At 34.8% G+C, this 139005-nt stretch overlaps 1 protein-coding gene across 1 annotated transcript; it reads left to right on the top strand.

Annotated features, from left to right (window-relative positions):
* Positions 1-18107: 18107 nt before the first annotated feature.
* On the top strand, positions 18108-125206 carry LOC145676743 (dynein axonemal intermediate chain 7-like; the record flags this gene model as incomplete). The annotated part of the gene is made up of 6 exons (XM_081747553.1): positions 18108-18318; positions 55658-55931; positions 58857-58952; positions 92698-92916; positions 97787-97888; positions 124324-125206. Coding segments are annotated over 6 exons (1040 nt in total), but the record flags the coding sequence as incomplete, so codon positions are not given.
* Between the last annotated feature and the right edge of the window lie 13799 nt (positions 125207-139005).

Below are 139005 nucleotides of genomic sequence, written 5' to 3'. Positions count from 1 at the left end.
GTATCTTCAAAAAATTTCTGTTTCATCATATCAGACAAAAATTTCGTATATGTGGTTATTAAAGAAATTTCACTGTCACATTAACAAAAGAAGTATTGTAGCCTAGCAAATGTTCCTATATAAAATTATCAATGGATTAATTGATGATAATACGTTTTTGAAAAGAATATGCTTTAACGCTACCCCATGTAAATTAAGAAATAGGAATCTTTTGGTAAATAAAATACCCAAAACAGCGGGATATAAAAAATCAGCATTATTTGCAATGTGTGAAGCATACAACAAATTAGTAAAAATATGCGATTTGGATTTTAGCTGTCAAACGAAAAATTATTGTAATTTGGTGGAAACTTATGTAAATTTGGAGTATATGTAAACCCCTGTCTGTAAATTGCAGCATACAATAGTAGGAGGTAATGGTAATAGGTCGCGAAACATGAATACTTATGTATTTTGGCATTTTTGTGCGTGTTTGTATTTTTTATTTTTGTGTTTTTTTCTATTTTTTGTTTTTTTTTCTGATTCTAGTGATTGTTTTAAATTAATAACATAGATTAATATTTTATGTAAGACTCCTGTAAATAGGGTTCTACTGTTGGAGTCAGCGGATTTAAATAAATAAATAAAAATTATATTACATTGACATTATAATTATTATCAATTACATACTACTACTACAACCTATATTATTATTATTATTATTATTATTATTATTATTATTATTATTATTATTATTATTATTATTATTATTATTATTATTATTATTGTTAATTATAACAACACTGTATATAAAAATGAAAGATAGGCGGTTTGTATTTGAATAATAAAATACTAGTCGATTGCCAACGTCGGTAGTCGTGAAGTCTAGGAGTCAAGGACATTGTTCGCGAGTTTCTGAATTTGGGTTGAGGGTCTAGGTTGAGTATTCGGGCTCGAGCCACTGTTGAAAGTTATATATATCTTCAAAACTGCTCGGCCTGGGTTTAGAATTGCCAACGACTCGAGCAGCTCGGCTCACAGCTCATTCACTATCCACCCGAACTGAGAAGTGAGCCGAGCCAGCAGCTCAACCAACCGACTCGGCTAGAACCCTCGGCTCAGTTGAGCAGAACCGAGCAGATGGCTGATCCCTACCAAGCCAGCTCGAGCCGATGGTTCACCCCAAGTGAGCCGGCTCGAGCCATCTTTTCAGTTGAGCAGAGCCGAGATGAGCTTGTTATTTAAAAAAAAATCTCTTGTGGTCTCGCTATCGAGACGAGACGAAAGCGAGAAGTGTCCCCTCTCGTGAGCAACACTAAAAGTATTCCATATTACTGTTTAGCTTACATTTCTCATGGCTTTCGTTTCCCAATGTAATCAGGCCATGATTTCAAGACGAGTTAAAACGAACGAGCCATTTATCAAACTCGACTGGACTTGAAACTCGACGGGAAAAAAAATAATCGGCTCGGAACTCGACTCGAGAATATTACCTTTGACTTGACTCGAAACTCAATTTGAATTCGAGTCGAGTCGAGTTTTAGCTTGACTCGTGCTCATCCTTATGCGTTAGAAAAAATGGTTGCTTATTATTATTATTCTGCTAAACTAATTATAATAATAACAATGTTGTTACCTAAAATTGAAAATACAGAATATAGAGAAACATTACACTACAACTAATAAAATGAGAACATATGAACTGGGAGTGAATCAAAACTTGCCAGTAACTCTAAAGTCGATACATGTTTTCTAAAGCTAGTTTCAAACTCTATAATCAATGGGACTCTAGGATAAGCAAACTGATCTGAAAGAACTCCAATATTACATACCATCAGAAAACTATTTTCTAGTAATAAAGTAGGCCTGCTCATCAGAACACAGTTTATTCATTTAACCCCTTACTGTAAATCGTTAATTATGGCACCCTAGTTGTTGATACATATTTTCCGCCGGGGCACTTGAGACACTTCACTTTTAAATTCTGTCCACCTTCACCCGAACGGTAAAATATTTTCATTCCCCATCTTTATAAAAACAACACCAATCAAAGTAAAATAGACTACCGGTATCATTGCACTCCTGGTTCACTCACTGAATGTATTGATTTGGAGCTGTCAAAATCTACGACAAAATCTCCCAGGTGCTTGCGATCAGTACACGTGATTTCCTTAAGGCTGTCCTCATCTTCAAAAAACAGCAAGTGGCACTGTGTGTCTGTGACTATCGGTCACTGACATACGTAGTTCATGCTCGATTGTTTCATTCTGAGAAATTCACTTACAGGAAAGAAACATTTGTTTCCCAAAAAAGTATACATATATTGTAGTTACTCATCCGAAATGTGACGCGAAAAAGGTAGCGCAAACTAGGTACGTTACTTAAAAATTTGTAACGCGTTACCGTTACAGTCACTTTGGCAAAAATGTAACGCGTTAGTAGGAAACGTTACTTAAAAAGTAACCCGTTACAAGTAACGCGTTACTTGCGTTACGTTACTTCCCAAGACTGGTCTGAATAGATTAGTTACAAAAATGTTCTTAAAGTCATACTAACGTCTATTGTTAACATTAAGTTTGATTTGAAGAATACTAGTAGGAAAATTTCATTCTTGTTATAATCAAGACATTTAAAAACAAAGTTACATTCAAATAACTATTGTAATTGAGAGTGATTTTAAGTGTGTGAATTACTGTTTTCCCATGCAAAGAAGACTACAATTTCTGCTATTTTCTAATCCTGTCAATGAATAATCTTTGTGCTATATTTACGTGGTATAAAACTATGGTCATAAAAGCTTACTCCATGGGGAAAAATGTACGCCATTTTTAAAGTAAATTGATAATAGTGAAAACAGTGGTGGAGTTTTATTAACATACGATAACTGTTAGTGTTGCAAATTTTAAACAATTTATGTGAAAATCAGGTTTTGTCCCGAAATTTTGGGTTTTGCACTTCTTTCACAGATTGAGCTTGATTAGCGTAGGTGTTACCTAGTTCGAATTTACGTTTCTTAAGATTTTCATTGATATAAAACTCTTGGTCCTTTGTAATAACAGAAGGTGACTAGAGTCGTGAAAGTGAATATCACCTTATGCACTTTTGTACAGAGAGGTCAGAAAGTAATATTGTTTATAAGTTTTTTTCAACTTGTATTACACCGATTTATGTCATTGTTGGCTATGTTTGAGATAAATATCAAGTACATTTTTGTCTGTGTTGTTTCGTAGGTGTGCAATAACTCTCAGCGTTGCAAACTTCCCATGATTTCGGAAAATATTTTTTTTAAATAGAAAAAAATGTTTTCTTCTTACTCTTCTAGAAATTTAGCACGATGTTCATATATATTATTTACTTAGATTTTCTGTCTTTCAAGCTTTCCATTCATATATGATCCATGGCTTTGTGTTAATTAGAACGATGACATTTATAGATGAATAAATGTAAAGGGTGATGATTTCCATAAATTCCTTTTCGTCGTCTAAAGATGGCGGCAGTTTTTCAAAATTGCGGGAAAAGCTACAGTGGAATTTTAGGAGACTTTTAGTATGTTATTCCTGACACATTTCCCTACTTCCCTACCAATCCCTACCATTTCCCTACCAATTTTTAGCTTGTTACTAATTTGTTCCTTTCTTGTCAGAAAAAATGAGCTATCTTTACTGGAATATTTATTTCTTCAGTGTTCATTTGCGGGGCATCCGTGATGTAAAAGAAACAGCACATTTACTTAAAAAAAGAAATTGCTTCCTTTCACAACATTTTTAATAGATTAAATTAATTGCTTCCGAAAGGGTTGGAGATCTCAATAATGTGACTTGCACCGTCAATATTGACTTCAAAAAATGTAAAGTTATATACTGAAAGATAATAGAACATGAAGTTTGAAGAAACGATATAACTCTATATTAATACAGTTTGTTTCGCATACTGCGCTGTCTATTTATCCATCGGTGCTTAAAGCGATCATTCTTTCAGCGAAGCAGTTAAAGTCATTTCTTACTTATTTTCCGTTAATATTGTATTTTTTGTAACATCAACTAGTTCTTAAGAAGTCCTAATACAAATAATAATATTGATGTGAAGAAACAGTTAAAATGAAGAACCTAGTTTTAAAAATAATTATTTGTTTCTTTTAAATCAGCACTCAATTTACTATTTTAAGGAGACAGAGTACCTCAGTGGTAGAATGATCACATCTGCTGTTGATCCGAATTCCAGTAATTATTTCATGGCGTGGCCCGGTTAGAATTTTCTCAATGTTTCTACGAAATATTCGTGAGGGCAAATCTCGATCGTGTTCAATAATTGTTACCAGTGTTTTCGCAGTACTTCTTTGATCCTCTGCATATTGAAATGGCCCACTCTGGGAGAAATAATCTGAAATCATCACTGCCTGGTATGACCTGAAGGGTCTGAACCTTACCTGTTCCCATTCGGGATAACCAATTCTCATAACCCTTCTGAGTTCGAATCTTGTTCGGTACGCCTTACCTATGGTGAATTCTAGTAGTTGGTGGGTAGAGGACATTCGCCGCACAGCTGACAATACTACAATGAAGTATGCGCAAACCTCCAAGTAGGATCTCGAACCAATGTAACTTACAATTGAGGTTGCGACTGCGGGTGCCCACCGTCCTCACCACGCCTGCTGACATCAACATAATAACCAAAAGTAGTCAGATATAATATCCACCATTTCAGTAGTGATTTGCGTAGAGCACACAGTAAAGGTAATTGCAAACAAAATATATACACTATGTTACTTTTATTCAATTAACACAGGATATGTATGATACTTACGTATACAACATAACAACATTTTATTGAGAAATTTACTCATCATGTACTAACACATTATAAGCCCATATTTATGCTCATTTAGAATTTTTACGAAGAAGTAATCATGAATAATTAATTTATTTTCTTTTTTAAAGAAAATAACGCACTGTAGATGCCGGCTAGACTTTATATTACACGATGCACCAACATTCAACACACGCTATTTATTAGCATCACACTTTACTGCACTGTAAATTGATTGATTTGGGGGGGGGTCACGTAGTTATTCCCAGCAATAAAATTTCTCACAGATGCTTGTTGTCCGACCAATGGTCATGAGTTAGGCTCCGTTTTGGTTCTTCCTTCTTAACTGTGAACATATTCAACCATTTACCTGCATGGATTCCTTGCTCACAAATCATTGGTTTCCGTCGTTTTGGATTTCAGGCGGTATTTTGGCATACGTTCATTGGTTTTGTGTGAATTTCACGTTTAAATACTTATTTTGATATTACTTTGATTTCACATGACTAAATTCACAAGACTTTCGAAGATGGTTGAGGAAATCTTAGATTTTTCTATGGACGCAAGATATGTAGGACAGTTTACATGGCCACCATCACCAAGCACACCTTCGCGCGTCTTCTACTAAGCGTCAGTGAGTTTGCGCTAGTCATGACAGAGAAATATTTTTAGAAATATCTATAATAAATGTTCTTTATGAGAAATATACATATCGAAAGGCGTCAAATGAGTTCACCATTAAGATCGAATAATTAAAATATTAAAAACAGTAAAAATATTTCACGATTAAATTTGAGTCGATGGTACTATATTTTATAACATCACGACCACATCACATCCCTTTTGTTCGGTGAACAGAAAGTACAAGTCACCACTCACAGGACTGCCAACTCATAGATAAAAATAAAACCATAACACAGTTTGCGTTAACGTACAGTACATGGAGCCTTATTCCAATTCAGCCAAAAGTAACTGGGAATTTAAAATGGAATGGGAGTGAGGGGGGGGCACACGCTCACACTGGTTCGATCCCAAATTACTCTAAATGGGCTTTATAGTGGGCAAAACTGTGTTGTAGTGTACGCAGATTCGCAAATTCTTTTTTGCTTTATTTTATTTTATTTATTTATGTATTTATTTTATTTTTTTTTTTTTTGCATTTTTAAACTGCAACAGAATTCGTATTTTATTTACTTCTTTTAAAATACAAATTCGTGTTGAGTGTTGTTCTTTTCTCTTAGTTAGAACGAAAGACTTCGTCTTCCCGTTCTGAGTATCCGAGTTCCCCCTGCTTGACCTCCGGGGTCAACCATCTGGTAGATTATAACATCCCCTCTCAACAGGGAGATGTTTGGCTCTGTGTCTGACATATATGTAGTCTTGTATTAGTTATATTATTATTATTATTATTATTATTATTATTATTATTATTATTATTATTATTATTATTATTATTATTATTAGTGGTAGAAAACTTTTAACGAAGTCCATATAATCTATATGTTTAAAATCTTTTCATTTTTGCTTCTAAAAAGATTATTTTTCTGTCCTCAAACTGCAGATGATTATATATGTTATCTTAGAAGGGTCTAAAGATAAATTACAGTAAGAAGATCCTTGGTTCAAACATATATAAAATCTTTGTTCTTTAGTATTTAAAACCATTTATGTTTTATATTTTAAGTGATTCAATGTATGAATATTGTATATCTCGATGTATACCACTCTTCTAGAGGTTAATGATAACACGTCCAAGTACACGGAGTACATATACACGCATGCGCACCAACATAATCTTCTCTTCTCATTTAGCGCCGCCCAGGCACCCTATTGTAAACCAATCTTGGTGTTAGGAGCATGACGTGTTCCAATCGCTTTTCTCTCCGCCCCTCGGAGAAGCACTTTTCTCACCTGACTTTGCCCTTAGTGTCGTGTGCACACCAATCAGCTTTCTTTTCAGGCTGCTGGCTACTCTTGGGTTCCTCCCCAGGGAACTTTCGGACTACCACGCATGTCCAACCTCTGACCTCACTGTCCGAGTGCAATGTCTGCACACATTACAATCGTGCACCCGAAACGTAAATTGGTGTCGTGCGCAAAGACGATCGAGCCCCTTAAAAGCTTGTGTTTTTGGCTCGATCGTCGGACAACGTCCCTTTACTGAGGCTCCTCAAAGTCGTGCTATCTAGACTGAGTCCGCAATGTCTTAGGCACGATTTAGCCCAGGATTTCCGAGTAAGCTCCTAGTTGTCCTAGCCGTCATCTTGCCTCTTACTCTCTCGACTTCTCCGGAGGCCTCCCTACTCTCTTGGTTACCATCCATACCTTATCCTAGTGGCTAACTTGGCACTCTGTTTCTAAAAGCATGACGCCAGCCAGGGGTCTGCCCATAATTGCTGGTCGGCTTAGGAAACTGACGGTCAAAGTTACCTCCTTCGAACTTGGCAATCTACTTCTGAAAGCTAGCTCCAGCCGGGACCTGTGCGCCCAGAAACTGCTGGCGAGCTTAGGAAGTTGACGGTCGAAGTTCTGTTACTCTCCTATTTGATGTGTGTTTTGACACACTCTAGGTTCATTGCCTAGCTGGCCTAAACATACGAATACGATCAAATAGTTACACCTTTGCACCTATCCCTCTACTAGGACTGAATCCTGCCCACCCAGTCTAGTGAAGTTTTATTTTAATTTGTGAGTGTTTCTCTGTGCAGCTGATTATCGATTGGAACCTGTCACGTAAGTCAAACTCTTTACCACACATATAGTCACACTTAGCACCCCAAGCTCGTGGACTTGTAATAACATTAGGAACAATAAACTGCAGGCTTACTGCAAGGAACTTTATTTCTGAGTTTAGCTTTCAAGTGATATTCCAAAGGGTTGGTAACTATCAAGTTTTCGTCGAGATAACGATTTCACCGTTCTCTAGTTAGAAGTTAAGTCTTGGCCGAGGCCATCGCTACCTTGTAAAAGCTAAGATCTTCAGATTGGTTGTTAGCTGAGTCCCTGTTCCAGTATAACTTTGCCGCTCGAGTTATAATTGGTGATTTTGCAGAAACTTTGTTGACCAATTAGGAGTATTTTTGTTAATTACTAAACTCTCTTGTGTGGGTGCCGGTCTACGCAAACGCATACCGCCGGCCCGCCACAGTGTTTCGTGGGTTTCATCTGGGTTCTGCCGTTTCCTCCTATCTTCTTCATTCCATTATCATCACCGACCTCGGAGCATATCCGTGAGACGTTAAACAAAAAGAAAGCTAAATTTCGTAACACCCTCATTTTCTTGCAGGAAGGGCATGTTATTTTCTTAAAATACAAGAATAATACTGATGTTTCATAATATTCAAATAACCCTTACGCATTTCAAATTAATAGTATTCCAGGAATTGAAAGAAAGATTTTAATATCAACTCTTCTAAAAGTGTGTTTTCTTAAAATTTGAGTGAACTATATTCACGTTAATGAAAGATCTTGAGATTGATTGTTGTTTGTAAAAGATATAAAGAAGGAAGTTTTGTATTGTTCATTTTTTCTGTAAAACGTTTAGTCAGGACTCGGAGAGTGAGATAAAATATTTCAATGTCCGTCGTTTATATCATTGTTATTATTAATTATACTGTGTTCGATAATTCTACGTAAAACATGGAAATTTTTGCGTTGCTATAGAATGGTGGGTATATGAGGCGCCTAGTATCAAAAGCCGTCAAATCCATTTTTTTTCGAAATTGAGTTATACGAAATATATCAATATCACATATATCAATTCTTATACCTTTGATGTAAGGGGATTTTATGGAAACAGAATTTTGTTTAAAAGCCTAATATTTCATACTAAAAAACTAGTTCAAATATGGGACTTTGTAGGCGTGTATACGGAGCTTCACTGCACGTTTTACGATTACTCGAAACTAAGGGAAATGGATGTGTCGGATTTGATACTAGGCGCCTCATATATAATATCCCATCCTGTTCAGCACAGAGATAAAGAGAGCGTACCGATTTAACATTTTTACATTTTACTGTATTTTTCTGTCATGAAACTAGAGGGATAATCACTGCAGCATATTAATAGATGAATGCTGAACATTGGTTTACATAAAATTAATGTAAACCATGGAAAGTAGTAACAGAATACATGAATTCTAAACTTCTCTTACCGTCTGTAGATATCTCAAGAAGAGACGGCAACTCAGTGGTTCAGCGCTCGCTACGAGGCGAGAAACATTATCTCCACCTTCGTTTCACTTTCGAATCTTTGTTTACGGCGCTATTTCTTGTGACAAGTTAACATGTGTGAATTATTTCCAGTTTACCAGTTATTCCGTTATAAGCTTTTTCAGCGGGCATCTACTATTGTTTGAATTTTTATGATGTTTTTGGTTGAAACACTATCATGAGTTGCATTCGAGGACAAGACTCGAATTTGAAGGGGGAAAGAGGACAATTTCTACAACACTCAATTTTCCGGTTTTATATTTATTTCATCTTACTCTTTCCGTACGCAGAAAGTACACGTCTGTTAGTATTGATATCATTTAACGATCAATTGTTTTCTTCCACAATGATTTATCTTGCCGAAGTAGCGTCATTTCAGGTTTTGCTCGGGGGAGGAAAGACCCTCCCATGTACATAGAGTTTCAGGTTATTCATTACTATATTATTATACTATTGATTAAAATCATAGGACTCTCTGGCAAATAAAAATTGAAGGGGACGACTAAAGAAATGTAGACCTCAATTAACTTTACGACAAAATCGTTAGATAAATGGGAAGCAATTTGAGCTAGCTGGATTGAACTTATATAATTGATCATAATATTTATCACTGGTAGCTAGGTCAATTGCTAAAGTAGTTTCTGTATACTACGATTTAGGGAACTTTATTTAGGAGTCATACCATTACAATCCATGTATTTTATATTTCCCCACCTTCCCAAAGTGCAATTTCTATTCCAGTAACGTCCTAACATATTTAAAAGTTATTTCAATGCTATTATTTCTAATATGCTTTATTGGCTTATCGTTCCAATCTGTTAAGTTTTTTCCATTCCTAACACAGAAACTTCGGAGAACTCAAACGCAATATATTTTTGATGTTCTCTGATGCTCATGTTTCTGCCGCGTACAATGCAATACTCAGCATTTAAAACCTTCCTGAAACTTTTCATTCAGTTACTCGCATAGTGTGTTTCCATCATTATCATCACAGTCACTATGAAGATATTTCACATTTTAGCAGGTTGCGTTTTATTTATCATTTACATTTCAATCTTTCGTTAATAATGCTAACTATATAAGTATAGAAAACTAGCCACCTATTGTACTTTCCTTGTTCAAAACTCTTCCACAACTAGTTAGTTCATATATATCTGCTTTTCCTTGTCATATATTTTTCTTCCAAATTTCAAATCTGTTTCTACTCTCCCATCAATAAGCTTTTCAGTATCAAACTTGTTGTCTCATACTTTTCTTCGTAAGTATAGTTTTCAGTGAGATTTCACCTCAGTCAGCATATTGTGATCTCATACTTCTGCGTTTTTTCTTACCATTCGCACTCAACAATTTCTTCTTGACATAACTATTATCATATATGCTTTAATACTTATCTTATTTAACTTTTGTCATACCACGGTACTCAGGACCTCCTTCTTGGCTAAGCGGTTAGCGTACGACCCTTTTCGTAGGAAACCCGGATTCGATTTCCGGCGGGAGCTCATGTGGTTCGGATTCCACGTTAATCAGTAGGTCCACGTCTCATATAGCCTCGCTGCTGAAAGAGACGTTAAACTTAAAATCAATTCAACTCAACCACGGTACTCAGAACACAACTCCTTCAAAAAGACAAGTTTCAGACACAACATAACAACAAATAGAATATTCATATGCTCGTCCTATTTCCTTACATCTTTCATACAACACTTTCAGCTTTCATCTTTTTCCTCTCAACGCAAAAATTTTGGGAGGGGACGTGTCCATACTGTCCCCCCGTCAGAGACGCTCGTGATTAAAATGTATGTACATCTCAAACTCAGGGCGAGGAAATTGCCTGCTTGCCCCTCCCAAATGACGGCACTTCTTGTGAGAACTGCTTAACTGTAATCCGAACCTAATGAGTTCGCGCCAGGAATCAAACATGGGTCTCCTGCGCCGGAGTAAACGTTAGAGACAAAAGGAGAAAAGACTATGATTTTTGGATTTATGTTATATATATTGCAACGTACTATATAAAAATTTTTTGCACTGAAACATGAATGCTATTTATCAGTAAAAGAAAAAAAAAACAACTTGCATACACAGGATTCGAACACTGTTAAAATAAACGTTGGTACGCGAATCCATTATGTTATCTACTAGATGAAGAGCATATGTCAATTAACCTCTTCCGTTTGTTTCTGTTACTGTTCTGTTGATGGTGTGCTTTCCATAGGCTTTAATCTCGTATCAGGTATTACACCATTTTTTCACATTTATCTTTTTTTTTTTTTTTTTTTTTTTTTTGCACATTTCATGATTGTTTTCTAAGTGTCACTTGAATATTTACTTAGATGTAATGGCCAGATGGTCTATTTCTATTAGAGAATATGCATGTTACTCTGTAACAGAATGGAGGGAAAATAAATTTCCCTTGTAAGGATCTAGGTTCTACTTTTTGGACTTGACTCTAGAAGGTAGTCTAAGTTTTTGTAGCCAGAAGTGTACGTCGTACATATTTTGTACATAAAACTAATAAGGCGGTATATGCCTCAAGTTATTTTTATAATGTCCTCTCTCAATAGAACAAAAGATACATGTTTGTTAATGTTATCCGGGCTTCCACTTTGAGAAAATTTGTCTTATTAACTAGTAAAGAATGAAGTGGTGCAAGATTGTTTGCTTTTATTTATTTCGTTATTTATTTATTTATTCACATCCTTCTTAAAGAAAACGAGGTCGTACAAGCTAATAAAATCCATATGCCACACACTTTTCACGAAAAAGTGCAACTATGCTCCTTATTGCATATCATGTTTCCTTTTCCATATCCAGTCCACAGACTTACGAGACAATTTTATAAGTAAAGACAAATTGCATTCTATTGGTATTGACACCACAGATAGTGTCTAAAATGATGCTATTTTTCTTCGTATTTGCCGCTGGCCAGGATATTAGTGTGGTTTTTCGTGGAGGGCGCTAGTATTGTGTTTACATTAGTTTCTAGGTAAACGCGGTGGGACAGGGGAACGGAGAGCGTCACTCTGCAGTGTATCCAACGATTTTCAAAAGTTGCAGTTTACATGTTATAAGTAACCTAATCTGTTTCGCTTAATAAAGAACTCCATAAATTGTATAGTAGTTATTGAATGCAGTAATTGTTATTCCTGCAGTAATGCAGATGTATTGTGGATAATGGCATATGCATGGAAATTAACAATTTAAGAACAAGATAGCACACAAGTGAATTTCTACCGTATATTAAGCAGATTATATATATATATATATATATATATATATATATATATATATATATATATATATATATATATATATATATACTGTATATATATATATATAAAATGATTACGTTTTATTTGATTTCATTATAAAACAGTAGAAACCTGTAAAACTCAGTAATAAGATGTTAATGACTAAAAGATTAATTATGTGTTAATAGCTTAGATACTTGCGCAATATCTTGTAACTGTAAATTTAAATCAAGTTAAGGCTCGCGATGCTTGTATTTGTTTTAATGTAGGTCTATCGATTGACAACTAAATTATTTTCTTAAGTTGTAGCCAAGAAAGAATTCTGATACGTTTCCACTCGAGAACTGAGAAAGTTCTCTTCGTTGGTCTATTGGCTAGCGCATGTGTCTTTGTTGTACGTGGTTCTGTGAGAGCACAACAATTAATTTTACAATCTTTCACTTTCATTAATCATCTGTCTCCTCTAGCATAAAGAGCATAATCACGGGACGTTAAACAAAAGAAATTTCATTTCATTTTTTCGATGAATGTGAACCCTTTGGGGGAAAAGGAAGTGAAGAAGAAATTTTCCTTAATTTTTGAAAGAGCTACGGGATTGCATAGCTTGTCTTTCGGGATTGCCTTGTAAAACCTGATTACAATGCATCTTTCTTTTAGGATTATTATCGTAATCCAGCCTTTTGGTAAATGTGAAATAAAAGTATCGATAAAACATCAGCGTATGGGTAATGTAAGCATAAATATCATTGGTTCAATACACAATAAATTCACAACTTTTATTTATGAGTATAGAAATTCCCTTTGAACTTCCTCTGAATTTCTTTCAGACCCTAGGTCTCTTGTGACAAAGAATTAATTCTACTATCTGTTTTCATACACAATATAATTTTGAAACTTGGGAGCCTAGTGTTGTCTTTGTGTCCGTAATACATAATCATTTGTCGATTGACTTCAGAAGACTGAGTTTAAGTTGCATATAGTTCAAACGTATCAGATGTACGGTCTTGTTTAACAAATCCTGTGTGCACATATGAAATTCAAAGACAAAGGCAATCAATCGTCTTTAAACAGATGTGTTTTTATTTCAAGTGTAAGTACTAAAATGTGCTTCGTATAATTCAAAAAAAAAAAAAAAAAAAAACTGAACTTGCGTACCTAACATTGGCACTCAACTTCTTCTTCATGATTTAATGATTTCCGGCCAATTGTTTCATCGCCGGTGTCTTTGAGCAATGAGATGGCAGTGGAAGACAAACTTCGTTCTTCTAACTTTATATTTTGAAAAGCTTACGCAAGTGGTTTTGTTACTTAAATACATATCTATTCACTCTAATCAATTTCAAAAGCACCATTAACTTTATAATAACATAATGAATGTAAGAGTTACCATGAAAATGTATTTTGTATTTCTTTTTTAATATGAAATTCATTTTTTTTTCTGAATTTCACTGGAGCTATAAGAAATCAATTTTCAGGCTCCCCACTTTCAATTTTAATCGCTCCCCTACCGCCCCCAATGTAACATTGGATTTATTTCTTTTAAATCAATTTTTCAAAATATGGTAGAAATACTGGATTTTTAAATTACCAAACCATGCTAAATAATGACAGGTTAGATATCAGAGAAAGTTATCTTTATCTACCATCTTAATTAGGGGCGGATCCAAATCTCCTTCGGAGGCGGTTAGATTATCAGTTTCTCTGTCACCAGTCTTTTGCAGCACATCCGAAAATGATCTCAATGTAAATTTCTTACTGAAGGTACTGTCAATCAATCGATCACATGGTCCAAATTGGTAGCAATTTCGAAAACGCCTTATCTCAAAACTACACAACAAAACTTGCTTTAAACAATGAAAGCGCAGTTGCCAAAGATAACTTTGATTCACAAAGATGAACTTCGAGGTTTTGTTAACAGATGAAGTAGGAATTCCTTACACTCTAATGCTACGAAGTTGTCAGTGTTCCTTTGTACAACGCTGAGGTTAGTTTATTCGCAAGTTATTGCCAAATTAAGATGGAGGGTGTATGTACTTTTTTTTTTTTTTTTTTTTTTTTTTTTTTTGCAGTCCCTTAAAATGTTCTGAAAATAACTTACATAACTTTTGAAATTGTGTTTGTCTTAACTTGAATATATGCGTGAAGTGGTTTATTATGAACAGGGCAAAAACAACTGTGATAGATTAATTACAAGTAATCCGGTTAGAAACACTGCTGTTTGTATTTTAGTTCCAAAACCGGCCGCCCGCACTCGTTCGCTGGTCAGGATATACTTATATCGTTCGGAAACTTATTATTCCAACTGAAAGCAGCTTTAAGTTAATAATGGAACCAGAAACCCACCGCCTTCAACAATATAACGCTTCAACTTTTTTTTTTCAATATCTTGCCCACAGTTTGCGTTATATTACTGATTCATTACTCTTACAAACTAACGAAGACAGTAAATTAGTGCCGTAACAATGGATGGGGGCCCAAGCCAAGGGGGCCCCGTCGAGCCCATTAATTAATCAGTAGGCTACTGATTTTATTGTTAATTTTTTAAATACAGGAGAAAATCATTGTCAATTTTAAAATTGCCAGCAATTTTAATTATATATATATTGTTGTTTTTTGTTTTTGGAGCCTCGCTAAACCCGTTTATTACTGAATACTTACATTATTATTCACTTCCTATGTATGGGAAAAAATCGTTGTCAATGTTAAAATTGCCAGCAATTTTAGTAACATTTTTTTTTTGGGGGGATCCCCAAGCCAATAGGGCTATTTCTTGTGTATGAGAAATAATCATTATGGTGAAATTCTAAATTACTAGTAACTTTCGTAACGTTTTTTTCGTTCTTGGAATTCCTAGACCCAGGGGCCCACACTAAACCCGTTTATTACTCGGTACCGGTACTGAATACTTATATTCTGTTATTTATTTCTTATGTGGAAGAAGTAATCATGAAGTTATGTTTGAAGATGTTCGAAAATCTCATTTTTTTTTTCAATAATCGTGGATACAACTTTGGACATAACAAAAACTGATCAGGTTACTGTCATTCTTCGCTACGTTGTTGTGGACTACGAAGAAGCGACATTAGAAATTAAAGAAAGTTTCGTAGGATTTTATGCATTAGATAAGCATGGTGCCGAGAACTATAAACATGTTACTCAGCAACCAAATCGAGGGCAGGAATATGATGGAGCATCAGTGATGAGCGGAGTTTCTAGCGGTTTTCAAGCAAGAATTAGTAATACTACTCCAAACGCTCCGTATGTTCATGGTTGTGCACATAAGCTGATCACATACGTTTCCAATTTTTGATGTTGTTCAAGCTATTTTCCTTTTTTCCGTTCTCGTAGCTCTTGGTGATGAAATACCTTCAAAATTAAAGAAGAAAACTTTAAAAAAATGTATAACTAGGTGGGAAACAAAACATATTGCTGTTAGCAGAATGAAAGAGAGAACTGCTGATGTTCAAAAGTTCTTTATTGCGATTTGTCTGACAAGTAAGAAACCAGATGAGTTGAGAGTAACTGAGTCATTAAAGAAGACAGAGACATTTGAATTTCTGTTGATCCTAGTCATTTGGGAAAAGATCCTAATGTCCATGTATGTAACTTCCAAAAGTTTGCAGTCTTCTGATATTGATCTGCAAATAGGAGAGAAAAATCTGAAGAAATCACTTCAGCAAATGAAAGATGTTCGGAGAATATGACGAGCTTGTAAAATCCACAAAAAACCTGTGCTAGAAATTGAGTATTTCAGAAACATTTCAAGAGAAACACAAAAGGTTTGCAAAGAAATATTTTGATGAACTGACTACGGATGGTAGACTAAATGCAGCGGAAGATACATTTCGTGACACTGTGTTTTATCCTATTCTGAATTGTATTGTGTCACAACTTAGTACCAGTTTCCACGGAATGGCTGAAGTGCTCAATAGCTTTTCTTTTCTCACTCCAACAATATTGTTGTCTGCCTCTGAGGAAGACGTTTAGAAATCTAGATATGACTTTTGCTACAAAATACAGTAGTGGTCAGGGTTGTCAAATAAAAATAGTCAAAGTAAGAGAATTTCAATAAGTATAATGGGAAGGGTTTTGATAAAAATGATCTAGTAATAAAAACTGATTCAGGCATCAAATAAAAAGAGTAATAATTTTAGACTGAAAGAAATATAAAAGTATGAACTAATACAAAGAGTTATTGTGAGAAAAATTAGGTAAATCATACTTTTAAAACATTGGATTCAGGTTACTTAAACTTTTTTTCAAAAAATCGTACTTCACGCTTGACTTAACTGCAATTATAATCTTTCTTTGGATTGTCGAAAAACTCATTGCAGCTTAAAGTCGAAGAGTTGATTGCTATTATAAGTTCAGCTTTCATCAACTGCGCAGAACATCTATTTCTTGTGTCAGTCCATTTCAAATTCATACGTAAGAAAACTCTTTCCACAAATCAATTTCAGGGTGGGATGCGTACGAAAAAGGAGACGATCTTAAATAAATTTAGCAACTCAGAGCTTTTCTGAAACAGCATTTGTCATTTACTGCTCACACTCATGACGACTCATTAAAAATTGCGGTCTTTAACGTTATTGTCTGAGGTAAATTTGTCATTTGGACAAATTACGGGACTTTTGCCGTCCCATATCGAAACTCCCCGGGACGCGGAACAAAATCATAAAATAAAGAACTGTTCCTTAAAATCTGGAACATTTGGGAACCCAGGTAGTGATGTATGCTAAGATTTTCCACGGCAAATACTGGTATTCAGAGATTATAATAGGGCTGAAATAGGTAACCGAACAATTCGGGAAATAACTTTATTCTTAGTGGAAAATGGATATTCTACGTCTTTTCCTGATGTGCTTACCACATGTATAATTTTTATAACAATACCAGTAAATGTGGCATCTGCTGAACGCTCGTTCTCAAAATTAAAGCTTATAAAGAACTGTAGTACTTGAGAAGTAGTACCTCACAACAAAGATTAACAAATATTGCTAAACTAAACGTAGAACGAAAACAACATTCAAGACTACACATAAAGAAGATTGTTTTAGAATTTATTGATGCTAAAGCTAGAAGGAAAAGCTTTTTGAAATATTATTATTATTATTATTATTATTATTATTATTATTATTATTATTATTATTATTATTATTATTATTATTATTATTAGTTGTATTTTATGGTATTGAATCCATTACAATAAGTTTATTTTGAAATTGTTTTAGCAGTAGTGCAACATCTCTGATATTCCCCTTTATCTTTCTTAATCATGATGTTCTTTTCTGTAAATAACACATGTATAACTATGGTACACTATGAATAACATAACTTCTTATATTTTTGTTTTCTCTTTAAAAACATATGTCAATAATAGCTCTTTCATTTTGACTAATACTAAAAAGACATTTTACTTACTTTGCACGATAGATATGGTACTATACTTTTTAAAAGCTCTGTAAAATTATCGTAAATTATGAAATGCTGTAGTATGTAATTATATCCTCTCTATCTTGTGTTATTCCATTATTTAAGCTTACTTTTGGAGGAAAATTTCTGTGTATGTGTGTGTGTAACATCGTGTTTGCTGCTTTTACTTGTGGGGCCTCAAAATATCCTCTTGCACCGGTGCTCCAAAGAGTTTTGTTACGGCATTGCTGTAAATTTCATCAGTTTTTTGTCATTTGTCAAGTGATGGAAAAGTACATTAAAAAGGACAGTAACTATACAGAAAAATGACATCATGCAGATATGTATTTGTGGTTTTCCTACCAATTTAAATGTAATTAAATTTCGCTTACTTATTGAGTTCCCGGAATCTTCTGCTTTCTGTTATGAAACATTGCAAAGGATAAATAGGCTTAAAATCTTCCATTCCTTCCACTGTATATTATTTGGAGTCTCTTATCATAGTTCTAGAGCCTCGAGAATTAGAGCATATTGATTTTCATGAGAAGTATACACCTCCTCCGGCACCAGAACCAGGGCAGAAACGTACGCCTGAAGAAATAGAAGCGGAACTCAAGGAACAAGAGGAACTGCTACAAAAACTTGCACTGGTTACGATCAAGTAAGTGTAGAGGATAGGTCGTGTGCAATTTTTTATTTTACCAAGTAAGGGATATGACATCAGTGGGTTTACTATTTTTATAATATGGGTGTTTTTCAATAGATCTAAAAAAAATAGATTTTTATTAAATTAAACTTTGTATGCAACATATTTTCTTCTTTACCAAAACATACTAGTATATTTATAGATCAGGGCTTCTCAACTTGGGGTTGCAACCCCTAGAGGGGTCACGAGAGAGTTTCTTTGAGATCGCGAACATAAGCGGAAGAGATAAATATAATTAGAACTTAATACCGGAAAATATTTTTAAATATTATTTTGATTTTGTTTTGATAAGCATATTTTTATTTTTATACATACTGTTAAGAACAACAAAAAATAGGTTTACTAAACATTTTTAACAGGTGCAGAGTTGTTTAAAAATCAATTTAAATGAAAGAGGTAGGATATAAAACTAATGAGAATGCATTTTGAAATACCACAAAAATACAAATGCAACAAAATATATATGAAATACAATTAAAATTGAAAGGTACTGATATACGTACCTGAGCATAGTATGATTTCTCTTGTGCGGCAATGTCCGGTTCAATCTTCGTGATGCAAAATATCAAGTCATTTTCAACTGATAAACCATTTCTTGGCTTTGTTTTAACGCTTACCATGGAAGAAAAACAACGTACACACACGTACGATGATGATGCAGCAAATGGAACTATTACTTTTAAAGCAGCAGATGCCGGACCAGGATATTCTTCTCTCCTTCTTCAGCCAGAACTTGTCCAAGTCTTCGTTACAGAAAACCAGTTGCTAAGAGCCGCATGATAATTATATTAGTTGGTTAAGAAGTTACAGGCTTAGATCAGTTACTTTGATGGCTTCTTCAATGAAGGAGTTTAATATCCATCTTGAACATGCACTTTCATCGTAGGGAATATATTAGTGTTAGTGTACCCAGTATTTACAAAAAAATTGACTCTACTATTATAAAAACATATGGATATCTTAGATTTCCACAATAGTTATATTAAAAGCCCCACTCAAGCTTATTACAGACCAGAAATTATAAGGGGGTCGCTGGCAAGAGGATGTGATAAAATGGGAGTCATGATAGGAATTAGGTTGAAAACCACTCTTATAGATGAACGTTAATTGCTTTAAATATAACTACAATCTAACGATGCAAAATCAACACTATTATGTTATACTCTAAGTAAAATTGAGAAATTTAAATTTTCTCAATGATTCAATGTTTTCCAAATTGGTTTATCAAGCGTACTGTGATGTTTGGATTTAATTCATTTTGTTATTGATTTTATCTGCTAAAACAATGCATTAGAAGTGTATTTATACGCTAATGAAAGAAAAAGTAATTTGAAATGTTCAAACTTCTGTTTGGTAACTTATTTGTGGTACTGAATCCAGTGGCGCAAATCTCTCTAAAATATTGGGGGGACGAGCCTCATATTTTCGTTCCCATTTTTTTTTAAAGCGCCGTTCAAAATATTTGTTGAAAAACAATGCTGTGGAGCAAAGAAGAACAAACCATCACATTTCTCCCCAAAAAACACATTTCATATCGGATTGTTGTGGGGGACAGTCCTCCAGTTCCAAGAATATGTCACCCTCATCCCTCTGGGATTTGCGCCAGAGATTGAATTCACGTTTACATTTCAATGTAGTATAGAACAGATGGGATAAAATTTACAAAGTTGTGGTTTAGAAAGAAATTCACGAAAAAGAACTATCTCCAAAAGATGAAGACAAATTCGGTAACAAAGTAAATGTGGAGTAAAAATGCAAGTGAAATCAAAAATAATAGAAAGATGATATTGAAAATGAATTTGTACTATTGTCCAAATATCTCCGTTTTTGTTTCCATATTGTTGAATGTTTGAAGTAAAGCTGATATATATATATATATATATATATATATATATATATATATATATATATATATATATATATATATATATATATATATATATATATATATAGCACCAAAAGCTTTTTAATTAAAACAACAAATAAACATATTACTCATTATAGTCGTACTTTTGATAAGTTTCATGGTAACACTACATTAATTCAAGTTACGTAAAACTTTACATAATTAATTCGTCATGTACTCATTTGTCCTCTAATTGTTGTAGTCACAAATTATAAAAAGTACAATCAAGATCATTTAATCTGTTATCATTAGACGTAAAACATATTTTTTAAATATTATTATATCAGTTACTGTGTCATTTAGAATACAGTTATGTAACTTAAGTGCTGTCAGTACTATATAAAAATAATAACAATGAAGAATATTTTTATTTTTAGCATAAATGTGAAGCTTTTTTTCTTTCAGTTTGCAGTTTGTATCGTCTCTTCCGTTTCTCCTTGTGATAAAGCAATTAAAGTAGATGTAACACTCAGTGGTCAGAAAGTATATTTAAAAATATATTAACTAAGTGTGTTTTCTATTACTCCCCTAGAATAAAAGTTGAATTATATACAATGTAGCAAAGCTATGACTAGGGTTTTAATAGGAGTGAGGGAAAAGTTACAAAGGTTATGACAGTGACAACTGCGAGCTTGTACAACTTCATTATCATACGAAATGTCACTACTTGAATGGGATAGTTATGTTTGCTTTAGCACCAACCATGATGACGTTATGATATTTTGTTTGGTCTTTGTTGTTGCAGGTTGCATACTATCACAGCATGAGCGAAGAGCGAATTGAGATCGTGTTGATCTCAGACGAGCCAAGCACAAAAGTAATTACAGATATTTTTCTACTAACGATATCAAGATTACTCCCCATTAGAAGTGCTTGCAAAATCCTTAATGATCTCACATTGTGCTGGCAATTCATCCATTATGTACAGCGGGCCACAGAAATTCTTGAGGTACAAAATCCGTTAGTTAGAGAACCCAACTAACGCCGGCTCCCAGATTAATTACGCCTGGCAGAGTAGCTAGAACAGCAGCATAAAGTTGCCCCCACCTTTTAAAAGAACAAATCGTAAAGTGTGTTTTTGTGCATGTTGAGAGCAGAAAGAGGTATGGTTTTTTGCACATGCACTCACCTGAAAAAGAAAAGAAAGAGTTGAAAAAAGAGATGTAAATGGCGATGGTCTTTAGAAAGAAAGTTTGTTACTAAGGAATGATGTATTATGGATTGTGAAGTAAACAAATAGCTAAAACCGGAAGCCTGTTGACTTAGGTTAGTTACCAAGTAAGTAAGGGAATGTTATAACTAGTAAATAAACATTTAACAGTGCAGAAGTGAGGCAAAACGCTGGCTGACGAAATCACAAAAGGGAGTTTTTGCATACTTGGACTCACAGTGCCAGAAAAACATATACGGACACCAGAGACGCCGATGACAATATAACAGTCGGGGAACTTAAATAATCTTATAATTAACTCAAATAAGGGATTATATAAACAAGTTAAGGCGGATCACCACCCTGAAGTCAGTACATATTTTAGCTCATTCCCTTAACTACTGCTCAATGAAACGTTACATATTATAAATATTGTACTATAAGATATAGTATTGTTTCAGCTACAGCACAAGACACTGATTCATTTTGGTGTGTCTCCTGATATCGAAAATGTAACAAATAAAAGAAAATACTTGATTCGTTTTACAAGCACACAAGATGGCAATTGCTGTTAGATCTTACTAGAACAGCTCAGTTTTATGAAATGTTTATTTGTGTGTGTAAAGTATTTTAAAGTAACAATCTTATCACGAAATATATATATTGTTTGACCGTTTTTCGTGTTATGTTTCATATTTTATTTAAATTTTAATTTACATTTAAGCAAATAGACTTTGAGACGAAACTAGCGCAGAACGCCATAATGCGTTGTTGCCAAATTTGTACATTCACTGTAGTAGTCACAATAAGAAAACTCCTGGATTCTAGCGTTGCAGTTCGAGAAGAGGAATCGCGGTAATGGTCGAAAAATATTTTTTCCAGTAAGTATCTAAGCAGAATTCCATAATTACTCCCTTTATTATCTGGCATCAGTAAACACTCGACACTCTCTGGCAATGCTGCACTATTCAAGCAGCGTTTAGCATTTCACCGAGAACACCAAGTGATCCACCTTAACTTACTTCAAATGATTATACATATATATGTATCAAATAATATACAGATAGATTATACGATATATGTATTAGTTTATTTTTTAAAAATAAACACAAAGCCTTGTGCTGAGCTTTAAAAATATTAACAATAGTCCTACCTGCAAATAAATTAAAGTTTGGATTAATCACTGAGGGGAAGAACCCAACCCTTAATAAAAATTTTAGGAGTCTAACAGGGCTTCAGCTCCTAGGTTTCGGTGCCAATGGTTGATACGTAATGTTACTTCGAAAGAAGAACTTGTCTGATTTCATTAGTCGTTAAATGACTTTTGAAAATGTTAAATATTGTGATGCAGTAACTTATTTGTAAATATTAAAAATGTAAAATTCGATAACACTTAAACGAGTTGGAGAACATACCCGTACTAAGCGTATTTCCGCTTAGGTTGCAAATATAACTGAGGGTTCGTGATTTGTTTAATATTTGTGCAAATTTACACATTGAGACACAAGGAGAAAAGAACTTAAAAATGCACGAAATTAACGGTTAATATCAAATATAGAACCATTAACAGAATTAACTCTGTAACTCGTTTTCTCTTCTTTCCTTTATTTTCAGGATTAAATCATCACTGAATTTCTCCACTGGAGATTATCTTTCACTTAGTAGCATGCAACTGGAGCTCAGCCTTGTAAATGAAACATTTTAAAAAGTGCAAACGGCGAAGGCGAGAATCGAACACGGATCTCCCGATTATGGAACTACATCGCTAACCACTCATCTAAAGCGTTAGTAGATTGGGTACCTAACTTCTGGCCCACTTTTCCCCCCACCCCCTAACTACCAAAAATTACATATCCGCCACTGACCATTACACTTTAACACAGAAGGATAGCATAAAGCGAGATTGGGTAATTGCACTGCGCATATGCTTTTATGACATTTAAAATCATAAAAACTTACATCTAAAAACTTACAATCTAAAACTATTTCTCTTCTATCTTATAGTGTCCCCATGGTAGAGTATCTATCCCATTCTTTAAAACACATCTTTTATCATCCACACAACTTAAAGCTAACTTATTTACTTCTATACTGTACAAATCGTGCTTATAACTTCTAATCAAATTCATCTTCTTATAATATTCTTTTTGGCTAATCAAACAGTCCTTATATTCGTCAAATGTGAGTTCTTTATACACAACACTCTTCCTAACACCTTTAGCTTTCTTACAACACTTTTCTTTATCGAACTTACCTTTAAAGTCTTTATCTGTTAAATCTATTTGGGGTGCTTTTATACTGTACATCTTACTTCTTAAACCCACAAACTCTTCTATGATTGTGCCTTTAATCTCATCCTTCATTTTACCAAGTATTTTCTTATTGATTTGCGGTATCTTATATTTGTTATCTTTAGGGTAGTCACTGGTATCGAAGTAATCAATGTAGTTTTTCATGTCCTCGTACACATCTTCTGTTTGAATATGGTATATATAGCTATCAGTATCTGTATAACATACTTCTATTTTGTCTTGGTATTTTGGTTTCATCACATTGTAATGGAAGTCGTACATTAAATATTTCGATAGATCTAAGATACTCATTCCAACATATATTGGTTTATTGAAAGTTAATTTTGTTTTATTCATTATGATCGCACATAGATTCTCAGTATAAATAATTCTATCTTTAAAATTTGGTTTAGCAATTAGTTTTTCTACTCTTGTTGGATCACATTCTATTTTTATAGGTTTACATCTCTTTCTAATATTTTCCATAGTCTTTCCAAAAACTGAATTGTTCATGAGCTTATAAAAGTCTTTTTCAAAGTCATTTGTTGCTCTAGTTCTCATCTGCGTGTTTAAATCAATATATTTCTTTAACCAATCTGATTGTTCGAACTCTATTACTCGGTGTATCTTGTTAAGTTTTAATCCAAGTGAAAGACATTGTTTTAGGTTTCGATAGTGAATTACATATTTTTCTTTGCCATATAGGGTTGTTAAGAGTTTTGATTGTTTTGAACCAGGTGGACACATGTTTTGAGGTGCTAATGGGTAGTCTTTGTGATAGTCATGCAATTCTTTAGGATATTCAAGATCAACTTCTAATATGTAACCAGTATCAGAATCATCAGGTATATTTGTGAAATCTATTTCTCTTATCTCATCTTCACTTAACCATCTGAATCCCTTATACGGCATATATTGACTCATTGCCCACCCATACAAGTTATTGGCATCTAGATACATTAAGTAAGAATCTTCTTTATTCTTATTGTAATCTTCCATATACTTATTGTTTGCTTTCACATATCTTTTTGAGCATTGACTAATCCCGCCTCTTATACCTTTTTCTATCATCAATACCATATCGTAATCAGTTAATAACTCTAGTTTTATAGTTGTCATCTTTAACATTGCATCCCAAGCTAAACCTGGTGCTGTCATATACCAAGCTGGATCGAGACCATAAGCTTTAAGACATGTTTCTCTAAAGTTCTCAAACACATCTGCTAATAACAACACATCAGTTTTTAGATATAAGTCATGGTATTGTCCGAGATTCTTAATTTTAAATGTTTTCCACACTTTCTTTGCATGCTTATAATCCTCATCGCTTATATGTGTGTTGTTAAGCTTGTTGTAGAATGCTTCCTTTGGTGGTAATTTTCTTTCTCTAAACCTATCCCAATTGTTAACATAATCGTACGGATAAACACCTTTTCTTGTTACAAGGTTAAATTGTTCTTCATCAGGATAGAAGTGTTGTGTGTGCACCATTTGTTCTCTCGTTAGGTTTGATGATAATTTGTCTAAACTACATGCCATAAATCTAAATGAATCTATGAATTTTAATTTGATAGTTCCAACTTTTTTACTGAATGATATGTAGCGTTGCTCGTTATTAGGTATTAATTCTATTTGTTCTTTATTACATCCTAGCTCTTTTATAAACAAGTGAGAGTCATATCCAAATAAGTTATGTATAATCACTGGTACGAACTTAGGTATTCTAAATTTCAAATTACAGTTGTTACATAATGCAGCTACAAACTCTCCTGTTATATGATCGTGATGTTTAACTTTGTGGTTTTCTGGTGTATATTTTACTTTACAGTAAGAACAGGATTCGGATTGGTTGAACTCTTTTATCTGTTTATGGTAATGGTAATTCATTATTTTGACTATATATGTTTGATATTTGTTTAGCTTCTTTCTTTAACATTCTTATGAACTTTTTGCTGCATCTTTACCTCTATACACAACAGGATTAGTTTTACTCCCATCACTTTTTACAATATAGTAACAGAATCCAGATGGTTTGTGCTGTTGATATTTTTTGGTATATGGCTCGTTATCCGGATAACATTCTTTACAACCCATAACTTTATGTTGCAAACATTCAAAATCAGCGTAAATCGTAAATGGCAATTTCATCGTAAATTGATAGTTTTTAAATTCAACGTATGTATCTTTCGGTGGCATTTCTATCTTAACAGCTTCGTGAGTGGAACAATCTTTTTCGTGTTTATCTAATGCACATTGTGAGTAAAAATATAACAAGCATCTATCACATAAGTATTTTCGAGCTCTCCATTTAGTTATTTGGCTGCTTACTAATCTACTTAGATCTTTAATCCAACAATAGTGTGTTTTAACTTGGTCTTCATTTTGTTCTTTTACATATAATAAATTCACATGGATGTCTTTCTTGTTTTTAGTATGATATAAAACGTATATTGTATATTTTCTATCATCACTATATGTATAAACGTTAAATGATATATTGAGCCGTCTTTCAATTTTTGGGATGTCACTTAGTTTTACAGGAAAATGAATATCTTTTAATATTGTTTCTAAGTCTTTAACAACTTGCTTGTACTTTGGTGGTCGTTGTGGATGTTTTTCAACAGGATGCAATGCAGAGGCAATTGAATACAAGAAACATTTTTCATCTTTGTTCTTTACATTGATAACAGCTTTTTTCCTTTTAATTTCATTTGGTAGTTCTATGTATGATGATCCTCTATATGATGCATATTTATTAAGAGCTAACTCCAAGTAGTTTATATTTGTAAGAGTCCATCCAGAACCTCTAGCTTGGAACTCATCCATTCTTGCTCGTAATATTTGTTTAGCATCACTTATGAATTCTTTTAGATTGGTTGATTGGAATACCTCTTTGTTATTAATGTTGAAGTAAATGTCTTGAATCTCTTTACCTTTCTTATATTGACAGCTTATTAGGAGATTAACCTTTAACGATCCATGTTTTTGTAAGCTGATGTTCAATCTATTTATTAAAGCTTTTGATGTCGAATTGATATATTGTTCTAGAGGATCATGTTCTTTATAAGTTGTTATAAATCTCCATGTTTCTAATCTTGATTTGAATGCTGTGCTTTTAAGTTTTACATCGATTGGTTGTGATTCAACTTTGATTCTTGGTTCTTCAAATACTTCGTGTTGGAATGGGTATATATTTCTAATCTGTCTTCTGCTTTGTTCATCATCATGTTGTTTAAGAAGGTCTATCAGTTCTGCTTTTCTTAATCGGGAATATCTTCTGATTCCCCTCTCTTTACATTGTCGCCTTAACTCTACTACGGTAAATTTACTATAATTATTCATCCTATTTATTATATAGAAAATCTTTATTACTCTTCAATTTTTATCTTCGCTGGATTATTTCAGTTCATTTTCATTTGTCCTAATACAACGCTTAACATTGTACACTCCTGCCATTGTCTACATATTACGCGTTGTATTAGAACACGGCTTTTATGGGATTAACCCATCAAAGTCACATATACACATATTAAAATTAAATCATTTTTGTAAACTTACTCATCATCATCATCATCATCATAATCATCACTACCATGTTTATATTCATCATCACTACTCAAATCAGATGTTTTTTGTCGCATTATTAATAATTCTTTTTCCTTCAACAGTATTTGATTCTCTAGTAGTGCTGCTAAGAGTTTAAGATCATGATGAATTAGTTTAAGTCTATCATGTAATATATCAAATTCTTTCTCCATATTTGTCATATAGAAAACCAACAAAAATGAAATAAATTTAAATCTAAGAATAAAAAACAAACATGACTAGTGCTAAGGAAATATTATCTTACAAACCTATATTTGATTGTGTATGTAAACATTTAGATATTGGTGGTTATAACGATGAAGACAAAATAAATTTTAGCGTGTCCATAGGTATGTTAGATCATTTGTTCAAGAAGGCCACTAAAGAAAACAACTCATTTCTTACACAAAACATTCTCTATGCGAACGTTATGAACTTGTCAGATGAGATATTAGATTCACTGACTGATGAACAATGGTTATCTATAGGCTATGATGATTATGAGGGGGAATATAACTATGATCACATTACAGAAGACTTCATACGTAAATATCTGCAGAAATTTAATTTGAGTGAAATATGGTTATGGAAAAAGTTATCGGAAGAGTTTATAAGAGAATTAGCTGATAAAGTTGATTGGGAGATTATTTCAGGAAGCCAAGACTTATCAGAAGACTTTATAAGAGAATTTGCAGATAGAGTTGATTGGAGAGAAGTATCGTATAACCAAAAGCTATCTGAAGAATTTATTAATGAGTTTATAGATAAAGTTGATTTTGATGTTATATCTTATAAAAACAAACTCTCTGAAGCCTTTATACGAGAACATGCAGATAGAGTTAATTGGTGGTACATATCTGGAACTCGTCAATTATCAGAAAACCATATAAGAGATTACGCTGACAAAGTAGATTGGGAAATGATTTCAATGTCTCAAAATTTAACAGAAGAATTTATTGCAGAGTTTGAAAGCAGAGTTCATTGGGTTAACATTTCAACTTATCAAGACCTATCTATAGACTTTATATATGCATATAAATATTTTGTGGATTGGAGAGCTATAATAAGAAAATATCATAATAATCCCAATTTAGGTGATATGTTGAATGTAGCATTCACTGTTGCAGCAGATGGTAATGTATAACACTTAAATTGCACTTTGATGGGTTAACCCATAAAAGCAATGGTATATTTAGTTTCTCGTACTTAAATGACTCTTAACTGAATAAACCTGTCAACAAGATCTATATCACTTAAATCTGTGTTCATATGCGAACCGTGCCAAGTTATCTTAACATCATAGCGTTCTTTAGCTCTGTTGTATAAGTTGATAGAGTTTGGATCGTCAACGTTAAGCAGAATACTCATACTTGGATACTTAAGTTTGAGTTGTTTAATCCTACTTTCGTAATTGCATGTTTGTACTCTTCCAACCCAATACTTATATCGTTCTATTCTTTCTTTTTGATCTCGTTCTTCTTCGTCATAGTAAAAGAGTATATTTTCAAGTTGTTCTTTAGTAAGGTTTTTCTTGATAATGAATAGCCTATGTATCTTTCCTGGATCTTCTGTATATGGTGCTGCAACTGTTTTAAGATAATCAACTTTGCTTTCTAGTTCTTGATTGTACAATCGAAATTGCACCATTTGTTGTTCTATCTCTTCTACTCTTGATTGTAACTCTTCTTGGTCTTCTTGAATCTGTTTAAAATTAGAAACGAAATAGTCTTCGATGATTACAGAACATTTTTCGTAAAAGTCATGTGATGTCCAAAAAGCAATATCTAGGAAAATTCTTTTGTATACATATGTGCCAGAAATTAATAAATCTTTCTCGTTTGTACCTTTTGGTTCTATATAATACGTTAAATTTAGCCTCCTACAATTATAGGAAGCTAATTTTTCATTGTAGTATTCCAATAATTCTTTAGAATCTTTATTTTTAAGCCAGTTGTCAAACCTCTTACCACCACTCTGACACAACTTAGTAACATTGAAGTATCCTGTACTCTTATCTATAATCAACTTGAAATCACCGAAGATACCATACCAATAGTTATCTTTGATCTGTTCATAGCAAATATCATTTAAACTAAGAGGACTATCCATAGTACTCATATTTATTATATAGAAAATCTTTATTTTTAACTTCATTTTCGTTACCTGCTAATTTTACTGTGTAAGACGAGTTTCTGAAGTTCCTAGCTTCATCTTGGATGGTGTTTCGTTTTGTGTTTGTATAGCTGTATAAATATTAGCATTGTCGGAAAGTCGACTGAGGAAAAATTTACCAAATACCTTAATCATTCTCTTACTTCGTTTAATTTCTTGCCAATGTTTTAGCTCCTTTCCACCATCCTTACAAAGCTTAGTTGCGTTGATGAATCCATTGCGGTAGTCGTCGCTCTTAATCATGATAACGACAAAGCCACCGTAAAGAGCCTTGTGGAACTCTATACCATAAAAGTTGTAATAAGAATGAGTAGAGACCGGACTCGTTGATGAAAATTGTATGAGGCTGTATGTTTGAAAGGGGGCCAGTGCTGGTGGACCCCCAGTTGTAACCAAAACTTCTTCTGGTAGGGATGTTCAAAACTCATTACCTTTTACCTTTTCTACGCCTATTCATCTTTTAACTCCAATCCTTTTAATTTTTCGATTACTTCATCATCTTGAATTTCTTCTATAACTTCTTTGATCGTGTTGAGTTCACACTTGAAAAATTCACCTTCATATTTAAATTCATCTAATTGTTTATGCACAAGTGACTAACTTTTTAGCATCATTTGTCTTATACGTTTCTTCATAATAAAATAGCTCGAAGTCAAGTCTAAACTCATTAAACTGACCTAGGCGTTGTTCAAGGTTTTTTGTATAACCCACTTTATATATGCTCTTGTCTTGGTGCTGTTTGGTAGTTGCTATATAAACAAAACCTGACTTATCATTATCTTTTTTCAATTGAGACCATCTTTTTATTTCTTGGAACAAGTCTGGATGAACATATGTACCCGTGATTATCCTTGGTCTTCCTCCTAAAATCATGTAATATATTTTTTTAGACTGATACTTTTCTTCTAATTTTTTTTATTAGTTCTTTTGATCGTTTATTTTCTAACCAATGACCAAACCTCTTTCCTCCATCTTGACACAGCTTAGTAGCATTGAAGTAACCAGTCTTCTTATCTATAATCAGTCTAAAGTCACCAAACAAACCATACCAGTAACCATCTTTAATCTGTTCATAGCAAATATCGTTTAAACTAAGAAAACTATCCATAGTACCCATATTTATTATATAGAAAATTTTTATTTTTAACTTCATTTTCGTGGGGTCCACCAGCACTGGACCCCTTTCAAACATGCATACGCCGCTTCTTTGAAGTGGTCTATATCTAGACCGCTTATCTCGTTAATGAAGATTGTATGTTGTTGTGGATTAACGCGGGTCCCCGTTTCGAGGACCCGTATTTGTTTGTATGTAACTTTGTCTTGGAGCGACCCCCAGAATTTTGGGAGTCTCTTATTTTTTGATAATTTCTAGACCCAGATTACCGGATCTGGAAATATATGTTATGGGGGTATCGTTTCGTTACCCCCCTTATTTCATTTAAGCCAACCTTTTATGGCATAATAACCATAAAAGACATTTATATTTACATTACAACATTACTCTTATCTATCCAACTATTATGTGAATCATCAAACCCTAGCGATTTGACATATACTTTATCACCTTTCTTTCTCAACACCTTCTCTACCAAGTATTCATCTTTGTGTTTCGTCTTTAATAGTTCTGGTTCGTAAAATCTACCTTGCACATCCTCTTCTTCTAAATCTTTAATTCTATATGTAGGCGGATTAGATGGAATAACTTCGCTAATAACAAATACTTCTGTTGACCAATTAGGTGTATATCCTTTCTCAAATAACCCTTTCGATTTACTTATACGAACATGATCACCTAACTTGTATTTGGGCTTAACACGCTTATATTCTTTTTGATACACTTTCTCCAATATTGTTCGCTCATTCTTCTTATTAACTTCTATAGGTTTTAAACCAATTGTTCTATGAATTTGATGATTATACTCTTTAACTAGTGTTGGTAATATCTCTATCCATTTATAATTCCCTTGTGTTGTGAACCTTTTCCACATGTTCTGTTTAAGTGTTCGATTAAATCTCTCAACAACAGAAGCTTTCTTACCACTATAGGTTGACTAGTGATTAATCTTATTTTCATCCATTAACTTCTTAAACTCTTTATTGTAAAACTCTTTACCTTGATCTGTTTGTAAGTTGCTAGGTTTTCTCGTTCTTAATATGGATTAGAATGCTTCTGTAACGTTCTTACCACTCTTATCTTTAACAGGAACAGCAAACGCATATTTCGAAAACACATCTATAATCGTTAGCAGATACTTATAACCTTTATTCAATTTGGAAACACCTTTTAATACTCCACTATCCATTTCTACAAGATCAGCTTGCCAAAGATCATCGATACCTTTTATAACTACACTTAATCTGTCAAAGTTTTTTCTAGATGGTTTGTGAATTTCTTCTATAATGTCTTCTCTAACACCTTTATCTTCTTCTAGTCAATCAGGCTTTTTAACGAATCGGGTTTTAGTAATACCACATACAGAACAAATACCTTTCTGTAGATATCTTCCATTCTTTGTTTGTTCAATTCTAATAGTATCTTTCTTCGTATCTGTCAATTTCTTACACTTAACACAATACATCCTGTTTATTATATAGAAAATCAATAACTATCGCTGTTTAATATTATGCTTTCAACATTCTCACCATCATCATCATCACTATCTTCGTCTTCTCTTTCTACATGCATAAGAAGCAATAGTAATTTACCATGTTTCAGATCAGAATCTTTAGATGGTCTAACTGCTAATTTATCAGTTGTATTAAAGTGCAATGGAAAAGTTTCAACTAGAGAATCATTTAAATATATATCTATATAATACGTATTGTAAGATGACTCTATATGCATTATCCTACCTTTATAAAGAAATTTGTATGCGATAGATTGATTATGTATTAAAAAGAACGGATTTTCAACATTTTCTGATATCAATCGACCTGGAAGCTCTATAACATAACTCCGTTTGATGAAGTTAAGCTCTTCTTTCAACATAGCAATATCTTTTCTCACAACTGTATTATCTAACTCTGATGTCATTTTAACATTACCAAAGATATCCATATTTATTATATAGCAAACGTCTTTAGGAAAGCTCTCTTTCTATGTACATTACAACAAACAATAATTGTTCTTCTTCCATAGCAGAATTTTTATTTGGTTTAATCGTAATTATATCGTTCTTCTTAAAGTCAAAAGGTATCTCTTTAATCAAAGTATCACCCAAATATATATCTAGAAAGTATTTATCCAAACTTAAGTCCATGTGCATTATTTTCCCATTATAGAGAAATTTGTAACCGTTAGAGAGATTAAATGTTCTAAAGATTGGCTCCTTAACGTTTTTAGCTCTTAATCGATATAGTAGAGGCATGGTTTCTTTTTGCATAATCAATCTAGTAGTATCCATCCTAGCCTTTTCAATATCTTCTTTCTTTATGTATGTGTCTTGTAACGTTTCTAATGCATCTTCAAATTGTTTTCTATCGTTCTCTAATTGGGCTTCTATTGATCTAAGTTGACTTACGCTAACAAGATCATTTAAATTCTCCAACAATTTTAATTTTTCTTCACTAATATCAACATTATCTTTTCTATCTTTAACATTACCAAATATATCCATACTCATTTATTATACAGAAAATGCCCATCCTAGTTTTTCAAAACATTTCTTTAACATCTCTATTTGTCTAGGCGAGTGTTTAAAATCGATATCAACATGAACATCGTGCCTTTTCAACAGATAGTACAATACACATTTTAGGTTAATAAACAATGCTCTTTCCGGATACAGCTCCCTAAAGACCTCGTGTAAGTTTTCGAAATCGTTTATAAGTGTTTCTTCCATATGTTGTAATTTTAATGGTTTTTGATCGGTAAGGTGATAGTGTATTAAATAGACATCATCATAATATTTTGTGTATTTGTTTTTCTTTAGTACTTCTAGAACATCTTTTGTTGATATTAAATCTCTTGGTATATCTCTAAGTTTATCATTTAACACCTTGAGCACCTCTTCGGGAATAATTCTATCCTGTAAAGCTTGCAAACGAGATAACTGTAACTTAAATCTTTTTATAGTATCATACCATGGTTTTCTTACGCAAGCAGCTTTCGTTTCTTCACAAGTACTGTAAACCCAACCACTCTCTACAGAACAATCGTCACAAATGTATCTACTCATACCTTTTGTTAATGACTTACTACCACAATTACTGCACTCTAATGGTCTAGAGCTATAATTTGATAACAACTCCTTTACGGTAATTATTGGACGTAACTTTTCCAACTCTTCTTCCGTGTACAAAAATTTTGGTATTAGCATTTTCCATAAATCAATAACATTATATACGTTGTTTTTATCTTTTAAGTCTATCTCGCTAACATGCTGAAAATACTGATAAAAAATATATCTATCTAGTGCATCTAGTTCATCCTCATACTTCTCAAAATAATCTAAAAACCTATTGTGTATAGCTTCCATATTTATCTTAAAGCAAAACTTTTATGGATATCCTTATCTCGTAAAGACGTCGCCACAATTTTAGAGTATTCACGACCAAGAAATGCTATTCAAGATCATGTAGACGAAGATGATAAAACACAACTGTCACATATAAAGAGGGTTGTACAGGAAACGCTACCTGTTAATTCACAGCCTCATACAATCTTCATCAACGAATCTGGTCTGTATTCCTTAGTGTTATCATCAAAGAAGCCCAAAGCCAAAGAGTTTAAGAGATGGATAAAACTTTTATGGATACAAACCATAAAAGCGCTTAATCATTTTTAATCATATACATAACGTCGCTAAAAGAATACCCGTGATTTAGAAGATTTAAAACCTTAACACAAAGATGACCACATATAACTGAGTTAAAGTCTTGTATTCGTTCGTCATTGTAAAGTAAGTTTTCGGTACCAAGATATTGTACTAGTTGTTTAGGAGGAACACCACCATAAGAATCGAACACGTACTTTATGTTGTTATCTTTCCAATAGCATATCCAATGAGTACCAATGTTTTCTGATTTATCAAGGTTAACTACACCACACTCATTTACATAAGGTTTTTGTGGAAGTTCATCACTCATAAATACACCTCTAAATCGTTTTATCTTTAATTCTTTAGCCAACCTCTCTATATCGAAGTTGGTCAATGGTTTTAGTTTTTTGACTTCTTTGGTTTACCCGCTCCCTGCTTTTCTTCCATAGCCATATTGTGTCTTTTTTGTTCTTCAAGTTCTTGTTTATTCTTCTTAGCATCAAGTACAGTTTTAGTAACCGCTGCTGCACCACCTGCTAATGAGCCAACTGCTTCTAAAGCTGCTAGAATGGCTGGAATTGTAAAGATAAAACCACCCATATGCTCTTTCTTAATCTTTTTCATTTGTGCAGTAGTTAAAGTTAAATTCATTCCTTTACCTTCTTTAATTTTCTTAGATTTATCGTTAAGTTGTTTCTTTGTTAATACATGATCAATATTTAGATCCTTTAGTTCGTTATAAGGAACACTAAACATACAACCTTTAATAGAACACATCTTCCTATTTATTTAAGAGAAAATCTTAGTTTGTAAAAGTACAGTTGTTGTTGCTCCACCAAAATCAATTAAGGAATCATTCTCATCTGTTATCCTTATCTCAAAATTGTCAACATTGTCTTTAGATATAGGGAAAAATAATGGATAAGTAGGCTCGTAAATAATACTATGTTTGAACTCAGCATCTGTTTTGAATGATGCAATAATTCCTGTTTCTCTATGTGTGTATTCTGTATCTTTAACAAACATGCCATCTGCTATATTACAGTGAACATTTATAGTATCAAACGGATGAAACTTTGGCAACTTACTTCCATATGTGTTTTGTTCTTTTCTAAAACTTCAAAAACATTAAACCCGAGGACAGTGCCTATACTCCCAATTGTAACATCATTACTATCAGTTTCAATTTTAACTCTATTTCTTAAATGATCTTCTGATAATGTTATGTTGATGGATTGAGATTTTAAATATTCATTAAGACTGTTTAAGCTGTATTACCCTCCTGGTATAAAAACTTGTTTATCACCATATGAGAAACTGTTTTTTTCTGTTGTTATGTTTGGAGTTAGATATGTACTGTAAAACCCAACTAGTCCTATACTTAAATAGTTGCTCTTGTTGTCTAATTCGTAATGGAGTTTCTTCTTTAAAACAGAAGTATCACTCGTTAGCTTAAATACCTTAGCCATTTATTATATAATAAATGAATGAGTTTGATTTACCTAGAGATATTCCAAGAGAGAAAGTAATCAAGTTAATGGAAGATGTCATTCAAAAGTTAGAATACAGTTTAAAGAAGAAAAAGAGAAAACTACGGATTGTTAGATATGCATACTACACTTTGATCACGTTGTCGGTTATACTTTCTGCAACAACTGGGTTTATTAATATTTTTATACCTGTAACAATTTACTCGATATTAACAACGTCTCTTGCAACTGGAAGTGCTATAATAACAGGTTTGTCTTCTAAGTTAAACATAAGCAAAAGAAAAGACGAATATAAAACCATTGTCACTTGTATTAACTCATTTAAAGAACAGTTAGAGATGATAATAACATTAAATGGTGAAATGGATAGCGAATATATAAAGGATACGTTGCTTAAGATCAGAGAACAACTTAAAGATATAAGATCATAAAAGGTGCCCCGCTGTATTCGGAGGTCCAAAATGTTAAGTATTTTCTCGCATCTAAAGGTACAAATCCAGCAGACCTCTTAATCTCAAGCACATACTACAAGAAAACACTTGCTACTATAGACGATGAAGACAAACAAAACTTTACTAATATGGACAAGGGGGAGTTTTACTCCCCCTTACAGAACGCTCATCCTCAAACAGTTTTTATCAACCACTTAAAACAGACGAATACAAAAGCCAAGGGGGCTACAGCGTAGCCTCCCCGGTAGGTTTACATCATAAAGAAGACAAAGTTACACACAAACAAATCAAGGTCCCGTTTTCCAGGACATTGTCAAGTGTACATCCTCTTACAATCTTCATCAATGAGTCTGGTCTGTACTCTTTAGTGTTGGAAGCTATAATTAAACTTCAACACACTAACGAAAATGAACCACTTGAGCCTAAACAACCATACGACAACCAGTTATCATATGAGTGTGTTTAAATTTCAAGACCAAGAGCTTCTAACTGTGATCGATGTTAGCGGAGCAATATGGTTCAAAGGTAAGGACGTTGGGGAAATTCTTGGATATCAAAACCCACAAGAAGCAATCAGAGATCACGTAAAAACAAAATATCAACGGGTATATGGAGATTTTAAGGGTGAGCAAAACGCTCACCCCCTTTCAAACATACAACCTCATACAATTTTCATTAACGAGCCTGGTCTCTACTCATTCTTAACAAGCTCCAAAAAGCCTAAAGCAGAACCGTTTGCAACAATTTTAGAGTACAAAGACACCAAGAAGGCAGCCCAGACTCATTGATAAAGATTGTATCTGGATGTGTTTTTGGTAAGGGCGGTGAATTGCCGCCCTTAACTTCTGAAATTTTTTTCTTATCTTCTACATGATCTTGGATGGCGTTTCTATGTGGATTAACGTGGGGCATTGAATCAATGCCCCTAACTTCTGAAAAATTTTTCTTATCTTCTCCGTCTACATGATCTTGAATGGCGTTTCTAGGTTGTGAATACTCTAAGACAAATAAGATCATAAAAGGTGATGATTTTCTCTATAATAAATGAGTAAGAAAACTATTAATTGGGATGTAAAAGAGATGATAAAAGAAACAACAGCTAAGAAAAGAAATGGAGAACTTATACCTGATGATATTCGTTGTCTTATCGTAGGTTCATCGGGGTGTGGCTAAACGTTTTTGCTATTTAACTTCTTATTACAGCCAGGTTGGTTAAACAATAATTACTTCTACATATATTCTAAAAGCATGAATCAGCCAAAGTATGAGCAGTTAAAAGATCGATTTGAGAAAGCAGAACTAAAGTTTAAGAAGCAAATAGCAACGTTCTTAAGCGGTAATGATTCTATTGTACCTATTGATGAATGTGAAGAATACTCTGTTGTTGTGTTTGACGATTACATTTTGGAGAATCAAGATACTGTTAGAAATTACTTTACAAGAGGTAGGCATAGACATTTAGACTGTTTCTATCTTGCACAAACATATTCAAAAGTACCTAAACAGCTTATAAGAGATAACGTTAATTTCCTATGCATATTCAGACAAGATGATACTAATCTTAAACATGTATATAATGAGTTTGTTGGGGGAGATATGCCTTATGATAAGTTTAAAGAGATGTGTTCAAAATGTTGGCAAGAAGATTATGGTTTTATAGTAATTGATATGACAAGGAAGGTAAACAATGGTAAGTATAGGAACAAGATAAAACACTTTATAGACGTTTGACGTTTTTTGATGTTTTACGTTTTAACGTTTGACGTTTTTTGACGTTTATTGACGTTTTTCACGTTTATTGACGTTCTTTGACGTTTATTGACGTTTGTTCGTTTTCTATACAATAAATGGATGAGAAAGAAATTGATAAGAATATTAAGTTGAAGGAGTTCTTGATAAAGGGCTTCAAATCTTGGAAGAAAGAAAGAGCGGGTATATACGATAAATTTAAAACACAAGAGCAACCTGTAATTGATGCTATTCAAAACTTGGGAAGTGAGATCAAAGAAGTAGCAGAACAAAATAAAAATCTAATAACTGAACTTGTTCCAGTTGCACATAAGACGGCTTCAATAGATCCTAGTCTACTAACACCTAAAAAGATAACTTATGATAGTTCTCCAAGTAGTAGTGATACGCCTATAACGGGAGAAATAAAACAAATGAGAAAACAAATTAAAGACAAAGTGGAAGGAGTAGAACCTTTAACCACAGCACAGTCATTTGGTAAGATTGCAACGAAATATTATAGTAAAAGAAATGATACTGTGTTTGAAATAAGAACTGTAGAAGAAGATGGAAAACTAATAAATAAGATAGGAAATTTGGAAGTTAAAGTGAATGGTGATGATTTGATAATTAATGGTAAAACTTATAAAGGAACAGAAGGTCTATGGGAATTGTTAACGACGAATACTAGTAAAACCATTGAAGATTATGATGATGATGATTTTGAACAGTACAAGGAAATAATAATAGAATCAGATGCTGCCTTCCAAAAATATAATCGAGATAAAAGGGTAGCATCTAGTAGAGGTTCAAAGTACATTAATATTATCAAGCCTATTTGGGATAATTATATTAAACCAACTTTACCCCAACTCCTAAAAAGAATACGACACCTAAAAGGACTGGTGAAGGAATTAAACAATATACAGAGATACCTAAAGAATATATATGGATGGACGATGTGAGAAAGTTAATTGATCGGCTAATAGTTATAGATGGAGAAGAAAAGGCTGGAAATCATAACTTTTACAATGAGAAAGTAGGTATAGTGAGTATGATTAATAATAAGCTTTCACAATTTGTTCCTAATGATCCAAAAGGTATAGGTTATTTGATTAAGATCTTAAATACATTACCACCACGATTCTGGAATGATGAGAAGCTTGGGAAAGGATTAGTAAATGATTTGATTAATAAACTCCCATTTGAATTACATATTCCCGGTTTTAGATTTTGCGGGCCTGGGACTAAGCTTCAAGAAAGGTTAGAGAGAGGTGATGAAGGTATTAACCCATTAGATGAGGCCTGTAAAGAACACGATATATACTACAGAGACAATAAATATACAGAGTCAAGACATATTGCAGATAAGGAACTAGAAACTAAAGCATGGAAAAGAGCATTTAGTAGTGATGCACCAATTGGTGAACGATTAGCTGCTTTTGGAGTTGGTACTGCTATGAATGCTAAGGTTAAGTTGGGATGGGGATTATAAGTTTTTGATTGTTAATATGCCCTTCACATGTGAAGGGCCAATGATTCTTTTATGGGCATATCCCATAAAAGCGTTGTTTCAAGATTTTCTTTATAATAAATGGATAGTGTTGAGAGTTACGAGTTACAGAGTTTTAAAGCTAACACAAGAACATTTAATAATTTGAATGAAGCTAACAAAGATATTGAGTTTGATTTCAATGTGGGTGAGGGGTTCATACATCCACACAAAGCAGATTGTCATATGACTTTTGAAGTTGTTGGTGCATCAGTTGGAGGAACATTTGGCGCAAACGATACTATAAAACTTGTAGATAACTTCTTCCCATTCTTCTTTTCTCAAATTGAGGTTAGAAAGCATGGAGTTGTTATAGATAAGATTGAACTACCAGGAATAACATCTACAGCTGTCGGAACATTAAAGATTTCCAAACCAGAAGTTGAATATCTAAAACAAGCAGGATTTGAAACAGATGATAAACTTGGTCTAAGAAAGGACTTTAGTGTTTTGTATCCATTAAGATTAATTCCAGGCTTCTTAAGTGATTATAAAGAGGTTATGTGGAAAGGTGGATTGAGAATAACATTTACAAAAGCTAACAACAATAACGATGTTTTGTACAAATGGGCTGGATCAGGAGCAGCTCCTCATGATGGAAAAATAACAATAAAAAGTATGGAGATAAGAATGCCTATTGTTGAATACGAATCTAATTATGAAAAGAAGTTAAAGTTGAATATTCTTAAAGAACCAAAAATCATGTTTTCATTCCATACTTATCAATGTGTTCAAAAGACTGTTGCAGGTTCTTTCTTGGAGTTTGATGTTACTAATCAATTTAATTCTAGACAATTTGATATACCTGATTTCGTAGTTGTAATGTTCCAAACTGATAGAAGTGGTAAAAAAAACGGCGGATGCAAGTAAGTTTGATCATTGTAAGCTAAAGAATATCTATCTTAAGAATGGGCGGAATGAGGTATTTCCAAAAGAATCAAGAAACTTAGATATTGCTAACAAGGATTATTTTAAGATGTACGAAGATTATACTGCATTTAAGAGAATAACGTGTGGCAATACCGAAATGTACTATGACCCTAAAGAGTTTATAGATAACAGGCCAATGTATGTGAGTAATTGTAGTAAGAGGAAAAATGTATCGGTAAATGAGAGAACAAACATAAAGATTGTTGTAGACTTTGCAGAAGCTGTGGCTGCTGATACTATATGCTATGCGATTTTAATTGGGCGAAAGAACTTTACATATGATCCCAAGAATGAGAAAGTAGTAGAAGAGTTTTAGATAGTTAACAAAATATCAACGGACATATAGAGATTTTAAAGGTGAGTGTTTTGCTCACCTTACGGTTCAAGGATCTAAGGGTCAGTATCACTGGCCCTTTATCAGTTAGCCATAGGCGACCATGTAAGAGAAAAATATCAAAAACAGTATTCGACTTTAAAGGGTATCGAAAAGATACCCTTGCATCCTCAAACTGTTTTCATTAACGATTGTTTTATGGAAGTTTTTCCATAAAACGAAATTGATAAAAATGATTAAATATTTTTTGGTGAAGATAAAAATTGAAGAGAGTTCAGTGATTTTCTATATAATAAATACGATGGCAAAACACGTTGATTTTTTAAACAAGCTTGGAAGTCTTGAACAGAAACAGGTTATTGGATTAAGAGAATTAGAATTAAATACAGAATATAAGATTGTGAAAATGGAAAAGATTAAAACTAAGTATGGAAAGAGCATATTAATTGAGTGTGAGGAGTTTAAGGTTTTTCTTCCACCTAGATTTAGAAAACACTTAACAGATAAAATGATTGATGAGATCGTTAAAGATGGAATAAAAATCAAATACACTGGTTTAAAAGATAATTATCCAACTGTTGAGTTCTGTATGTAAATCCAAAAATGAACAAAAATGAACAAAAATATGTTGTCAGAAGTAAAAAATAGAGCGATTAAAATGGATCCTCAAAAAATGTTCATTCTTACTAATAACTTCAAGTAATTGTGAAAAATGTGCAAACCGAAGTTCAAGTAGTTTTTGATCTTAACGGTTGTCTATTCAGCTTGAATTATGATCAGTGGACAGAGTTTAAGAAGTCATTGTTTCCTATAGAGAACGATTTTAACAGAAGATTCCATTATCAATATCCGAACTTGTAATTTTAAGCATGTTTTAACTGTATAAGTGTTTTTATAGTATCAACAATATAAAAGCTAAGACCTTTGGATATACAGAACATAATGTCATTTAAATTTTACAAACAAATACGGGTCCTGGAAACGGGGACCTCGGTTCGTTGATGAAGGTTGTATAAGGGTGCACGGTCGATAATAACGTGTCCGCGTTTTGGACACTTGTAGTTTCCAGGTCTTCATATCTACTCTGAAATTTTGGTCTAGATAGGAAATTTATTTGTCTATCGATTACCGTTTGAATTTTGAAAATCGGTTAATATTTGATGGTTACAGCAAGTTGGAAATTTCGGGAATTTTTTACGGGTTTATTTTTGAGTTTTCGGGAAAATGTTATTCTTTTAAAAAGTCTTAAAATTTTGTGATAATTATGTTAGTATTTTTTGATTTTGATTTCATGAAATTTTGTAGAGATATTGAAAAAGGGAAACATATCCTGTGGGTTATGCAACCATTTATGCACTTCAGAAAATTGGCTATGCTATTAGTATTCATTTGTCGTTTGAATTTTGAAAATCGGTGAATAAATAAGGATGGTATAAGCATTTTTCGTGTTTGCCCCTGAAATTTCAGAAGTTATGCATCCAGCAACACGTGCCACTGAAAAGTATGCAACCCGCAATACATATATGGGCTATCCAAAAATGCAATCAGATTGCCAAAATATTCAATAGGAACCAACATATAGATAATCTTATTGTTATATATTTTGAATTTACCGCTTCTATACTCATGCTCTCTCTAAAGGATTGTATTACGTTTTCTCCCCGAAGGAGACTACGTCACGGATTCAATGACGTCATGTATGATGTATTCTCTCGGAAGGAGACTACGTCACGGATTCAATGACGTCATGTATGATGTATTCTCTCCGAAGGAGACTACGTCACAAGAGCGCCCTCTGTCCAGTGCTAGCTAGAAGTGCTGTTGAAGGAAGACCGGCTAATGTGTATATATGTATGTTGGCGTGAGGAGAAGGGAAAGCGAGAGACTGTATGCTCTTTGCTTCTCTGAACTGAAACTGGTTTGTAAGCTGAATATATGTATGTGCGCCTGATGTAACCACCGAATCAACATACTTAACTTTAACTTATCATCATTCAGCCATCTGTGAACCGATTTCGATCAAACAAAAACTATTTTTTCAATCAAAGACAGTGCTATAAGTTATAAGTTTTTAGATGTAAGTTTTTTATGATTTTAAATGTCATAAAAGCATATGCGCAGTGCAATTACCCAATCTCGCTTTATGCTATCCTTCTGTGTTAAAGTGTAATGGTCAGTGGTGGATATGTAATTTTTGGTAGTTAGGGGGTGGGGGGAAAAGTGGGCCAGAAGTTAGGTACCCAATCTACTAGCGTTACTTCTTCCGGCTCGCCTAAATAAAGAGTCTTTTCTGTTCGCTCAAAACAGTAGCTTATTAATAGTCAGATTGATTGGCAAAACACAGCAATATGTAATTGAGGACTCGGAGGGCATTATATTACTGTATTCACTAAATTATCAACATTACAGATTTTTTAAAAACAAAATACAAAACTCCTTTATTTTGAATCAAATACGACGCTTGTATTATGCTCGTAAACAAGCTAAAGATAAATTAATTGCTGCGTAGTAGTTGTGGTTAAGTGGTCAAGGCGCTCGACCAGTCATCTGAAGATAGTTGAAACAAATCGCATCCACGACGACCAGTACTTTTGTTTTGTACTTTCGAATTTTTGGTGGTAATTTTATTTTCTTCTGATATTTGAATACTCGGATGTTTCAATACTTGAACTATCAAATCTTCAGGAATAATAATAATAATAATAATAATAATAATAATAATAATAATAATAATAATAATAATAATAATAATAATAATAATAATAATAATAATAATAATAATAAACTAATAATAATTATCATCTCATAGAAGATTAAAAGTTAGGAGCTTATTATCGCTCAGGGCATAACATTACAACCAGAAATGTAACATTTGGCAAGGATATTTCGGTTTCATTTAATGTTGCTCATGAGAAGAGGAATTTCTCAAATCGTTTCTGAAACAAAACAAACAAAATTCAGAGGAGAGTTAACATTTTACATTCAAGACGGAACAAGGCTAACTCAAATTATCGTCTCGCTTTGGTGATAGAAATCCAGACCAGACGAAAAGTATCGTAAACATTTCTCGTTTTATCTCGATTCTCGAAATAGTGTATGTCCATTCTTTAAGTAACAATTGCTTTGTAGACTGAATCTTATACGCTATTTTGTTACTGTGTATTTCGGAGCTCATTGAATTTATTTTAGTCTGTGTAGATATTTTTGTAGCAAAGCTTTTATAATTACTTCTCAATATCCTAAAAGTTAGTTTATTATATGCCTCACTGTTCAGTGATATTCAGTTATTTTTCTCAAAATGTACAGTAAAATACTTTCTACATGCAACTTCAGTGGAAAGCTTTGGTTTAAAATTTTGGTAGCTGCAGAGGCGTGCCCTGGAGGTCCAGACACCCTCCCGACTTATCTGCAAGTTTTCCCTTATTTTAGGGCAACTTAAAAAAATTAATGCCATTATTGTTATTATTATTATTATTACTGGAAATTTAAGACCTCAATATTACGTCCTATTGTAATGTAAATAAGCATACTGAAGTTGATTGGAAAAGAAAAACAAAGGATAACAGGTAGTTTTGAGTGATTAGTGTCCGAAAGGAAACGAGAGGGGAGAAAGAAATTGTCAGCTCCTGGACAATATTAATATCGAAACTTAGGATGCCTAAACAGAAATTAAGTAGGATTTGTCTTCACCACGATACATAGTAACATGCTTTCTTTGTATAAAAGACTTTGGATTATGTATTCGTTATATTGATACGTATTTTAACAAAATATACATAAAAATGTAAAAGAGAATAGTTTCTATTTACAAATTTTGGTTGAACGGATATATGGAACGTGCTGGAAAGGGCGAACGAAAATGTTATTTCTAGCAGTAGGAGTAATAATGAAAGACGTTCGGAATAATTGCTCGGAAACAATATAGTAGCGAGAACCGAACCCGAGACACCTGAATTAGGAAACGAATGCTCACGACACTACGTTAAGACTGCTCTCTTAAGTAAGAGTCAAAAAACATTTGTTCTGAAGCAAATTGCACACGCTTACGATAACGATGAAATACACTTTTTTTTTCATGATAAAATATTATAGTAGAGAGACTTCAAATTTAAATTGGAAAGCTAAAATAGACAATATAGTGCCTCAGACCACTTTCTTTTCTGATTCACCGAAAGTATCTTCTTAACTTGTCTTCGTTATACTTAGTAATACTCGTTCTACAGTTATTTCCAGTAACTTTGAACGACAGGGACATTAACACTGATACATCGAGGACATACAATTTCAAAGGATCTCCCACCGGGAATTGAACACGGGACCGCGAGCACTGAACTATCTTAGGCAGTGATGGCGTGGATCAATGAAAACTTGACCCTCCACCCCCATGACCGTTCACCAACCATGACCCATTGTCCCACCACACCATGACCCACTCGTACCCACCACCCACAATGATCCACACTGACCCACAACCCACCGACCCGCTCCGATCCAACACCTACCAAAACACATCGTTATCAACTCTGACATAATACACAGCCTCTTCTCTACTGAGTAAAATATTTATACTTGTAATAATAAAACCAGGTTGTGAAATTGTAACTAATCGGTCACTCGCTCAAGCACTGGTTTTTACAATATGGTGGATCTGACCTTTACGATATAAAATGGTAAAGTGTTTGTCATGGGCCAAATTTCGATAATTTTCAATTAAATTCTCTTGATATAATTATATTCTTCTTGAATTATCGATACTTTTCAGTACAAAAACGCATGCAATTTGAAAGTCCCAAATCAAGGTAAGTAGACCACGTATAGTATAAACTTAAAATTTTCTTTGTAATTAAGCGTACATCTCAAATATTATGTATATATTTCTCACAACCTTATTGCTTGATTGCCCTGTGCCTTAACCGCTCCATATAATAAACATAAGCTTCAGCTATTATTATAGTAGAAGGCGCATGGTTTCTGTTTCTCAATTTGTTTGTGAATGTGTTTCTCATCTAATATCGATCATTTTCAATTATTTTTACAAACCAACCCACTACCATTAGTATATATAGAAAGTACTGTCCCTCCCCCTCATAAAGAAGAATTTTAAACAATGCTATGAGACGTCTGTTCATTTTCAATAAAGAGTTAATATACTGAATTTCAGCTTCGTAAGTTTAACGGCTTGTGAGATACTGAGTTTTTTCGCAAAATTTCGGATTCCCACTACACCCTTAACATATTATTACATTGAAAGTGATATGATAACATCCCAGTTTGGATTAAGGCCTAACTATATACCAAAAATCATGTCATTTGACGTTGCAATTTGGCCGTGATGATCAGGCACACATAGTTACATCCATTTTTATATAATAATTTATATATTATAGTGACTCAAAAATGCATTGTTTCCAGTAGTTAGCTTCTCCAAAAACTCACAGGCTGTGTGTCTTGAAAGCCAAGTAATAGTATAAGTCATAATGTTATTATTGCTATTATTGCAAATATCAATCTCCAAAAATGCCTGAAGGTCTTTTTTTTACTTAGAGATACACATCTCAGGTAAGTAAACAGAAACAAATGAAAAAGGAAGGGTAACGGAGGCCTTGAAAGTAAAATGTAGACAAACTCACCAGTGTTCAGAAGCACATTTTTAGGATGCTCGAATCTAGCAATACGAGCTAAATACGCGATTCTAATTAGGTGAAGTTATCCGTTTCTCGCCACCTACCATAAATATAGCAGAAATGACTCACCTACTACTGTCGGTTTTCGTGGCCGAGAGTGCTAGCACAACTCGTTAGTAATTATAAATACTTTTGGCGTGGGTTCAAACCCGGCTGAGAGATTTTTTAAAATTCTTATATTTAGTTTTTTATTACGTTTAACACTTTTTCAATTAAAATATGATAAATATACTCAAAAAAGTGATTTACGTTCGTTACGCGTGTAGTTTTGCTACACGAAATCATAGTATAGATAGCAATAGTATTTGTAGTAGCAACAGGTCAGAAGCCCCGCAGGGTTCGTTTTGTTCCAGCTTGACTGACATGATATTATTTTAATCTCAGCTGCTTCTTCAATTTTCTTCTTTAATTCCGACAAAGTGACAATTTTCTTCTATTACTATAATACACAATACATACACAGAAGATTTGGACAATCGGAAACTGCAACCTATCAGAAACGTGTACTTAGTTCCTATGGCTAGGGTCGAGGGTGAAAAAAATACACTGTTCAGAAGATACTGTCTACAGTGCAGTAAGCAGAATGGGTCGATAGATCAGAGTGGGCCGTTGGGTCGCCGTAGGTCATGGTGGGTTGCAGTGCTTCATGATGGGACTCAGTGGGTCATGGTAGGCGGTGGGTCGGAGGTGGGTCACATGATGTTGACCCTCGATCTACTGATCCACTTAGAAAACTCGACCCACCTGACTCACTGATCCAATTCATCTCTGATCTGAGGGTGGGGTACTTGGTTCGTTCCCAAGGCAAGTAAGCTTGAAGTGGACAACATGATGCTCGTGGGTTTTCTCGGGACACTCCAATTTCCTCCCATTTTCTCCTTCCACTAATTTGCCCATCATAATTCACTTGCTTTAATCATGGTCTCCCTTAACCTAACAGGTATAATCGTGGAACATTAAACTCAAAGATCACGAAATATCAAAAGCACTAATAACAGTATGTCAGAAGTGCCTAAAAGACATGATGAGTTATAAGGAAACTTTGTGTAGGAACAATACCCAAAAAATAAACGATTAGTGTTTTTCTTATTTTCTGTGGAAAAAACGGTTTTAGTGGACAAAAACCCCTACCCAAAATTGTGAAAGTTGACGCAATAAAGGCAAGAAGTAGTGAATGTAATTGTGCACAGATATTGTATACGTAAAATGAGGCAATATGTGTTTCGTATTTTCCTAGAAAAAAATGAGTTGGGTGGAGCACAGACCCTTCCAAACGTTTTATTACGAATTATCTAAAGTGCTAATAAGTATACGCCAGAAGTGCCTAAAGGATATGGAGGATTGCAACTAACCTTTTGTAGGGAGAATATGCAAAAAAATAAGCAAACATGTCTTTTTAGCTTGTGTGGAGAAACAGGCCTCTTTCGCTAAAAGTAAATATTATCATAGAAGTACGGGAAGGAGTGGATCGAAGCGATTGAAATTGTGTGTATATATTGTATAAGTAAAATAAGGCAATTCGTGTTTCCCAGTTGTCCCCATCCGATTTGCTTCAAATTCGGCACACCAGCAGTAAGCTCAAATCGAAAAGTGTTTTTGGTTAAGTGCAAAAATATTGTAAGGGTTAAAGGCGCCCCCTGAAATACTATAAAATACGCCATAGGTAGGAAACGGCTAGTGTTATAATAGTGAAATGTTACCAATAGATAGATAACCTAAAAATTAAAATCAATACAAGGAATTTCGAGTATATCCTCTTTCTATCCCCAAAAGTTCAAGTTCAAAGACTGAACATTGGGCACCTTAGCGTGGTACAAACAGACAAACGAACAATTTCCATATAAACAAAACACGTGTCGATTTATCTTCTGTTTACTTTTGATGTGCCAAATTTGATACAAATCGGATGGGGACGATTGGGAAACACGAATTGCCTTATTTTACATTTACAATATCTACATACAATTTCATTCGCTTCGATCTACTCCTTCCTGCCCTTCTACGATAATATTTACTTTTTTTCGGAGGAGGCCTTTGCCCCAACAATTCTTCTCCTCTCAAACTAAAAACACATGTTTGCTTACTATTTGCATTTGTCCCTACACAAAATTTCGTTGCAAATCTAAATATCCTTTAGGCACTTCTGACGTATACTTATAAGCACTTTTGATAATTCGTAATCAAAGGTTTGGAAGGGTCTGTGCTCCACCCAACTCTTTTTTTTAGGAAGATACGTAACACATATTGCCTCATTTTACGTATACAATATTTGTGCACAATTTCATTCACTTCACCTCCACTTCTTCTTGCCTTTGGGGCGTCAACTTTCAAATTTTTTGCGGAGGGTTTGACCCTTCAAACTGTTTTTTTCCGCAGAAAAAATAAAAGAACACATATTCGTTTATTTTTTGGGTATTATCCCTACACAAAGTTTCGTTGCAACTCTTCATTTCCTTAGGCACTTCTGACATACTGTTATTAGCACTTTTGATATTTCGTGATCTTTGCGTTTAATGTTCAACGATTATACCTGTTACTTTAAGAGAGACCATGATTAAAGCAGGTGAATTATGATGGACGAATTAGTGGAAGGAGAAAGTGGGAGGAAATTGGAGTGTCCCGAGAAAACCCACGAGCATCATGTTGTTTACTTCAAGCTTTCATTAGAAATCTTCTTCTTTCATTTCTTTATGAGGGGGAGGGACAGTACTTTCTATAAATGCAAAATTGGTAGTGGGTTGGTTTGTAAAAATAATTGAAAATGATCGATATTAGATAAGAAACACATTCACAAACAAATTGAGAAACAGAAACCATGCGCCTTCTACTATAATAATAGCTGAAGCTTATGTTTATTATATGGAGCGCTTAGGGCACAGGGCAATCAAGCAATAAGGTTGTGAGAAATATATACATAATATTTGAGATGTACGCTTAATTACAAAGAAAATTTTAAGTTTATACTATACGTGGTCTACTTACCTTGATTTGGGACTTTCAAATTGCATGCGTTTTTGTACTGAAAAGTATCGATAATTCAAGAAGAATATAATTATATCATGAGAATTTAATTGAAAATTATCGAAATTTGGCCCATGACAAACACTTTACCATTTTATATCGTAAAGGTCAGATCCACCATATTGTAAAAACCAGTGCTTGAGCGAGTGACCGATTAGTTACAATTTCACAACCTGGTTTTATTATTACAAGTATAAATATTTTACTCAGTAGAGAAGAGGCTGTGTATTATGTCAGAGTTGATAACGATGTGTTTTGGTAGGTGTTGGATCGGAGCGGGTCGGTGGGTTGTGGGTCAGTGTGGATCATTGTGGGTGGTGGGTACGAGTGGGTCATGGTGTGGTGGGACAATGGGTCATGGTTGGTGAACGGTCATGGGGGTGGAGGGTCAAGTTTTCATTGATCCACGCCATCACTGCCTAAGATAGTTCAGTGCTCGCGGTCCCGTGTTCAATTCCCGGTGGGAGATCCTTTGAAATTGTATGTCCTCGATGTATCAGTGTTAATGTCCCTGTCGTTCAAAGTTACTGGAAATAACTGTAGAACGAGTATTACTAAGTATAACGAAGACAAGTTAAGAAGATACTTTCGGTGAATCAGAAAAGAAAGTGGTCTGAGGCACTATATTGTCTATTTTAGCTTTCCAATTTAAATTTGAAGTCTCTCTACTATAATATTTTATCATGAAAAAAATAAGTGTATTTCATCGTTATCGTAAGCGTGTGCAATTTGCTTCAGAACAAATGTTTTTTGACTCTTACTTAAGAGAGCAGTCTTAACGTAGTGTCGTGAGCATTCGTTTCCTAATTCAGGTGTCTCGGGTTCGGTTCTCGCTACTATATTGTTTCCGAGCAATTATTCCGAACGTCTTTCATTATTACTCCTACTGCTAGAAATAACATTTTCGTTCGCCCTTTCCAGCACGTTCCATATATCCGTTCAACCAAAATTTGTAAATAGAAACTATTCTCTTTTACATTTTTATGTATATTTTGTTAAAATACGTATCAATATAACGAATACATAATCCAAAGTCTTTTATACAAAGAAAGCATGTTACTATGCATCGTGGTGAAGACAAATCCTACTTAATTTCTGTTTAGGCATCCTAAGTTTCGATATTAATATTGTCCAGGAGCTGACAATTTCTTTCTCCCCTCTCGTTTCCTTTCGGACACTAATCACTCAAAACTACCTGTTATCCTTTGTTTTTCTTTTCCAATCAACTTCAGTATGCTTATTTACATTACAATAGGACGTAATATTGAGGTCTTAAATTTCCAGTAATAATAATAATAATAACAATAATGGCATTAATTTTTTTAAGTTGCCCTAAAATAAGGGAAAACCTGCAGATAAGTCGGGAGGGTGTCTGGACCTCCAGGGCACGCCTCTGCAGCTACCAAAATTTTAAACCAAAGCTTTCCACTGAAGTTGCATGTAGAAAGTATTTTACTGTACATTTTGAGAAAAATAACTGAATATCACTGAACAGTGAGGCATATAATAAACTAACTTTTAGGATATTGAGAAGTAATTATAAAAGCTTTGCTACAAAAATATCTACACAGACTAAAATAAATTCAATGAGCTCCGAAATACACAGTAACAAAATAGCGTATAAGATTCAGTCTACAAAGCAATTGTTACTTAAAGAATGGACATACACTATTTCGAGAATCGAGATAAAACGAGAAATGTTTACGATACTTTTCGTCTGGTCTGGATTTCTATCACCAAAGCGAGACGATAATTTGAGTTAGCCTTGTTCCGTCTTGAATGTAAAATGTTAACTCTCCTCTGAATTTTGTTTGTTTTGTTTCAGAAACGATTTGAGAAATTCCTCTTCTCATGAGCAACATTAAATAAAACCGAAATATCCTTGCCAAATGTTACATTTCTGGTTGTAATGTTATGCCCTGAGCGATAATAAGCTCCTAACTTTTAATCTTCTATGAGATTATTATTAGTTTATTATTATTATTATTATTATTATTATTATTATTATTATTATTATTATTATTATTATTATTATTATTATTATTATTATTATTATTATTCCTGAAGATTTGATAGTTCAAGTATTGAAACATCCGAGTATTCAAATATCAGAAGAAAACCATTTGAGAATGCTCCAAGAGCATTGCCAGAACAAACTTAACAAGAATGGAGAGATGGAGCAGGAAGGATAACTGTCGTTGGTCCTAGATGTAAAAGTATTTTTTTTATTCACACCTTCTTCTCTTTCTCGCAGAAATTAGGAAATTATCATCTCTCTGTGACTTACAGTTCTTGAGATATGGCTGCTTCAATATCTAGAAATTGGAAATGTTTTGGTCTGCATCTGTTCAACGGTGGCCAGTTGGCCAGTGTCCAGTTGAGCAGTAGCCACCGATTACTATTTGGTACCAAAATATTTACCACCCTCTTAGGTATTGATCAACATCAATATCATCTCTCTACTACTTATAGTTCCCGAGCTATGGCTCGCTAAATACCTGGAAATTGGCCATTTTTGGCTAATATCACAGGAACGGTAAGTCATAGCGAGATGATATTTGTGTTATTCAATCCCTAATAGAATGTTAAACATTTTCATTCCGATATTAATTGACGACCACTATACAACTGGACACTGACCAAACCAGTGGCCAGTTGGACAGTTGGCACCGGTTACTATTTGCTGGCAAAATATTTACCATCCTCTTAGGTATTGATCAACATCAATATGATCTCTCTACAACGTATGTTTCCGGGGAACGGTAAGTTATACAAAGATGATATTGTGTTAATACCTTAGAGTATGGTAAACATTTGGGTACCGATAATAATTAGTAACCACTGGTCAAATGGCAATTGGCCAAACCAGTGACCAGTTGGAAAGTGGCCACCGGTTACTATTTGATACCAAAATATTTACCATCCTCTTAGGTATTGATCAACATCAATGTCATCTCTCTACAACGTATGTTTCCCGGGAACGGTAAGTCATAGGAAGATATTGTGGTAATAGCTAAAAGTATGGTAAACATTTGGGTATCTATAATAATTGGTGACCACTGGTCAACTGGCCATTGGCCAAGCAGTGGCCACCAGCTACTATTTGGTACGAAAATATTTACCATTCTCTTAGGTATTGATCAACGTCAATGCCACCTCTCTACAACTTAAGGTTCCCGAGCTATGGCTCCTTAAATATCTAGAAATTGGCCATTATCAAGGGAACCGTATGTCACAGAGAGATGATATTGGTGTTAATCAATACCTAAGAGGATGGTAAACATTTTGGTGCCGATATTATTTGGTGGCCACTGGCCAAACCAGTAGCCAGTTGGACAGTGACCACCGGGCACTGTTTGGTACCATAATGTTTACTACCCTTTTAGATATTGATCAACACCAATATGATCTCTCTATGACTTACGATTCCCGAGATATGGCTCCTTAAATCTACTGAAGTCGGCCATTTTTTGGCCAATATCTAGAGAACGCGAAAAATTTAGTCACTTTCTCTGATAGTTTTTGATGCTCTATCGAATGAAGTGTTCAAAATTTAAAAAATCGGAAATAACAGACGGACAGACAGACAGACAGACACAGAGAATTCTTTAACGAACTTTTTAAGTTCGTTGATAAAACGTGTCTCATCGCCGATCAATCGTCACCAAAAGCTCTAAAGTAAAAGAAAAGTACTACTCGTTCGTGGATCCGATTCGATTCGACTACCTTCAGATTACTGGTGGAGGGCCTTGACCATTTAAAAACGATTACTGCGCAGCAATTGATTTGTCTTTAGTTTGTTTACGAGTATAGTACAAGCGCCGTATTTGATTCAAAATAAAGGAGTTTTGTATTTTGTTTTTTAAAAAATCTATAATTTTGATAATTTAGTAAATACAGTGATATAATGCCGTCCGAGTCCTCAATTACATATTCCTGTGTTTTGCCAATCAATCTTTTATTAACAAGCTACTGTGTTGAGCGAACAGAAAAGGCTCTTTATTTAGGCGAGCCAGAGGAAGTAACGCTTTAGATGAGTGGTTAGCGATGTAGTTTCATAATCCGGCGATCCGTGTTCAATTCTCGCCTTCGCCGTTTGCACTTTTTAAAATGTTTCATTTACAAGGCTGAGCTCCAGTTGGATGCTACTAAATGAAAGATAATCTCCAGTGAAGAAATTCAGTAATGATGTAATCCTCAAAATAAAGGAAGGAAAATGAATGTAGAAAACGAGTTACAGAGTTAATTCTATCAATGGTTCTATTATTGATATTATCCGTTAATTTCGTGCATTTTTAAGTTGTTGTTTATTGACACTATATTCTCTCCTTTTTGTGTGTCTCAGTGTGTAAAATGTCACAAATATTAAACAAATCATGAACCCTCAGTCATATTTGCAAGCTAACAGGAAATAGGCCTACTTTAATACGCATAAGTTCTCCAACTCATTTAAGTGTTATCGAATTTTGCATTTTTAATATTTACAAATAAATTACCAATACTTAGTATTTTCAAGAACACTTTAACGAATAATGAAATCAACAATTTCTTCTTTCGAAGTAGTATTACGTATGCATCAGTAGCGCCGGAACCTAGGACCTCCCGCCCCTTTAGATCCCCAAAATTTTCATTGGGGGTTGGGTTCTTACCCCCAAATGATCCATCTATACTTTTAATTGGTTTTCAGGTAGGGCTACTGTTAATAGTTTCAAAACTCAGCGCAAAGCTTTGAGTTAGTTAAAAGAAAATAACCTACGATATATACCGCATAATCTATCCGTATATTATTTGATACGCGGATACGTATAGTTATTTGAAAGAGTAAACTTGTTTATATAATACTCATTTGAGTTAATTATAAAATTAAGTAAGTTCCCCGACTATTATCTTCTCATGACCACCTCTGATATCGGTATATTTTTTCAAGGGGCTGTATATAGTTTTACGTGTGTATCATACAAACAACAAGTAATGTGAGTACAAGTATCCAAAGACTCCCTTTTGTCATTTCGCCACCCAGCGTTTCGCTCCTCTTCTGCACGGAAATACTCTTTACGATTTGTGCTTTTAACAGTTGGGGGAAACTTCACGAAGCTGTACTAGCTACCACCAAGCGTAATTAGTCTTGCAGCAGGCGTTAGTTGGGTTGCCTATCTCACGGATTTTGTACCTCAAGAATTTCTGTAGCCCGCTGTACATTTTGTCCTTGGATAAGTTTCACTATGATAACATCCAACTTCACCAACATCTTTCCGCAAGTGATCGTAATCATCGTGTGGAATGTGCAGAATGGTCCACAGAGCAAATACGCAAAAAAAAAAAAAAAAAAAAAAAAAGCACCTACAAAGTGCTGTTCAATGATGCGTCAAACTTATACATTTCGGACGAAGAGAACAACCAAACCGTTGGACACTAGTCGATTTTAATCCGTATTGCTATAATACATTCGCATGTGTTTTTGAATGCGGAGTGTGGTATGTGAAAGACTCGTGTTCTAGGACCTTTCTTCATCTACAAACTTTAACGACTGTAAAGTATCATTGAAGGTCCTAAGAGGATACTGGGTTAATAGCCGAAATATTGTCGCGGGTCAGTTGTTCTCCTAAATTTATTCCGCTATCTTTCTATTTATTAGGACATGTCAATGACCTTATATGTGATTTAATATTAGGGTTGTTGAACATGTTAAGCAGTGGGTCATCGATGCATATACCAACGTTACAGTAGACATTTTAAGCAATGTTTGCACGGATGGGCTACAAAAATGACGTTAACAATTAACCGGTATAGATAACATATTTAGCAGATCATATTCACGTGAGTGCTTTTGAGTTTATGAGGAGGCTGTTTTATAAGAACAACTACAAACGATTGTGCTTCGCCACTGTTCATGCTAGAGTAAACTGAACGTCCCATTCAATTCGTGAGAATTTTTTTTAGGAGAGCAGGATTCTGTTTAAAACTTGTGGATTCTGTTTAAAATTTTCAAGATGAATTCAAAATGGCGAACTTCAAAATAGTAGGCCTATTAGTCATCGTCATATATCCTATAGCATTTTCTTATAGACTTATTACAAACTGCAGTGTTAGTTTTGCTACATTTGTATATCATTTAATTTTCATTCAAGTGTTTCCACACATTTACACTACTGTGTATTGCAAATTATTCATTGAGAATACTTTTTCGACCTGAATTCCTTGCTGTGTTAAATTTAACAATACAAAAATATTTTGAATAGATTGCCGGATACAGTGTTTTGGTTTGAACCACCAATGATGGTGCGATGGGAAACTGAGAAGAAATATTGGAGCACTAGTGACTTTTATGATGTCAAGTTTAATGAAGATAAACAAACAATTACGTTTCGCACTGGAGAGATGGGTATGATGGGATTAGCTGCCTTCCGCTTCCCTAACTTACCTTATCAAACATGGGAAATGAAGCCTTCTCCGCAGGGGGGAGTAGTTCTCAGCATCACAGCTGCTGTTCTTCTGGTCGATTTCTATATGAAAGTAAGTTTACGTTTGCTAATAATATTACTAATTGATAATAATTTGTATTTTAACATTACTTCATGAATTTCTGTTTGGTGTTTGGACGTTAATGTCATTACTGCTTTTGTGTGTTCTTCGTATGATTAAATGGGGTCGTTCAAATAGTCTTTTGTACTTCATACTGAAAAAAACATGCGTTTAAATTTTTAGTGAAATATTGTTTCTTGATATGCCCTTAACGTCGAATATAATACTTCAGCAATGATTGTAGAAAGCGATGCAGAAACCAGGTGGATAGTTTCCATTTTCTGCTCTTCAAATTTAGTGCTGTTCAAAGACAAAGGATCGTTCTGCTGAAAAACTGGTTTTCACAGAAGCGCAATTATCTGTTTAGCTGAATACCTGCATATTTACGTATATAGTAAGGCTTATACCTATGATAAAGTCGCCAATTACGGAAGACATGTGTCAGTTAATGTCTTATGGTCATATTATTTGAATGCTATTAAGAACACAGTTTCGATCAAGTCTGCAGATACAGTCTTGACTCTTTAATGACTTTGGACAACACTCTTTAATGAACACAAACTTGTTAAAATAGCAGGAAAAATTGCCGGTTTTATCTCATTGTGTACATTACGTCTGTTGATATTGAGTACAACAACCATTTCTTTCATCTTAATTTCAATTTAACGAAGAGAAGAAAGAAGGAGGAAAAGAGATTCGTTCTATATATAGGGTGGGCCGAGATGAAGCAAACCCACACCAAGTGATGAACATTTGAACCGCAAAATGATATTAAACAAGTAGTAATATGAGCTCGTTTGGTACGATTATGCTCCCAATGGCCCCTGCCTTAGAACCCATAGTCCCCGACAAGGGTCTATGACCTGGGGTACATAATACTACCCATCTACATTTTGGCAATAGGTACGTTGGTCCCACCCTTTAATTTTGGAGGGGTACATAGACTATCACCCTTAAACATTGGGAATTGCAAAGTTTTAAAATTTAATATGGTAGTACAGAACCAGAATATGTATCTCTCTAACAAGGATAAGGCACACTTTGGTAAGTGAACTTCGACGCCATTTTTTGCGAGGTGGTAGTGCACATTTAAAGAGTTAATATTACAAACTGGGAGAGCGCAATGGCCAAAACTAAAGGAGAAAACCCGTCTTAAAGTTTTCTACTCGCCGTATATATTGCACGACAGGCAGATTTATTAAGTGACCTCGTGGCAGAGTGAGAAGAATCTGCGACTGAAGTGAAAAGGGTTCCGGGTTCGATTTCTGTTCGAATCAAACGTTTTTTTTTTTAGTTTTTTGCTTCAACCATACTTCACCATATGTTTATAATGAATTAAAACAATAGAAATTTTCAATCACTTGTAACTCTTTTAATGTTCCATGTTAACTAGGAACAAAATTTAATCTATTCCGTAAATATTATTGTTCCCACAGTCGTTGTGTAAAAATGTTCTTGACACTTCGTATCTACATCTATTGACAGTGAGCGAATTACAAGGGGAATGAGGGGGAAATCTCCTTTGGTTATAGCAATATCCAGTATTAAGAAAGGGGATTTCCCCCTCAACTCCTTTGTAATTCGCACACTGTCAACAGATGTAGACACGAAGCATCAACAACATTTATTACACAAGGACTGTCGTAACCATAATATAACTCGTGATATCAGTATATTTACGGAATAGATTAAATTTTCTTGCTAGTTAACATGTAACATTGAAATATTTTATAAGCGATTTCAAAATTTCTGTTGTTTTATTCATTATAAACATATGGTGAATTAATATTTTAATTATGATTACAAATAGCTACTTTATTGGTTGAAACAAAAACAAAAAAGTTTGACTCGAACGGGATTCAAACCAAGGACCCTTTCATATGAGCCACAGTTTTTTCTCACTCTGCCACGCCGTCACTTCATAAACTCGCGTGTCGTACGATATATGCGTCGAGTAAAAAACTTTAAGACGGTTTTTCTCCGTTATTTTTGGCCATTGGCAAGTTTGTAATATTAACTCTTTAAATGTGCACTACCACCTCACAAAATATGGCCCCGAAGTTCACTTACCAAAGTCTGCCTTCTTCTTGTAAGTTTTAGGTGGTTCATCTTGTTCCTTTTAATGGGTAAAAAATTGCCAAACCTGTAAATTTCGGAGGTTTCACGTAATTTATCCTCTTTGATGAGATTATATTACGTTTAAATGTTCAGTTTGAGTTCAATTTTAGTTTAGATAGTCCTGCGAAGTGTCAGGAAATTATATTAAGTTGCGAAGCAATATTGATTACAAACAACCGGAAACAGCATATGTTCAACCAGATAATTCAACAAAAATACAATGTTAACAGTTAGTTCGTATTTTCTTCATCCAGCACATTAGTAACTTTATCCTTCAACTATTGGAAGAATATAATTGTAAGCAAATGATACGACATTTTCTCATAAGATATTTGACGACAAAACAAATAGAATTAGAAAGGAAGTGCATGACAGATATACAACAGTTTACAAATATTTTTTCTTCTAGTTTAAAAATATTTTTCCTTCTAGTCTCCAGCTGACGTTATTTTACAAAAGAATTACTTTTGTGCAACTTGAAAAGAATAAATCATAGTACAGGCAGGGAGAATAAATAATAAAGATACATAATCTTAAAAATCTGAAGTATGATTTATTTTTACTGTTTCCAATGATTTTCCAAGATTCCAATTTCGGAACATTGTGTCTGAATCTAGATCTAGATCTGCATAACAAGTTAATCGAATCCGAGATATCCTTTATTTTAATCTGCAGACTATAGGTCTTCGTGAGGTATTTATTATTTAAAAGTGTCGTAAATGCTTATCCTGGAGTATAATGATGTTAATACATTAAAGTTACAAGGGCCTAAGATTGTATGTATGTTTTTCTTTTCAGGATGGTTTGGTATGCTTACAACAGCTGCAAAATACGCCCAATAAGACATTAGATCATGCAGTTGGTAAATTTTACAAGCCATGTCAGCTTATTCGGGTAAGTCGAAACTGTTCATTTTCACGTGTAGGTACTCATTAGAGCAAAAGTGGTTCCCAATGTTCGTAAAATACAATCACGTTCAGTTTTTTGGTCTCCCAAGTAAAAAAGTTCAATATATTTTTATCTGTGTACATTGTCACAGAAGAGGTTCTAAAATGTGTTTGTGTGCCTGGGTGGATGTTTCATTAATTTTTAAAATTTAGTTATGAACGCAACTATAGGTTACAAACAAGAGGATGAAAAATATGTTTACTCACATTATATTGACAACTAATTGGTTTTTAGACGAGGTTGCTAATATTCTCCTCAGCAATGTTCCGAAATACACAGTGGTGGAACAAGGGGGGCTGAGGCTCAGGTATACACTGGATAAAACGACAAAATATGGTTTAGCCCCTCCTTGATCATATCCTGGATCCGCTACTGTGTATATATATATATATATATATATATATATATATATATATATATATATATATATATATATATATATATATATATATATATATATATATATATATATATATATATATATATATGTGTGTGTGTGTGTGTGTGTGTGTGTGTGTGTGTGTGTGTGTGTAGACAAATGTACTTCTAGTCGGAAACCATTACGGACATTCGCACTTCATCATTTACGTTACAAGTATCTGTGTACCTGTAATTCACACTTTCCATGAGACCACCTATCTGTCAAAATTGCGCAGTGTCCTATGTAGAATCAATATATGTAAGGTTTACGAGCATTTATCTGTTATAGTTCCACATACTAAGGGTGGCCAGTGACTGTTTCACCAAACCTTTTACAAATAACTAAACAATGTAGTTTTACGTATGCATAATCTGATATTACATGCTGCCAGATTGTAAAACCCAATCACGTTACGTATTAAATTCGGTTATACATCAATTCTGTGCAGTGATTTGTAACGGACAAATCGTATCATAAAATAATTACAATTTTGAATACTTAAAAGTTGTTTAAGCTTAGCTAAATTAACTATGTCTCTACGAGTCTGGATACTTACACATGCGCTTATTTTCCATAGTCACGGACGTACTTAACATTTTTGCTACCGCCTCAGTTTCAGCAAATACCGACGTAAGAAAATTTGAGAGAGTCAGTATTCAAGTGGAAGTGAAAAACGTGAAATATGTACAATAAACAAAATTTATTTTATAAAAGCGAATGTGAATTTCTGTCTTGTAGCATCACGCAATAATTACGGAAACAAATGCAATGATACTTCCCATAATTATCAACCTTAGCTCTTCCCTTAGCTAAGTATTAAATTCATTTAAATATATTATTTAAGCGGAAGTGGGGATTATGATTTATGCGAAAAATCTAGTATCTCTAGAGCCCGTCAAGTTAGAACGATAAAACTTGGTATGTGTATTCCTCATTAGAAATAAATGGACGTCCCAGTGTTTCTCGAAATTTCCGTTTTAACGGGGAAAGGTGACATTATTTAGCTCAGGTGAAGCTGCATTATTAGGATGCACGACCCCGGTGTGCATAGTCCCTTGTTTTGTTCTCGCTGAAAGAACTAAAATCTTCTGATATAAACCAGCATTAAGAGCCAATTGGGGAGCTGCCTGAATTAAGAGGTAGAGAGAAATAGTAGGACCTGGAAACCGATGCGCTGCCATTCATCACCCAGTTGAATGTAAGCAATGTGGCTGTTCATAGTTTTTCATGGCTGTAGTGTTTACTAAGTTTAATTTATTAGTTAGCGAATTTCATCAATATTTCAAGACTGTGTAACTAAAGAAAACTGAAAAGAATTTAACTTTTTTCTTATCTGCCTCACCTGCAATTCACCTTACCTCTATGAAGGCACGTAGCCAGGATTTCGTAAAGGAGGGGGGTGCGGTTCGTGACATGAAATACTGTGGTCATTACACCAGGGGCTGGATCATTCTAAACTATTTTACTGAAACATATATTGCTTCATTTAGCCAGGATTTCTTAATGGGGGGGAGGAGTGACATGAAATACTGAAGACCCAGGAGCTCGATCAATCTAAACTACTTTACTGGCAACATATATTGGTTTCTTAGGACAGTAAAATGAAGGTATGTTAGTAAGTATTTTAATAACAAACTACGAAGAAATCTCGAGTAAAAGAATAAAAGAAGTATTGAAAAAGATTTTATAATATTTACGTTCCTTTCTCTGTTCATTCAAATAACAATTTTCCTTTCATTATGACCTCAACTCTTATCAAAAGTACGTATCCACTATTATAAAAAGTATACATTCAATAAGTCTTGCAAAATATTTTACAATATCTGCTTTCCTTTCTCAGTTGAATCAAATGTTAACATAACTTTCTTTCCACATAACTTTTTGTTTTTATTATTCAGTCAACCAAATGACAGGTTAAAAAGGAGCAGTAGAAAACTGTTTCTGAAATAACATGTTTGATACTGCAGAGAAGCAATGAAGAAAAATTATGATAAAAAAAGTGTCCACACTGTTACAGAACGGCACTATGCTTTCGAAGGCTTGAAAATTTCCTGACTAGTAGCAGAACTTTTATAGAGATTTCAAATTCCCTGACCTGATATCCCGCTCATTTGCCATCATGTATTGCAAGTAATACAAATCTCCTCATAAGAAAGAGTAACCAAAAACTTGCTGCAGCTTTTAGTTTTTAACGCTGATTTTTCTTTGTCTCGTTTCTTTTTGCTTTTTATCCTTCCGTATTCTTTTTCCATTTCTGGTTTCGATGGGGAGGTCCGGACCCCCGGGCTCCCCTTGGCTACGTACCTGCCTCTATGCACTGAAATAAAATACTAAAATTCGTGCCACAAGAGTATATGGAATACTCTGGCCGGACATGTAGTCATTTCAGCGAGTGACGTACATAATTCTTGAGGTATGTGCATATATATGTGTGTGTAAGCTTCTTTCTTCGTTACGGTAATTATTATGTGCTGTTATCATTATTATTATTATTATTATTATTATTATTATTATTATTATTATTATTATTTATCGTTCTATGACTGTACTGAGCAGAAACATGTCGCATAAATGTGTTTACAGTGCAGAGCAAATTGTTGTTTTTGGCGAAGTGAAACGAAAATTGAAATTTCACACCTGTCATAAAAAAAATCCTATCACTTGTACTTTGGCTGTAAAATAGGAGAAATGGACAAGAAGTGGGCATCACATATTTCTTCTAATACTTGTTCTACAAACTTGCGGGACTGGCTACATGCAAAAGGGTCATGCATACCATTTGTAATTAAAATGATATGAACAGAACTGACAGATCATACTTCATACTGCTATTTTTGCATAGTTCCTCCAATTAAAGGTCTGTCCAAAAAAGAAAAAAAAATTGGACTACTACTTATCCAAATATTCCTTGAGATGTTCGTCTCTGTGCCACATTCTGAAGAACTAAAGGTTCCACAACGTCCAGCACCTTACTCCAGTTGTCAGCAAAAGGCGGACAAAGTCGACCCAGATTGTCAAATTCTGTTGCATTCATCGTTCTCCACCGATCCTGGCTTCACGAAACCGACATATCATTATCTATTCCCCATATGATACTCAACCTGAATTAAATTACTTGCGATTGTCAAAAAGTAGCGCAGAAGTACTGGCTTCCAGACTCAAGCAGTGGGGAGCTTATTCTGAAGATCTAAAAGTGTCCGTGAACATCAGAATCCCCTGGAACAGTATTTGCAGTGGAAAGTAACATAGTATGTTGTAACAATGTAACTAATCTTATCAGCAAACTTAACATAGAAGATACTCCCGATGAATTGTGGCTATTCATAGACACATCAAAACTATTCTTCAAACATATTCTGCGTAAACTTCCACAAATTGATTAAACTAAAATCAGGAAGGGAATCCTTATTGGCCATCAAATTCCCTAACACCTCAATGATCCTGAATTTGAAGTATTAGAAGATAAGGAGAAGATCGCATGGGATTCATTCGGGACGAATGTTTTGGGAAACGAGTGTTCTCAGAACTATAAGGAAGTAGTGGAGCACCTAATAGCTTATTCCAAGCAATGGGGTGTAATATTCCACTAAAAATGCATATATTACACTCCCACACAGATTTCTTCCCAGAAAATTGTGGAGCAGTCATTGATAAATATGGAAAACATTTCTACCAAGTTATATCTATAATGAAGAAACGATATCAGGGCCACTGGAGCAAGTCTGCGTTTGCCGATTGTTGTTGGACGATCGCTAGAGATGTTCCAGAACCACAATACAAGAGACAGACAAAGAGACGCCATTTGTAAAATCCATGAAAGTTATTTTATCACTTGCATTTTATATAGTTTTAATTTCTTATTGACGCTTTTATATTTTTTTGGAACAAATTCTGTCAAGCACAAACACAATCAATTACCATACTCTATAACCTATATGTTAAGTTATTTTTTGCCTCATATGTAGGGGGTGTAACGTTATAACTAAACGCATTTTCCTCTCTTTACGAGTGAACATCACTTTATATATGTTTATTTTATATCTCGTTTTTCCTTATATAAAATCTGGTATTGTTAAACATGATTGAGAAATACTTTTCCCCATAATTATTGTAGATGTTGCAATGAAACTTGGCACATGCATTGCGTATGAGCCACAATAATTTCAAGGTATATTGTATTTTGGTACCTGTGGCTGGAGCCGCACCAGAGGCACCTTTGAAAAAAAGGAATTTTTGGACGGAAAATTCCCAATTTTACCCCAATATTCCCTTTTCTCGTACATCACATACACACACATTCTCATGGTGTCATTTGAAAGCATGTTTTATTCTGAAGTGAATGACGTATGTCATGATACTCAAATAAATAGTACTGTTTGAATTTTTTTTTTATTTTATACCTCACTTTTCCCTACATGAAACTTGGTATTGCCAAACAGAACTGAGAAATATTTTTTCTCTCACATTAATTGTAGAAATTACAACGAAACGTGACACATGTATTACGTATAAACTACACTAGCATTAAAGATATATTACGAGTATACAGTATTTGGGCACCTTTAGCCGGGGCCACACTAGAGAGTGCTACGTTTAAAAAAAAAAGGATTTTTGGTCGGGAAATTCTCAATTTTACTTTTAATTTTCCTCCTCTTATACATCATGTACGCATGCACATAGTATCATTTGCAAGCTTCGTTTATTTTGAAGCGAATACCATATGAACCATGATACTCGGAGGAACAAAATTGAAGCAATAGCTGTTTAATAAAAGGCCAGTAGAAAATTCAAGAATCTAAAAGTGTTAACACTACATAACACATATTTCTGTCGATCACACTTAAACTCGAACTAATTCAGCATTTTTATTTTCATTTTCGTATTCAGCATCCTCATTTGCATAAGAAAATGTAAATACCACTCATTCTAGCTTTGGAACTTCTTGTATAAATTAACAGACAAATTCTGACCAAAGCATATATTAACTAATAAATAATAGCGTTACAGTTTCAGATAATGTGTCTGATGAAGGCAAAGTTAATTTGCCGAAACTATAACGCTATTATTTATTAGTTAATATATGCTTTGGTCAGAATTTGTCTGTTAATTTATACAAGAAAATGTACTTTCCTTTTCCGAAGCATGAAAAAAGTTAAAATTTGTTGTCCAGTGTAACCCGTCTCCGACCAATCTTTTTTTTTTTTTTTTCCAAGGATGAAGTATCTCACAAGTGAAGGAAGATAAAAATTGGCATAGGGACTTCCCATTAAAAATAACTGAAGTTGTGTTTCAGCGTTTATCGAAAGTTTCGCTCTTAAATAGGAAAAGGGGACAATTCCCATCTTACAAATTTCGACATTTTATTGTGAAACTGCCAAACTCTTAACTAAAAATAAGAGAATACATGTTTTGACAATTTAGTTCTTAACGGGGAAGGAATAATATCTATAATATTCAAATTTCCGATTCTTTATATTCTGCAGAAAAGAACTTTATGTGGGTATCTGTTTAAGTTGGATGTAAGAGATCTGGTTCATAAATTTCTAATTGTAATTAATCGAAAACGAGTTTCAACCTTTTCAAAACTTCGGCTTCTACGCTGAGAAAAAAAAATCGTATGGCGTATGTAAAAACGTATGTTACATGTGTAAATCCTATAGTTTTTGGACTTAACGTACAACAAAGTTTAATTTAAAACGCAAGTTTTATAGACCTAGTATTTTCCGTATAAGTGTTCCATCTATACGTATTTTCCGTATGAAACGATATAGGCGATCAGGATCTCATATACAAATAGACGTACATAACATATAGCTAACAAATGTAACATACGTATATGTATGTAATATACGGAAGACTCTTACATGCCAGACATCCCGCAACGACATGATGTAACATCTAAGGGCAGTGCGTATGTAGCATATGGATAATGTATGCTTCATACTGATTTCTGTAGTAAGCAAGAGGATTCCGTATATTTGTATGTACAATATACCGCTGTCCGGAGAACGGGTTTTTCTCAGAACAACGGGGAATATTCCGTTATTAGAATTCTCGATTTTTAATCAGAAAATGCTTAATGTGAACATTTGCTTAAGTTGGAGGCGTGACATTCGATATATAAACAAACAATAAAAATGAGTGAACATTTATTGTAGCATTTTCGACACTTCCGCTTCTAAAGGGCAAAAAGGGGGTCAATTTTTATAATATTTAAATTTTACGGTTTTATATTCATTCAAATCTTACTCTTCTCGTATGAAGAATGAACACTCCTATTTGTTCTATTATGAGCATTTGTCATTTGCTTTAGTAAACATATTTCAATAGACACCTAACAGTCGAACTCCATTTGGGGCGCAGGAAGTCGTTTGGGGGGCCAGGTCCCCATTTGCCTGCCGTGGGTACATCCCTGGTAGGTAAACATGTAATCTATGGTAAATAAATCACAAAATTTAGTTTATTCTTTCAAAATTTAATGACATCTTTATTTCACCTTAGGAAAGAAAAAAAGAAAAGGATATCAAGTATATTATTGTCGGTATAAAAATCAAAGCATTGTCTGTATAATCTTATCTCTGATATTAAGTCTTATTAAGTGGGTGGTCAAACAATCGATTGCACTTACTGAATGTATTGTTCAAGATAAGAGCTTCTGTACGCATAGCCGCATTTTCTAGCATTAAGAACATAGCAAATACAAATTTGTACTCACAACTAATACAGTTAACAAAGAAAGCACTGAAAGAGCTGTACTCATAATTAGGTATATGAGCTACTGACCTTCAGTTCAATTATAGGTTGTCGGTAGATATTTGTAACGATGATCTAACACAGAAGTGCATCAGTGCTTGATGTTAATTACAACCTCTGTATTATATTTTTTCGACAATTATCTGACAACAATATGTTTTGTAGGTGAAGTTATCAAACGATAATTATGTCTGAAATATATAAGCTTATCAATATTTATCATTATTACATTTTTTTTTAATTTATCTACTCGGTAGAAGTTTGGTTAATATATTTTGTATACCTCGCGTTGCTAAGTTCTAAAAGAACTGTCCTCTTGGACTCGATGAGCCACTTGTAGGAAAATAGTTTAAGTCAATATAGTTAATAGGCGTGTGCTTTTCCTTTTGTTTTCTAACATCGCTACTGCCATCATTATCATTATCATTATAAATGTTGCCAAGATATATACTCCCAGTAATAGGTGGAAATAAACGATCAATTGGTTGAATGAAGAACGATTACTGAAGCAGATTGTCAATCCCAAACCACTAGATCATCTGTAGCATGTTTTCCTGATGCCCTCGAATATCAAGTTGAACTTTCTTGTCATTAGGCATAAAAACAAACAGGTATTTTTGAAAAATTATTTGGTCTAGGAATTAATTCGTGCGGGTGGACAAGAGATGGCGCAACGAACGGAGCGTCCCACAGTTCCGTGTATCCACACATGTGTTGCAAACCCCTGTCATCGCGTATCGTTCGTAGTATAGGGCAGTGGATTAAAGCGTCAACAACACCAGTTTGTAGTTAAGTGAACATGGCGCAATTTGTGCCTGATAAAGTGTTTTTGCGGGGTGTCCTGCTGCATTACTTTAACATGCAGAAATGTGCGACTGAAAGTCATCGTATTTTGGTGGAAGTGTATGGTGACCATGCTCTAGCTGAGCGAACGTGTCAGAAGTGGTTTGCACGGTTTAGAAGTGGTGATTTCGGCTTGGCAGACCAAGAGCGAGCTGGACAGCCAAAAAAATTTCAAGACGAAGAATTGACAGCATTGCTCGAGCAGGATTCGTGTCAAATTCAGGAACAACTTGCAGCAGCATTAGGCGTTGATCAAACAACAGTCTCCAAACGCTTGAAAGCCATGGGAATGATTCAAAAGATGTCACATTGGGTTCCACATGAATTGAAAGACAGAGACGTTGAAAGACGAAAAACCATTTGCGAATTGCTGCTTCAACGACAGAGCAGAAAGGGGTTTCTGCATCGAATTATTACGGGTGATGAGAAGTGGATCCATTACGAGAACCCTAAACGAAAAAAGGCCTGGGTGAAACCAGGTGAACCAGGTCCATCACAACCAAAACGAGATATTCACTGTGCATATGGTGGGATATGAAAGGTGTGGTGTACTATGAGCTGCTGCAACCGGGTGAAACTATGAATGGAGAACGTTATCGACGACAATTAATGCGTTTGAAGCAAGCTCTGGCCAGAACACGACCAGAATGGGAGAACAGACATGATAAACTTATTGTTCAACATGATAACGCTCGCCCACATGTCGCAAAACCGGTCAAAACCTATTTAGAAAATGTCGGATGGGAAGTTTTACCCCACCCGCCGTATTCACCAGACGTTGCTCCTTCGGACTACTACTTGTTCGATTGCATGAACAACGATTTGATTGGACAGCGGTTTACTTCTTCAGAAGATATCGAAACATGGGTCTCTGACTGGATCGCTTCCAAGGATGAGGACTTCTTTCGCCACGGAATCCGTACATTGCCTGACAGATGGGCGAAAGTGGTGGCTAGCGATGGACAATATTTTTCTTAAGGTATTTATGTATTTTGTGTTTGTACTACAGCTTCAATGTGTGCGTACCAACCGCACGAATTAATTCCTAGACCAAATAAGTTAAATGTTTTCCCAGGATTCCGTAAATTAAGTAATCTTACTGCCATGTTTATATCCCTTCAAATAGCTGGTTAAGTAATATTCTATATCTTCTTTCTTGGTGAGCAACGTGGAAATTTTAAAACTTTTCTTTCCCTTGGGAGAACTGTTTTATACATTGATAAGGTCTCTTCTTCGTAACTGAATCTAGGTATTCTATCCTTGGTCTTCCTCTTCCTAGTTTTCCTTCTTACTTTCCCTCTATATTAACACGGAGATCCAATCAGAGTGTCGAAGAAGATGGCCAAGCATGCTGTTTCTTCTTTTTCCTATTATCTTCACGATCTGTTGTTCTTTCGTAGCTTCCTTTAGTACGTCTTCATTCCTTTTCCTTTCGGTCCATGATATGCGCAGTATTCTGCGCCAACACCACATTCCAAATGCTTCTAGCTTGGATATTCTATGTAGTAAAGTAAAAGATATTTTAAAATGTAAATTCTTGTGAATCAAATACTGATTTTTGTGTATTTGATTCAAATGCAAATTATCTTTCTGGTAGCGTCATTTAAGATTTACACTCGTTTATATAACTACTTACATTTCGCGTTTTTCGTTAGTATATTTTGTGTTCATAATTAAAATGTACTGTATAGTGGTCAAAGTTCGGTGGGAACAGTTGCCCTCCCTTAAGCCCCCAAATTACATCCTGCATTTCTCATGTATAAACTATATCTGTGATTTAATTCCATCATTCTGTTGCCGATTAAACATTTGTGAACAGTTCACCAGTCACAACCAAGTGTTCTGGTGATGTGAGATGCATTCTGGCCTTGTAACGCACGACTTATAATTTTATCACACTTGCTACTGTCAACTCTTGATTAGCACTACACAGACACAGTATGCCTTTACTTATCATAATGAATGTTTTAGATGATATGGTGTAAACAACATGCATGGCATTAATGCACATGCTTCTGTGATCTTCCTTACTTTTATCTCCTAAGTAAATATTTCTGTTTTCATGGTCATGAAAACTTAGTTATCATTATCGAACTTATATCGTCAACGACAATAGCATTTCTCCCTTTACAGTAAAATATTAACACTTCTGGGATATGAAAACTCGCAAAAATAAAAACAGGAAAGGACACTTTGAGTGGGCTCGAAGTATGATCCTTCAGATTTACAGTCAGCTATCTTAACAATTAGAACTCGACCACGTTGCCCTGAATATATTGTTATTGATGTCTTTACGACAATCGAATCCTGTGCCCCACTCTGAATCTCCTATGATAGTTTCTTTGTTTCTTAGATTCGTATTTCTCTTATGTTGTTGTCATTTATCTTCTCTCTTGGTAACAGTGGCGGATCCAGGGGGCAATCGGGACGATCTATCCCCCCAGAAGAGAATTTTTTATTTTATTTTATATATAAATAAAATCCATCCCAGAGTTTGGAGCTCTTAAAAGTAGCTCTAAGTACCAGTATTACAACCCACCGCTCACCAGAAATCCGTCCTGGATCCACCCCTGCTTCGTAATGTATTTCAGACTTTCATTGCCTCTCTTCACAAAACTATAGCCTTTTCTAATTTAGTTCTCATATTCTCCACACTAGTCGGTCCAGAACAGTTACGAGGCATGATCCAAAAATAATGATATTCGGACATTTGTAATACACATACGGTCAATAGTACGAGTGCCGACGACGAATATTTAATCATTTCTGGGAGATACATTCATTTGAATACGAGCAATCGAGGTTAAAAAAAGATCTGCACAAGATGTACATGATGACTTGATGGGAACACTAAGGGACTCTACTACTCCATATTTCACAGTTTCACGATAGTGCAAGGAGTTCAAACTAGGCAGAACATCTACGGAAGAAGAATATCGTGAAAGTCGCTCTTTGATGTCCGTTACCTAGGATAACGCCAAAATAATCCCAAGACATTATGTGGACAGATCAAAGAGTGACCATCGTCCATTTAGCTGAGGTCACGGGGATCTCATAGGCCAGCATTTAATTGATTCTTACCAACAATTTTCACCTGAAAAAAGTTTCCACCCTTTAGGTACCGAAAATGATAACCGAGGAGCAAAAAGGGCGACTTGATGTGTCAAACGCTAATCTTCAAAGGTATCAGGCTAACGAGGAAAATTTTTTGCCGCAATTGGTGATCATGGATGAAACATGGACTCATCATTTTGATTCTGAGACCAAACAGCAGTCGATGGCTTGCAAGAAGCCGTCCTCACTAACGCTGAAGAAATTCGAAGTGTCAAGCTTGGCGGGAAACCTTATGGCATCCGTTTTGGAGGTATGCTGAGCGAATAATTACGGTGGAGTATTTGGGAAAGGGAGTCACTATTACACAGATCAGATAAGAAGATTGCGGGAGACCATTAAAGAAAGTGACGAGGAAACTGTGAGCAAGAAGTGCATTCACATACAAAGCTGAAGTTCCGATGGCTGTCATCTGAGAGCTTGCTTCGAACTGCCCAAACACCAACCGTATTCTCCAGATCTATCCCCAGTGATTTTACGTCTTTCCCCAGATCAAGAAAAAGCTTAGGGACAAGAATTTTGAAGATGATAGCAAGGTGATTGCCCCTGTGGAAGCATTTTGGGAGAGGTTCAAAACAAAGATTTTTCTAAGGGTACTCAAGATTTAGAGAAAAGACTAGCCTTTGGCTAGCTGAGGGCTCCGTCCCTAGACCCATGCGTTTGCTCGTCCTACGCCTTGCACCTCTTAAACCCACAATTCTACCAAATTTCAAATTTGTTATAGTATTTCAACTCTCTAAAAGATAAGATTTTGTATCTCAAGAAAACATCCATTTAAATGTCATGAAAATTACTTCATTCCCCTTTAGACCCCTTAAAAGCTAAAAATATTCACTTTTGGCGATTTTCCTGTGGGTTAAACCCGGGAAGCTACTATCATGCCAAAGTTCATCATTCTAATCCTGCCGGAAGATGTCGCATATAAATAATATTGGAAAGATTTTTTAGTTCTCCATAAAACCACTCTAAAGCTGGAAACTTTTATTTTTAGGGATTTACTTAGGTAACGATCACGAAAACGTATAAGCATACCGAATTTCAAGTTTTTATTCCAATTCCAAGTATCTAAAATATGAGATTGTAAGTAAAAAAGAAGGTTCATTTAAATAACATGGAGAATTTCTTCATCCTCCCTTTAGACTCCCTAAAAATATAAAATATTTGCCTTCGGCAATTTTCCTGTGGGTTAGTCCCGGAAAGCTACAATCATGTCGAATTTAATCATTGCAGCCGTACAGGAAGTATCCAATCATTTTGGGGTGTAGAAGATGTCCCATATAAATAACATGGGGACGATTTTTCAGTTCTCCATGAAACACTAAAATTGGATTTTTCCTTTGCTGATTTACATAGGTAACGCTAACGAAAACCCACAAGCATACCGAATTTCAAGTTTTTATTCTAATTCCAAGTACCTAAACTATGAGATTATAAGTCCAAAACAAGTTCCATTTAAATAACATGGAGCATTTTTTCACCCTCTTTAGACCTTCTAAAAGTATAAAATATTCACTTTGTGCAATTTTCCTGTGAGTTTGTACTGGAAATCTACAATTGTGCGAAATTTCAACTTTCAACGTCATCCGGAAGTACTCCTTTATTTTATGTCAGTTCATGTAGTTTTATATATAGTTAGGAAGGATGGAATAAACGTATGTACTTGTTAGGAGACTATATAGAAAAATAAATATAATTTAAGCCATTACCATAGCACCAGATACGCGTTATCATTACTAAAGCCCGGAATTAATGGCAAAATGCCATAAGTACCATTATTGCAATTTTCATGATATTTTCAGGAAAAGTGCAATTTCACAATTTAGAAGCAATGTGTTGCCATCGCCACAGGTTTTCTCTTCTACTACTCTTTATTTACTCATGAATGATAGCATACCACAGATCTAAGTCGCTCTTATCTGGCCAAGCGATCTCGGTGTCTGATAATAACTGGTCTATTCCCGTTGGAATGTGACAAGTGGAGGAGCGGGGATGCTAGTGCGTATTGAGTTATTGGAATTTTGAAGCAGTGTTCGGTTCTTGGAACGACAAACGAAGATGCTTACTTTCAAGAAGTAGCCAGGTGGGTAGTTATTGTGAATCTTAGGCGTGCGTAATACAGAACTGGTATTTATGTGCGTTTCAGTATTTCAAGATGCCGAAATTTGGTCTTTCTAGGCAACAGAAGTTGGAAAAATTTGTTAGTTCGGGCGTACTGTGTTTTCAACAGACGGTTCTGTACTGTTCCGTAAGTTATGTGAAACTGTGGTTTCCGCTGAAAAGCGTTATTTTGTAACACACCATATAAGCACTGCAAAACACAATTCTGCAAGGACTCGCAAATCAGTTGGAGAAAAGGTTCAAAATCTTCTTGGAACAGTCATGAATCCCGCTTCGCTTACTAACAGTTCTGCGAATGATCTGTGTGAAGCTCTAATTAACGCAGACATTCCTTTATGAAAGTTAGAAAATGTTTCCATTAGAAACTTTCTCGAGAAATATACAAAACAAAAAGCTCCAAGTGAATCATCTTTGAGAAAGACTTTCGTTGATAGCGCGTACAGCAGAACTATTGACGATATCCGTAAAAGTGTTACTGACAAAAATATATGGATTTCAATTGATGAAACTTGCGATATTCTATGGTGTTCCATTTCCAACGTTGTGGTTGGAAATTTGGGAGGGGAAGAAAGCGCACAAACATTTTTGAGTGCATTAGCTGGAAAAAGTAAATGGCAAAGCAATTGCACAGGTTTTTACAAAATCGCTGAGTATTCTGTGGCCAGAATGTGCAAAATATGATAAGGTCCTTTGTTTTGTCACAGACGGAGCTGCATACATGAAAAGTGCAGCAAAAGCCCTTAAGGTTCTATTTCCACGTATGCTGCATGTCACCTGTCTGGCACACGCGCTACATAGAATTGCAGAGAAAGTTCGTTCTCATTTTCTTGAAGTTGACTTTCTTGTGCCAAATATGAAAAAATGTATTTCTGAAACCTCTCTCGAGAACAAGTGCGTTTCGCGAATTACCCCTGACCTTCCGCTTCCACCAAAGCCTGTCTTAACGAGATGGGGTACATGAATTACAGCTGTTCTCTATTATGCTAACAACTTTGAACCCATCAAAAGAATCATTGATAGTTTTATGAGGATGATGTGTCTTCAATTAAGGTTGCTCAAAGTTTGCTTAAGAAGAATTCCTTGAAAAAGGACTTAAGTCTTCATTGCAACACTTTTTGCAGTTACCATATGCTATTGCCAAGCTTAAAAAAAAAAAAAAAACACTTTCCCTAGTTGTCTGAAAATATTCAATGATACTCTCAACAATCTGAGTGTTATACCTGCTGACAAGGGTGAGTACATTCGTCGTAAATGTGATCTTGTTGTAAGTGCTAATCCAGATTTGGTAAACCTGAAGGACATCGCTAGTGTTATAAAAGGTGATGCTGATACAACTGTCGACAGTGACATGGATCGTTCCCAAATTACATGTTTCAAGTATGCTCCAGTGACATCTGTAGATTTGGAAAGATCATTTTCACATCTAAAGCGAATTCTTTCTGACAGGAGACAAAGTTTTTCCTTTTAAAATCTTAAAAAGATGTTAATAATTTCAGAGAACAAAAATATGAAAAACCTTTCGTAAGGGAAAATAAACTGCTAATGTAGTGTAAAATGACTTCAGTTTAGTATTTCTTGTGCTTTGAATGTTTGTGCTAATGTAACCGCGTGTGAATAAAATGTGATAGTGTTTTTAAGTTATTGTTTCATTGTTACTACTGAAGAATGGCGAATGAATTGTTAGATGTCGTCCCTTCAAGGGTTGCGCAAGTTTTCAAAATTTTAAGTGGTAAGTATAAAGAGCAAAATTAAACATCTTATTCGATTAGTAAACGAATTATAGCCTATTATAGCTTTTACATATTTTAGTACCTATTTTTCCCCAAAGTTTGTGAGTGCTTGTTCATTTTATTTTGCCATTTTACCTGCCATTTTTGAGTGTTTATTTTACAATTTTGCCAGCCATTTTCGGGCTTTTATTTCGCCATTAATTCCGGGCTTTAATCATTACTTTTGGATCATCCCTCGTACTTTCGTGACTGATAGTAACAGAAGAGGTGTTATATTTTACTATTTGTAGTATTATCTAGAATGTACTGCATGTTTTCTTATACTTCCTTAATCAGAGAAAAAACTAACGTCTTACAAGATTCATTAGACGGGAATCTAAATTTTTTACGTATCTGTGCAGTGATTTCATGAGTCTGAATGTCCTTAACATGTACACTACAGCAGGAGACCTTAGTACAACTATACAGTGAAGCTAAACACATAGAGCTTGAGTGTTCGTTGATAGAGGAGTGTGAACGTATCTTTCTGCACGAGGATTATTTAAGATGTGGAACCAAAGCTTAATGTGAGATCCAATTCGCATGAACTTCCACCAGGAACTTAACTGTGTCTTCTCGCACCAAAGAGTCACATAAGTTTATACATGTTTTCCACGGGATAGTATCTTTTGCCGCTTACTAGGAAAATTAAATCGGTACACATTCCTTGCTACCACATCACGATTTAATTAAAAGTTTTAAAGGTTTTATAAGCTCAATACCTAACCAAATCGGTAACTACATGATCTCTCTCTTTGTAGTTAACGCAAGATACTAAAGAAATATTGTAAAACTTAATAAAAAGAAAAACTTCTTTCACAGCGCGAAGCTTACGGTTGTGGCCATATATTTATAGAGTTGATGACTTGTGTATATTGTTGCGTAGCTCGTTGGATCCGGGTAGAATTCCCATTCCCGCGACCCGTGTTCGAATCTTCGTCCTACTACCTTTTTATTTTTTCACTGACCAGATAGGACTCCAGTAAAAAGGAAAAATTTGGTTACAGTTTAAGGTGTGATTCCATATTCTGCAAGTATTTATTTATATATTTATAGTCATGGAAACAAGATGAAATAGAATTTTACAAGCGTAAAACTGTTTTAGATTTTACTATTAATAAAAACTATGGATTAGTTTACAGCTCAAAAATATATCGAATTCTCTAATTAGCTATGGTCAAGGACATGGATTTTAGTTGTTTTGTGTGTGGTCAGCACATAGACTTCCATCATCTTTATTTCTGTAACTAAATATAATTAATTTTAATTTTCGTTTAGATATAAAATACTCACCTTTAGTTCTTAACGAAACAGAGATCATAGTGTAAAATGTCACTATGCATTACATTTCGTTATATAAAAACTGAAAAAATAATACATTTATACTTGAAAATGTCAAAGATAGTATGACAAATATAATGAGCAATTGTATAATAGAATAAGCAATGGTTTATCATAAAGTAAACTGCAATGAAATGCAGAGTATTTCAAGTTAACAAAAATATTTGTAAAATAATATGCTGAAATACAAGTTTCTTGAATAAATAGGGAAACTTCATCTTGAAATATACACCACAAATTTCATTCTCGAGAGAATCTGAAATATGTTAAGAACTTTAAACCTTGAAGAACGCAACCTAACTTTGTCGCTCCATGGTTATAATATTGTCATTACAAACTGACTAAATTAGTGATAAATACAGGGAGCAGATCACTGAATCAGCTCCTTTATTCCGGGTTTATATACATTAACGTATCTAACGCCGGATTTTTGGTCAGAAGATAGGTTTTCTTTGCATATATTTCAGGGAGAATATGTAACGTCAACATTTCATATGCAAATGCAGCAACTGATCATATTGAATAATGCCAAAAATAGCCCACTTTGCCAGCTAGAACCTACTTTTGGTGTAAGTTCCTACATAATCTTTTTTAGGTGATTGAATACTTCGGAAGGTTTTAAGGAACGCTTGTTATTATACATATATGTCTTTTCTGTTTTATTACGAAACAAAAGTTTACTATGGAGAAAATGGTCTACAGAGCTCTTTTTACAATGTCTGTTATTAGTTCTAGTAGTTGATTTGTTTTTAGAGTCCCATTCAACAGCGAGGCTATATGAGATAGAGACTTACAGCTTAACGTGGGATCCGAAACACATGAGCTCCCGCCGAGAATCGAACCCCATCTTTGAAAAAAAGTATCTGATCACAGTCAGTTCTTACCCGTTGGGGCTGGAACAGACTCTACTATTATACAGGTATTGGATGAAAGTGGTTAAGAATTTCATAACCTGGAAGCAGTCACACTCGTGTCACAGTATGATCGGAACAAAATGGGGTTTTTTTTTTTTTTTGCTGGTCTAGTGGCTAGTGGCTCTCCCTGGCGTTTTTGGTTCGTGTAGTCTCGTGTTCGATTCCCGTTAAGGGTCAATTAAAATTTTACTTTAACTAGAATTTATTTTCATTAATCACCCGTCTCCCTTAGCCTAAACGACTTAAACGTTGAGAAAAGTATTTTTTGAAAAAATGTTAAATACTATACGTGCAAAAGTCAGGTGCCAGTTTTTGTTATCTATTGACAAAATAATAGATAGACAGGAAATAAAATCTCTTAATTTGCTACTACAATGTTTTAGCATTCATGCTTAATTTGCTACTACCCTGACACATTAAATTCAATGTAATATAAATAATACACACAAAATTTGCTACTTGGCAGTTGATAACATGGAAATTGCTAGGTATTGTTAAACATTAAACTTAACACCTCATTTTTTATATTAATAAATAACTTAAATAAATAAATAACAAGAAAGTAACATTATTATTAATCTATATCTACATAGTACATAAATGAAAAATACGTTGTCTATCATAATGAAAAATAGCTGAACCGTTTGAAATCAATTTTATTAACATAGTTAACACCTACCTCGGATTGGGTTGTTGTCAAGCCATTTTTATTAAATTGCGTATCCTAACAGAGAAGAGGGGGTTAAAAATGTATGCCAAAAATAGAATATCAAACGTTTGTGAGATGATACTTGATATATAAAAACCTTATTTAAAACTAATGTGTACGTGTCCGACCGTGTTTAGAAATGTCGGTATTAAGTGGAGAATAGGGACAATTTGTATCATTTTTGCTCAAGATTTAAGAATGATGACATCAAGGCTGTGTCTTGTCATACCATATTTAGCATTTGGTCCAGTCGGGTTTCTATAATTGATTAACATATATGTCATAAGAGGAAGAGATGGACATAAACACCTTATTTTAAAATATGTGACCCCATCTCCCGTTGTCTATAAAAATTCGCTTTTGAGGGGAAAAGGGTTCAAGTTCTAAATACGCGGTCAATATTTAGAGAATGGTCAACTGTGCCTAAATATAACATTTCAGATGGAAGTAAACACGAGGAAAGGAGTAATAGCGAATTTAAGTTTAGCATTGGAAGTCATTGAAAAACAGAATGTGATGCACGCAAACTACAAAAACATATCTTTTTATAAGGTTTGAAGACATGATTAACAGATTATTTATCCCACGGATCGATTATTTCTTACACGAGTCGAGTGTTTAGTTGCGCTCTCAATTGATGCTGACTGATTGCGGCTACATTAACATTTGTTTCTTATTGAGTTTCATTACTAAACTTCACTTCAATCCCCATAACTTCTCCTCGGGTGTGTTTTCACCTGATTCTTTTTATTTAGGCATAGTTGATCATTCTCTGAATAGTGTCGAAGTTCGCCAGCGGGCGCCAGGTGGCCATTTCTTACAAGGGAAAATCAGACTTTGGTAAATAAGCTTCGGGTTCATCCTTCGCGAGGTAGTAGTACACATTCAAACTGTTAATATTACAAACTGGGAGAGCCCAATAGCCAGAAATAGTAAAGAGGAAGCGTCTTAAAGATTCCTACTGCGCATATATGAAACGAAGCGTAAAGTTATCAAGTGATGGCCTGGCAGAGCATCTACGATACCAGTGCAAAGGGTCCCGGGTTGGATCAGCGCTCGTGTCAACTTTTTTGTTTTTTGCTGTAACCAATAAAGTAGTCATAAAATATTAATTCACCATATGCTTATAGTGCATAAAACAATAAAAATGTTTAAATCAGTTGTCAAATCTTCCAATGTTCTATGTTAACTAACAATAAAATGTAATGTGCGTTGAATATTGATATCACGAGTTACATGGTAAGCACGGTCGTTGTGTAAAAATATTCTACACGCTTCGTGTCTATATCTGTGGACAGTGTGCGAATTACAAGTGGTATGAGGGAGAAATTCTCTTTGGTAATACTGGATGTATGCTATAACCAGTTGAGTCATTTCAGACTTCGCTTAAGGGAGGCAAGAGCACCACCGACATAAGACTCAATTTTGTACTAGTATATTACCAAACAATCGATTAAAGTAGTCTTGAGGGGAAATTGTCCCTCCTGATCTCCCTGGGTATAATTGCCATAGTTAGCATGCTAGTGTCGTCTGAAGCACGATCCATCCTTCCTTGCAAAAAGTAAAGCCAATTCGCACACTGTTCACAGGTAGAGACACGAAGCGTCAATAACATTTTATACACAACGACTGTATGTCAACCATAATATAACCCGTGGCATCAATATACAACGCGGAATAGGTTACATTTTATTGCTCGTTAACATGAAATATTCAAAGTTTTTACAACAGATTTGAACATTTCTGTTGTTTTATGTATTACAAACATATGATGAATTAATATTTTACTTGTAATTACAAATGGCTACTTTATTGGTTAAAGCAAAAAATGACTCGAGTAGGAATCGAACCCAGGACTCTGCACGGGAGTCGAGGATCCTCCTAACTCTGCCATACTGTCACTTCATAACTTTTGAGTCGTGTCATATATGCAATCTTTAAGACGTTTTCCGCACTATTTCTGTCTTGTGCTCGTCTAGTTTGTAATATTAACACTTTAAGTGTGCACTACTGCTTCCCGAAGAATCACCCTGAAGTTCAGTTACCAAGGTCTGCTTTCCCCTTGTTAGTTAACTCTGGCCAGGTTTTTCTCATGTTACTTTCATACAATACATGTTCGAAGCGAGAAAAGGAATATTAGAAATATATTCCAAAAAAGAGAGTTTCTGAAGAACCTTTCATCATACATAGATGAAACTCGGCATTTAAACTCCTTCTTACAAATCTGTGACGACATAGTCCATCATTTTCGGAAATTCCAACTCTAGCAAAGAAAGCAAGGCCACTGCTACAATATATTAATTTCCCGTTCATAAACTGGCCAAAGTGAGTAAGTATTTTAGCTGTTTAAAATAAATCTAGAAGATAGTTAGCAGTTTTATTCACTTGGATGTTTTCATCTCACTTGATGTGCTATTCTATTGTGGAGGAGGTTGGAATATTTCGAAAATAATATTTCCATAAACTTATTCTTCTCGTTCGAAAACGAGCATTTCAACTATTTCCTTTCTGACCTTTAAAGATTGCTCCAGCCTATATTTCTAAACGAATTGTGTATTATATTTTCTGATTTTTAGATTATATTTATGGGTCTTTTAAACCCATATCAGGAACCTAGAACTACAATTTTAAGAAGCTAAAAATCAAGTTCAATTATGAGTCCCAATAATTCAGCGAACGATCAACTTTTATACGCAAATTTATGACTTTAATCTATTTTTGGTTACGTGGAAATTGCTCTGTGCATGGTTTGTAGATTAAGAGAGACCTTTAACAGTTCACAAACCAACCCCTTTCCTCAAATTGATAGTTCTCAGACTGATCAGTTGGTTCATTGAGAGTGTAACATCCTTTCAGTACCGAGCCTTGGGATCTTAACTTGGGATTCTAAACTAAATGATCTTCCATCAGGAGTGAATCTCTTGATAGGGTTTATTCCACAAATGTGACATTCTTTTCATTCTCAAATAGAATATCACCTTTCAGAATACATACTGTCTTTTCACTCGGTATGAACACTAGTTTATTAATCATATTCTCATTAAATAGTGAACGTGATTTCTTTTTTCAACATACTGAAACATCTAATATTAAAAACAAAATATTCTAATATTGTTTCGTTCTTCTCATTATGTTTTCACATAGACCAGCACTTCATTGACAACATTGTGTTTTAAAAAAGGTGTGTTCAGTTCATAGTTAAAATAGAGATACGATAGGCACTTGAAAGCGCCTGAGGTTATATTGCTTCGCTCTTCTGCCCGGTGGTGACTCATCAAATTGCTACTTTCATTTCATCTACTTGTATATTTAGTTAGCTTATTTTTATATTTTATTAATGGAAAGAAATCTAGAACACCTTTATTTTTTATCTACCTAGGTAGAATCATATTTGCAGCTTTATATAATTATCTTAGACAAGAATAAGAAACATCTAACAGAATGAAACTATATATAAAACTATAATACACACTGTTTCAAAAAGAATATAAGTATTTCGAATGCATATATTTGTTAAACTTTAAGACATACGAATATGAAATGTTAAACTTTAAGACATACGAATATGAAATTTTACACACCCATTTACGAACCTCTCAAGTTGAAATTACAGTTCAAAGTTCAAATTACAGATGTTCAATATGTCTTTCATCAGCGACACGAACAATATCACATCGATACTCAAATTCCTCCCATACTCGGGCAAGCATGTCCTGCATCACTGATGTTATGGCAGTATAGATCCGGTTCTTCAACTCTTCCATGTTCTGTGGGAGTGGTGGTACGCACAGAAAGAAACCCCACAGGGAGAAGTCACAGGGTGGCGAAACCGGTGACCGTGGAGGCCAGCTGAGACATCCTATGTCGCCAGCTCCTTGACGATCAATCCAACGGTTCGATAGAGTTTCATTCAGATATTTACGCACTTGGCGACTCCAGTGAGGGGGTGCCCCGTCTTGTTGAAAAAGAAGTTATCTTCGTGCAGCCTCGGAAACAACCAGTTTTTTAACATAACGAGATACTGCTGACTGTTAACCATGTTTCCATTAAAGAAGAATGGGCCGTAAACTGATGATCGGGATATCGCACAAAACGCACTCACTTTGGGCGAATCTCGTACATGTTCAATGACTGCATGTGGGTTCTGTAGGCTCCAAATTCAAACATTTTGTTTGTTTACCTGACCACTAACACGGAACGTCGCTTCATCATTGAACACAATGTGTTGTGCAAAAGAGTTATCATTGTCAATAGCATCCAGAATCTGGTTACAAAATGCCACACGTTTGCGTTTGTCATCAGGACGCAGAGCTTGCTTGTAACAGCTATAACTTGTAGGGCTTCATAACCAACCGACGTCTCAAAACACGTCAAATTGTTGTTGTCGGCACTTGTAACTCCTGACTGGCACGACGAGTTGATTTTGAAGGACTACGTCGAAAAGCAGTTTGAATTCGTGCAACATTTTCTTCAGGAACACGAGCGCAGCCAGAACTCTTTCCTTTACATACAAATCCTGTATCTACAAACTGTCGATACCATCTGCGAATGTTCCACCCATTCGGAGGATCAATTTGGTGCCTCAACCTGAAACGTCTTTACACTGTAATCACGGAATTGCACTTCGCAAACTCGAGAACATAAAGTAATTTCTACTGCGGAGTAGCCATTTTAAACATATGACGGTACCAAGCAAAGCAGAAGACAACTGACATCTAGTGGCTATTAATATAAACTAGACTATGTATTCGTTTCTCCAATAGCCGAGACGAGGTGCAGTGATCGACAGTTTGGACAAAATAATTCTTCGTAATACGTATATTCTTTTTGAAACAGGGTGTACTACAAGTAATGGCTGTTCCATCGACGAAAATAAAAAAAAAAACAGTGCACTTGATGAAGATTCGAACATGGAACAGCTGGTTGGTAGGTTAGTACGTTAACCACTACAACACATACTCGGGTACTTGTTTTCTTGCTATGCACTTTAAACATTCAGCTTGTCATTTTTCCTTCTGTCGTCTTACCATATAACAGTGTCTCTGCTTTTCCTGCTTGTTACACTATTCTTGCTATTTATTGTGTAAATTGCATTTGCAAAAGTAATATGTTTTGTTGTTTTACCAGTATCCACCGCTTTAAAAGTTTTTAAGGTCAATTACATTAAGCAAACTGATTTTCTCATATCTTCCATCGCTTCAAGGGGCAAAAGATACTATCCCGCGGAAAACATGCATAAGCTTATGTGACAGAAAATACGCTAATCATAATAGGTGAACCGACCTCGGCCACTAAATATAGCGATTTGTATTTCTTAGCCTATGGACTACTTATCTACTAAATCTTATTTATTCGGGCAGTAGTTACAGAGAAACAAAGTACTACACACACATATATATACCCGGAGTGAAACTATAAGTTCCCCATGCTTACGTCGGAAGGTAGTAGTTGAAATATTTTTAATTTCCTATCATTCCGTTGGACAGTTTCAAGAAAATATCCGATTTCACGCTCTGTAAACATGGTAGCCTTAGGGAAAGCTTGTTTAATATTGTTCTGTCCTAAAGGTAAACAGAAACAGCTATTTGTAAATTATATACTAAGCTCATGTTGTGTACTCAACAAGTTATATTGTGTGACATGAAATAAATAATTATGGATTGTAACCTAAGTAATTACTACATTATTTACATTTAACACTTTTGGTCCTATACCCAAGTTTAAAGTACCTTCTTACAAGCAACGTATGGGACATGGCAGAATCAGATCCAACTCAAACTTCGGCCAGAGGACACAGAATGTAAAAGAAGAAAAATGCTAAATTAGAGCTGCCTCCATCCAGAAACACCGGAAATATCATCTGCAACATAACCGTCATGCGACAATGTAATATAATATAAGGTAAACATAGGAAGATACCTGTTTATGTCGAAAACGGAAAGGACGAGAAGCACCGTGATAATGTCAAGATACCTGATATGCTATAACACTAACTTGTCGGCAATCATGAAAGCCGCTATCGTGGAGATATCGTAAGGTATTAAAACATGAAGGGGGTTGTGACATATCAATTTAAGGTACAATTCAAAATGAAAACCAATGATGAAATAGCGAAAAACATATGTGTAACGGTCTGGACGGAACGAAGTGTGGAAGACTCGGGCAAAAACAAGCATGTATGCGAAGAACAGAATATTAGGGCAAGATGCCACGGCATTGGTACGCGACAAGTAGCCGCGACAGTGACTGTGCATGTAAGTGCCTCCACATGGACGCATTATGCCTTTTGAGGATATTGGCAACCGGTTTGAGACAGTGAAAAACACAGTTGCAACCCATGATACGAGCGCTCGTTTGGAAACTACATGAAGTACAAAGGACTTTCTTTTGAACTGCAAGTCGGCAGCTCGCTCCGGAGATATGATCTTAGATTGGTGATCAAAAGCACGATCTACCTAGAATCGAAGTCCCTCTTGGAAAACGTTTTTACGTTTCTTGTTCAATTTTCTTGCTGCTTCGTGTGAGCAAAGAATATTGCGGAATATGTTTGTTTAAACAACAGTATCTGGAACAAAGTGTGTACGGATGACAAAGCCCAGCCATGTTCTAGCTTACATTTGTTTATGAATGTTTCGCTTCCTTTGCGTGGTTTGCTACATTGTTTTTCGACGGTCCCAAACAGTCACAACTTCCGCATTGACTCGATGAATTCCATGAGTTGTTGCAATCTCCCACGAGAGGGATAGTTTACCACGCAATGAGATGACTCGAATTGTGTCTACTGGTTTCACTGTCACACATATAACGAAGTGAACGTGACAGCAGGGAACGGCCAGTGAGAAGTGAGAGTGTGTTTGTGGCATACGCGAATCAAAACGCACAATATTCTGCGTAGTAAATGTGTCCGCACTATCGTTCATCTACAAACACCAGTGTAGTTAGAATGATGAACCCTCTCAATGTGGTGTTAGAGACGCAAAGTGTGCTTTCAAACCAAGGGTACGTGCAATCGACAGAACCGACAGTGGCTGAACGAAAAGCAGCTGAACGCATGCTAGAGATTTTGAACAACTACGATGCAACAGAAGTAAATGTGGATGAGACTCTCACCATTGATAAATACCAACTCGGTCCGGTCCAAGTGGGTGAAGAGGATGCTGCGTATAGTGGTGACGGCACGCTGTCTTGGAGTGAATCTTCGCCCGAACCACAGGCAACATCGTTATCGTCAGACAGTGACTTGAGTCCAGTGGAAATGATCGTAATAGGCAATTGACGTAAAATATGTCAAATGCCGTCGAACATACGCAGATCAGACATATCACTCGACGAAACACAGATTCCGCAACTGTCCTTCGAAGAGAACACTATTTAAATGGAAAGTTAAACACGACGAAGGCTTGTTGATAACAAAACACGAAATGTATCGCGCTGTAACAATTTACATTAACGCGACGTGATAACCACATTGTTCATGACTGTGACTGTGTTCATGCTGATAAATCCGGTTTTTCGGAAAGAGTTGATAAGTAGGCGCTATTAGCCAGTAGAAGGTGATCATATATTCAGGGCTGTGTTCAGTATGTGCATGCAACGTCACATACATACACTGTGGTGCCGTTGTTGTCGAAACCAGGGTGGTGGCGGATAAAGTCTTTGTCATTCTTCAGGAACCCGTAGCTTTAAGTTCTCGGATTCAGGATAATATGTTCGATGCACCAAATTTATGGTATTCTGGACACTTTCTGGTAAAATGACATGCGAAGCATATTTCGTTTTCATCAAAGAGTGCGTAATACCACAAGTAGCTGCAGATGGTACTAATACACACAGTCTTTTGTTGCTTGATTCATATGGACTTCATAAGAACAGAGACACATTTTCAAGGTTACTCCATGAAAGTGGATTTACCGCCAATCATATTCGCATCCATATTATACCTGGAAAACTACCTCGTGGTGCTAACCGTTGGATCTTTATTACTTCCGTATGTATAAGCACATTGTACGACGGAGTTTGGAGGCATCAAGCTGCATTGACTGTGCCACGATTTCACATGACGCATCTATGCTGTTGGAAACTAACTGGATTAGCGGAGAACGTTGCGTTTCAGTATAACACACTGACTTTTGTTTCAATCTACCAATAGACGATACAGACGAGTGTCCAGAACTTTCTGTGATCAAATGTTCTTGGTGTGTGCAGGAGCTGTATCACCTATTTCTTTACTCATACCATTACTGCCGAGATGTACGTACAATCTTGACACACCACACGCGTTTTCATATGCAAATCCTTGAAAGCAAGTAGTAGTACCTCAATCTGATCCCAAATAAACGTGATCATCATTTTGGTCACTCAGAGTTGAACACGGTATGTCGGCACGATGTCATTGGTGTGACTAGGTTTTCCCTGGGTTTCTTAACTCCTACCAAGCGAAGACCGGAATGGTATCTTCTAGAAGGCCAGGACCAGTTCTTTCGCAAATCGTAGACCTACCTAAAGACAGATGTGACCCTCTAGTTGGAGATCTAAACTTTTCCTTCATTCATTCCCTTGCATAAATAAATAAATAAATAGCAACCGAATATATGTATCGAATATTGAGGGTGTGTGTGTAGCATTCCGACTCAAACAGATTAGTTTCTCTTTATGTGTGTCTTTCTTTGTCATGTCATACAAGTGTTCCGGATTCTTTTGGCCGTTTCTGTTTGATTCGTAACTTCAGTTGCTTTTTCCATCCTCTGCTTGCATGAATTCCTATTCACGTCCATAAGATGTTCGATACGTTCGTTATCAGAGGTTGGGCCATTGGTTTTAATTTTCAAATCTACCCGACATTGATATTTCACACAATCCCTTCCCTTTTCAATACCTTATGATATCTCCACGATAGCGGCTTTCAAGATCGCTGATAGTCAGTGTTGTAGCTTATCAGATCCTTGATGTCATCCCGGTGCTCCTTGACCTTTCCGTTTTCGATATGAACAGGTATCTTGCGACGTTTACTTTATATTATATTGTGGCGCGATGCGTTATGTTGCGGCTCCACCTCTCCGGTGTTTCTGGATGGGACAGTTTCAATTTGGCATTTTTCTTCTTTTATATTCTGTGTTCTCTGGGAGAAGTTTGAGTCGGATCTAAGCTTACCGTGTTCCATACGTTGCTTGTCAAAAGCCTTCCGTGGGTGACGGTCGGTTGTTGGTTGTGTGGAATACTTACTCGAACTCACACCTAATTAAAAAGCATCATTTCCTTGACATCTAGCAATGACATTCTTAAGGTTTTGTATCCTGAAAGCTGTTGTTAGCTTTTTCCTTAGCAATACTTCTCTGACGAACATAGATGAATGATTTGTGTTAAGATCCTTTTAATTTTTTCTGTGGTAGTACATAAAGGAATATCAATAAATGAAGAACAAGAGTAAACATTTTAGCAATTTTGCCCATTACTACTAATAATAAACAAGTTTACTACTGTTTCTACATCATGTTTCTGTTGCAAAAGTGTTTTCCATGTAAGTAAAAGTGCATTCATTTGAAGTAATATTATAGTAATTTCACCATATAATTTCAATAAATGTTGTATTCATCTTAAAATAGACTGTTTAAAGATTTATTTGCAATGTATATCGTGTACCTTTTTTTTTAAAACTTGTTACATGTCTTACATGTCATGCACAATTATATAAAAGTTCGGAACGAGAGTGTTAATATGGCCATTGTTTTAATAATAAACAATAAAGCAAATTTCAAATTTATCGTCATGAATATTCATTTTCAAATAAAGGTAAGCACGTAGCAGAGCCGTGATTTAAACTAATAGGAATTAGCGTCACTTACAAACTAAGATGATTTTGTATTTATTTATTTATTTATTGAACAAATTCCCAGATACAGCTTAACTTTGCCATTTTACACAAAGAAATGTTAACAAAAGAAATAAAAAACAAGACAACAATAGCAACAACATAGAACAGTGTCAAAAAAGAGTGTAAAAGTAATATTATTCCGTCAAAACTCGTTTAATTGCTCTTTCAAACTCGGGGTAGGTCGAAAAAATGTCCAAATTATTTGTTACTTGATTATAATAATTTGGTATTCTGTAAAAAGGAGACCTCTGTGTAATTGTCAACCTAGGACGAGCAAGATGGAATAGGTGGGTATTCCGGGTGATGCGGGAAGGGACACGTAAGGATAGTTCTTGAAGTAATATTTCCGATCTTAAGTTTCCATTCACTATTTTATGAAGATATTTCAGGTCAGAGATAATTCTGCGTACTTCCGCAGTTTGGATATTAAGATGTCGCAAGAGTTCCTCCTTAGATAATATTCGAAGTGCAGGAACACAAAAACAGACTATAGCAATAAAGAAATTAAGAATAGAATCAAGTCTGGAGAGGTGTGTAGGTGCTCCCATGGCCCATATGGGACAGCAGTATTCGATCGTGGGCGCTATTAAAGTTTTATAAAAAGTTGCTAATGACGAAACAGTGTGTAGTTCAGTGAATCGATAAAGAAGTCCCAACATTGAATTCTTAAGTATTGAGGCGATGTTGTCAGAAAATGTGAGTTTTGAATCTAGGATAACACCAAGATCATTATGACTTACAGAATGTGTGATAGCGGAATCATTGAGATGGTATGTGGAGGGAAAAGGAGACTTTTTCAAAGTTATAATACTGTCTCACTTCTTACTGTTGAGTTTCAAGTGCCACATTTCACTCTAGTCTATAAGGTAATTTATGTCTTTCTGTAGAGCAATTGTGTCATGGAGACACGACATTTCTCTGTATAACTTACATTCGTCAGCAAAGAGCAGAAGGCCACTAGGTTGAGCTGATAAGTGCGTGTAGAGCTCATCCATATACAGGACAAATAGCAGAGGCCCAAGTACACTCCCGTGAGGAACCCCTGAGATCAAGGGTTGGGGGTTAGAAATCGCCCCTTAAAGAACAACTCTCTGTTTACGATCCTTCAAGTAGCTGGTGATTAAAGAGAGAAATTTACCATGTACATTAAATCTATTGGAGAGTTTATGAGGAAGATGAATGTGACTGACAGAATCAAAGGCCTTCGAGAGATCAAGGTAGATAACATCTAATTGAGTATTGTTATTCATACATTTGACTGCACAGGAAAGAAAAGTACTTAAGTTCGTGAGATGAACTTTTCGGTAGAAAGCCGTGCTGAGAACTGTGGATATAAGGTGAGGTGAATTTAAGTAGCCCGTCTTTGATTATTTTTTCGCAGATAATTGATATTACAGAAAGAAGAGATATTGGCCTATAGGAGGATACATGATCTTTAATGCTGATTTATATATTGGGGTCACGTGAGCTAGTTTCCAACTGGTGGGGTAATACCCGTCTTTTAAACATCTATTGAATAAGGTAGAGAGAAGAACCGCAATAACTAAAGCAGTTTTGTTGGGAAAGAAAGGACGGATGTTATCAGGTCCATGTGATCTATGTGGAGATAACGATTGCAAGAGAGCCAGAACTTCGCTCGGGGTGGTAGAGAGGTTGGATAAGGTATCTGAACAGATGGAGCGGAGAGGGGGAAGATGTGTTGTAGAGGGAAGGGAAGTAAATGTTTTGCAGAAGTAGTTATTAAAGAGGTCGGATCTTTGATCATCACTCGCTTCAGTATTTTCATCTTGAACTGTTGCCGTTATGCCTGGAGATTTTTTTGTAAGTAGATAAGGAATTTACGGGTGTATTTGTGCCTGTACATATTTGTGTCTATTCTTACGTAAAAATGTACAAAGAATGAAAAGAGAACACAATGGTGTAGCGAATGAGTTTTGTTTCACATATAAACTATGGCAGACTTCCAAACTTGCGGATTTAATACTATAGTTTCTGTTAAACTTCCGGTTGCAAGAGGGAGATGGGATCAGAGATGGAACCTGTTCTTTGAAACGCTGATATCATATTAAAAAGTTTCTAATTATCTCTTACAATTTTATTACCATATTTATATGAGAAATCAATATTTAAACCGGATATTGTCTTAGTTTTACTATTTCCAGTTGCAATAGAGAGTAAGAATAGAGATGGACTCTATTTATGGGACGTTGAACAATTTCAAGAAAAAATGCTTCTCGGTATCTATTACTTTTTTGCACTATTGCTATCAACGCTTAAACCAATACTTTCTTGCAAACCCTTCCAATTTGAGTTGAGTTTTGCGTTTAACGTCCAGTTCAGCAGCGAAGCTATATGAGACATGAACTTACTGATTAACGTGGAATCCAAACCGCATGAGCTCCCGCCGGGAATCGAACCCGGGTCTCCCACGCCAAAAGCGCGTACGCTAACCGCTTAGCCAAGGATGAGTTTCCTTCCAGTTTAAGTTCGGGGTTAAAGAAGGAGATTAAATCTATTGTATGAATACTGAATCAATTCCAGAAAACCGTTTCTCGCTATCTCTTTCCGATTTTATTCTGATACCTGTCAACAGACAGACGTATATAGCTGTTTTATAAGACCTTCCACACTTACGGATAGTACAATAGGGAAGTTGAATATCTATTGAAAAATACTTTATTGTGCGAAGCGAAAACCTGAAAGACTCATTAATTTTGAAAACAATGTGTTCATGCATAGCAGACTAAATTTGAGTGCGTAGCAGTTTAGAAGTAAACTGTAGGTGACCCATCGGAACTCAAGAAGCTCAAAATAGACTTTTCCCGTTTTTAGATCAGAAGTCGAAGCAGCCGATGAAAGTAATTTTTGCTAAGACTTGGCACTCAACACCAAACAAAGAAGTCAATGAGATATCAACAATAACTCTGTGATTTCTGTGACACTATCAATAAGGAAATAAACTCTGTGGTACAATGTGGAACCTATTAATAAGTAGTGGATCTCCAACAACAGTGAAATAGGAACTTTCTTTACCTCACTTATTGTTAAGTGTATTCTTTTCAGGATGTATGCAGCACTGTTCCTTATGAAATTGCGGCTACGAAACACATCTACAAATTTCGTCTTATTAAATAAGGTTTTAAGTTTCTTCTGTTCATTATGTAATTCTATTGCTTATCATATTCTTGAGTTCATTAAATTAACAAATTATTTGTATTGCATTAGTGAAATTTTTTATATTATTTCATTCATTTTTATTTCAAAATGTTTAACAAGATCTCTTTTTTTTTCGAAATTTAAATTTTGCTGAACTACACACAAAATTGAAGACGCAAATTTTTCTTGAAATGTAAGTAGAAAAACCTTCTTCAATGCTGATTTTGACTTTCATTCTGATCTAAACTATTTGTACAGTTTCCGTTGCTATAGTCAGTACAAATGAATAATGCGAATAAATGATATTTAATCAATGAATACGACTTTCATCAACCTATACACAATGCTATGAAGTAGGAATGAGTTTCTGTTTTAAACTAATCAAATATAATTCTGGTGTTTCAACATACGAATGTAAGTCAAAAATTATACGCCATGTAGCTATAACTTCATACATTGTTCATACTGAAGCGTATTATATTGTTATGCTGTTGTGGGCATGCTATGGAAGTTTGACTCTAATTCCTCCATTTGCCTTCCTTTTGTTGCGGATAGTATAATCGACCAAGTTATTGGTTCGCTGCTCGGGCGGCCATTTATTTGTAAACAACCGGGGATCGGGTCGCTGTTCGGGCAGACATTTTTTTGTAATTGATCAGTGTAGCTGTTCGTTGTCCTACCAATATGTATTCTCCTGGAGACCTGGACTTACCTGGGTAGGACGTTGAAGGACCTCTCCAAGAAAGGATTACCAATTGTTTCAGAATCGCTCGTCGGTCTCAATGATGAGATGAGCATTAGGCGCCGAGAGGTTCGGATGTCTCGTCTCGAAAACCTCACGGACGATCAGACGGTCATCCAGACAAACATCATTCACACAAACAACGAAAACACACTGATTAAATAACACTATACTTATTTATTAAAATACTATTACGAAAAAAATAACGAACAGAAATGAACACAACACTTAACACAGAATATGTATAATAATCTTCATTACTAAATTCACACTTTGCCTTTTAATGCACTGTAGCCCGTTTTATCACTTTGATTTATATATTAGATTATAATTGAGATTTCACTATAAATGCTTTTCTCACACCATTGACGCACTTGGGGGATTAGCACTGGGGGAAAAGTTGCCGGGATAATCCCACATAGCAATCTAGTTGCTGCTCCAAACAATCCTGAAGATTTGAGATGAGTCTTCAGCAAAATAAGCTTCTTAAGTGGAATGATAATGTTGGAGGGTGCGTTTATAACTTACATGTACGCACAAGGTATGTAAACCTGAGATTTTACTAGTTGAGGCTAGCCGTAAGAAAACGTCCTTCACTGGCTAATAGCTTGTGCCCCTTAACACAAAGTCATACTTGATTCCCGACGCAACGTGCGTGGTGGCTGCCCACAATTCCGGAGTCAAACTCCTCGAGCGCAAAGATTCGAGATACCAGCTGCAATGCTTGACTGAAGAGTGTTGGCAGTTCATTCTGAAAACCACTCAGTGAAATCAGCTGTATGCACATGCAAACAGAATACGGAAAAGAATTCATGTTAATTTTAGTCCAGTGGCCACGATACACGAGACATTGCGATAACTCGGGCGTGTGAAAGTACAGATAAGGAACTGGAAAAGTACAGATAAGGAATAATCACTGTCTTTACGAAATATACAGAGCGTTCACAAAAAACACTTCTATAACCTGGTGGCGGTTATAATAGATCAGGGCCGCTCCTTTAGAAGTTTGCATCAAAAAGAAACAACGAGCAGTTATCCGGTTTTTGTGGTAGGAAGCTGTATCAGGGTCCGCAATACATCAAAGACTTTCGGCACAATACGGGAACAGTGTCTTGCTGCAACGGAGTGAGTATGAATGGATTGAAAAATTCAAAAATTGTTGCACAAGTGATACGTACGAGGAAGGAGCCGGACGATCATCTACGGTCACAAATGATGACAACATTGAGCGTGCACGTGACATGATTCTGTTAGATAGACGGATAACTAATGATGAAGTCTCACATCGTCTGAAAAATAGTCATGGTTCCTGACACATTTTCCGACCACAAAAACCGGATCACTGCTCGTTGTTTCTCTCTGGTACAAACTTCTAATGGAGCTGCCATGATCTATCTAAAACAAAAGGAAGACAAATAGAGGAATAAGGACCAAACTTTTATAGCATGATCACGACAGCATGACAATAAAATAAATATGAAATATATATGAACAATATAAGAAGAGTTATGTCAGATTGCGGATAATTATTGACTTACTCTCGTAAACTTTGACTTTTGTCCTGTTGTATGGATAGTTAAACTCAAATTAGTGTTACAGAACTTACCTTTCATCAGTTGTTTGAGCTAAACACAGAATATTATTGGTGCACTGCAGGTAGTATACACTTACTGTCTCATATAAGAATTACGATTCTAAAGAATATCTGATAAATTTAATCAGGTCATTTTTGTTATATTTATCATACTGTTTTAGGGAGATGTTTACATTCTAAAAGCTTTTGGTTTTCAGTCTCCTCTTTCATTTTATTTTTTTCTTTGATTTAGGATTTTAAATACTGATATTTCAAAGGCGAATTACACACTTTCTCTTTGGAGTTTAACCCGTTTTTCTGTTAATGAAAATTAAGTTTCCTGCAGAAACTTTTGTATTTTTATTTTTAGATAATGAGAGAAGGTGGTGCCGATATATTTCCTGATTATGATGCGTTTCTTTACATCGAAGGTGCAGCCACGAAACATTATGTGGCTGAAACCCATCTTTATCGCTGCATGGCTTTGTTCGCTCAAACATACAACTTCTCTTGGAGTCGATGGAATTTACTAGCAGGCTACGAGAGAATCATAATGCAAATACGTGAATATATCGACCCTCAACAACTGGTAAGATAAAATCATTATTATTATTATTATTATTATTATTATTATTATTATTATTATTATTATTATTATTATTATTATTATTATTATTATTATTACACATTGTTCATGTTGTCAAGTTACTGGTAATTCCTAAAAATTATTAGTAGAAATTACAGATAGCTAATTTAACAAAAAGACTTTACAGTATACATAATATTTTGTATTTATTCAATATGAGACTTCTGTTTCTAACAAACTCAATATATACTTTATAAACATGAAATGGAATTAATTATTTAAATACGGCATGACAACTCCTGTATAGTAGGTTCTTCATGACTTTTAAAAATAGTTTCTAAATAGTTTCTTTACGTAGTGATCTAATTTGAATTTTCACGAAGAACAACTTATAGTTTAATATTTTTAAATATTGTAAATATCTTTGTGTTGTCTGAATATTTGTATTACAATATTCAATTAAACTATCTGACTTTACATTCCTCTTAGTCAAACATAGTAGTTCTTGCTTAGTGTCTTGTATTTGTAATGTATAGAATTTATCGCTGTCTTCTATAGTTGATTGTCACTTAGCTATAGTTGATTTCAAATTTTGTCAATTCGTGGAAAGCAATAGCAAAATTATAATTTTGACTTCAAATAAACTTATTCTAACGTCAAAACAGGAATCTTCTCCTATAACTTCATCTTCTTGTTATTTGTATTCAAAGTGATGATGGTATTCTTCGTTCCTGTCTTAAAATTAAGCAATGATACGATCTTTCTTGAGAATTTGGTAAATTACTGAATTTCTAAACAGCAAAACTTTTCTGAAGAAAGATGAGCACAAGGAGGAGCGTAGTGAATTTTAACATTATAAAGCCTATTATCTTTCAACGCCTGACAGATCACGTTTAAATATGAATGGCTGTGAATTACTTGCACCAACGCTGTCGTTACGCTGGTCTACAACTTTTCCGAATTCAAGCAGCAATGCCCTGTAACATATAATACTCTATCTTCAAATTGGACAACAAAAATCCTTTCAAAAAGTAATATTCAAAATATATCATAGTTGAGACCATAGGGAAAAAAGCGAAAGGTCAACTTTTCTTCATCCTCAGAAAATTTAATATTAAACTTTAAAAATATAGCCTACTTAGAATATAGCAGGAAGAAAACACTATTGACTGTAAATAAAGTATGCACTATTTATCTTTAATATTAAGATAAGAGATTCTACTACTCAAGGCGCACGCACTACCCATAACTCAATTTTGACTAAATGGTGATATTTCGCTTTCATCCCAGTGGTTTCCAATTACTACTATAATTTCTCACTACTATATTACACGAGGCCGCGTTGGTTCAGTAGTAAAGCACTTAACTCTAATGCGTAAGGTTCTTGGTTCAATCTCAACTCAAGCGAAGTGGATTTTGTGGTGAACAAATGTCGTGTGAATGTATTTTCTCGGAGTTTTATCACTTCATTCATTCTACCATTTCGTTCATTGATATCATTGCCGTTTCCTTTAGCCTCAGAGGATTATCATAGTACGTTAAACTACGAAAGAAAAATACTATGTATTGTGCACAAAAGCAGAAATATTGGAAGAGCAAATATTCAAAGATTTTTTTTATTTGATTTGAGTTTAGCATCCCGTTCAGCACAAGGCAACTTGGATCTACAGTCTAACGTGAAATCCAAACCACATGAACTCCCACCGGGAATCGAACCTAAGGATTCCAAAAATATTCAAAGAAACAGATAGGCAGCAACGAAAGAAAAGGCCAAATAGTGTTTTATTTTACCATCTGTTTGCTAATTTTTATGAAGTATTGAAAAATATATTATTATCTCCAAAATGATTGTTCTATATGATGAAAATATCTATTATAAAGGATGTTCTGTTGTATTATATTATGCAACAAATAAAAAGAGGCAATGGAATACTTCCTAAAAACAAAATAAAAATCACAATATGATTAAAGATAGTAATTATCTCGTAGCAGTAATTGCATATTTCTCAATTGGATTTCTGCAGAAAACTAAGGAACTAATATGTGCTTCTCGGAAGTGCCTAAACAGAAACGTAAACGATAGTTCCACTTAATATTGATAACGAATGATGATGAAACTTTTTCTTTTTTCTTTTGAAAAGGAAAGATACCAGTAAAGAACCTGACATCAAATTTCGAAACATTTTCTCTATGATTTAGAGGGATATTTTCATACTCTGGTTATGAAAATAAAATCAAGTAGGGAAATTTCCACTAATGATTTCTTAGAACTATTTACTGGCAAGTTCGTACTTGGAAGAGTCAATGTAATCTTCAGGAACGTTATTACTATATTTTAAAGTAATATAAACTATTTTCTGTTAGTTTCTGAAATTGTAAATAAAGTTCTACGTATTCAAGTTAAACCACAATTATCGTACTTCTTGAAAAGTTTTTTAATAATATCTACAAAAATACGCTTTCACAATAACAAATAAAACAGTTACGCTTTTCTTCTCACTTCCCACCAATGTGTATAAAGGATACTAAATGTGAATATATAGTACAATGTTAAAATATGGAAATAGCAGGATGGCCCAAATACATATAACTTACATCGGAATTGAACCGAAGCTAAATGGATGCTGATTCGATTTGCCATGATAACGTTAAAAATCCTTATGTTTAGTTGCTGTGATTTGTTAATTCTGAGATAGTAGTACTGTAGGAAAGATGGTTAATTACTGTATTATTATTCGTAAAATTAATTTTGGAGTGATAACAGTGAAGAAAAACTGAAAATGAAGATGACAATAACATTACAACAAAGAATTTTTGCCGTACAAGGCATACTTCTTTTAAATTTTATCATTACAAAGTTCAAGCTAAATTTCACATTAAATCGTCAACCAAGGTCCTTATATATAAAGTGATTAAAACATAGATTCTGACAAGTCTAGTTGATAATGCACAAATACATTATGTAAAATGTGTTCGTACTGCAGAGATTAGAAATCTTGTGTTATTATCTCTTCGGAAATAAATACGTCAATTAGATCAGCAATTACGAAATGCATACTCCTCGCGCCGTGGAATAATGACACTACATTAGTTTGAAAGCATACGAAATTTGTGTTGTACATGAGTTTAAATTTGAGAACAAAAAATATCTGCAATATTGTGAGTAATTACAGGGACATATTCCATAGGTAATGCTCTTCAGTTGATGCTTGGTTTCATTTGAATGTGTATCCTCAAGATCAAAAATGTGTTTCCATCCATCTCCCTGTTGAGTATATGACTACGACTTACATGTAGGCAGGGATTGCCTAAGAATCTGTGATAGAGTTGTTTATTTGACTAAAGAAGTAAAGAATAGGTCTATATAGGTAAGATTTAGATTCGCAGCATCAATGCAACATTATCTCTGAAAAGATTCGGAAGCACCAAAATATGTACCAGTGGCTGTAGATATTTTTGTTATTGAAAATCGACTCTGCAGTCTATTTGTCTGAACATCCATCTCCGGAGAAAAGGAAGAGAGAAGAGAAAGAAAGAGATATAACGTCTATAATATTTATTTGATTCACTAAACAACTATACTATTTTACCAGGCATATAAGAGAGGAGTAAGGAGATCTAAACATATGTACTTCTAGACATACTAGAAAAGCGCTAATATAACTAGAATTGTCAATTGTGACGCGGAAAAGTAGCCTTGATGCTGTCGTCCCCATTAAACCATAACCAATCAATCAAAGTTGCCAATATAATAATGCAATTTATCTTTCTTTTTTAAATTTTATTATACTTTTCTTAATTTTAGTATTCTTGAACATCCTAGCGTCTCTATTCAGGATTACGAGATAAAGAGAACATTTCCTCTTCAAGATTTAAATCAGAAAAATGCTGTATTTCCCGACCAGTTTCGAACCGACAACCTTTCCATTATCAGTCCAAAACTCTACTGCTCAACTAAATACATTTTCCTGGTAACACTTTAAAAATTAATATTCCTGGAACGTGTGATGCTCGCTAGTCAGATTTCATGTATTTATCTGTTAGGAAGATACATAAAGGATTGTCCGTTAAACAGTTGAGTTTTCCTATGATTGAACGTCGATTATTGGTATAATTTATAATCATAAATGTTCAAATCTAAATAATAATTTATTTTATAATACGAGGTGGTGTCTGAAAGTTTCGAGACTAGTTCTGTTTATAATAAAAGAGCTCTATTTATCTACGCTTACACACTATCAACTTGAAAATAGTCTCCTTATACACCAATACAGCGCTCCCATTGTTTCTGCCACTGCTGGAATTCATCCTGGAAGTCTGATTTTCGAAGCGTGTCAAGCATCTTTTGCGATTCCCGCTGGCCTTAAGCTTCGAAAAGATTAAGAAGTCCGCAGGAGCAAAATTTGGCGAGTTTCTGTGTGATCATCTTGTTTTGCTGAGATACTCACGTGTAAGAAGAGCACGGTGATAGGGTGCACTCTTGTCGTGGAGCAACCAGTTTTTCACGCGCCACAGATCCGGCTGCTTTCGCCGAATGTTCCCTTTCAGACCCCTTAAAACCTGGCAGTAGAACTCACTATTGACGACCTGGCCCCTGGGGACGAATTCGTGATGCACAATGGCGTAAATGTCGAAAAAGACCATGAATATGTACTTGGTTGAGCTGTGAAGTCTGTTGTTTTGTTTCAGAGTCGTAGCTGTATACCCAAAAGCTTGATCCTGGAAATGAAAAGTCATTCATGGCACGCTGACGGACTTTTTGTGGCAGATTTAGACGCGGTGTTCTTTCATATCATATTAACATATTTTGCTGGTTCATACAAAAGATTACTTTGATATGTAATAACTACTTATTTATTCCCTTTTATTACAGGAAAACTTCTCTATGCTGCTTGTTACTCCACTCAAGGCTGCTCTCGTAGACTGTACAGAGGTCAGTCAGTCTTTTAGCGAAGAAGAAATTCCGGAATCAAAGGTAAAATAAAGTAAAAGAAAAGTTATGAAATATGTTTATTAGCTATTTTTGATATTCTAAGTGTCTTTTTTGTCTTGTTTACTTCACAGAAGTTACTGCTAGTTTCTTGCCTACGTTCCCTATAGGAAATGTGCATTATAGATGTTAATTTACCAGAAAGTTTCCGAGTATTATTTAGGACAATAATTTGGGACCCTCTTCGCTCAACGCTATCATGATAAATTCGTTCCAGAGATTATTAATTTCTAGAGGAAGATGTACTAAATGTCATGGTTTATGATCAACCGTTCAAAAAGGAAACATGTAATATAATGTCCCTTGTTCCATTTTTGGGTAAACATTTCCAAAATGCATGGAACGAATGAGATTCGTATTCTACATTTCAAAAGTCTTCCATACATTAAGTTACATAGTTTATTACATTCAGCAATTAAAATCCATCCGTTCTTTGCATCCATCACATTAAGATCATTCAAGTGAATGACCGTACGTACTCAGTGAAACAAGAACTATACATATACCAAATATTGTGTCTTCGTAGCCAGTGATCCAAATAAAATACTTCATAACAGCAGAAATTTTACCTTCCCTTGCCCTTTCAGGAATGAATACACAAGTGGTAATATCAATAGAATGTCACAGGCGATTATTATTGATGATATAAAAATGATCTAAATCTACGAAGCAGTTTTAGTGTAGTGGTGGGACCGGCAGACGGTAGATGAATGCCCTAAAGCAGTATTTGGGTCACCTCGCCCAAAATGATCTCAATTAACATAAAATTTCGGCAGCTATTAGTAATGGGAGCCCCTTTTGAAATTCGATAGGGGTATACCCTATATGGAGTGTCTTAACATTTTTAGCCAGATACTCAAAGGTAAAGATCAGATAAAATCAAAGAGAATCAAATACACTAAGCCACTTACACTTTCTCTGGTATTGTTCTCTTGTAGATGTTAAAATTGAACTGGAAACAACCTATTTCTCTCTCCCAAAAATTGACGGAACATTTTTGTTGAGCATTTGAAACAAATCATGATCAAAATTTTATGTTAACTATTTTATTAAAGGTTCTTGGAATACATCTTCGAACACTTTCTATTATAGGCTACAACAAATGAAAATACAAACAAAATATATATAATGCAATTACCAGCACATCTGAAAACCATGTAAACCATCCAAAATTGATTATAATGTAAAATTAAATTCCACAAGAAACTTAAAATATGGGTTGAATGTTCAAAAATTCCGTGCGATTATGACATCTCTATGATTTAACACCATCAACAAGATTATGTATCGTGGCATACATAAGTCCTTGGCCATGTAATAGCGACTACTTTGGAACCAAATACAGATTATGGGAATTAAATCTATCACATTTGTAGTTTGATGTGGAGAAACAAAATTGTGAACGAAAGATTTAAGAACAACTCAAGCTATTAATATAAAAAATGTCAAAGATTATTGACTTATATCATCATAAAAAGATACACGAAAGAGGTTTAGAAACGAAGAAAATTAAATAGAACTTTCTAAGCGGAGGCAAAGAAGTCTAACGTAAACACACTAAAGATGAATCATTTACCGCGTAGTGATTATGGCTCAGTGGTCAAGGTGCTCGACCCGTAATCTGAGAGGCTTTGGTTCGAATGCACGGAGGGCAAGTATTTGTTTTACTTGAAAATTTCTGGTGGCGATTGATCGGTGATGACTCACGTTTTATTATTTTCAGACATTTGAATATTGGGATATTTCAATACTTGAACTATCAAATGTTCAAGAATGATAATAGTAATAATAATAAACTAATAATAATAATAATAATAATAATAATAATAATAATAATAATAATAACAATAATAATCTCTTAGAAAACTAAGGGTTAGGGTCTTAATATCGCTCAGGTCATATTATTCCAGCAGAAACGTGACATTTGGCAAGAATATTTTGGTTTTGTTTAGTGTTGCTCACAAGAAGAGGAATTTTCCATCTTGTTCCTAAAACAAAACAAAATCGAGACGAGAATTGATATTTTACATTCGAGACGGGACAAGGTTAACTCAAATTATCGTCTCGCTTTGGAAATGCGAATCCAGACGAGACGGAAAGTATCGTAAGCATTTCTTGTGTTATCTTGATTCTCGAAATAGTGTATGTCCGTTCTTTAAGTAACAATTGCTCTGTAGATTGAATCTTATACGCTATTTTGTTTCTTTGTATTTCGGAGCTAATCGAATTTAATCTGGTCTGTGTAGGTAATTTTGTGGCAAAGGTTTCATAATTGCTTCTGCATATCCTAAAGTTTAGTTTATTATATACCTTACTCTTCAATAATACTCAATTACAGTAGGGCGTCGATAATCCGAACGTCAAAAATCCGAAACGTAAAAAATCTGAACGCGGTCCCAAGAAACTAGTGACAGTACACTAATTCAATTTTCTTTGTGCGCAGTCAGCGTTTTTACAAAAGCTCATTCATATGTAATTGTTTGGCATGCATATTTTCTATTTTTATATTCCCTTAGGCCGATACAAGCTAAGTTTTAAGTATGATTTACATAAACAGTGTAATTTAGTGTACGAGCAGGTTATTCAGAAACATTAAATGTAAGTAGCCTTACGTACGGTATTGTAATTACTGTATATACTGTATAACCACTGTATCGATAAAAGAGCATACCGTACAGTATATTTAAGCCTAAATGGCATTTTCTTGGTCATTTTCGAAAATCCGAACAATTTTTAAATCTGAACTACCTGTGGTCCTAATTAGTTCGGATTTTCAACTTCCTACTGTATTTCTATTATTTTCCTTAAAAAGTAGAGTAGAATACTTTCTACATAAACCTTTAGTGGAACACTCGTTTAAAATTTGAGTAGTTACAGAGGTGTATCCTCAATGTTTGTACCCCTCCTCGAAATCCCGATTTTTCTGTAAGGTTGCCTAATTTTAGAGCTACTTTAAACATTTTAATACCTTTATTATTATTATTATTATTATTATTATTATTATTATTATTATTATTATTATTATTATTATTATTATTATTACTGAAGTTTTGAGAATTTAATGATTCACCCTATTCCTGAAAGGTTAAGCACTTTCTTTATGGTTGTTTTGGTAGTACCTTGCTCACCTGTGGAGCTTGTGTCCCAGGATCTATCCTAGCTCCCGCGTAGTGGGCATTCTGCTGGACAAACGCCGTGTTTGTAGGTTTTCTCGGTGGTTCTGTTTCCTCCCATATTCTTTATTCCACTATTTCATTCATTCTCATCATCGACGTATCCTTTAACTCAACCGGCATAACCATGGAATTTAAAACTTAAAAACATAATTTTTCTCAGGGCTCTTGTGAGTTCACTAACCCTACTTTCTACATGAAATTTGACTGGAAGCCTTTCGTTTAATGCTTGGCTTGTTTTAGGGATGTAGGCAAGGGATATGTTCTGGTGGTCCAGACACTTCTCTCCAAATCCGAGTGTTTTGTAACTTTTGCCTAATGTTAGGGGTGATTTTACGGATTTGAATTCGATCTGTCCTGATACGGAATTTTCCATTCATATTATTATTATTAATATTATTACTGAAGATTAGACACCTCTATATTACGTCCTGTTGCAATTCAATAAAGCATACTAAAGTTGATAGGAAAAAGGAAAAGAAATTGGTTTAGGCAGTATCTAAGGATGAGTTGTCTTATAAGAGATAATTTGGAAGGATTTGTGTCCGTAAGGAAAAGAAGATGTCAACTCCCGAACAAGATCAGATTGAAACTTCGGATGCCTTAACAGAAACTAAGTAGGATTTGTCTTCATCACGATACATAGTAACGTCCATTCTTTAAGTAAAAGACTTTGAATTATGTATGCGTTATATTAATATTTTAACAAATATACATACGAATATAAAAAGGAATAGTTCCTATTTACAAATTTTAATTGAACGGATATATGGAACGTGTTGGAAATGGCGAACGAAAATATTATTTTCATTTCTAGCATTAAAAGTAATAGTGAACGAAGTTCGGAAAGATTGCTAGGAAACAATATCGTTTCAGACACATTTATTACTCATACTAGGCGTTAAGGATGATCCTTATGTATTCATGAATTATTTGCTAAACACGCTATGTTCTCAGACAGTGCGAATCAAGGTTGTGTAAGTGTGACGTCATGTTGTTAATATTTCCCCCGTGAAGAAAGTAGTTTCGACTCTAACTTGTAAGACCGAGAGAAATTGAGTATTTTTCGTGTTATTATACATCAGACGTATCAATATTATAAATGATAAAAATTTCCTTAATTACCTTAGCGTGAATCGAACTCATAACCACTAAATTATGAAAATGCTCTTGCCACTGCAATAAGATTACTCTGTTAAGTAAGAGTCAAAACACTCGTGTATTTAGCAAAGTGTACGCGTTTACATAATGACGAAATATTCTGATTTCGGTCATGATAAAATGTTATAGTCCAGAGAATTCAAATTCAAATTAGAAAACAAAAAAGACATACAAACACGCAAACACATGAAGGAGAAAGTGGTATTAAGAGTAATTCGAAGCCTTAAGTGGAACCTGGTGCCTCAGACCACTATCTTTTCTGATTCACCCAAAGTATCTCCGTAACTTCTCTCTATTATACTTGGTTATACTCGTTTAAGAAGAGATGATTGGATCACCAGGACATATCCCCTGCATACGTCCCTATAACTAGCTAAATTTTAAACGAAAGAGTTTCAGTCAAATTTCATGCAGAAAGTAGGGCTACTGAACTCACAAAAGCCCTAAGAAAAATTGTCTTTAAGTTTTGCGTTCCCTGGTTATGCGGTTAAGCTAAAGGAGACGTCGATGATAAGAGTGGAAGAAATAGTCGAATAATGTGGGAGGAAACAGACCCCCAAGAAAACCCATGCGCACGGCGTTTGTCCAGCAGAATTCCACTGGGCCAGAGCTGGGATAGATCCAGGGACACAAGCTCCAGAACTAAGCGGGATGCGACTAAAACAACTATAAAGAAAGCGCTTAACCTTTTTGAAGCCGGGTGAATCATTAAATTCACAAAGCTTTAATAATAATAATAATAATAATAATAATAATAATAATAATAATAATAATAATAATAATAATAATAATTATTATTATTATTATTATTATTATTATTATTATTATTATTATTATTATTATTATTATTATTATTATTATTATTATTATTATTATTATTATAGAGGTGTCAAACTTTTTAAAGTTGTGCTAAAATTAGGAAAAATTTACAGAAAAAATCAGGATTTCGGGGAGGGGTACAAACATTGAGGACACCTCTGTAACGACCCAAATTTTAAACGAGTGTTCCACTAAAGGTTCATGTAGAAAGTATTTTACTGTACATTTTAAAGAAAATAATAGAAATAATTGAGTATTATTGAAGAATATGGTATATAATAAACTAAATTTTAGGATATGCAGAAGTAATTATGAAAGCTTTGCCACAAAAATACCTACACAGACCAGAATAAATTCGATTAGCTCCGAAATACAAAGAAACAAAATAGCGTATAAGATTCAATCTACAGAGCAATTGTTACTTAAAGAATGGACATACAGTATTTCGAGAATCAAGATAACACAAGAAATGCTTACGATACTTTTCGTCTCGTCTGGATTCGCATTTTCAAAGCGAGACGATAATTTGTGTTAGCCTTGTCCCGTCTCGAATGTAAAATGTTAATTCTCGTCTCGATTTTGTTTTGTTTTAGGAACAAGATGGGAAGTTCCTCTTCTTTTGAGCAAAACTAAACAAAACCAAAATATTCTTGCCAAATGTCACGTTTCTGCTGGAATAATATGACCTGAGCGATATTAAGCCCCTAACCCTTAGTCTTCTACGAGATTATTATTATTATTATTAGTTTATTATTATTACTATTATCATTCTTGAACATTTGATAGTTCAAGTATTGAAACAACCCAATATGCAAATGTCTGAAAATAATAAAACGTGAATCATCGCCGATCAATCGCCACTAGAAATTTTCAAATAAAACAAATACTTGCCCTCCGTGCATTCGATCCAGAGCCTCTCAGATTACGGGCCGAGCGCCTTGACCATTGAACCATGATCACCCGCGGTAAATGATTCATTTTTAGTGTGTTTACGTTAGGTTTCTTTGCCTCCGCTTAGAAAGTTCTATTTATTTTTCTTCGTTTCGAAACGTCTTTCGTATATATTTTTATAATAATATAAGTCAATATTCTTTGGCATAGTTTATATTAATAACTTGAGTTGGTTTTAAAAAATTGGTTCATAACTTTATTTCTTCTCCACACCAAACTATAGATATGAGAGATTTAATTCTCATAATCTGTATTTGGTTCCAAAGCAGTCGCCATTACCTGGTCAAAGATTTATGTCCGCTACTATACAATTTAATGGAAACCTCTGGAGCTGTAACTACTGAGATGTCTGATTTGATAATAGTTAGGTAACGTCTGCAGCACCAGACGGTTGGTTGTGGTTTGTTAGGACAAACTCTATATTACATGAGGAGCAGTAGAACGGAGGTGTGAAGTGAACTGAGTAGGTGGTGATAGTGTAAAGTGGACAGTCTCTGAGATTTTCAAAGACGGCAAATTGTTAGTGTTTAGTTATGTGATACGAGCGTGGCGAATGTGATGTTAGACTGTGGTGGGTGTGTCGCGGAGGATAGTGGCCAAGACGGCCTACAAAACTCACGGCAAAATCACATCGGCGAAGAAGAACAGTGGGCACAAAAAATTCTCAATGACAGGTGCCGTCGAATATTAAATGATCATTTGGAACCGTTGTGAGACTGTGATGCGAGTGACGGAGGAACTCAAGCAGTACTTCCCATAGACTATGTCAACAATCACAGTCCGCATCGAGTTCCATGACATGGACATACAAGGTCTAGTTGCACAGTCGAAACTGCTGATAAAGGTCGATGATGCTTTAGCTGCAAAAGTGCAACTTGAACCGCTGAGGATTGCAAACATGTGACATGTCTAGATGAACCATCGTTTACCTTATTTCTAACCACGGATCGTGTTTGTGTGTGGTAGAACGTTCAAAGAAGCGTATGATGCACAGTGTCTTTACCGAATCGTGAAACATACCGGCAGGTTCATGATGCTGTAGGCTTCAATATCCTGAATTTCAGCACCTGTGCTGACGCTTACTGATCGCATCACTGCTCGTGATTATGGCGCAATTTTAGGACACCATGTACATCCTATTATTGAGATGTTTCCGGGCAATGATGGCTTATTCTGAGACGATAATACAACTATTTACAGCATGTGGCATGATTTGAGAAACATCCGACTGAAGATAAACACTTCCTCTGTCCCACCAAATCCCCAGAGCATAACAGAATTGCACATCTATGATTCGTTATGGTGACAGGAGTCCGGCACAGATTACCACCTCCATTCTCTCTTATGGAATTAAGTTATGCATTGTACTCGAGATGGCTTTAATATTCTACTTCTTATCATTCACAACCTTTATTATTCCATTTGCTGAGGGCGAAACATGGTCCAACGCGATATGAATCTGGTAAGTTGCACATTTGAACACCTCGGTGCAGAAAAGGGACAATTCTAATCGCACATTTGGTTCAGAATTGAAAGAAAAAGTTTTTTAAAAAATTTGTATTTTAGTCTTCCAACTTTCTGTAAAGAAAGGTTTTACCCGTATAATAGCATGTCTGTTTGCAAAAACGTTTGGAGGGTAAAATGAAATAATTTGAATTTTTACCCTTTGTGTTCAATCCTGCACAAAATATACAGTTGGAGCTGTCCTATTCTTGCACCGAGGTCTTCATTTTTCAGGGGTTCCCATTAAATAGAAAAAAATATAAATCTTTTCTGTGGTCCTGTACTTTTCCAAACATGAACACATGGAGGAATATCTTGACACTTATTGGCTAAAATTGTATATATTCGTCAGTTTTAAAGAGGATTTAATCTTTCTTTAAATGCCGCTCCTAAACTTTCGAAGTGATACGATGTCACTTTTGTCTTCTCTACGTAGGTTTTATTTAATTAACAACCAGAAATGATACTGTAAAACAAAAACACCGAGCAGAAAGAACTTGAGTTTATTAATTGGAAAAAAATAAATAAGATAATGTATAATCGAAACTGCATTCCTTTATTCTGTTTAGTGTTATATTCCTTCTTTTATAAATTTGAACATTATTATTTTAGAAACTTTGTGTGATAATATTGTACAATAAAAGCCTACATTTTATTCAGAGTTTGATCTCAACTTACCACCTCAAAAAAATAAATGAGACTATACAATTTATTTATGTTCGCAGCAGAGCCATAGTTAAGCGGTGGGCGAGGGGGGCGGTGGCCCCGGGAGCTGGTAGCAAGGTGGCGCAGAACGAGCAAGAAGAAAGAAAATATGTCGCAAAAGAGTAAAAGACGCGGCGTCCCGTAAAAGAATTGGGGCCCTATTAAATCAGTGTTGTTGTTGGATTTCAAAGAAGTAAATTTATTAAAACTTTTCTTTCTCGCTTCGCTCGCAACCCAAAGTTTTCAATAAGAGTCACAACAAGTTTTTACTTATTACTTAAAGAAAGTTATTAAATACGATTTGTTAATGACGATGTGATATACGAGGTGTCGAGCAATGACTTGTAGTGTAGGGAGGAGCGTTCAAAATCGGAAACGGCCGAAGTCTGAAATACGTGTTTGGCGTTGTAGTGATGATGACTTTGTTTAGTTAATCACGCTTTTCTACCCAATCGAATTAATCACTACGGTGAGATTGAAGGTATGAAAAGTATGAAGAGTGAAGAGACACATGCAAGATGCTGTTAGCGCGGAATTGTTAAAAATGAAGGTAAACAAGAGGAATAATAACATATTCAAAACCGTAGTTTAGGGACTAAAAGAGTCAGAACTTTCAAAGACTAATCACTATAAGTGATTTTTTCTCTATTCCATTGACATATGAAATGCTTCTAATTTGAATTAATTAATCGCTATCATTTCTCCATCAATTAGTTGTATCGCCAGGATATGTTTTCTGTGCATACGTATCAGTTGTGCTTTGTTTTATCTATCTACGTACAGAGAAAATATAAACTTTCTTAATTTTCGTTATATTTACTCAACTGAATCCAATTTCTACTTTGTATTCCTATTTATGCGAGAACCTTCATATTGTCCTCCCATCTGCGTCTAGGTCTTCCTAATGGACGTTTTCCGATTGGATAGGATAGGATTTTAGATTTCTGGGCTTTCGGCATCTAAGGCCATTTATCCCTTCACGTTTTTGAGGGATGACGACCCTCGGCGAGCACACAATCCGGGAAAAGGGAAGCGGCCTGGGACCGATAAGTTAGGTACCACCCCGGCATTTGCCTGATGTGAATGAGGAAAATCCAGGAAAAACTTCATTCAGGGTGGCTGGCCTGAAAAAACGTTTTACACTTTTTCGACCGAGTGGCCCCACCGGGAATCCAACCCGGGAGCGCTCGCACCGAAGGCGAGAGCATTAGCGATTACGCTACGCGGGGCCACTTCCGATTGGATTTCCAGTCAAAACTTTGACAGCGTTCCTACTTTCTTTCATTTTTGCTACATGACCTGAACACCTGGGCATCCTATATTTGATGATTCTAACAATTAGACAGTCGCTCGTTATGAAATTTCCGCCATACCCCATTCCCGTTCCTCTTGAGTCCGAATATTCGTCTCAGGATTTTATTGTCAAATACTTTCAGTTTGCGTTCTTCCTTTAAAGGAAGCAACTATGATTCGCAACAATACAGAAAAACAGACATGATTACCGATTTATATATTTTGAGCTTCAAATTCCTCACAGAATTCGCGACGATAAAAGATTTTGAACTGAAAAATAACATGAATTTCCTGCTTTCAGACGACATTTAATGTCTTGGTCCATATCATTTTGGTCTACTAATATTGATCTTAGATACTTGAAAGCAGTGTGCGAATTAGATAATCTATATTGGGGGGGATAAAATTAGGCCAAAGGACATAGTCTGAAGGTTCAAATTTCAAAATGAGACAATAAATACCTTACCCCCATATATATATATATATATATATATATATATATATATATATATATATATATATATATATATATATGTGTGTGTGTGTGTGTGTGTGTGTGTGTGACATCTGTAATAAATAAGAGATTTATTAATTTAATAAATCTACCGACAATAACTATGCACATATATATTGTCTGACATACACACATCCCACTAAACCTTTCTGAACGTGTTTTAATGTTGTACTCACTCTTGTCCCCGTAGCTCTCTAAGGTTTATTTAGTTAATAATTCGGCTCGAGCGATAGCCATGATCACAAGCATATGTTAATTTTTCCACTCATATTGAAAGCTTCCACTTTGCATTAATACATACAGGTTGCGAAAAGAAACCTACTTCAGTCTTGTGAAAACCACTAAAATTATCAGTTAAACCGGACATTTTATTTTTATTATTATTATTAATATTATTTTTTTATTTATTATTATTATTTTTTTTAAGAAAATCTAGATATTAGCCCATCAAATAAGAAATGGATTGTTGCTGGTCCCGATTTCTCACATCAAGGTCAAATCGAAGGCCAAATATTTAAAATATCTCAATTCAGATTTCGAGCTTGTGCTTCTACTTCTCGCTAAAGCTGTGCTCATCACGACTTTTTTTCTCCAAATATCGATTCCGTGATGGGCACAGAAAGTCAACACTTAAAAATTACTTTACTGTTAAGTTGAAGATGAGTTGATTCACTATGGGCTACGTTATTCAAGTAAAGTAAAACATTACACTGAAGTTTTTCAGACAACATTAATTGCGTGAACAGCAAACTGTACAGCGAAAAGATGGAAAAATGAAGGGTTAACTTAAAAAAAAACCGCTCCAGTTGAAATGCTTATACAGACAAGGACAATGACACGGAGAATCAGTCGTATTAACAAATGCTGAAACAAATCTTGAATTATTCGCTTATTCACCTAAAAATCACCTTCATTAACATGTCTGCTCACTAGGAGCGTATCCCCCAGCGTGTACGTTAACATATATTTACGAGAGAATACCTATATCTCAGATTTTGAGTACAGTTTCAAAAGTTCATTTCCGTAAACTGTAAAAGCAGTGATTACTATGCTAATTATCATAAATTAAATGCAACTTTTGAGTTGCATACACACAACCTACTAGGGAATGAAGACATCATGCTAACAAAGAGTACACTGGAAAATGAAATAGCATGTTATAACAAAAATTAAAATAAGATGATAATCGATACAAATATAGAGGATGAATATGACATATCCGAACTTTGCCAAGTATGGTAGAAGAAGCTATTTGTTTACTTCTTCTTGGCCAACCGCTAAGAACATTTATAAATCTATATGTGGCTTTGTTATACGCAATTAGTACATTCAACTTCACAAACGATGACGAACTGAAGGGTACGAAGGTACAGTTGCAAGTAACAACCGTAGTCATAATAATATAGTTCTACTAAACAACGTTGAAAATAGTGGGTAATTAGATGGTAAGTAGAAATGACCAAAACTGAACAGTTTACATCGATCATTTCGAAATACAGCTAGAAGATTAAATTTACAAGAAATTACAAAAATCAGTGAAATTTGGAGTTATACTAAGCATAGTTTGAGGGGGAAAGCGAGCATCCCCGGTGGGGATACTTCAGCTGACTTCTTTGGGGGGGAACAAAATGTGATTGAGGGGGAAAATCCCCCTCATCCCCCCCAGTAATTCGCACCCTGCTTGAAAGTATCTACTTTATCGAAAACATTATTTGATACTTTGAGGCATCCATAATTTGCAGTATTACAATTACAGCGAACTTCCATATATATAGTTATTTCTGCATTTACTTCTAAACCTGCAAACATTTAATAATGTCTCTGCATTTCTTTATATAGTTCTATCACCTCCTATCAGATTTATATCATCAGCACACGCATGACCTCGTGAATACCATTCAGCTCTAGGTCCTGGTGTCTATCTTTAATTTTCCTTATTAGTGCGTGGAGTTAGCGTAAAAATATTTCACTTCCGGCTACCAGTCTGCAATTTTACACAGTTCTTATATGTATACCAAAGAACAGAAAACCGCCGGGAGACACTCGATCCAATATCCAGAACTCGTGTGATGACGTCATCAATATGGCGGACAGCTTGATTCAAAACGTAAGCCATATCTCCGTCATTTATGGACCGATTTTCTTCAAACTGGGCTCATTTTAAAGAAAATTAAATTTGCAATAAAACATGTTACCAAAATATTTCCTCTAAAATTAACCGTTTCGGAGTTATTTAAGAATTTAATAAATTAATGAGTATTTATTGAAGAAAAATACATAATAACTCCGAAACCCTTAATTTTAGACGAAACACTTAGGTAACGTGTTATATTGTTAATTTCATTACCTTTAAAATGAGCTATTAATGAAGAAAATCGATCCATAAATAACTGAGATATCACATATAACGTGCGAATTACATTATTAAAATGGCGGTCACAACTTCTAACACAGCGACAAATTCAGCCAAAATACTTCACTTCCATATACTAGTACCAAATTTTGCACAGTGTTTATATACATAATAAATAATTTTAAAATACCTGGGAGCCACTTGATTTAACACGCAGAACTCCTATGTCGACGTCATCAAAATGGCCGCCGGGATTAAAACCATAGGTTTGCTTAAATACACTTAACTCCGTTACCAATCAATTTATTGAGTCTTCCAATTGTTCCATTTGAAAGAGGATGAAATAAGCTACAAAAATTTTATTCGATTTTAAATCGTTTATGATGATGACAAGGTGGAAGGGGGTAAAAAACAATGTTTCAAAATGGTTGCTGTTGGCTTAATATATTTTGCAATGACATTTCTGTTATTATAAGAGGCGTTAACTCAAGTAAACACATTACATCCATTGCAATGTTGCGTGCTTGTGTAATTTTTTAAAGAGTGATTCATCTTTAATTATAAATTATACGACAAAAGAGTGAACATGAAAATAAAAATAGTTATTTACACCTTTTAGTGGATCCAGTGCCCTCTTTTTACTGATTGGCAAAAATGAAAAAAAAAATACTTTTCTTTTTTTAGGAACAGTAACAGATATTTACAACAGTTTCTCTCAATGAAAATATGTACAGTCCATATGGATTATTAACGCGGAAGCCACAACTATTGAAAACAATGTAAACTTTAAACAAAGTGACAAGTTTGTAAGATTAAACTTAATTTCTGCATTGACCCTCACAACCACAAAGTAAAGTGCGAAGTTCGTGTATTTTTACCCATCGACAGCGCGTGCAAATCAGTTTGCACTTGCATGCTATCAACTCTTTTAGCTTTTCCATGAAGTTTGGCTTGTCGACTAGAGGGGCTCGTAGTCATCTGCCGTCTTCTTCCATCCCCACTCACAAGGATCCAAGCGTTGACTGTTCCGTTGAAGACAGTTTGTCCACAATGAATATTTCTCCTCTTCAAATGTTGCAACAGAGCGTTGCTGGTTGGTGGAATATTTTCAATGGATCTGTTTTGCTGGGTAAAGAGAATCCGCCTGGCCTCATTGACGGTCTCTGCAGAACCTGATGAATGGTACATAAGAACTACAAAGTGATGAATGAGTAAAAACGTGTCGTCATCTTCAAAGATGTTATCCAGAACTTGAGAATATGCCGAAAAAGATTTGTCTACATCTCGGAAAAACATCCAAGTTTTCCATGCAGAGGTTTTACCAATACTTAATAAAACTTGACACAGTGTCAGCCCCCGTAAATGCATGGAAGAAAGGCAAAAGATCTGGAACTCCTCATGGAACTTTGTTGTGCAACTCGTGGAACTTTGTTGTGCAACTCGTGGAACTTTGTTGTGCAACTCGTGAATCGGAAGGTATTGGAGGTGCTTTCCACTGCCGTATTCAATCCAAAATTCTTTCAGTGTATTAAGTCTAGAAAAGGCATATATAGCAATTATTACCACGTCACTATCAACAGTTTTCACCATGACCTAAGAACAACCCGAGTATTCCATGGCATGCCATACATGAAGTAGGAGACGGGCATCGGCTTCTTCATGGAATTCGGAAGATATAGCTTCAAATGTCGCCTCCATTTGCGATCAAATCACCGTGTCTCTGTAGGTGCAAATTAATATTTTTTCCGGCGGGGAGATCCATTTTGACCAGGTTTTCAGCTAAAAATTCAAAGAGTTCTTTGTTTTTACTGTGAACAAGGAACTTACTGAAAGATTTGGGAATGACAACATTAGATTTTACATTTATTCTGAGCCCAAACTCTCTCGAATGTCTTACGTCACTTTCTAGGCTTCCTTCTAGGTAGCGGTCAAAAACTAGGTCAACTCTTTCCACAGATCTTAATCTCATTAGAATGTATGGTTTAACAATCTGGTTGCAGTACTCTTGAAATGTTCGACTGGACTTAGGGACAAGCATACGGATCAAGGCTGCTACATCGATTATGAGCGAAGAAACTTCGGGCTCATGAGCAGTGGTCACCCGAACTCCACTTGACTCGACGATACAGGACACCACGTCGGATTTTTTTATTGGTTTTCCGAGCTTACCGCGGTCGCATATGGAAAATGGACATGAGCTATTTTCATGGGTAAAGAACTTTTTGACGTTAATTCCCATGATTGACTAGCAACGTACAACTTGGCAAAAAGAGTACTGTCTTTTCTAAAGTCTACTATTTTCTGCTTGTCTTTGGACTTAACTGTAAGTTTCTTAGCACTCATCAAAGGAAGGTTGTTTCTTTTGATGACTTAATGGATGGAAATTTTTTTAAAGATCAACCGATCTTCGACAAATGTATCAAATTGGCTTTTTCCTGTAGCATTTACCGACATGACGCTTATCGCATTTTCTCCTGGGAGGATTCTACTGCTGTTGACTGTAGTTAACTCATCTTCGAATGGGTTGCCGTGTGATTCAAACACTTCAACAAGAGCAGAAACATGGTTTTCTAATTTCTTATGAAAACTTGGAGTATTTTCATGATCCTCCTCGGAAATGATGTTACGATTTCAGGTTCCGATCCTTTTCAAACTCTCCAATCATGCCGACAACTTCAGGTCCTGCAACCATCCATTGCAATAGCTCCTCCCCTTGACTTAGACGGGATAAGTTAATTGAAGAATTTTTAATTAGTTTGTTGTTCTGCTCATCTAACAGGTCATGTGCCATCCTAGAAAATTTTCTTTTAGTTTTGCAGCCAGATATATTTCCGTTTTGGAACTCAAGGAACATTGTTGGATGCATCTCTGGCAGTTGCTTTAAGTTGTACAAAAAACACTGGCAGCCATCGCGCATAGTATGGTCGAGAGGTGGTCTTCCAGTACATTGTGTGATAGAATATTTGTTTCTTTTCTAAAAATTCGGTAAGTATCAGAAATCACCACTAGCAAAAACAAGAGAAATGTTTTTGCGTTTTCTTCAAGTAGAAACCTCTACCATCTACTAGAAGAAAATGTACGGATGTTCTTTTCATCCACTTCCAAGTGTCATCGCCATATATAATTCATAAACCATTTACCTATAAACTAAATCGAATAACATTTTTGTAGCTTATTTCATGCTCTTTCAAATGAAACAATTGGAAGACTCAAAAAAATGATTGGTAACGGAGATAGTTGTATTTAAGCAAACCTATGTTTTTAATCCCGGCGGCCATTTTGATGACGTCAACATAGGAGTTCAGCGTGTTAAATCAAATGGCTCCCAGGTATTTTAAAATTATTTATTATGTATATAAACACTGTGCAAAATTTGGAACTGGTATATGGAAGTGAAGTATTTTGGCTGAATTTGTCGCTGTGTTAGAAGTTGTGACTGCCATTTTAATAATGTAATTAACACGTTATATGTGATATCTCAGTTATTAATGGACCGATTTTCTTCATTAATAGCTCATTTTAAAGGTAATGAAATTAACAATATAACACGTTACCTAAGTGTTTCGTCTAAAACTAAGGGTTTCGGAGTTATGTATTTTTCTTCAATAAATACTCATTAATTTATTAAATTCTTAAATAACTCCAAACGGTTAATTTTAGAGGAAATATTTTGGTAACATGTTTTATTGCAAATTTAATTTTCTTTAAAATGAGCCCAGTTTGAAGAAAATCGGTCCATAAATAACGGAGATATGGCTTATGTTTTGAATCGAGCTGTCCGCCATATTGATGACGTCATCACACGAGTTCTGGATATTGGATCGAGTGTCTCCCGGCGGTTTTCTGTTCTTTGGTATACATATAAGAACTGTGTAAAATTGCAGACTGGTAGCCGGAAGTGAAATATTTTGGTGGTTTCTGACACTAACTCCATGCACTATATATGCGTACTCCAGAATGAAGTTTAATAATAATAATGTCGAAAACGCATCTCCTTGTTTCAGGCCATTTTCGACGAGGAGGCTCGTAGAAAGGAATTTTCCTACTCGGACTTTACTTTGGGATTCGTTTAAACGCACCTTAATTAATCTAACTAGGTTTTTTGGTATTCCAAATTCTGCAAAAATGTTGTAAAATATTTATTTCCTAATAGAATCGTAAGCCTTTCTAAAATCAATAAATAATTGATGTATCGAATTATTGAATTCCCATTTCTTTTCGAGTATTTGTCGAATGGTAAATATCTTGTCCATACTTGATCGATTTCGCCTAAATCCGCACTGATAATCTCCAATAATTTTATCCGGGTATGAGATCAATCTTGCTAATAAAATGTTTTATTATTTTATAGAGAGGATTTTATAGGAAGTTGTCACAAGATAAATACCTTGATAATTATTACAATAAGTTTTATCGCCTTTCTTGTGAATTGGAACAATGAATCATTTTTTCCACTCTTGTGATAATTTCTCCTTGTTCCAGATAAAGAGAATAAGTTTGTGCATCTTGGTCCACAATTTTCCCCTCTAACTAAATTTAACTCAGACGGAATTTCGTCTACACCCGGAGATTTGTATTTCTTTAATTTCTTTATAGCAATTTCTACTTCTGTTCGGCTAGACTCCGAAATTTATAGTTCTGCTGTACATTTCCCTTTCCCCACGAACATTAGCTTTTAGCTTTGTGTTAAGCAAATTGTCAAATCAATTAAAGATGCTATCTGTATCAATAAGAATTGTTCCGTCGTCTCTCTTTAACATATACGCGCGATGTTGATATCCTTTCTTAAATTCGTTGATGCCCTTGAACATGTCTCGATTTTTTTTCTTTTACTATTATCTATAATTTCATTAATTTAAGGTAACAAAAAATTTCATTTCTCTCGTCTAAACATTTCGGAAGTTTTCCATCTGATGTCAACGAAATTTAGTGTAGTTAGGATCTATATCGTAGACCTACGTATTTTGTACCCAACGCAGTTTCGCTTATTTTGCCTTCTCCGTTAGTTTGGTGCATTCCTGGTTGAACCATGTTTTGTTCCTCCGTATTTCCGCATGCCCCAATTTTTCTCTTGCTGAAATGTTAATGGTATCCGTAATTTGAACCCAAGTATCCTGAACGTTAGTACTCTCAAAACCTTCTAAAAACGAGAATCTATTACACTTCAATCTTTTATTCCTCTCTCGCCTGGTTCTCCTCTAATTTCCTTAAACTAAAATTCTCCGTTTTCAGATGTTGAATATTCTCTTTATTCAACGATAGCCTCTCTCCCTTGTTATCGCTGCTACCAGATAGTGACCTGTGTCACAGGCGGGTTCTCTGAACGAGTGAACATCGATTATGCTAGACTGTCTTCTTATTTCTACTGAAACGTATCCAATTTGATTGTATTCTTCCATGTGGCGAGGTACTTGTGTATTTATGGACGTCACGATGTGAGAATTGTGTACTCTTCACATAAGGTTTTTGGATGTTCCAAAGTTCACGAAACTAACGCCGTTGTCATTACTTTCCTCATGTAGACTTTCTTTTCCTACAATCGGTTTAAAAATATCCTGTCGCACCACCTTCGCATTGAAATCTTCTAATAGAATTTTCATATGATATCGCGGTACTTGGTCGAATACCCGTGATACTTCTTCATTATATCGTCATCGTTTTCTACTGTTGGAGTATGTACATTTTAAACAATAATATCACACCACCGACCCTAAGGAGTAATAAAAAAACGTCTATCATTAACAAATTCAACCCACTTAATTGCTGATATTAAAAGAATCGATTTAGAATGCTATTTGAGTGGTCATACAGAATAAAAAAACAAAAGTTTACAATTATTACTGGAAATTAATGCTGTCACAAATTTCGAACATTTTAAAAGCATATAGTTTCTTATATATTGAACTTTCAATTCTTATCGATAGTATAAAACGTTACAAATAGTTGTACTGTAAATTTCCATAGCTGATCTTCAAATGGATCTGTATAACAACCAAACGTAGTTTTGTCCACTTTAACAAAAAGTCCAAAATAAGATCCTTGAAAACAGCTCTTATTTATAAATGAATACATAATAATCGCTTTTGCCTGTTGGAATGGTCGCCGAATTCTACTTCGCCCGGGCGCCAAAATCTCTAGCCGACTCTGGTTTGTAGCTAACATTGTGCACCGTGATGCAACTATTCCTCGAAAGTGTATTTGATCCCATGCTTTAGACGCTTATCAAGGCCAACAAAAGCTTACTTTGGTTTGAAATTATTGAAATTGTCAAAGGGCAATGGGAGATGTTTGATGGATCTAGGAAGAAGGATACCATTTTACGCAGAAATGAATAAAGTCGGCTGAATTGAATTTGATATGGTAAATAAAATGACAAGAATTTCATATTTACTTTTGAGTCAATTCAAAACTTTTATCCAATGTTCTATTTTAGAAAGGAAAAAATAATCTAGAGCCCATTGTTGTATGACACTTATGCTGAATGTACGTAACCATACCAAAATTTCGACAGGCAAACACTTATGTGCTTCTTGCATCCCTCCTAATTTTCGGATGGATCTTAAGATCAAACCTGTAATGTTGACAAAGTGTTTATAAAGGTTTATAGGTTGACATTTTTAGATGTTTGAGTTAATTTTTGAGTTTATTCATATCAAACCTATGTCTTTTCTTCATTCTTTCTAAAATTTAGTAGTGCTACAAGATAAAGACTCTAACGTTTGCAATTTCGTTCTTTGTAATCAGTGGTGCTATTCAACCGATTTGCACCGTTTCGGAAGAACAGGTTGTTAACATATTTCGAGTTCTCAGAACCGTTTATTATACCCAGGCATAACAGTAAATTTTATCCAGTTATACCCTGGAACAGTAAATTTTAGTTAAATTATCTTTGTTTTTTAGAAATGCTTACAACTGCAGGAATAAACATATGATTTCTCAGAACAAGATATAAGCGTTTATTTCTTAATCTCGAATGCTCAGATAGGTGTTGGTTATTTATATTTGAAATGCATATATACCATTATCAACAATTGTTGATTCATTGCTGAATTAAAGTCTTTCCAACACTTTTTGGCAACCATCTATCCGGGATAATTCGTTTCCAAGATATTCGCAATGCTACCTAATTTCATCGAGCTAAATTTACGATATATTTCCGTAATAAATTTCCGGTTACTAGACAATTCATAGGAAACAATATGAAATAAAAATTGAAATATTTTGTGAGGGAAAAATGTACAACACAATTTTAAAGTTTTAGTTTCGTAAAATTTTATAATTAATTAGCCCATATACGTTGTATATTGACGCTGTTAACTTATGTATCACATTAATTGATTGTTTGCTGTTTATAACTTTAATAAGCCTATGAAAATGATTTTAACAATATAGAAGTGCGTTCACTACAAATATGTATTTATCTCCTAATAACGTAATGCATGCTAAACCTTCGTAAGTTCAAAATATGTTTACGAAATTTGTTTTCTATCGAGTCAACCTCAACTCTCAAGTGTCAAGCACTAGCACTTGAATTTTGTAAAATGAGGCATAACAACTACTCAATTTCATTAGTACTCGGAAAATACGTTAAAGTGCATAATTAAAATTTATTTAATTGTTTCAATGTACTAACTTAGAAAATGGTACAGATGCCTTTCATTTAAAACAAAGATAATTTACATTCAGTTTTCAAAATTTAATGAAAAATAAATCTTAAAGCTATAACTATTATTGATGTGTGTGTTATTTGTCTAGTATATGAGTTAATCTCAACATTGAACTATTGCGTGCCGTTTATTGCTATAACGTTCTTGTTCAACGATAAAGAAAGTTCACAAGGTATTAACGTGTAGTACTGAAATTTCTACATCGGAACGAGACACGTAAAAAATACTTGGATAACAAAATCGTAGACTCTTAAATTGATATTTATTGAATAACCAAGAAACCAAAAGTGAATTGTTTCATATCACCCTACCTTAAACTAAATGTGACAATGTAAAGGTTGGCATAGTAGTAAGGACCTCACCCTATCTCACTCTTGATTATCCAATTTGGGGCCACCATGGACCATAGCGAATGAATCAGGGATTCTTTGGTCCGGGATTGCGTCACCTATTGAAATTTTGCTTATGCTTATTCAGGGGCCATGAACGCTGGTGCGAATGAGTCAGAGGTACCTTGGCCCTGCTATGACGTCATTAAATTGGGAGTTTTGGATCAGATGTTATGATGATTCTTTTAAATTACTAAAAATATGATCTTGATTATTTATTACGTTATGAAATGGTACAGGTTTACGAATATCTTTTTATTTTTCCTTCCCTTTTATGGCATAAAATTTGAAGCTTGTTATCATTTTGATGAGATGGACTAACACTGGTGCAAATGAAATCTCACGGTTAGGCTAAAGGAGACGGTGACTATGAGAAATGAATGAAAGTGTGGGAGAAAATTGGAGTATCCCGAGCATAATGTTGCCCACCACAAAACTACTTTCACGGGGCTTGAACCAGGGACCCCCATACAGCAGAGGCGAACGCTTTACCACTGAGCTACCGCGTCCCTTACTGGTGCGAATGAATTAGAGGTATTTGGCTCGAGCTAATGTGTTCGTGTGACGTCACTGAACTGGGATTTTTAGCTTGAAAGTTATGGTGGCTTGTTTCGTTCCGTTTTATGGTTATAAAATTACTAAAACAAGGTTTGATCTCTTTCTTGATGACCTATTACATTATGAATTAGTAGACCCCAGTAATAGTATAAATTAGTATTAGTATTAATATGAAACTCGAAAACTTTGGAGTTCCTCCGTGGCTAATCGGTTAGCGTATGCGCCTTTAACGTGGGAGACCAGGGTTCGATTCCCGGAAGGAGCTTAAGCGGTTTGGATTTCACGTTAATTAGTAGGTTCTATCCTAGCTGCTGAACGGTACATTAATCTCAAAATCAACTTAACTCGAAAACTTTGGGAGGAATACTTGATTTTTGGTTAAGGTTTAGTTTTCATTCGCAGGACTTATGGGACTCGAACCACGATATTCAATTGTCAAAAAGTGTGTCCAGGAAAGCATACATTTATTTTAGACGCATAAAAGAGGGGGAGGGGCAATCCCGGACTTGGTTAACAATAATAATTTATATTGTATTCGTTTGTGGATTAAATAAAACTGTTGGAAATATTTAAAAAGCTTCTTTGTGTATTGACTTATAATCATATGTTGATAAAGAATCGTCAACTATATCGTGTTACATATGCTTACGTATTCGTTGTCACAGTATTGTTGGCATTGTTTGTTTGAACAAGTACGGTGTTTAATTGTCAAATAGTGTGTAATGGTTTACGTTGAAAAGATATATTCATTCATTGAGAAGGAGAAAAGGGATGAGATTATGTTATTTTGGACCTAGTTAGTACCTCTTGTTTTCGTCTGTGACGTCACATTTACGTTTTGTTTAAATCTGATTGGTTCATTGTAATAACGATTAATCATACTTATGTAACGAGATAACATTGAGGAGTTATTTCTTATGACAAAACAACAACATATATGTGTAATGATTTACTTTGAAAGAATACATTCATTCCTAGAGAAGATAAAAGAGGGAAGTGATGAGCTGAACCTAGTTACTACCTTTCGTTTCCGTTCGTGGACAAATAATAATGACGTCATGAGTATAGGCTTTTATAGGGCATGAGTACATGAACGAACACTAAAATTTCATGATTGGTGGATTAATTTGGCAGAACCAAAGTCATGGTCTCCAGAACTAATTTTAGTTTTTGATCACCTAAAATTGCTAAAGATATAATTTAAGAAGGCTTCTAACCTCATGTATTCTCTTTATTACGTTATAGGCATGCACAGTCTAGATTTAGTTCCCGAAGGTCATGAGTTTGATTCTCGATGATGGCTTATAGGACTGATATCAACAAATGTTCGTGCTGTTTTGGATTTATGCTCTACATAGACGTTGTGTGAGCTCTTCAAAGTAGAGTTTACTGTCACTTTATTTATATATAATGAGGATATGCGTACCTTAATCCACTCCTCTTAAGCTTTTTGATAAGAGAGAACCACGATACTTTAAGGTTACCTTCTTGGTCTTGGTGTTAGTTCGTGTAATTTATATCTAAAATAACATTGACAGTTTAGTTAAAATCATCATCTCAAAATATTTTAGCCAAAATTTTTCAGTGAGTGCAAAGAGGGAATTGTTTCACGGTTAACCGCCAAACATCCGGTTTTTAACTATTCGATTAACAAATAAACGGTTTTAACTATTCGATTAACAAATAAACGGTTTTTAACTATTCGATTAAATTTTGAGACCACTAATTTCCAGTTATTTCAAAAGTTCAAGTGAAAATTTGAAACTAAAATTTCTAGAACTCAAAGGTTTACAATCAAAAAATTTGAACCGAAATTTTCGAATTAAAAGTGTCAAACTCAAAATTTTATAACTTGAAATTTTCAAATCACAATTTTCAAACTAAAAAGTTGAAACCATATTTTAGAAGTAAAAATTTGAAACTAAAATTACGAACAAGAAAAAACTTGAAATAAAATTTTTAAATTCGAAATTTCAAATCAAAGAAAAAAATTCAAACTGAAATTTTAGAATTAAAAGTTTTCGAAACAAATTTTGGAAAACTACAAATTTTCGAACAAAAAAAATGAAATAAAAAATTTCGATTTCAAATTTTTCAAATCAAACAATTTCACACTGAAATTTTTGAACTAGAAATGTAAACAAATTTTCGAAACATGAAATCAAAATTTTCGAACCAAAAGAAGTTGAAACCAATTTTTCAGAACTAGAAAGTTGAAACTAAAATTTTCGAACAAAAATGAAATGAAGATTTTTCAAACAAAAAATTCGAACTGAGATTTCCGCATTAAAAGTTTCAACCTGTCAAATTAAAAAAATTTATAACTTGAAAATTTCAAATTACAATTTTCGAACCAAAATGTTGAAACCAAATTTTAGAAGTAAAAAGTTGAAACTAAACTTACGAACAAGAAAAAACTTGAAATAAAATTTTTAAATTCGAAATTTCAAATCAAAGAAAAAAATTCAAACTGAAATTTTAGAATTAAAAGTTTTCGAAACAAATTTTAGAAAACTACAAATTTTCGAACAAAAAAGATGAAATAAAAAATTTCGATTTCAAATTTTTCAAATCAAACAATTTCACACTGAAATTTTTGAACTAGAAATGTAAACAAATTTTCGAAACATGAAATCAAAATTTTCGAACCAAAAGAAGTTGAAACCAATTTTTCAGAACTAGAAAGTTGAAACTAAAATTTTCGAACAAAAATGAAATGAAGATTTTTCAAACGAAAAATTCGAACTGAGATTTTCGCATTAAAAGTTTCAACCTGTCAAATTAAAAAAATTTATAACTTGAAAATTTCAAATTACAATTTTCGAACCAAAATGTTGAAACCAAATTTTAGAACTAGAAAGTTGAAACTAAAATTTTCGAACAAAAAAATGAAATCAAGCTTATTTCAAACAAAAAAATCAAACTGAAATTTTCGAACTAAAAGATTCAACATGTGTGAAACAAAAAATTATAACGAAATTTAAAAATCAAAGTTTTGAACCTAAATTTAAAACCAAAATTTTCGAATTAAAAGTTTAAAGTTTCAAATTTCAAAACATTTCAAAAGTTTCAAAAAATAATTCGAAATTTTCATACAAAATTCTTGATAAAAAATTAAGCAGAGGTTTGAAAGTGATCACTTAATTAGATTACACCTTAGAAATAAACGGTTTACAACAAATGAACGTTTTCGATTACATTTGCAATCTTAAAATTGAAAGTGTAAAATTAATGAATGGATTTCAATGTCGAACTAGAAGTTAGAGGTAGGGATTAACCAATTTTTGGCAAAGGTAACTTTTCATCAATAACTATCCTCTATTCAAGTTTTATAGTCATAAAAGTTTATCATTTCAGATGACGAGAAAACTCCATAAAATTAAAAAAAAATTAGCAATGATCTGTTTTGGTCATAACTCATTTCATAAGGCATAACCATAGCCGTTTACTGATTTTAAAATTTTAATTGTCTTGAAGAAATATTTGGGACTAAGTTATTGAAACGATGAACCGTTTGGTATGCCATAACCGGACCGAGACATTGATATTGCTTGAAATGAAGTTGAATCAAGCTTTATCTCATTAGCAGCTCTAACTTACGAACCGTTTTAGTGTACTGTAACATTTATTTGTTACAGAATAACGTCGACCTGATGAGCTAGTTGGCCAGCCATAATCGGACTTTTTTTCGTATCATCTTGAAAGCACGCAAAGCTTCTTAGAATGGTTATAGGCGTTACGCTACGTGAAAACCCGAATCCCTACCACTGAACAAACATAAACGCATATTTTCAAGACCTTGAATCGAACCTGGGACCATTTTAAGAGAAGGTTACTTACCCAAAGTTTTCCTCCCAAAGTTTTCGAGTTAAGTTGATTTTGAGTTTAATGTACCGTTCAGCATCTAGGATAGAACCTACTAATTAACGTGAAATCCAAACCGCTTAAGCTCCTTCCGGGAATCGAACCCTGGTCTCCCACGTTAAAGGCGCATACGCTAACCGATTAGCCACGGAGGAACTCCAAAGTTTTCGAGTTTCATATTAATACTAATACTAATTTATACTATTACTGGGGTCTACTAATTCATAATGTAATAGGTCATCAAGAAAGAGATCAAACCTTGTTTTAGTAATTTTATAACCATAAAACGGAACGAAACAAGCCACCATAACTTCCAAGCTAAAAATCCCAGTTCAGTGACGTCACACGAACACATTAGCTCGAGCCAAATACCTCTAATTCATTCGCACCAGTAAGGGAAGCGGTAGCTCAGTAGTAAAGCGTTCGCCTCTGCTGTATGGGGGTCCCTGGTTCAAGCCCCGCGAAAGTAGTTTTGTGGTGGGCAACATTATGCTCGGGATATTCCAATTTTCTCCCACACTTTCATTCATTTCTCATCGTCACCGTCTCCTTTAGCCTAACCGTGAGATTTCATTTGCACCAGTGTTAGTCCATCTCATCAAAGGGATAACAATCTCCAAATTTTATGCCATAAAAGGGAAGGAAAAATAAAAAGATATTCGTAAACCTGTACTATTTCATAACGTAATAAATAATCAAGATCATATTTTTAGTAATTTAAAAGAATCATCATAACATCTGATCCAAAACTCCCAATTTAATGACGTCATAGCAGGGCCAAGGTACCTCTGACTCATTCGCACCAGCGTGCATGGCCCCTGAATAAGCATAAGCAAAATTTCAATAGGTGACGCAATCCCGGACCAAAGAATCCCTGATTCATTCGCTATGGTCCATGGTGGCCCCAAATTGGATAATCAAGTGAGATAGGGTGAGGCCCTTACTACTTGCATAAATAGTAAAAAAGTCATACATATTATTTTCATTGCACAAATCACTCCTTGGCACACAATTACTTGTTATATATATATATATATATATATATATATATATATATATATATATATATATATATATATATATATATATATATATATATATATATATATATATATATATATATATGTCGTAGCATAAAAAGAAACATAACTTAAAAAATGAACTTCGAAAAGTCATGGATTACAATCGTTGGAGGATTAATCTTAATTTTATAAACGTCAACATGAAACATTAGCGTGAATTCTCGACATATTAGCGAGGTCTCTTTCCCTTCTAAATTGGTTCTACTGCCGCTTGCAAATTAGGAAAGCAAAGTTCTATCATAATCTGCTTTTTGAGACTTAAATCATAAATAGAGTGTTACATTTCTTCTTTAAAATAGATATAACTTTCAACATTATTTCAGCCAGGAAATTTGTACAAGTCCGTTGTATACTGTGTATCAATAAACTTGTTCTATTTCTTTTCTAGTTTTATCCTGACCTCTTCTGGCTCATCACAGATAAAGGGTCTGAAGAATCGAAAGTCCAGATGCAGAATATGGAAAGTGAACTTCGTGAGTGTGTTACTCAAATGCTTTTGGCAACAAAAGTATTGAGTTTTTCGTAGAACAATATTTATTTTAAACCATTAAGAAGACTGCTTAAACTGAACATCGTTAAAAACAAGGATATTTGTACGCTTAAAACTTGTTTTTTTTTATTTGGGTGTGTAACACAAAAGTATATATAGGACATGTATTTATTACTAGTGTGGAAACTTTTATACCTAATTTTTTAGTGCTCAAGTTTAATTCTCTCTCTCTCTCTCTCTCTCTCTGAAGGCAGGCAGTTTTGGTCAGTAATATTATGCATCTTAAGTGTGTATCACAGGCTATTAGAAATGTACAACGAACTTATTTTGTATAATGGTTTTATATGTATTGATTCCTAGATTTTCTTATTGTGTATTATAATGAAAACATTGATTTTTGTGTACAAATAAAACAGGGAGAGAAACCATTGTTAAAGTTTATCTAGATATCATTTTTTATTGTTTTTATGCCGAGATTTTTCGTATTGTTGTTCCAAAAGATTGTATTTTTCTTTTACAATGAAAGATAAACGTGTGCATGTTGATATGTTACTATAACTGTAAGTGTGCAGTTTGTTTTCAATAGAAGTAGAAACAACTAATAGGAAGTTTATACCTTACAAAAATAAATGTGTGAAGTAAAAAAAAAAACATTCAGATAGATTATTTTAAACACGATTCTCTATATATTCTAATAAATCAATTTGACAACTGTCTATTATAAACGATGTGGTCGATTTAAAATAAATTTCCGTATCTAAATATTTTTAATCCTTTGGGGACTTTTGGTACAGATCTGTACCATGGCGTTGACCTTCGGAATTTACTTTATAAATCTCTAGTAAAGTTTTTCACACTTTTTTTTTTTTTTTTTTTTGCATTCATTCAAGCGGAGGAGCATCAAAAAATGTTTCATGGGCATTGTGTAGTCACACGTGTGATGCCTTGGGGCAGTGACGTCACAAACATGGACGAAATAAAAAGAAAAGGGTAAATTTTAGAGCTCTTTTTTTTTTTTTTTAATCCTGATACATCGCTATTAATCCATGGTCCGTACCTCGTTGTGTTTGTAATAAAGGAATGTTTCCAGCTACCACTAAAATTTTCCTATTATGTACGAGAAGCGGGAATATCTCGCCCAAAGTGGAAAAGGGATTTGTGCAGGAGTTTTTTTCCTTTTTCGGGAATTCCTTCTTTCATGTACATGATTGGGACATATGAGTGGTACAGTCCGCAGCAATAAACCTGCAACATGGGCATGATAGTTTATTGTTATACGATGAAGTCTTTTGCTCCAAAAGAAGTGTGCAGGGGAGGACGCCGAAGTTTTGTCCTGGCGTGATTCGTGCCACACGTTATGTTGATTCTTTGCGCTGGTAGGCGTAGTTTGACAAACTTACTTGCTCATATTGCAGGTTTTTTGCTGCGGACTGTCCCGATTAAAAAAAAAGCATCAGTCTGAACAAAACGAGGTAGGAACCATGATCGTAGGGTACATAGAGATTCTTTTTAAAAAATTGAATTTTTCCCCTATTACAGATTTTTAGTCAATATGTTTAGTAAAGTAGCTACAGTGTCATCCCTATTTATCGTAGAATCATGGTTCGTACCTCATTTTGTTCGTAATAATGCAATATTTCCAACGTTACCACTACCGTTGCGCTGTCATGTACCTGAGAAGATAAATTTCCGAAAAAGGGAATTTTTGAAAATTTGAATTTCCCGGCTACTTCTTTATAATTTTGGGCGGGAATTCCTCCCCTCAGGTACATGATAGGGACGTGCAAGTGGTATGATTAAAAACACTGCTTCATTACGGACAAAATTAGGTACAAACCATAATCCTAGAATAAATAGTCTTGCTGTTAGAGGTGATTTACTAAATTTCCCTTCCCATTTTGGGGTAATAATTACTAATAAATATTGTTATTTAATAAGCTCTAGCGTCAAGAGTGTTCATTGTAGGATTATAGTTCGTACACCATTTTCTTTCTAATGAAGAAACGTTTCAAACTGTGCCATTGACGTGGCGGTAGCATGTACCTGGGGAACAAATTCCCGAAAAAGTTATTTTTCCTGACAAAAATCTCTTTTACCCAATCTGAGCGGGATTTTCCACTTCTGATACATAATAAGGAAATTTGAGTGGTACAGTTGGAAACATTGCTTCATTACGAACAAAATGAGGTACAAACTACGATCCTACGATGAAGAATCTTGACACTAGAGCTTACTGAATAACAATAGATTAGTAGTTATTAGGAAAAAATGGGTCGGGAAAAATAGTAAATGAATTTTGGCACCAAGACTATTTACTCCATTATTATGGTTCATACTCCGTTTTCTTTGTAGTGAAGCAAAGTCTTTTCGGTAACATTCACATGTCTGTGTCGTGTACCGGAGGGGAGAAACACGCGGGAAACGGGGACTTTTTTTAAAAAAAGAAATTCTTTTTCCCACTTTGGGCGGGAATTTTATTGCCTTAGGCACATATTAGGGAAGTTTGACTGATACAGTTTTGAACACTGCTTCATTCCGAACGAAACGAGGTATGAACCATGATCCTATGATAAATAGTCTCGAAGCAATAGCTGCTTGACTGCAGTGGCGAAGCGTGCCATGGAGAATTGGGTAGACAAGACCACACACACACACACCAATTTATATATAGATATATACATAGGGTGTTGCAAAACAACACCAACAATGGAGATCATGCATGGTAAAGCAGAATGTTTCTCGTGAAACATAATCGCGAGGCCTAATTTCCTGAACAATCTGCAGCTTATATGGGTGAAAATGGATATCTTCGTGCAATATTCTGCTGAATGAGCGATCGGACATATGCGCAATTTGCGAATGACGATGATCAGCCTTTTTGGGCTACGCAATATTGCAGCACGAACACTTTCCACGTCTTCTGGTCAGGCCCGTAGCCAGCTTCCAAATTTAGGGGGGGGGGCTAAATGTAAATTAGGGTGGGCACACACAGAGAGACACAGACATTATACTTTATATATATATATATATATATATATATATATATATATATATAATGTTTGTCTCTGTGTGTGATGATGAATAATTTCTTATGCTCTTAAAACTAAAACTACAGCCTAAAGGAATTATTATTAAAATTTTCCCCTATAACGTCAGTAGAACTGTACCTGAAAGCTAGAATACAATGTGTTTCCTTTTTATTTATTTGTTATGGTAACAAAATATTTCTTCCGTTTTCTCATCTTCAAGGAAATAAAAAAAATATTTGTTAAAAAATAGTTGGCCGAACGAACCAATCATTAAAATTTCCAAAGAATTAGTACAGGAAATACGTTTTTTTAATTTTTGATGACTGAAAAAATATTTGTGAAACTTGAAAACATCTAGAGAGTAATGAGATTTAATACTATCTTCAAAGAGATTCTATAGAGAAGGGTCTCAGAATCTTAAATGAATATTTTGAAATACATGTGGCCTAAACAAATATATGCATATTGGAAAAATGAAATTAACATTTTACCTGTATTATTATTTACATCTCCTTAGATATGAAACTTCATGTTTCTTTAAATATCACGCGCTTTATTTTAGACTTGTACTTCTAAACATTTTTTGATCATTTTTTATGGTGATGTTTGAAAGAAATAATGATATGTTTATGGGATTTTGTTATCTACAAATTTATAAATTTCGTAAGATTAAGAAACACAAACAACCACGCATATATACACTCCTCATGTTGGCACACTATAGTAGAAACAAGTTGAATATTTGAACAATCACTAACAACACAATCACAGTATAAGTCTCCTTGTTTTGGATGCTGCCAATCTTAAAACAATTGTGTTTAGATCGAGGTTTCTGGTGATGTCCTTGTTGTAACTCAGCAAAACAAGATCGGCACGGTGCAGTTAATGTACAACTCCTTCTGAAAAAATGCCCTAACAAAGAAGGAATTCCTCTCACCTGAAGTAGTCCTATATAACGGTTGACCGTCTTCAGGGCAGAAATTTAGTAAAGAAAATATTCAAATTTACAAACGTATAATTTCTAATTGCTTTCTTTTTAGTAACTGAAAAAATACTTTTTGCATAACAGCTGTGAATTCCATTTTATCACAACACATTTCAATTTTTGGACGTCGTGGACCCCGTAGACAGGTCATGCGGACCCCCAGGGTCCGCGGACTCCAGTTTGGGAACCACTGCTCTAGACTCCTTGGAACATACTATCAACAATCATTTAGGATGATTGCTACTAAAGACATGTTTAAGTAAAAATAATCTATTATGATCTGGTACTGGAGCATTCAAATAAGAAATAACTCCACAAAAGTTCCCTGTTCTAGCGCAATTACCTTCTTTCTCAAAACGAAATTGATAAGAGAAGTAACAGTTCATTAAATTTTCTTTGTCTAGTACAGTTCATATCAAAGTATACATGAAATTCTTCATTACATTGTACAAATAAGAATTCGAGATCAGTTGCTTTCGTAGGTACTAAAATGTTTAAGTTAAGAACTAATTATTTAAACAGCTATTTACTTATTTCTATTGAAGATATCTCTTCTTCAAAATGAAACTACAGTAACAAATTGTTACTTTTGTGGGCCACCCCGTAGCCTCATGGGTACAGCGCTCGCCTTCGGCGCGTCTGGTTTCGGGTTCAAACCGTACTGGGAGTCCTCGGATTCAAACCGATAGTGATTTGGATGTTACTTTAAGCTATAGGTCCCGTTTCTTTATAGCCTCCCTGCTGAAGAGGGACGCTAAACTCCCCAACGCATCCTGTTTTAAGTCAAAGGTCAAATTTCCAATTTATAAAGCATAATACATATTATCATCCAATAATATGTATTAATTGAAAATTCTGTTTTTCCTATAAGTGCAACTACTACCTCCATTTAGTCCGCTGTATTTTTTGTTTACATACCAGAAGAGTGCAAGATATTCTTTTACAAAATAGTAACTTTGGATGATTAGGATTACGTCTAATGATCTGCTTGAACATTTGATTCTGGCACCAAAGATTGGCAACAATTAAATTATTTTAATATAAGTATCTAATTATTCATCCCCGATAAAGATTAAGTGAATCGAACTTATCTTTAGTTTAAAGATATATTATTCTAAGTTATTTAAGAAATAGTCAAGTTGCTGCTACACTACAATTCTCATTCTTCAAGTGAACTTCGGTGCATCTTCAGAAACCAGCATCGACCAACTTTCAATTACAACCATGTTCAACTCACAACAACTGCCTTCTACATCCGTCCTCACAACACAACAAGAGTAAATACAATTCAGAAAAGGAAACTTTTCTTACTCCGTTATCATGTGACATAAAACTAGTCAAAATCCCCCACCTCTCTCTCTCTCTCCATGTCCAATATACACAAAACAAACCCATACACCTGTGTGATTATTAAGGCGACGCAGTGCGAAGCAGTTGCGACCCCCTGTTGAGGGATGCTGTCTTTTCAATCTCTCGCATATTGACCGAAAGCCAATGACTCACAGCATTGCAAATTCCAAAAAGGACAGGAAGAAGCAAACTTTTCGTCCACAGATTAAGGTGAAAGTATGTTGTTTCTGAACACAAATGCATGTTTGCCGATAGAATAACCATAAATTATTTTTCTCCTGCAGCGAAGGTCGTTTGCACATGAAGCATTATATATATATAAACAGACTCACGCTCAAATAAATATTAGCAATTCAAAGAAGCGTAGCGCATAAATAGGCCAATACTTTAAATGAGGATAATAAAAGTAAATTTTAATTTAGCACTCTAAAGTACATTTGGAAATACAATTTCTTCCAACATTTCAGTCAGTGTTCGATTTAAATTTTCGAACGAGAGGGGGATGCTTATGTATTGTTGCTGTAAATGTAGAAGGCGAAAATTTATCCCAGACAGAGATGTTATGTTACTTCTGTGATACGAGCTGGACATAAATTTTTACCGAAGGGGAATTTCCCCGGCATCCCCCGTTATTTCGAACTATGATTTTAGTTAGGGGGCTGCAAAAAATTTAGGGGTCTGAGCCCGCCCTAGCCCCCCCGTGACTACGGGCCTGCTTCTGGTGTCCGCACAGTTCTTTCATTTCTTCCCGGTTTGCCATTGCAAACAGAATCTGTTGTTCGAAATGGACGTACCCGCCTCACAATGGTCCGTCCATCTGGAACTTTCCCATGACGTCCCAAGTTGAAATATTGCCGAAATAGACTCTGGGTAGCAATAACAGAGTCGTTATTCTTGAAATAACTTTCAACAACAAAGGCACGATGCTGTGCACTCCACCGCTCCATATCACTGTCATACTCGAAATGGCAGCTCATTAGTGCTCGAATGCGGCACGAGCTAGCGCGCATTCGTGCAGTACGTTATTGTGCTACGAAAGTCAAATTAAGCTATGAACTCTGTCGCACCCTGTATATATATATATATATATATATATATATATATATATATATATATATATATATATATATATATATATGTGTGTGTGTGTGTGTGTGTTTGTGTGTGTGTGTGTGTCCTCTGATCATCCCTGCAGAGGGTGTGGGAAAGTGATGCCTCTCATCCTCTCATTTCCAGGAAATATGTTGTCATTCGGAAAATCTAAACTTCATGTATAAAATCAACTAATTATGACATTTTATACTTTATACTCAAAGAAAAAGAGTAAATAAATATATAGCAAATAATGATGAATGATCAGGCATCATCAGCGACGGCCTTTACATAGAGCGACCCGGGCAACTGCCTGGGGTACCGCACTTCAGAACACTGCCCTTGATCATAGAGGACAGGTGTATGGTCAAATGCGTCATCCAATAAAATTACGAAGTTTACGAAGTCCTAATCGATTCGATTTCAATTTTATAAATAGCCCATCTGCAGGACACCAGTAAACGCAACATGGATAAAAGTATTCCCATTATTCCCTCCATCAGCGTGGGATCTGCGACTAGACAAACTGTCTAGGGGCGCTGAGCTCAGAAGGACCGCAAAAGAAAAAGTCAACCGTTGGAACAATTGCATTAATGGATAGCGTATCAGGAGGTGAAGCAGTGACGGACGAAGGGACATTCAACCATAAATTGTCTAGACTTCAAAATACCTAAATCCACCATTGCCCTCCATCTACGTATATATGCAGTGTATTAGGGAGTTTCGTTCTCCTTCAATTTATCCTGTAATATCCTTGTAGGTAAATTAATCGAGTTGTAAAGTTCAAATTCTATTTTCTGAGCAGCCTTACGCAAGTGATAGCTTTCTGGAACGGCATAGCGACGTAAAACTAAAACATTAAGTTATTTTCCAATGCTAGTTCAACTTGTTTTGGTGTGGAGGCAATTAATGGGAACAGAATGTCGTTCGGAAGCATCAAAGTTCGCTGAAAATAATTTTATTATAAGCTATAAAAATCCATTCAGTGACTTGGACACAAGTGAGAATAATTTCTTTAAATGACCTGTTAACCAACATTTTCGAATCAGCTCTTCCCGCTGGTATAGTAGCTAATGCGTGGGCCATTAATGTAAATATTCTAGGTTCGATTCTTATTCGAAGAGAGTTGAAAATTTTAACGCATTACGGTGGTTCCAATACCACTGTAATCTGTAACTCCTTGTCTTACATAAACTTATTTCAAATTAGACTTATTTTAAATTAGACGCTAAACTAATGTCTAAAAAGGGACGCTAAACTTCATAGAAATTTTCGAAGCATTATACATTAGGGATTCCATAATACCGTGGTACGCCTGTACTACTGAAGCTTACCTGGGCTCAGAGGCACAACATACATTAAACACTCTTTTCCAGATGAGGTTTATCTGGTCTATGAGGTTTCTAGAACGTATTTCCATACTTACGTTATTAGGGAGCTTATTCTGGTAAACAAAAGTACACAAATTTCGTGGAGGAAATGTAAGTAAAAGGAAACATCTATTAATAGCAACAGTAGTGTGTGTGGCTTAATGCAAGTATCTTTGTTTTTAAAATAAGTCTAATTTGAAATTTAGTATTTGGGAAAATTTTGATAAGTGTCGGACTGAAGACAACACTTAGCCTAAACGCAAAAATTCAGGTGGGAGAGCAGAATTTGTAGGCATTTGTAAAAGAAACTGCAGTAGACTCATATGTGTGAATAAATGATTACTACTTACGGATATAAGCTTCTCGATTTCAATCTGTAGTAATTTGCACAAACACAAACACTCCACTAGTAACACAATTGGAAGAAGTTGTTTGGCAGGCACTTGGTTAATCCACAAAGTAGCACGGAAAGTCCTCTAATTTATTGGGTATCGAAATTGATTGAAGAACAGTTCTGGGTGATGACCAATGAGAGACCGGGACTCCGGCACCGTAGTCGGCTAACGAGTGCAGCTTCTCTTCTCTTCTGCTAGAGCGACGTGTTTTGGCGAAACTTCTCTCTTTTTGGAAGGTCACGAGGGCATCTTCTGAATATTTTGAAGGAACCAACGATGTCTAAAATAGTCCTAATTAGTCCTTTTACATGTTAGATGTCTTCTTCTGAATCTTAGTCTCATTTTCGGTTATATACACAAACAAGTAGAATGAACGCTAGCACAGAGCTGTTGCGGTGATGGATTTTGGAGGCAAAAAGCTTAAAGTTACACGTTGTCAGTCCTACTTGTAACTTCGTATGGTGTTCTTCAAGAGGTGAAGCGTCCATATCTCAGCATAATGACAAATCGATTTCATAGCGATGGGAAAGCTCTTCTCGGTGCGTTTCTACCTTAGGTTTGCAGTTTCGTTAATTTTTTATATTTTCTGCTTTGCCTGCATGTCTGTTTCCTGGTTAATGATGAAGTCCGATTGTATGAAGCAAGAAAAGTAATATTTTCTAAGCAATGAAATGTAATGATTATTAATTTGGAATAATCGCGTTTTTCTCCGAATATTTCCTTTTTACTTGTTCTTGTTTATTTCTGTTTTCTTTCTGTATTTCTGCAAATTACAAATTAGATGAGTTTTACGCTCCCTCCGCGGTTTCAATTTTTCTTGAATGCAAAATTGAAAACTTGAAAACATTCAAAATGGTTGCAAATTGAATAAATGAGTCCGTTAAACATAAAAAATTGAAAGAAAATTGAAGTTAAAAAAATGAAACACACACACACACACACACACACACACACATATATATATATATATATATATATATATATATATATATATATATATATGAGAAACAAACTCAGAATGAGGGCGTATTTAAATTGAAAGCCCTGTATATGATTCGTTTCCTAAGTACGTTACTTGAATCCATGAATAGCTATGACGTAAACAAAGGAAAAGTAAGATCAAAAGTATGAATGCAAAGATTGAATATAAAATCATATCTCAAACTCATCAAAATTATCAAAATGCATAACAAGATTAATGTATGAATTCGTAATTAATTACTCAAAATTGTAAAGTATCATGCAATAATGAAAGATATGATACTCAAAATTAAGTATTAAATGAATACAAAACATATTTAAAAATTACAACAACAAAAGTGAATCAATATACCTAAAATCAAAACATATTAGTGCATACTTTGAAAATGTTCAGCAATTACTAAGATTTGTAGTCATGTATAGTAGGCATTCCATTACCAACTAAAATAAAATGCAATATGATTTATGTAAAAGTCAAAGAGAAGGTAAAACAACATTGTAAAGAAATGGATAGTGTATTCGCTTCTAGAGTTCTGTGGTTTACCAACGCACTCAAAACACGAATTCCTACACAAATTGAATGAGAAACAATTGTTTTCTGATTGCAGAATGTCATTGTCAATGTTTTTAGCACTTAAAGGCATGTCTCTATTAAGGAGGATCAAGGTTCATAACAAATACCTATCTTAATAGTAAACATTTAAAGACACCAATCCTCAAAATTGTATTACAGTTTCTTATGAATATACGAGGGAGAGGAGGAGTGGTATAGAGCACAAACACAAATGCAGGTGAACGGGAGAAAAAGGTGAAACAGAAGCTATCAGGTGTTTTCAATCCGTCACTCTGAGTGAATGGATGATATCAATAAAAATGAGTAATTACTCCTGAGAAGTCCTGCTCGAGAATCGGAGTAACTACACCTGGAGTAATCTCCTCCCTCAATTTCGTATCAATAAAACAAGTCACTACTCAGGTCTAGACTGCTCCAGATTTATGAACGTTCACTCGCGTTTCCTCTGCGCTTAGCAGTGAGTCGTATCAATAAAAGAAGTGATTACTCATTTCTCTCATCTGTCGGATGATCATATCGTTGTGGTTAACCTATGGCGCCTTATCCTAAATGTCATGGAAGGGACAAGTAGCAACGGCAGTTTCAATCAAAGTGCATAATTGTGAATGTTATAAAGGAGTTTCCAGTGGTACTTTCAAAGTCACAGCTATCAGAAAGTAAACGAACTAAGGCCGAAGCTTTGAAAGCAATTACAGTGAAATGAAACGAAATATCAAACACACCAACAACTGAGACACAAATCCAAAAAGAAAATCTTTAATATTTGAGAAAGAATTTAAAAAAAAAAAAAACTGATTTGAAAAAACGGGAAACAAGAAAGTAATACTGAAACCATGTAGTTGAGCCAGTGGCTTCAAATAGTAATAATCTAACCAAGAACAATGTACTTGTTACTATCGGAGGGACCAACGATATTGCTAGAAATGGAGCTGATGCGGGTATAAGCAATCTGTGCTCTTTATTACCAAACCTAACTCATACAAATGTGATAGTTGTAGGTGCTCCACATCGCTATGATCTTATTAGCGCTTCTTGTGTAAACCAAGCGGTAATAACCTTAAATAGGAAACTTAATACATTAAGCAAACGTTATAGTAATGTGTACCACCATTTTTTCCTCGTAGATATTTCACAAGAAATGGTATGCACTTAAGCAATACAGGTAAAAAAAAAAAAAAATGCGAGAAACTTAGCGAAATGATGCGAAAGCCTACAGTAAAAATTAATGTAAATGAAACACCCATAATTATTGATACAAATGGTACAGCACGCGAAAACTTTGACATAAATTGCAACAGTAGTAAAATTCCATGCCAACAATTTATGTCATACTATCTAATGAAGAAGGTATCAGGGTAGAATCGAATATTGAAAATATGAATGTTTCAAATGGCATTGTATCTTCTCAAGAAATTACGTCACATGTACTTAGGAAATCAAAAACAGAAAGAAAGCCTCCAACACACCGTCCGGATTATTTTTTATAGTAGGACCATCAACCCAACATAAAGACACCCGTAAAGATAATTGGAGTTTTGATAAACGCCTAATTGACAATAAATTAAAACTAAGGTATATTGAGGGTAATGCCGTTAAAGGGCAAACATGCTATCAAAGTATACAGTCTGACAACTTAAGTTACAAACATAATAGAAAAAATATAGTTATTTTCCATCAAAATGTACAAGGGTTTTCGTTATATAAAAAGAGCATGTCGGAAGAACCACTCACTTTTGGACAAATTGTTGGGAGTAAATTTAATCTGTAGGCTATAACTGAGCGCTGGTTACAATCAGGCTGCTTAGATTACCTAAGCATTCCAGAATTTCAGCTAAGAGCAGGATACTACAGAAGTAATAGAGATAGAGAGTGAGCTTGTATATATGCAAAGCAGGGGCGTACGCAGGGGTGGGTCCTTGGGTTCCAGACCCCCACCCCCAAAATCCAGTCTTTTTTGTAAATGTAGTCTACTTTTAGGGGCAATTTAAGAAATTTTCATAATTTAGCCTCGAATTGTATTTGGACCCCCGAAACGCTTTAGACCCCTCCTGAAATAAATTCCTGCGTACGTCCCTGATGCAAAGAGGGGTCTACAACGAAAGAATGCATTAGGTTTAAATATTTAAACGTAGAAAAACACTTTGAAAGTTGTGCATTAGAAATAGTATATTATAACCTTGTAATTGTATGTATATATAGAACTTCTGACAGTGATATAAAAAAAAAACTTTATAAATAGGATGGATACGATACTAAATTATTTTATGAAAATCAAGAAGACCGTCGTAATTGTTGGTGATATCAACATAGACTTGTTACAGTCTATAAAACACGAGGTAGAACTTTTTCTAGATTCATTTGATATGGATGCAATTGTTAAAGTTCCCACACGTGTTACAAAATACTCCAAAAGTGCAATTGACCAGTTCATAGTGAGCAAACATCTTAACTACAACACAGTAGACGTCTTCAACAGCGGTTTTTCAGACCACCTTGCCCAAGTACTCGACATACATGTAACTCCTAATAAAAGTTTTTCTAATGCAAAAGCAAGTAATGTAACGTACAAAAGAAAATTTAATGACGAAAATATACAATATTTTAATCACCTTCTCAGGGAAGAAAATTGGAACGAGCTTTGTATACATAACCAGGTTAATGAAGCTTTCAATTATTTCATTGATGCCATAGGATTCTATTTCGATCTAGCATTCCCTGTTGTAAAATGTGTAACTTCAAGAAAACAATCAAAACCCTGGGTAACACAAGGAATCAGAATAGTAAGTAAAAAAAAAAATGATAATTTACTTCTTAACAAGGCTAAAACACAAGCAAGTCTATCACCATGTACAGAGAAAATTACAAAAGATACAAGAACATATATAAACGGGTTCTGAAAGCAGCAAAAGAATTACACAATGACACAATCATTTAAAAAATCAGATAATAAGTCGAAGGCGTTGTGGAAACTAGTGCAGCGCGAGTTAAGTGTAAACACTCGTAATGATGACAGTAATTTAGAGATAATTAAAAATGGCAACATAATAAAAGATCCTCGTATAATTGCTGACCTATTTAATAACTATTACACCAACTTATCACAAACGTACAGCAATGATCCAACATTGTCCACTTCGAAAATATTCTCAAAAATTTGCAACAATACAACGCTCCTACATCCAGCTACTAATGCAGAAATAATAAAAGTGGTAAAGAAAATGAAAAGTAAATGGGCAGCTGACGTAGATGGCATACTGCCAAGTATTGTAAAGAAAAGCATTAAATATATTGCTGACCCCCTGTGTTTCCTCATAAATATGTCGTTCTTAAGTGGAGAATTCCCTAGTATATTAAAAATTGCAAAAGTGAAACCAATATATAAAAAAGGCGACAAATCAGCGCTTGGAAATTATAGGCCTATTTCGCTTCTCTCAATTTTCTCAAAAATCTTAGAAACCACAGTGAGTGTCCGGCTAGCATTCTTTTTACTTAAACATGACCTAATAACACACGAGCAACATGGCTCCCTTTAAGGGAAATCAACGGAAACCGCAATATATAACTTCGTGGAAAGTGTAGAGTGGGCGTGGAGAGTGAGCGAAGCAGTAGAGGCAGGTGTTCGTGCGCCACGAGAGGACGACTAACAGAGAAGAATTCTGCGTTAAAAAGAATTGAAGATGCCGAGTTTCGCAGTTGAAGACGCCGTGACACACCGGGAAACCTTGCGGTGTTAACGAAGGTGTGGTCAGCAGCAAAGAAGAACTTACTCTTTATTTAAAGAGAAAACTAGAGAAGAGTTGTGTGTTCAATAAAGTTAAAACTGAAACATAACACTTACACACACCGGTTCCTGAGGAAATAGGCATTGTTTTCCGTCGGCTTGACCCCCTATTGTGGACCAAGATTCGCACTGGCCATATAGGTTGTACAGCCCTTGGCGACAGTCGGCTGACGGGAACGCAATACTATCTCTTTGGGATAGCATTAGCGAAGCATACACACGCAGTTGAAGTTACCTATCCTTAGTACATCTGGCCCTTGTCAGGACCATTCCCAGTACCACATTTGCAAGCTCAATTTCCGGCCCTGTTTGAGCCATGCCACGGGCACAGAAGACGCCTGCCAGGAAGGGTGCAGATGAGGTGGGAGCAGCTGACAAGCACAACCAGAGAAAGCAACACGGAACAAGAAGGAAGACCTATGCCAAAGAAGAAGACAGCAGAGGTGAAGCGAAGGAGTTGCAGGAGCAGAACGTGAGCACAATGCCAGACGCCGATGCACTGCTGGCGCTGTCAGTGCCACCGGTGTTCATCCAAAATGTTAACAGTAGATTTTCCGAACAAGACGTGTGTGCCATTATAGAAGAGAGGATGGATCCCAGGGAATTCAGTGCAGTTGACGAGAAGGACTACTTTGGAGTGTACTTCAAGTCAGCAGCAGCGAGAGAAATCTTTCTCAAGATCTTCTGGGCAGCTGAATTCGGTTCCCGTGCAATTTTCTGTGAGAGAGGAAACAGATGCCAAGATGACGGGGTGTCGCTGACGCCTATCACACCAAACCAGCACCGCAGCAAAGAGGGTTCCGGGCCTTATGAGGACCATCATCCCACAGCTCCAGAGCTATCCCAAGATCAACTTAACATAGACAACCAAGCACCTTTCCAACCAGAAATCTCATGTGAGAAATCTGAAAAAGAAGATCACCAGTTCCAGGTAGTTCAACGCAGAGGAAGAAAGAAGAAAAATCCAGAAGAGAAGACAACAGAAGCCGTGGCAAAAAATCTCACACAAGAAGGAACCAAAGT

Source organism: Thermobia domestica, unplaced genomic scaffold (genome assembly GCF_964235325.1).
Source record: "Thermobia domestica unplaced genomic scaffold, izTheDome1.hap1.1 HAP1_SCAFFOLD_321, whole genome shotgun sequence".
NCBI classification, from domain to species: domain Eukaryota; kingdom Metazoa; phylum Arthropoda; class Insecta; order Zygentoma; family Lepismatidae; genus Thermobia; species Thermobia domestica.
This window is presented reverse-complemented; position numbering and strand designations above follow the sequence as displayed.